We start from the raw sequence: 128,338 nt of genomic DNA, 5'->3' as shown, positions 1-128,338 counted from the left end.
GAGAGACAGAGAGAGAGAGAGAGAGAGAGAGGAGAGAGAGAGAGGAGCGGCATCTGATGACACCCAGGCTAACGATGTGCGACAACAAGCCGCGGCACCGGCGGCATATTAGTCGGGTGTTAGGCGGCCAGTAATGCGCCGAGATGGCAGACTACGTATACCGGGGCGGGGGAGGGGGAGGGGGAGGGGGGAGGAACTAGGAAGGAGACATTGGAATATATTGAATACGGCTGGTATTCGCAGACATTCTGAATACGGTAGATGCCATAAAAGAAGTATATTGGATGCAGTGTCCCTTGACGAACTTTTGCAAGCGAACAATTTATTTTTCAAAAAGCATCACATGATGGGCGAGTGTTACATAAGTGACAATAAAGTGAAATGAATAAAATGAAAAATGCACTCCTCCCTAATCCTATCCGCACGGGACTTGAGGAGGTAATAAACTAACGGATCGAGTGTCGTTGAGCTGTTCAATAAAAACGCAAACCATATTTCAAAAGTAAAAATGGGTATCGGAAACCGTATATGAGATATTTGCACAATTTTCCACACAATCCAATCACTCGTACAAGGGCTTAACGTTAACTGATTACAGCATCAACACTCGCTCCGCTGCGTGTGTAAAGAAACAAACAGCCAATGTCGATTCCACATCCAATCGAGCCCAGCACCAGTTAGGCCACCTCCCCTTCCCACCCTGGAGCTCTCCCCTCCCAACAGCCTCTATCTCACAGCGCCGGCTCCAATCCCCCGACAGTCGCCGGGCCGACCGCCTAGCCGCCTCGGAGGTCCATGAGTCGACTGACACCTGACGCGCTGTCGAAATGTTTCCGTGTCACCGGTAACGGAGCGTGCCGCGACGGCGGGCGGCGGGCGGCAGGCGCAGTCATTTGGCACACGCCGGGAGCTGCCGGTGCAGGCGCCCACTCTGGCCGTCCTCTCCGCCGCCAGTCCTCGCCGCCGCCGCCGCCGCCGCCGCCGCCAGCCAGTCGCTCGCCGCTCAGTCAATATATAGCCCGCGGGAGATGTTCGGCGCCCGGTCGGAGCGCTCTTGGAAACGGCCCCGGGCGCCGCCAGAGCCGGATGCTGAACGTTCGAGCGCCGGCCGCCGGCGGAGCGGCGCGGTTCCATCTCCGGCCGACGGCGTCAAACGGCAGAATGGCTTCAGATGTGGCCGTAGAGGCACTGTGATTCCAGTTCCGGCTTCGACCGATGAGGCATCGTCGCAAACACACATCAAAATAGCTTGGACGTTGTATCAGTGTAGTCGAAAGTTTATTTTACATAATCCCTTCGTTGCACAAAGTTATGATTGGGATCTTGAAAAGAAACCGGCAATTTATCAGAAAATGTATATTATGTAACGATGCAAACCACCGCACGATTTCGCCAGAGCTATTTCGAGTCATCATTTTGATTCAACATTCCAGTGATATTTCATTTTCTCAGCCACGACCAGTTGAATTACAGTGGTGTCGGTGGCGGCGGCGGCAGCAGGAGTGATGATTTCTCCGACTCCAGTGTGCCAACCACAGTCGAGTGGTTCAGATTCCTGTGTGAAGTCACTGAACTGCCTGGAATTCCTTAGAGATGACTCACATCCGACTGCGTTGTGTGGCATCACATGTCAGCACCACTTCAGACCAAATAACACAGCGTCTCCACGAAATGCGCCTCACCATACAGAGGCGTCACAAAGACAACGCCACGTCGTGGTATGTACCGTGGGCCCGTGGCGTCACGTGGCCCCATGGCGGCTGGCGCTGGCACGTGGCGGCACGTGTCACGTCCATTACCGGGGCGGAAGCTGACGAAGGAGCGCCAGCGGAGGCGTGACTCGACGCAGGCGCCTCCACCCCTCCCTCTCCTACCCTCCTCTTCTGACGGCCCCGGGGGAGCTATGCCTCCCTCCTCTGACGGCCACGACCGCTGCCGGGTATCACAGTCACAGACATAGCCCCGCAGTCCCTCCGGCACACCCGTTAGAGCCACTCGGGTCGCAGAATGTCCCGAGAGAGTCAGTGAGAGGGCGAGAAAATCCATTGAGGTCTCCGGGCCGGCGCACCACCGGCGCCTACTAACTGTGCTTTGGCTGATAATGATCGATCCCTCGTTGGCGCTGCCGCCACCGAGTTCACGACGAATAGGTAGGAAAAAAAAAGAGGGGAGAAAAGAAAAAAAATGTGGAGTAGGTCCCTGTGTCGCAGCGTCACTCCTCTCCTCTCGCGGTCGCGGCCGCTCCCCGACTGAGCTCCCCATGTTATTGCCCGCCCGCCCTGTTTGCGCGTGCCCGTCCCCGGGCGCCGTGGTCGCGGCTGGAGCCCTCAACGGGTCTTATCGGCGGCGGCCGATAAGACGGTCATTGAGGTCTCCGGGCCGGCGCACCACCGGCGCCTACTAACTGTGCTTTGGCTGATAATGATCGATCCCTCGTTGGCGCTGCCGCCACCGCCAAACCCGCCAAACGGAGAACCCTTCGCAACACTAGGGCAATCGACACCCCGGAAACACCAGGGCAGCGTGACTCGATGGATCTTGTTCTTGTGCTCAACACGAAGTTCGCCACCGACCTGACCTAACTTGCCAGGGCATTGTCGAGCGGACCCCTGCTAGTGCTGTTAATGGCCGTCTGCACCCAAATCGTGTTATCGTTCATATCACGATCGATAACAAGACGTGGGCCGACGACGAGTGTGTCTATAGGACGGCATATATATGGACAGATTGGAAGTTCCTATTGGGGAGGGTGGGAGGGGACCATTTTCCACAGCCTGTCGCTTGGTTTCCACCCTTCTGCACTGTCCGCCGCCTCTGAGCTCGCGTCTTGGACTGCCTGACCTGTTTTGCGGCAGATCCCTCCCTCCCCGTGTGTACTGTGTGTGCCTTATCTCGCCTCGGCCGCGGCCCGGTCCCCTCCCCGTCCCTGGACTCGGGCCGTCAACCGCGCGCCACGACTCGGGTCTCCTCCCACCCCTCTGCCCCTCCCTCCCTCCTAGTGTTGGCCATCCTCCGCTCGCTCTATTCGAGCCCCAAATCAAGCTATTAGTGTTTCCTCTCTGTCGCTACTGTGTCCCGTGCTGCGACCCATTCCAGTTTGGCTGTTGTTGGCCGTACTCACCCATTTTTCGGTTGCGCTCCTCATCCGCCACAACCGTGGGTGAGACGACGTCGGACGAGAGAGGGAGAGAAGTAATAAAAAAAAACGAAAAAGAGACGGAGGAGACAATGTTGAGGACATTGGCGCCGTTGGGGATGGGGGGTGGGAGACGCGCCACTCGCGGCCCGCCTCTGTTGTCACCGTCGTCCCCTCTCACTGACTGACGTCTGTCCTCTCGTCTCCTCCCTCGCCCTCCCCGCCCTCGCCCCTCCCCACGGACTGCCGCTCCCCAACCCACCTCCGACCCAGCTGGTCTTCACACTCCAGAGGGGCCACTAAACTTTATTAGGGGACCCTAATACCGATTAGTGTTTCCTCTCTGTCGCTACTGTGTCCCGTGCTGCGACCCATTCCAGTTTGGCTGTTGTTGGCCGTACTCACCCATTTTTCGGTTGCGCTCCTCATCCGCCACCAAAAGCCCCAACTGGAACCGACAGGTAATGGTAGGAGATTGGCACACTCAGAGTCTCCTCGTTAGGCCACCAGAAGGACTGGTTCTTGAGAGCAGAAAAAGTGCTATTTGAATGCCCGGTGGCCCATCACACAAGGCGCAGTGCTCACCCAACGAATGTCATCCTCCGCAACACTAGGGCACTGTGAAACGTCGCCCTTCCAACACCAGGGCAGTGTGAAGCGACACCCTTCGAACACCAGTGCAGCGTGAATCGACACCCTTCGCGAACACCAAGGAATTGTGTGAATCGACACCCTTCAAACACCAGGGCAGTGTGAATCGATACCCTTCAAACACCAGGGCAGTATGAATCGACACTCTTCGCAAGCACCAGGGCAGTGCGAATCGACGCCCTTTAACACCAGGGCAGTTTGAATGACACCCGTCAAACACCATGACAGTGTGAATCGATACCCTTCGCAACATCAGGGAATTGTGTGAATCGACACCCTTCAAAAAACCAGGGCATTGTGAATCGACACCCTGCAAACACCAGCGCGGAGTGAAACGACACCCTTCAAACACCAGGGCAGTGTGAATCGACATCCTTCGCAAACACCAAGGAATTGTGTGAATCGACACCCTTCAAGCACCAGGGCAGTGTGAAACGACACCCTTCAAACACCAGGGCGGTGTGAATCGACCCCTTCAAACGCCAGGGCAGTGTTAATAGACACCCTTCGCAAACACCAGTGCAGTGTGAATCGACACCCTTCAAACACCAAGGCAGTGTGAATCGACACCCTTCAAAACCAGGGCAGTGTCAATCTACACCCCTCAAACACCAGGGCAGCTTGACTCGATGGATCTTTTTCTTGTGCTCAACGTGAAGTCGCAAGAGTGTCTTCCGAAATGGCTAAAGCAAATGGCTGGCCAGCTTTTTATTCAAACGACACAGCTATGTATATATATAAATAATGGTGATAATAGCATGGGGGATGCCCAGGCAGATACTTTAAGCGCAGAATACCTAATAAGCATGAACATTACGGTCACTTGGGTGAAACATCAATAAACCAAATCGTTCAAACGCCATCAGCGCGTGCTTACGTTTAACCATCTTGGTATATCCAGTGATACGCCATAAGTCGCGGGACAAGGAACATTCCGCCACTTGGGACGTCACACGACGAAGCGGCTCGTCGAGGGACACGCTTACACACGGCAGGCCACGCCACCGACCTGACCTAACTTACCCGGGCATTGTCGAGCGGACCCCTGCTAGGTCACGTCACCGAACTGACCGAGCATTCCAGGCCCTTGCCGCCCGGATCTTTGTCAGGTCACGCCACTCACCGAACCGCCCTAACTTCCCAGGTCGGTCACCGTCCGGGCCTCTGCCAGGGCACGTCACTGGACTAATCTAACTTCCCAGATCTAACTTGGCCACGTCACTCACCCCAGGTCATTGCCGTCCGGACCCCTGCCAGACCACGCCACTTACCGAACGAACTAACCTTACTCTTCAGGTCATGTCGATCGGGCAAGGCCATGTCACCGAACCGACCCAGATTCCAAGTCATTGCCGTCCGACCCCTGCCAGGCCACGCCACTCACCGAAACTGACCTAACTCCCAGGTCAGTCGCCGTCCGAGCTCCTGCCAGGTCATATCACTCACCCAACTGGCCTAACTTTCCAGAGCATACGCCGTTCGGACCTCTACCAGGTTACGTCACCGAACTGACCTAACTTTCCAGGCGACCGCTGTTTGGATCTCTACCAGGCACGTCCCCGAACTGACCTTACTTCCCAGGGCATGTCGTACGGACCTCGCAAGGTCACATCACCGAACCGACCTAACTGTCCACTGTCCAGGCCCATGCCGTCTGGACCCCGCCAGGTCACGCCACTCACCGCACTGACCTACTTCCCAGGTCAGCCGCCGTCCCGACCTCCTTGTCCCAGACCACTGGCGTGTTCCAGACCACCACCCCCGGGCGATAGATCGGAGCGGGTACCTACCGTCTCAACAGCCGTAATAGGCGCCGTACTCGTCCCGCTGTCCCATCCCCTCTCCAGGTAGGGACCGCCACCCCCACCCCCCGCCGGCCGAGCCCAGCGAAGGCGCGCCGCGTTTGGCCGCGGTGCCGCCTGGGGCGCTCCGTCGCTCCCCCTACAGGCATATGACACTCGCTCCGAGCCTGCCGGCGGGCGCCGACCCGAAATCCACAGATATATGTGACACTCCAATAGTCAGTCACGTGACACCCCCAACAGACATGAGGTGCACGGACACTAGCCCCAGAGGGTTGTTCTGGTTTGGGCCTCGCCTGCCGGGCCGTCCCGTACCGGTTCGTACCGGCTCGATGTGACCGGGTGCTGGGTCACCCCACCCTGGTACGATGTGGGCGCCTGTCATTGGTCGGTGGCTGGGTGGCGTGATCAGGCCACACCACCCGAGTTATGTGTCAGTGTGTGATGGGTCGGCCGATATGTAGCGAGGCGATGTGTGTGCTGGATCGGAGAGAGAGGGCAGTCTGGTTTTGGTCAGTGATAGTGCAATACACCTCCACAGCTCAGCCGGCTTGTGAACTCTACATGGCGCAGCCTGCAGGATCCGGTGCCTATCCAGCTGGCCGGCGACGCATGCCGTACAACTTACGCTCCAAGTGCAAGATGGACGGCTCCGACGACCAAGACAGCAGTTCGGCACCACCGTGGCTGGCTCAGCTCCAGCAGCAGCTACAACAGCAGCTTCAACAACAGCACGAACAACATCAGCAAGACATCGAGCTTCTCCGCAAGGAACTACAAGAACACCGTCTGACGGCAACAACGGCACCTGACAAGAAGCCAATAGCTGCAGCGGTAGATCCTGCGGCTCTCGCTGGACCGACAACGGACGGCGCTGTGGAATCGGCGAATCCTGTTACTTCACCACAGGCGGCTGGAGAGCTGGCAGCGACACGACCGTCTACTGCAACCGGTGCTGTAGCATCTCTAGCTCCTGCTTCAGCTTCTGCGCCGCTTCATACAGACAGCGGGGCCAGGCGGCCACCGGTATCTCCTCCAGTGAAGCTGTCGTCGTCTGCCACTCTCCGTGAGTTTCGCCTCTGGAGGTCATCCTGGAATGACTACTACCGCTTGGGGAGCATCTTTACTCTTAGTCAAGAGGACCAGCTCGCCTACCTGCGAGCGTGCTTCACTGAAGACATGCGTGCCGCCAGTCTGCACGCTGTCGGGATCTGCCCGCACTCGGACAACGTGAGCTCATCGCTGGACAAGATCGAGCAGTATCTGCGGCTTCAGCACAACGTCGCCATCGACCGGGTAAAGTTTGAAGAACGACACCAAGAAGAGGGAGAGTCATTCGACTCGTTCCTGATCGCGATCAAGGAGCTAGCAGCCGACGCCGAGCTGTGCTCCTCCTGCATGGACGACCGCATCACAACGCGCATCATGTCCGGGATACGCGACAAGGATACACGTCGAAAGCTGTTGTCACTCCGGCCATTCCCGTCGCTGCTGTGCGCAATCGACATCTGTCGATCGGAGGAGGCCTCTCAAGCCAACAACCAGCTTCTGCAGGACATCACTCAAGGCCATCAGTCGCATCAGAGCGTCTTCCGGGTGTCATCACGCCAGAATCAGCGGAGCCCATCACGAGAACGGCCATGTGAGGGCTGCGGCGGCACTGGCCATCCCAGGAGGTCATGTCCTGCTGCAAATCTCACCTGCTACTCCTGCGGCACCAAGGGCCATCTGGCGGCGGTATGCCGCAAACGGCAGCAGGCTCACCAGCCACCAGAGGCACAGCGATCTCGGAGCAGAAACCGGCACTCGAACCAAGTCTCCATTCCACAAGTCGTGGTCGGCAGTCTGCACAAGACTCAGCAGGCACCGAAGATTGCTGTTCAGCTTCGGCGTGCTGACGGCACCCTCCTTGGTACTGTCGATGCCACGCCTGACTCAGGCGCAGAGATCTCTGTGATGAGTGCTGAGCTGGCGCGCCAGCTCGGTGTGCGGCAGGAAGATCTGTCGCCACCGCCGAGTATCCAGATCTCCGCTGCCAACCTGCAACCCATGCGCTGCACTGGCACCTTCGAGGTCTTCATCAGCCTTCAAGACAGGCTGATCCGAGACACTGTGTACGTCTTCACGGAATCTCGCGGCATGCTGTTGGCCTGGTACACCGCCAAGTCTCTGGCCATCCTACCAGACCACTACCCCCAGCCTGGAAGTCAGCGACCTGCTATTGACAGCATCGTCACGACCGGTTCAGATGGAGAAGGGAGGACGTCGCCAACGGATCCGAAGTCTGCTGTTCGGCAGCATGGCAAGCTGCGACAAGAGCTTGTCAAGGAATACCGTGATGTCTTCACGGCGGACGGCAAGAACTCACTCCAACCGATGTCCGGTGAATCAATGGTCATCCACGTCACTGAGGAAGTCACGCCGTTTGCGGTCCGCACGGCTCGGCAGGTTCCCTTCGCCTGGAGGGACGAGGTCAAAACGCAGCTGGACCAGATGGTTCTGCAAGGCATCATAGCACCACTTGGCGCAGAACCTACAGATTGGTGTCATCCTCTCGTGCTGGTTGCCAAGGACACTGGTGTACGCATCTGCATAGACCTCACCAAGCTGAACAAGTTTGTCAAGCGGCCTCTACATCCCCTCATCACGCCTCGTGAAGCCATCTCACAGGTACCCACGGATGCGAGGTTCTTCTCAACACTGGACGCGAAGTCTGGATACTGGCAGCTGCCTCTGCATCCTGAGAGCCAACATCTGACGACCTTCATAACTCCCTGGGGCCGCTACAAGTTTCTCAGAGCTCCGATGGGCCTGATCTCGACTGGTGATGAGTATTGCCGACGGGGTGACATCGCTCTTCAGGGACTCAACAACTTCGTCAAAGTCGTCGACGACATCCTGGTGTATAGCAAGACCCTGGAAGAGCACGAGCGTCATCTCCGAGCTCTTCTCGACCGTTGTCGGGAGCACAGCATCACCCTCAATGAGAAGAAGTTCTTCTGCGCCGTGGAAGAGGTGTCTTTCTGCGGCTTCACGCTGTCACTTGCTGGGAAGCAAGTCCAGCCAGGCAAGGTCTCTGCCATCACCGAGTTCCCGCCGCCTACCAACATCACGGAGCTGCGATCCTTCATGGGCCTCGTCCAGCAGCTCGGCGACTTCTCCAAAGAGATCTCCTCGACAGCCGAGCCTCTGCGTGGTCTACTGAAGCCAAGCAACAGTTTCATCTGGACTCCAGACCATCAGGCCGCATTCGACGCGATGAAAGCGGCTCTGGCAGCGCCACCTGTGCTGGCGCACTTCGACCCATCTCTGCCTACGATGCTGCAGACAGATGCGGCAAGACGGAAAGGCCTCGGATACGCCCTGCTTCAGCGCCACGGTAACCACTGGCGTCTGGTGCAATGCGGATCTCGTTTCCTTTCGGACACGGAAACCCGATACGCCATGGTGGAGCTGGAGCTGCTGGCGATCGTCTGGGCGCTGAAGAAGTGTCACATCTTCTTACGCGGCCTCCCACACTTCGAAGTCCTCGTGGATCATCGGCCACTCCTGCCGATACTGAACGATTTCACTCTCGACACCATTGAGAACTCCCGCCTACAGAGACTGAAGGAGAAGACGTCGCTCTTCAACTTCACCGCCAAGTGGATCCGTGGGAAGGAGCACGTCATCCCAGACGCGCTCTCTCGCGCTCCTGTCGATGAGCCCACCGCTGACGACGATCAACTGGTCCAGGAGGTGGAATGTCATGTCCGCCGGGTATCAGTCAGCACCATTCAAGAGATCACTGTTCTGCAAGGTGAAACTCACCTGCCTGACCCGCGTCTGGAGAAGCTCACTGAAGTCGCCAGTTCTGACAGCGAGTACCAACTCCTTCTGCGCGCTGTCACGGATGGCTTCCCTGTCTCCAAGGAGCAGCTTCCTCAGCCTCTCCGTCCTTTCTGGAGTGTCCGTCATGAGTTATCCACACACAGTGGCCTTATCCTCAAGGGATGTCGCATCGTCATCCCTGCGGCTTCACGGAAGGCCACCCTGGAGGCTCTTCACGCTTCCCACCAAGGCGTCGATAGAACCAAACGCAGAGCTCGTCAAACCGTTTGGTGGCCAGGCATCAACAGCGACATCACCAACACGGTTGGAGCGTGCGACGCCTGCCAGGAGCGCCGACCGAGTCTACCACCGGAACCGATAGTGCTGGAACCACCACCATCAAGAATCTTCGAGGATCTGTCGTCCGACATCTTCACACTCTCTGGAAGAGACTTCCTGGTCTGTGTGGACAGACTCTCCAACTGGCCAGTGATCTTCCAGTTCCCACGAGGAGACACAACCAGTCGGCAGGTCATCCAAGCTCTGCGAGAGGTGTTCGTCACACTCGGCGTACCAGTACGGCTTCGCACAGACGGTGGCCCTCAATTCAAGAGCAGAGAAATCGCCGCCTTCCTCAAGCGGTGGGGCGTGGTCCACGTCTTCTCCACGCCATACTACGCCCAGTCTAACGGGCATGCTGAAGCTGCGGTGAAGACCATCAAGCACCTCATCGCCAAAACGACGACCAACGGCTCCGTCGACGATGAGCGGCTGCATCAGGGACTGTTGGAGCTGCGGAACACCCCTGGCGCCAGTGGCCGCTCTCCAGCACAGATCGTCTTTGGCCATCCAATCCGCTCCTGGGTTCCAGCTCATCGCAGTGCGTTCGCCCCGGAGTGGCAACTGCGCGCCGACGACTGCGATGCCAGGGCTGCGCGGGATCGTCTTCAACGCGAGCAGCACTACAACTCCTCGGCTCGCAGCCTTCCACCCCTCAAGATCGGAGCCGATGTCCGACTTCAGGATCCCATCAGCAAGCGATGGGATAAAGTTGGTGTCATCATCGGCGTGGGCTACAAGCGAGACTACCACGTCAAGCTCCCCAGCGGAAGAGTACTATGGAGGAACAGGCGTTTCCTCCGCTCTGCAGACAGGCCGTCTGCAACTGACAAGTCGTCACCCGAATCTACGGACCCTGACCCATCTGACGTTCCTGAACGTCGGGTCCGGTTCCAGCTGCCCCCTGCAAGGCTGAGGCGCAGCTCACGTCAACGACATCGTCCGGACAGGCTCGGCTACAGCGACTAGAACTTCTTGCAAGAAGTTCTTCAGGGGGAGGGAGATGTTCTGGTTTGGGCCTCGCCTGCCGGGCCGTCCCGTACCGGTTCGTACCGGCTCGATGTGACCGGGTGCTGGGTCACCCCACCCTGGTACGATGTGGGCGCCTGTCATTGGTCGGTGGCTGGGTGGCGTGATCAGGCCACACCACCCGAGTTATGTGTCAGTGTGTGATGGGTCGGCCGATATGTAGCGAGGCGATGTGTGTGCTGGATCGGAGAGAGAGGGCAGTCTGGTTTTGGTCAGTGATAGTGCAATACACCTCCACAGCTCAGCCGGCTTGTGAACTCTACAAGGGTGTCCCGACCGACGCCGAGGGCCGACCTGTCATAAAAGGGACCAACGGTCATAACCAGCTGTAAGCGGCGGCTCGCTCGCGTCACCGCCGCCCGTGGACGCCCAGCGGCCAGCGCGGGGCCGATGACAACAACGATCCCAATGCGCCGGCCCGCCGCCTCGGCGTTCCCGCGACGCGGCCGCTGGGAGGGGGGGGGGGCAGCCCGATCGCTAATGGCCGAGCCCACAGGCGAGGAAGGCATCTCACTGCTGCCAGCTGCTGCCAGGTACTGGCCGCTGCTAGTCCCGCCCGTCTCATACAAATTATGGCCCACAAGTAAGTGCGCACGCCAGTCAATCCAGTACCGAGTCGGACACTCCCGCCGCCGCGCCAGTCTTGGCCAGACCACTCCTTAGGGAGTGAGAAGAGAACCCGGGTCCGAGCGCGAGGCGAAAAGTATTGTTCAAACTGCGCCGCGTGAGCACTGCCCCCGAATCCAGGGTAAAGAGCGGCGCCCCGTCTGCCGCAGCCCCTGCCTGGTGGTACAGGCGCATGGCCCGCACCGGACAGGTAGACGTGCCCGTTGTGGGGAGCTCAACGTAGGTCGACGGTCCACGCTGCCGGCTGGTTTGAATGCCGACCCGGACTCTTGATGCCAATGGGTGTGAAGTACCCATCGCCATATAGACGCCGTCCATATAGACGCCGTCCGTGATCGGTGAAAAAGGAATTCGTTGCTCCGCAGGCCGCCGTAAAACGCTAACATGCATGCAACCCACACGCACCGCTGGTCCAAGACCGATGAAAATAACGACCCCAAACGCGTTTTCAGCCGTCGAAGAGCGGATATGTCGAGCTCCTGCCGGCGGGGCTCCGCCCCACCGCCCCGGTGCTCGTAGCCCCGGAACGCGGCCGCTGGGTTAGGGGGGTATCCCGACCGCCATTGGCCGCCCCCACTGTAGATGAAGGCGTCTCACTGCTGCCAGAGACTGCCGCGCGCTGGCCACTGCTAGTCCATCACGTCTCATATGTCCCACGAAGTAAGTGAGCGTGTCATCGGAAGCCGGCACGCCAATCAGGCCGTACCGTCTACAGACCGCAATATAGCAACGCTGACCCGCCTCATAGGCCCGGCGGGAGCCCGGTGTCAGACTATTTCGGAACAACTCACGCGTTACCGCCACTATATGGGCACGTTACTGTTACACGGATGCCTCTCATGGCCGGGAACCCGGGCGACTCGCTCGCCATTACGACGGTCCGTGTATTGTCTCAGGACTGTCATACTCGTCCCGCCTTCCCCTTCCCCCCGGGGCGGGGGGGGGAGTCCTCCTCCCAGCTGACCGTCCGAGCCCAACGAGGGCGGCGACCCCGCCGAGCCGCCGCCCCGCCTCGGCCGGCCCGGCTCGGCGGTCAGCCAACGGTCATATAACACGCCTCGCGACGGCCCCGGACGGCGCTGGATACGGTTTGCCATAAAAGGACACCTGCGCTCATAAACCAGCTGTGGACATAAACCAGCGGATCCCGAGACGGTGACAGGCCGTCTGCGGCGTGCCGCGCCCGTTGACCGACGCCCGTTGGCGCCGCAACCAGCGTCCGACGCCGAGCCGCTCTGACCGTGTCGTGGGAGAATGCCGCCAAACCCACTCGCCGGGCAGACCATTATACGAGTCTGCTCGTACGTTATACCAGGCCAACCTCAAACCGATCCATTACCAAGTAAAGCCGCGGGGCATTATCCGCTCACCCCTGCGGTCACCTATGACCCGCTCGCCCACCGGCCCGATCCAAGTTCCCAGGTCAGGGCTGAATTGGCCGCTGCCCGGTCACGCACCGAACTGACCTAACGTATCCAAGCCATGTCACTCAGACCCCGTCGTGTCGCCCGCCGTGCGAACCTCGCATTCCCAGGTCCGTCGCCGATCCGGCCTCTGCCCGGCCTGTACCGCACTGACCTAACATTACCAGGTCAGTCGCCGAACCGGCCTCTGTCCGCACCGACCTCACCGAACCGGCCGCAGTCCGAACCGGCCTCTGCCAGGCCTCGTACCGAACTGACCTAACATTCCCAGGCCAGTCACCGAGCCGCCTCGCCGAACCGGCCTCTGTCTGCACCGGCCTCACCGAACCGGCCTCTGTCCGCACCCGCCTCTGCCAGGCCTCGCACCGGACTGACCTAACATTCCCAGGTCAGTCGCCAAACCGGCCTCGCCGAACCGGCCTCTGTCTGCACCGGCTTCACCGAACCGGCCTCTGCCCGCACCGGCCTCACCGAACCGGCCTCTGTCCGCACCGGCCTCTGCCAGGCCTCGTACCGAACTGACCTAACATTCCCAGGTTAGTCGCCGAACCGGCCTCACCAAACCGGCCTCTATCCGAACCGGCCTCTGCCAGGCCTCGTACCAAACTTACCTAACATTCCCAGGTCAGTCGCCGAACCGGCCTCGCCGAACCGGCCTCTGTCCGCACCGGCCTCACGAACCGGCCTCTGTCCGCACGGGCCTCACGAACCGGCCTCTGTCCGCACCGGCCTCACGAACCGGCCTCTGTCCGCACCGGCCTCACGAACCGGCCTCTGTCCACACCGGCCTCACGAACCGGCCTCTGTCCGCACCGGCCTCACGAACCGGCCTCTGTCCGCACCGGCCTCACGAACCGGCCTCTGTCCGCACCGGCCTCACGAACCGGCCTCTGTCCGCACCGGCCTCACGAACCGGCCTCTGTCCGCACTGGCCTCACGAACCGGCCTTTGTCCGCACCGGCCTCACGAACCGGCCTCTGTCCGCACCGGCCTCACCGAACCGGCCTCTGTCCGAACCGGCCTCTGCCAGGCCTGGTACCGAACTGACCTAACATTCCCAGGTCAGTCGCCGAACACGATACATACAGCCAACGACACTGCACACAGCACGTGGTTACGATGCAGATACCGGCGGACCGGACCCACCTGCCATTCCAACGGTGCCGGGTCCGTAGTGTTGCGCGGAGTCCATGGTCCGCGTCCCGCTCTGGCTCTCACCACCGTACCGTGCACGATAGAGGCTGCGTGATGCCAGCACACGCACGCTATCCTACCACACACGCGCAATCACACCACCAGACGCGCCACTCGCGGCCCGCCTCTGTTGTCACCGTCGTCCCCTCTCACTGACTGACGTCTGTCCTCTCGTCTCCTCCCTCGCCCTCCCCGCCCTCGCCCCTCCCCACGGACTGCCGCTCCCCAACCCACCTCCGACCCAGCTGGTCTTCACACTCCAGAGGGGCCACTAAACTTTATTAGGGGACCCTAATACCGAATAGGTGGACCCTATTACTGATTTGGGTGTCTCATACCGTTCGCTCCCCAAATCTGTTGTCCAGTATTGGCTGTTAATGGCCGCCTGCACCCAAATCGTGTTATCGTTCATATCACGATCGATAACAAGACGCCAAACTCGCCAACGGAGCAGAAGGTAAGTACATGCGGTTATATAGGTGTGTCCAGTTTATGACTGCGTAAGATTATGTACGAGTCTAATTATGAATACGCCCCCCGAAGTCACGCCTAAGACTGTTTAATCGCCGTACCACAGCCTGCCGTGCCGGGCTATCTGCTGTTTGCACTTGCCTGATCGGCCCGCCGCGCCGGCGCCGCGGTGTGCGTTAGAGCCACGCCCGGTCGTTTTCCGCGCGTCCGCCCGCTCGGCCGCACGTTCGCTTATCCATGTCGCCGCACCCCCCCTCTCTCTCTCTCTCTCTCGCTCCTCTCTCCCTCACTCTCTCTCTTCCTCTCCCTCCTCTCTCTCCTCTCTCTCCCTCTCCTCTCCTCTCCTCTCCTCTCCTCTCCTCTCCTCTCCTCTCCTCTCCTCTCCGTCCGTCCCAGGCCCTGGTCCCTCCCTTGTTAGTCGGTTTGTCGGCGGTGTAGCTTTATCACCGCTACGGCCGTCCAGGCCGTAAGCAAATAGCACCACTGTGTCCACAGATTCCCCTCATCTCCGGCTTTCGCGTTTGACGCGAGCACTAGTCAGCGAGTTTGCCGCGCTGCTTTCTGCTGGGCTATACGCGTGGAACTGGGCATGACTGGCAGGTGCCGCTATTGCGCCAGGTATATATCGATACCATACCGAGGCCGTGCTGACATGCGCGCGCACCGACCAGTTGGCGACATGTTGACGCTGTTGACGTCCTCTAGACCGCCTTGCCGACGCCGGGTCTAAACCAACAGAAATGTGACGCTCACACCACGTGGCCAAAGTATAAGCGGATCCAGTCAAACCAGCCGTGGTCCAACATATGCATGCACTAACCGTCGCGTTCAATGTCTTGCTGGGGGAGAGCCGGCGTCGGCCGAGACGAGACGAGACGAGTCGGCCGTTTGGGGGGACGTCCCTGAGGCTCGCGTGGGCGGAGCCTAATGAGGTCCCATTGGCGACCGAAACTGGTCTGATGACCTGGGTTCGCTTTACGAGTTTTACATACTTCCAGGGTAGTTTTTGGAGCTGATGTCGAATTTAGCAGCAATAAGAACAGTCGCGAAGCAGTTTTGAAATGACCATCCCACTTTAGCATTAGTTTGAGTTGAAATAGCCGAGTTGCGGCCAGGTTAACAAACCACCATCTATCGTGGTCGCAACCCCCGCGTCTTCGGTGTTGAAGAAATTTATTCCCTTCAGGTGCAGAGTGGGACTAGCTTGGTCCCTATCTCTTAATCATTAACGGACTCTGATGACGTCATCGATTTCTCTCGTTACGGGCAGCACGCTCTCTCCCTCCGCAAATATCCAGCCCAATCAGGAGCCGAACGTCAGGGGGAGGGGGACCGACCGGCCCCCTACCCACACGTTAGACGCCAGAACGCCGCACACGGGCGAGGGATATAATAGGTGGACGGATCAGGCTCATGGAAAGCCTGACTTATCAGGATCACAAGCGGCGGCCGCCGCCGCGACGGGACAGCGACGACCTGCAGTTGTGCAGTTACATTCCGACTTATAGCGTTGGAAACGGTCTAACATGAGCCTTCTTGCTGATACGTGCCCTGGGGAAGACCGCAGTCGACACAGCCAGCCGGGAACCACCGCGGCACGTCAGCGTGACACTCACCATGTCAATCCGCCCAGCGCTCAAAGCCAGCCGAACTCGGGGCGCCCGGCGCATCCGGCTAGCCGGCATACGATACATCTCTGCACAGCGGCGTGACACTGACTGGGGCGGTCTGTTCGGCGCACGCACCCAGCCTGGAATCCATCACTGCACCGCAGCGGGCCACTGACTATTTCGATCTACCCGACGCACATGTCCAGCCAAGTTCGACTACCTGGCGCTCACAGCCCGCTATCTGCCAGCCCAGGTCGAAACGCCCAGAGCGCACGGCCAGCCGGCAAACGTCTCTGCACAACAGCGTGACACTTTCTTGGTCGAATTACTCGTCGTACACAGTCAGCCATGCTTAGACCTCGACCGGAGAAGGGGTTGATACATCCCCAAGGGTTTTCTTTTGCGAATAGCGCAAAAAAGGCGCCGCCAAATTTGCATATCCTCCGTGGCCACCTCCCGGCACCCTCCCTGCAAATTCAGGTCTCCGTCATCCATGTCAGCTCACCCGGTCCCAAAACCGGCCTCAGGGTAAAATTGGACTGTTTTAGCGGCAACGGCGTAACGGAGTTTCCGTTAATAGTGCGAGTGCCGTGGCACGCAGCGCCACCAAATTGAGACTCAACTCAGGGGCATTCATTTGACATTTGCCCTGGGAGTTTGAGTTCCGCTGGCCTCAGGTCAGGTCACCAGGCCGCAAAACGGTACATCGTCAAAATGGCACTGAAAACGCCATTTCCATGAAAACCAGAGTTGTTCATCGATTTGATTCCAACTCCCGGGACACGCTAAATTCCTCGAGTGCCGTTACATGCATTCCACTTCCAAATGCGGTTGACCTGAGGTCATCCAGCGACCTGACGCATTCGAAGAAATTTTGCAAGAATGTTGCAAATTATACATATGAAAGATATATGTTCCGATTCAGCTCGTCTGCGTTGCACCACCTCAGTTACATCAACGCGTGATTTTGTACCTATGCTTCAACCGCTAAGGTCGGGTCAAATGAGGTCAGACTACATTTTTTTTTTGAACGAATAACTTGGCACGCAATGAGACTGTGTGTGCGCTTCAAAATGGCTTCAAATTGGTGCCACAGCGCTCCCTGCGATCAGCCGAGTCGAAGGGTTTGCAGTATGATGCATTTGGTGAACTAATGATAAACTTATTGAACTTAGTTAATGAACTATGACGCTTCCGGCCTCACATCGGCGTGACGCTGACTATCCGATCTACCCCGGCGCACACAACCAGCCGGGATACCATCGCCGCACGGTACGACAGTGTGACACTTACTAGCTTTTTTTTCGGCACCCATAGCCAGCCGAGCTCGATCAACCCGGCGCACACACCCAACCGTCTCGCGGAGCGTGAAATACAAGACGGTTCGGTTCGGCACGATACTCCGACCCGGCCAGGCGCACTGACTCCTGCAATCCGACCCAAGTCGGCGATTGCATAGCCCCCCCCCCGCCAGCGCCACCGCGCGCGCGCCATGCAACTCGACCCAAGTCGACAATTGCATGCCTCCGTCCAGCGCCACCGCGCGCACGCCTTGCAATTCGGCCCAAGTCGACAATTGCAGGCGCCATGCAACTCGACCCAAGTCGACAATTGCATGCCTCCGTCCAGCACCACCGCGCGCACGCCTTGCAATTCGACCCAAGTCGACAATTGCAGCGCGCCGTGCAACTCGACCCAAGTCGACAATTGCACGCCTCCGTCCAGCGCCACCGCGCGCACGCCTTGCAATTCGACCCAAGTCGACAATTGCAGCGCGCCGTGCAACTCGACCCAAGTCGACAATTGCACGCCTCCGTCCAGCGCCACCGCGCGCACGCCTTGCAATTCGACCCAAGTCGACAATTGCAGCGCGCCATGCAACTCGACCCAAGTCGACAATTGCATGCCTCCGTCCAGCGCCACCGCGCGCGCCACCTAGCAACTCGGCCCCAGCCGCCACTTACCTTGTTCCGCACTGACTCCTGCAATCCGACCCAAGTCGGCGATTGCATAGCCCCCCCCCCGCCGGCGCCACCGCGCGCGCGCCATGCAATCCGACCCAAGTCGACGATTGCGTGGCCTCCATCCAGCGCCAGATCCCTCCCTCCCTCCCTCCCTCCCTCCCTCCCTCCCCCCAGGCGCCCGCCGCCCCCCCCCCCCTCCCCCCGGCGCCCGCGGCCTCCCTACCGCCGCGTACCCATTGCTCGCACCCATGTCGTGATCCTGCTCGCCTGACATGGTGGTGTCCGGCCAAAAGAATGGGCGCCCGGCGCAGGTGCCCATCCTCCCTCCCCTCCCTCTGCTCGACTCGCAAGCATCGTGCTGCCTAGAGGCTTCCCCGCCCCGCAGCCTATCGCTGCGCCCACCTGCCACCTGTCATCCTGCTGTCCGCCTCCTATCTCCATTATCGTTGTCCTGTTGTTCGATCCACTAGGCCAACGCACTTCTATCGTATCCGTCGTGCACCCGTGCAACACACAACCGGCTGTGCTTCTCCTAAGCCAGAGCACTGTTCTCCGCACTTCCATCACAAATGTGGAGTAGGTCCCTGTGTCGCAGCGTCACTCCTCTCCTCTCGCGGTCGCGGCCGCTCCCCGACTGAGCTCCCCATGTTATTGCCCGCCCGCCCTGTTTGCGCGTGCCCGTCCCCGGGCGCCGTGGTCGCGGCTGGAGCCCTCAACGGGTCTTATCGGCGGCGGCCGATAAGACGGTCAGTCACACTATTACCCATGAGTCATTAGTTCGGTAGGAGGAATTCCGGAGTGTCACACCACACAGTGTTCGTTGGAGATGTTCACGCTAATGACACATGCATATTTTCTGCGACAGTGCATTTCTTTTCGAGCAGATAAATCATATATCAATTTCTTGATTGACATCAAACTGATTCATCATAGACAGCCAACAAGATTGCAGAATACAGCCATGACATCGGGTATTTATGAGCGGAGGCAAATGCCGAAGAATACCCTATCCGTCCGTTGGCCGCACTAACATCCCACCAACTCTACCGTCGGTACCTCCCGGCCCCGTCGCCGCGTCGATCCCGCCATCGGCCACCCTGCCGTCACCTGTGCCGTCCCGTCGTCCGCGGCGGCTGAGTGTTTGGTTTGTCATCAGAGCCGGCCGCAGCCACCAGTCCCTCGGCGGCCAGGTGTCGCCGTTCTCAGACACACCGAGTGGCGGACGTAGATGGTGTCGGGATGATCGCCCCGGAAAGGTGGGAAAGAGAGGTGTGGTGACGTGTCTGGACGTCAATTCATAGATCTCATTAGTCATAACGTGGCAGTGGTGGTCACTCTGACACCCCGACGAGATTCAACTGCACACGGCTGAGATGAAAAATTGCTGGAATGTTGAATCTAAATGATGACTCGAAACGGCTCCGGTGAAGTCGTGCGATGATACGGATGGTGACGATGGTGACACCGCTCCTCGAGGCAAAAACTTGCCGGTTGGCACTTTTTGCAAGCACGCCATAAGCACGCCACTTTATGCATAACGTTGCTTCCTTTAGACATTCAAATATTTACTATGCAAAGCAACATACTTAGGTATATATCTAGTCATTACGGTCGAATTATAATTCAATCGAATATTTCACCAATATCGATGAGTCAGAAACTAGCAAAACTCGAGAGGAAACCCGTACCATTATCGGCGCAGCCGAGCAGGGATAAATCCCGGGTCATCGCTATTGCCTGCCACCTATTTCACCTCCCCCTGTTCCGGGGCCGTCAGTCACCACCGGAGCTCAATAAGAACCCGGTCAAACGCGCGTCATCCCGTCACTGCCGACACTCCATTTCGGTCGGATCGGGAAGCCCTCCGCTCGGCGCCGCATTACCGACTCGTCGCGCTTTGTACGGCCGGCTCGTCGTCACAGGACACAATGCCGCCGGCCGCCCCTCCCCCGGCCGTCCAGAATACATTAGCTGTGATCGGGAGCAGGGGGGGGGGGGGAGGCACCGCCCGCCGAGCGAGGCGCTTCGCCGGAACCGGGAACCGTTTGTCAGAGTCCCACCTCCGTCCCCTCAGAGTGACACGTGCATAGCGGTAGCCCCTCGGCAGCTCATGTCAGACTGTCAGTTCGGCATCAGAAGCATCCGGTTACATGCACCCGGCGCACGTCTAACGTCCGTCCGACATCCTCGCCCGTCCGAGTCTATCACGGGATATCTGCGTAAGCGCATTACCCACATATATCCGCGACTCGGGGTGACACCGGAGCCCGCCCCCATCGTCCAGTCGTCTGTGGGTCCAGTGACGGCCGGAGAGCTGAGGACCATCAGCCCTATTGACAAACGGACATCCGCCCCGCACCCGGCCGAGAGAGGGTGGAAAGAGAGGCCGACCCTCCCCGGCATATGACGGAGCATCGACCGAATGAACGGCATGCGACGCGGACGACCAATGAATCGGGGAAAAGAGTAGTGAGCTAAAGGTCTGTGAAAGTCGAAACGAATTCGACATTAGTACGGCCTCGGGCTGCACAATACTGGAAAGTTATTTTCGGAATTAATGTCTTTATAACAAATGTGTAAAATCAAACTTTTTCTTATAAATAATTGAACAAAGATCCAACCAACGAAGATATTCTAAGAAGTTACCGCCGATTACCTGTAGCCACCAGAGCGCGAGAGAGGAACATCCGGCGTGAGTTTTATTTCCGAAACCATTCATCACTCCTGACCCTAGGCGCGACTTGTATTACCCAACCAGCCGGAGCGAAATTCCAATTTCACGCGCTATTGTCCATCAAGACCAGCATACCAGCCACAAAAGCCCGGGCCTCAGCACTGCCACGGCACGGCTCACGTCAGCACATAATCCGAGAACTTCTGTAAGGAATCATCTCTCTCCCTTCCAATCATTTACCCACTGGCGTTCCATTGCCTCATACCTATCTCCCGGCACTGTATTGACGTCGTGTGTATTACCGGCGTTATTAATGTCGACTGCGTCTCATCGTCTCTAGGCCGGGCGTTAGATCCGCATCTGCGCAATGCCGCAGAGACGGCGGACGGAGGCGGCGGCGGCGGCGGCGGCGGCGGCGGAGGCGGCGGCGGCTTTCAGAGCTGTATTGACCCGGCCTCTCCAGAAGACCAGCCACTCTCTCCCTCGGAAGCCAGAGATAGCGCGGCGCGGTGCTCTGACTCCCGCGGAGGAGGAGGAGGAGGAGCGGTGAGATCCTCCTCCGCCCGTCCGACCCCGGCGCAGGGGACGGACGTCGGACCTCGGCCCTGACCGTGGCCGCGGGGGTCGGGTCGCCGCCCGCCCGTCCGCCGCTCCCGCCGACCTGACGCCTGCGGTATCGACCTGGCCCTGCGGCGGCCGGCCGGCCGGAGGCGCCTGCTACGTGCCATCAGACGCCTGCAGGCGGCACGGTCACGGCCTGCAGGCGCGGGAAGACGTCTGGTGACGGGAAGACGAGCAGACGGACGAGCGAGACGGACGGACGGACAGACGAGGCGGACGGACAGGGAGACAGACGGCTGGGGAGACGGGGAGGGCGGCTGGGAACACAGGAGAGCTCGCGAGGTAACCGAACCACGCTGCTCGACAGTGATGGACAGGAGAACGAATGAGTGGCTTTTGAACCGACAGGCGACAGGCAGCGTTTGACGGCGATGGGACGGACTGGCTGACGTTTGAAGTTGAAAAAAGGAGAGACGGGGAGACGGAGATGGACAGGGAGATAGGCGTGGCTGGAAGCAACGAACGGAAACAGACAGGAGGCTAGTGAAAGTGTGATTAGAGGTGGGGAGACTGACAAGAAAGACCATGAGGAGGGAAGACAGGCAGGCACGGGACAGGCCGGCAGGCGAGGAGACAAGAGGTATGCCCAAGGGTATGCCACCAACGCAAACGAGCAGTGCCCGGCGAACTAAGGACGCGAGCAGTGGCGTCAGCTCGGAACGCACTACGGCGCGCCAGCCACCCAGAGAAGTGATGGATGGTGAAACTCTATAGCCCGCCCGGTGTCGACGTGGGAAACTCAGCAACAGCGCAGCTCCACCGGCAATTCCAGCGCTAAAGCCGGCGGCACCAATGCAGTCCACGTGGGGCCTAATGGAGAAACTCGACACTGAGGCGTCCGACCGCAAAGCCCCAGAGTCCAGGAAATCGACCCGTCCGTCGTCACCTGGTGCAAGGTTGATGGCGTGGCCTGAAATAGACCATAACACATGGAAATCGTATGCAAATGCTTCAAGTTGCAGAAAATGGTGTCGGCCCGTTTTAGCAGAATGCGCTCCGTCGTGCTCGGTATAATAAAGCTAGAGCGGTGGACAGTCGCAGAAGCACCAAGCCGGGAAATAAAGGTCTAGCCAGAAACTTGAAACCAGGCTGGTGAGAAATTATTCAGTTTAAGGGGATCGTTCTTAACACCGCGGCCAGTTCGTCGAAATGAGCGCCGTTACAATGAAAAATGACCGACATCGAGTGAGATTTTCTGTCTTTATTGGAAGTTTTCCAACGTTAGAAATGACTGAAGTTTGTAACCAAAATGAATGTTCATGACGAAACAATTCGAGCATCACATTTATTACGAAACTAGCCTACTTTGGACGACTTATTTCGATACAGCATCTGAGCTCAAAGGACAATTCATAGCCACTGGATCAGCAGACGACCCAATGCCTCAAGACTCTCCGACCATGGTTCCGCCTGTGGGGCCGCCCAGTTGTCCAGGCGATTGCCTCTTTCTCCCTCCCCCCTTCCGAGACCGCCCCCGGGCGTCCTTCATTAGTGTAGCGGGACCTTGCTGAGCGGGGAGGGGTACATACCCAGCAGAGGGTAGGGGTCCGTCCCTCGGCACCCAGGGGAGACCTTTGTTGGCCTGTTAGGGTCGTGAATGGAGTTTTACAGTCATTAACTGCTGCGGCAGTGATATAAACAAGAACAGGATGGGTCGCTGGTGAATTAGGATCGTGTGGGCTTCATACAGATTTGCTAGATTCAGCTTGAGGCCCGCTAGTCACAACTGTTGAATGATTTTTGTTTGGCGATAAAATGCCACACAAGTACCTATTAATGTATAAGGTCACCGTAGTTACACCATCATTTGAGTTCCACGAACCTTGCGCTCAAAGATCGAATACATTGCACCGCCGGTGAACATTCGTCCGACTATACGGTACTACATGGTACTACTTACTGAGCCAGGCTGACATTTCACTGCTAAATGTGTGGGTACTTATGACAAACTGCCCATTATAACCATATGACGTCAATGTGATACTAAAATCGATGGTGGCTACAATTAGACCAGCGGCAATGCAACGTCAGTAGAAAATCGGTACCTAGTGAGCCATACACTACATGATAGACCACGACAGCACTTTGAAGGGGCGCTTTATCGCTCCTGGGACTCGTCTGTAACACTGCAAACTTGACAGAAGTGTATCAGATTGGACTGATTCGTTCATAGATCAAACGATTGGCCACGACAGGGAGCTGAATAATGTAGCCACACACCTTTACACCCGGGCTGCGCTATGCTCGTCGATAAAATAGAACATTTCCTTTTACCTGCGAATGGCGATCAACTACGAACAGGATCTGAAGTAGTTTTGACAAGTTTTCCACCACAAACCCGATTCGCACGCTTCCATGGGAAAATCATACACGCGGAGCCCGCAGGGCATGAACAACCAGGATGTATGTAAAACAATATAAAATCTAATAGCAAACTAGTAACGTGGTGCTCATAGCAGCGTAGTGCTCCCTTAAAGGAAGTGTGCCACCTTTGAAAGATTTCCCATTTTATTTTTCCTAGGATAAGAAGCTTCTGTTTTTACCTAATATCGCAAAAAAAAAATCAAAAATGGGCCTGGAATAGTGCCTTTTTCGCCTAAAAGTTTTTCGGTTTTTAGATATGTATAACAACTGTAGTGGGCTCACCTGCAAACAGGCGTCGGGCAACAATCGCGAATGCGGCGCACTTGTGACAATAAGCAAAGGTCATTATAGTGTTACGACCATACGACGTACGGGAATGAGTTATCAGCTGTCTAATCGTAGACAACACAATGTCGAGCCTTAAACTGTAAGCCCGTATTGGTATTGTTTCTTTTATTTGGCTGTCGAACATTATTTATGGTTTGAAATATGATTTTATGTAAAATAATTGATATGAAAAAGCCGTCTTATAAGTTATGACCCCATTTCACCACACGCAAGTGGCAGAAATGACAATGATCAGCTGACGCATTTTTCTTGGCCGAAGTCAGAGCGCGCGGCCCGACGCACCACGCGTATTTGGAAATTCCGACCTCGACGAGCATCAGAAGCCACCTAACAGGCGTGTTCGAAACCGCAGGAGATGATGATGAACGGGTTTATCGAAACTTGATTGGATGAGCATATCGGTAATAGCGATTTCAGTGTGTGCATTTATTGTTCATCGTGGTGTGAAATGTGGTTGGGGTACGACCGACAACCCGTCGGGGCGAATTTCGCACTGGGGTACTCAAAATTTGAAGAATTTAAGACGTTTCCATGAGTTTTGAAGGTATGGATAAGTTCTAAAAATCCGGTTCTCCTTATCTGGGCCATTAACTCCATACGGTCCAAGAAAGCTGGCACACTACCTTTAACCATTTATAAGTTTTATTGACTTTTCCAAGAACACGATCACAAATTTATTTAGTCTGGAATGCTTGAGAAGCCGCAAAGCTAACGTTGCCAACGGGCCACGAAAAAATATAAAAAACAGCAAGTGACAATTTCGTTATACACAATGCAGCAATTACAATCTTTCTCGTAACATTCATAAGTCTTTCATATTTTCATGGGCAGTAATAAGCTCGTAATGACGTTGTTACGAGAGTGAAGTAAGTACCAATAGAGAAGTGGTCAATGTCTAGTCCCTTAACCCTCGCCCATGTAGGGGGGGGGGTTGGTGCAACCCCCCCCCCCTGAGGTTTTTCTTAGCTACACGCCGAACCGTTTCAGATAGCCTGCTCAAATTTTCAGTACCTACCCTTTGGGGCATCCTTTGCGCAACTTTTGGTAAAAAAAAATTGTTAAGGTCATGTCAGGTCATGGAGTTATGACGTCATAAAGGGAACAACCTCCGGCCAGATTTACGCTAAATTGGAGATTGTTTCACAATGGTATAAATGCCGACTGACCTGACACACTGATGGATTGTTTTAGAATCATACCTGGCTGATTTGACATTGGCACAATGTCCGTTGACCTTTTCAAGGTTACTAAAGGTCATGGTCAGGTCAGTGACCTCGGTTGACCTGTAATGACTTCTGGCACTTGTATGCCTTTTCGGGGTATTTTGATGCCCTGAATTCGAATTTGCTATCCATTTCAGGCATCGTCAGTTGTTTCTTGTAGTTCATTTTGGGTCAGGGTCAGGTCAGTGACGTCACACGCCTGACGTGACCCAATGCACAAATGACCTTGCAGACTTCCGAGTTCCGATGCTCCCAACGCATCATTTTTAGAGTTATGACATCGAAATACACACCAAACGATAGAGAATTGATCAAGGATCACGATAGTGAAGGTTTCAAGTCGATATCTCTTACCGTTTTGCCGCAATCGGCGCGGAAATCTGAAAAAGTTAGATTTTTCCGAAAATTTGACTTTTGACCGGTCATAAGTAGGTCAAATGTTGACCTAGGACCGAAAAAATATACCACCAATCGCGAGATCTCGTTGAGAGCAATCCGTTGGTCTTTTCCGCTAAGCTCTACAACGCTCCGTTTTCAAACGCCAGGGGGGGTCGCACCAACCCCCCCCCCCCCTGCATGGGCGAAGGTGGCAAAACACCGTTTACGGGCGAGGGTTAAGCTCTTGGCTGCAAAATGAAACATTACAAAGAAACCACCGATCAACACGAATGCGTTTTAAACAAGACGACATCGTGTCAACTGCAATGATGACGTAATTCTCACGTCTAGCGCTGTCAATTTAGACGCGTTTCACTCGTCCCAAACACTCCCTCAGCGTTTTAGTGCGTCTGACAACACCGAGCGCCCCCTCATCACATCATCATCACATCACACCACATCATATCATCGTCAGAACCATCACGGAGTCTACTCGCCAGCACCAAGGACCGGCAATAAGCGAAACGACCGCCCAACGGGAGTGAACTGCCGACACGAGCTCAGACAAAACGGGAGTGAACTGCCGACACGAGCCCAGACAAAATGGGACTCATGAGCCGCCGTCTTGACTGCCGTCTCATACCGCCACAAAACTGTGCAGAGTGTTGACGAAGTCGCGGCGCAGAGACCGGTGTGGCCTATGGTTCTTACTCGGAGGATAACAATCGTCGGACCACTGTCGACAGGCAATGACACTTTCCACACTCAGAGGTGGTGGCCTCGGTGTGGCCTATGGTTCTTACTCGGAGGATAACAATCGTCGGACCACTGTCGACAGGCAATGACACTTTCCACACTCAGAGGACTGTAGGTTTACAAAAGCGTTCTGTCGCCATCGTTAGCAGGAGAGGAACCATCGGTTCGCTGATGTGTCGGTGTCCTCAAACAGTTCAGCGGTGTTAGGGCAAGCCGCGGCGGTCGGAGGAAAAATGAATGTTCAACATCAAGGAGCTGAGTCGACTCCTGGTCATGAATCACAGAGAAAGCTGGGAGAATAAAATATTGCCGTCATGCGTCAGCCTCACAGTTCTTGCAGGGAAGAATGCAGATGATATTGCAAAAATAACCATGAGCAAATCCATCCACGGGAATTCCGTCCAGCGTACCGCGTCGCTTCCAGCCGCGGCCGGTAGGAACACCCACAGGTCAAACCCGGTCAGACCCCTACCCCCCTCGGGCGCCGACTCGCTGACGCCGGCTGACGAACGACCTCTGACGTCACCGGTCACGTCTGCGCCGCCGCCGAGCCAGTCGATACATGGCGCCCGGGGCGCCGCGGGGGCGCCGCGGGGGCGCACTTCACCGACACGGCCGAACCCAGCCGCCGGAACGAGCGGCACCAATTCCGAGAAACGCTCCCTGACCGAGTCCACTCAGAACTTGGCGGCATTCTGTCCGACTCAGATTCCGAACTGCAGGCAAGATTCGGTCGAGCACGACCCAAGCCGTGGACGTGAGCGGACGAAAAGATCGCCGGAGTGGGGCCATGAGAGGGAGGGGGAGAGAGGGGAGGGAAGGGAGGGAAGAGAGGAAAGGAGAGACAGAAAGAGAAAAGGAAACTGGCAGGTCAATAATCTATGGAGGTCAAGTTATTAACCTCGATTTCGTGTATTTATGAGCCACTGATTATGGAAGTCATCTTGTTTTCAGATCACTAATCACGCCAAATGAAACAATGTCACTGCTGGAAATAACACTGCGTATAAAACAAAATATGTTGAACTAGTAGCCATCCATAGCGCACCACAAACCTGCCACGACCATCGCATTTTCGTTTATACGACTATATCAACCCAAACGACCGCGGACACCCCGCGACATCTCCGCAAATCTCACCCAGTTTGGATAGCCGTGTAAACGCACGGCGTTCACCGCTCGACTGAGGAGCGAGCTGGCAATCTTCCCGAGATCGGCCGCCCAACTGCCGCCGAACTGCCCACCACTGAGCCAGCCAGCTTTCTTGTCTCATTATCTCCGGCTCGTAAGCTGGCCGAGTGGTCCTCATAACCGCCGCTGAACTTTAGCCGAAATCGCGGACCGCTGAATGTCGCGCGGCAAAGGGCAGGCCGGGACACTCGACCGGGCGCCCGGGGTCGATACCAGAACAATGCACGTGCGCGTAGGGTGCTATTATAAAGATCAGAGGGCTTCATTTGCATGGGAATGGTCATGTCCCAAAATAGAAAGTCCACTGACCACCTAAGTGCAAAATCAGCCCCCGCATTACGCCAGGAAAAAAGGGTAGGATGACACGTAGGTATGGATAATTGCACATACGCTATTATCCATTCCACGCAACACATCAATTATTCAATTAGAACAACTATTCCAGTAAATGCATATTTCATCGCAAATTAATATGTTGCACGATCCTGCATTCCCTGCACTGCAGTGTCACGAAACGCTTCGTGTATGTATTGCAACATTTCCGAGCCGGCCACCACGGTAATGTGCAGGAGGCGGGCCGGTGACGATGGATGCCCCACTCGCCGTGACCGATGTGTTATTGCCCGCTCTTAGTGCCTCTGACCACGCCCTGACGGACCAGTAGGGGGGGGGGGGTAGCTGGTCCTCGGCTGCGCCGCTGGTCCTCAGGGGACTGCGGCGAGACCTAACGCGGGCACGGCGTAACCCGTGCTGGCTATGGAGCGCGGTTACAGAATGCAGTCGATTGCATTTTAGTGTGGTAGACGGGCTATAAACTTCCTCCGATCGCCATTACGTCTAGCATGCCCGTGAATGCAACAGCAGATCGAGCCAGTCTAGGACAAACGGATAATTATAACCACATGAGAAAACTTCACGGTGTCAGCTGCCCTGAAATGGAGCTCTATCTGCTTCGGGCCTCATTCATGGTTTAACACCCACCGATTATTTAACCGACACCAAATGTAACAGCTATATACATTATCCAATCGATTTAGTTTCTTTAACCAGATATCACCGGACCCATCCAGAAATAAAGCCGGACGCGACATTCTGCGTTTCACGGCTCCAAGGCCAACGTTTTTGTTGCACTTCCTCTAAAATACCTACTACGTAGCGCCCGCCGTTCCGTCAAAACACACTTCCGTCTCAATGTCCGGCTTCAGCTCACCGCTCGCTTCATCCAGGCGTAATGCCAACAGGGTGAAACGATCTGAACACAATTCCACTCACAGTCTAATGAAACGCTGCAGCGCTACAGCGAAGCGCGACCACGAGTGATCCATTGCTCCCCGATTGAGACTATCATCCCGTCAGCGTTACGCCGGATACGTAATATTGGCCGGATACAACCGCTCACTTCTGAGAGGAGGGCGTTACTCACCGGCCACTAGCGCGGCTCCCAGTGTCAGCAGCAGTACGGCCGGCGCCGGAGGTCTCCCCATTTCGGCAGCTCACTCACTCCTCCAACTCACTCACAGTTCACTCTCCGGATCACTCTCTCACGCTCCCTGCCACGCTTGGGCCGGGGCTCGCTCGGAGTTCGGCTCGGCTCGGCCCGGGGCTCGCCCAGAGCGACTCGGCTTGGCTTGGGACTCGCCAAGAGCGACTCAGCTCGGCTCTGCGGGCTCGCTCGGCGCCGCCCTCGGCCGCTCGCGGTCCGCCGCCGCTGCCGGGACCGACGAACAGCGCTCTGTCGGCGCGCCGCGCATCGACGGAGCGACGCGCAGGCGCCGCCCCCGGCTAGCCGCGCGCTGACCTCGGCCGACCTGGCCCGGCCGCCGCACGCCAGAGCCACGCGCACCCTCAAGGTCGAGGCTCAGTGATCCGGTGCCAATGGGGGAGGGTTGGGGAGTGGGTGTCACCTGAGCGGTCACAGTGGTCATCTTGGGGCAGGTGTCACTTGAATAGTCACTTGTGCCAACCTCAAACAGCTGGTGCTTGGTAGTTTGGGGACATATCAACAAACAGAGGGATCATTACATTACTCGTGGTATGAAGAACGAAGAGGTATAGTAACAAGCTCAAGGTGCTTATTGAAAGCATATTGACCGGTTGTCATATTTTGCACGACTGATGGAATTATGCCTCACCAGTCTCCGAGAGACCACAATGTTGATACACTCTGTTTGATATCACAGAGAATTCAATTGTAGCAGACAGACTTTTCGTTTTCAAATGGCTCAACTTCGGCGCCACAATCAGCATTATGCGCTGGGGGGGGGGGGGGGGGGGCTCTGACGTCCACACCAATTAGTTCCTTCCGCCAGGCTGCAGCCGTATTTTCCGCCGACACAACCCACAGCCACGAACTAATTATTTGATGTTCCACCGGCTTCACGCAAACACGAAACCACGAATTGAGACAGCCTGCTCAGGACAGGCTGAATTCCGAGCTCCGAGGAAGCTTTGTCTTTCCCGCCCAGCGAGAAAGGTAACAAATTTTACGGCGATCCCCCCATCCTAATACTCTTAAATTATATCAGGCTCATACTCCAACACAAGACTATACACACCGTACAAAAGGCAAAGGAATAGGACCAGACAAATAACCTTTCGTGCTTGAATTAGCTTAGTTTCGCACGCGGCACGAATACTGGCATTGGCTGGTTTCATGAAGTTAAGCCCGCTGAAAATTCACACAAATTAATTTATTAGTTGCCCGATCTTGTTTCCTTTTGGTGGATTATTTTGGCCATTCCGAATTCAATTATACGTTTTAAGCAAGCAATGATAAGTACCTACCTAGATACCTGCCTCTTTCCTGCGCATCTCAAACGACACCACATATGCTCTCAGTACGATTAAAGTTTCCTCATTCCTTTAATTCCTCGCGGATACAAATTCACAGTCGCATAAAATAAACTCTTTGATATCGAACTCACAGCTCCAGCAACATTCGACCTGGTAAAGCCTCATTCGTGTCGCTTTAGTCAGCGACTAGCTTATCTCACACAGACGCTGCCACTCCCGCCGAACATCAATTTTTGTGTATCAAAAGTAGTCATCACCTGAACTTGATGGAACGGTCTTCTAATGTCAAGCGCACCCGAGTTCAAACGAGGCTTTATTAAGTTGAGCAGTCTAGGTGTCTTCGTATGTCCAACACCGTTATTAAACTATGTGCACTATTCGTTGACATTCCCAGAAAAAAACTGACTTCCGTAAATTCGATCGTTGAAGCACTACATAATCAGCTACACATCAGGTCGTATATGCTAAATAGGGCTAATTCAAAAGGAGCACGAAGGAGCATCATCCGTATTCGATAAAAAGCTCAGGAAGTATTACAATGTCAATGACCTCCTCCACGGGAGCCGGGAGGTGCTTATTTGGCACGGTCCCGGACATGCAGGTTTGCGTGATCGGATTGTCTGGTTGCCATGACGACGCTGTTGCTCGGCTGAACGTGTCCGACTCCGGACATAGTGCAACTCCCTAATGAGATGGCTAATCCTATCCCCGTAACTAGGCATTACGAACAGGGGGCGGAGGGGTGTATTTCGACAAACACATTAGCCAACTGTGGGACAGCGGCTTAGTCTGGCCGGTCGTTGACTGACCCGTGTTGTAAGTTGGCTGATATTCACCCAACACGACATTAATATCCTTGAAATAAACGGCACAAGTAGACCGCCGTATCACCAAGCGATAGTGAGCTTTGTAATATGATATCAAAGCTTATATTAATGTCATGCGCCGCTTTGATGATCCATGACAAAAGCATCAGGAATTGCCAGAAATGCGGTGAAATTGAGTGAATGTTAAGTTCCAGCGAATAGAATATGTTTCAACTTCGTCAGCCGGGCTCTATCTCAGCATAGCACCAGAGGACATGTAATGCAGCATTTACAAATGTCGCTAACTATATTTAACACAAACAAATCACGATTTCCAACAGTTCCGTTGACTACCCCTCACAGTTTCACTCGAATTCACAGGTAGGCACCCAAGTCACGCATCACCGAACGGACTGAATCGCTTGGAAAACGACAAGTCCAGCCCCTCTCGACACTCTCGACACACGACACGAGCAGCAATCTTCGGCGCCAAGATCGACATGAAGCAATCAGACGCCAATTTCATACGATCGTTTGCGTAACTGAAAAGAAAGACTATCGACGAGATAATAAATCTAGTAGCCTTTGCGACCGCGAAACCTTTGCCGAGCATCCAGCTGCAACAAAGAAAGAAAGTCATTAGAAACAATGAAAAGGTGAGAAGATACCCCTCCACACTGCTTTGTTGTTTCACTTTCAACCATGATTCCCCGGAAAAAGTTAGGAACAAGCAAACATGAATAATGAATATGGACTGAATGAATAATGAATATGGTCGGATCAACCCGTGTCCATGAAAACAAACGGAATGTATTTAAGTAAAAATGTGCAAAAGTGCGCAAAATGCTACACTTCAGGCTAAGGTATAGCTTGGAGTTCGAAAAAAAAATCAGACAATGACAGAGGAAAAAACCTGACTGAATGTGGTACGAGGACCTCGAGGAACTGTGGAACATAATGACATCGAACAAGGCGAAATAAAGACCTGACCGGAGCCAAGATTCTCGACAAAACAGCTGGAATCCGAGGCCGATCCGATATTAGGAAAACGAAACCTCCATAAACATCATCAGGAGCATGACGCATGGCGGAAGCCGAAACATGGGATGGAGTGGAACGGAACCTTTAACACAAACCACGGAGTTGGGTGGATGGAGTTAGCGAGTTCGGAAGTCGGAACTCGCAATCTTGTCGAACAAGGTAAAATAATACGGCGGGATTAATTCATAAAAAGCAATGATGAATTGAGGACCGGCACAAATGGTGGTGCAAAAGGCTGGGAGGCACGGCAAGGAAACTTAGGGGAATCATTCCTCATGAAAACACTGTCCCTTGTCAAAGTTAAATGATTGAGTATTCTAAAGTAATAACAGCTCTGAAAATAGCTATTAAAATGTTATTTTTAAGCAGCATCCTTACTAGGTAGAGAGCCTGATCAGAATTTGAAAGCCAAGCAGCTTCATTTATGGAGCCGAGCCACTATGCTATGATATCGGAGCGGTAAAGGCGACAACTACGCCACCTTCTGGTGAACGACCGAAGCTGTGTTCTATTCAGGTGGCGCTACTGCCCACGCCCAACGACGTTTTACGATAAAGTGATGAACAAACGCCAGCAGGATGTGGATTCAGACATCAGGAAGACAATGGCGTACTCACCAGCGACCGTTTGCACTCGAAGAAGGACCACTTGAGCTGGAGGCACTCGTCGGGGACGGTGTGATCCGGGTGGGTGAGACAGTCCTTGGGCAGGCGGCCGCCCTGCCGGCGGAGAGAGAGAGGGGACGTGAATGGGCGATCGCGAACTACGCGATCGCTGACTTATTATATACTTCATCAATCACTAGAGACAAGCAGAGAGTATCTCAGCTTCTGACTGCTGATATCACGCATGATTGTCAAATTAATGACAGAATTCACCCTATCTTCATTGACAACAAGAGTAGGTACCAAAATACTATCAATTGCTATATCTTACTGATAGATACAAAATATCGATCAGTTGCCCTAAGAGTGACAAAAAAATACCAGAGTCACACTACTTTACATGAAAAGTAACAAAAAAATACCCTAGTCACTACAGTCCTTCCTTCCCTACTCACCTTGACACATGGACTATTCATGATGCAGGTTTTCAGTTCCTCTCTCAGCCCTTGGCAGGGCACAGTTTGCTGAGCGATAGGCTCATCATCCACATCATACTTCTGTGGCATCTCGGCTGCTCTTATGGAAAGGTCAGGACCTGTGCAAGAAGAGCAATATTTTCAGCAGAGTTCTCAGTTCCAATGATAGCCACCAGGAGGTTTGAAGTAACAGTCAGTCACCTTACAGATGACAGCTGATAATTCATGATTTATTGTCATATCTCTGTGCAAACACCTGTAGAGTCCAAGTCCATTAAAAGGATCGGAATGATCATCTCAGGTCAAATGCATCAACATCACTGCTGAGTTTTGAGGAATGATTCAAAGTGGTGCTGCAATTGCACACCATCATATCAATATCAAACCATCACAGCCTGTCCTGACTCCTCAGCACATGACATAGACTGCTTCAGATGCCTTAGCAGCTTTAGCGACAAAGCACAACTGGCAGTCTGCATTACAGCATCCGAAACAATTGAGAAAAATTAGCTTTTATTTATCTTGAAAGTCCTGTTGACATTAAATATGATAACAAGCATTGGTATACATTATCTGGTCATTTCTTAGAGTGTTTCAGCTTTGATTTGCCTCTTTTTCAGACTAGGTCAAGGTGGGTAAATCCAGCTTGAAGTATTGTTTCAGTCGACAGTCTGCCTAAAAACAAAACAATTTATGCAAAAAAAAAATCATACAAAAATGTAAAACGACACTTTGTCACTGTTACTTCAAAGTTATATGACTATTCTTTGTATTTTCACCGTTAAGTGCCAGCTCTCAGTCACCCTATCCTATTTGTTATCCAACTCCCAATCCAACGCCACTCCAAATATACTTCTTTTTTTGTTCGAAGCCAGCTACTGCTATTTTCGGAGCTTGACTTGCTTTACAAGAATAACGTCATCGCTACTTTCATGAGCAGCAATGTGCAGTTTCATTGGTGGCCATTGTGCTAATGACATCATCATACGATATTTTGCTGCTGACGAAAATAGTTCTAGAAATTTAGAACACCTGTTTTTTGTCTTTGATCCTTCTTGTTTGTCTCCAAATTTCCAGCTGAGTGATATTAAGTGACGTCAAAATATGTACTCCCGGTGTTGTGCCTATTCTTCACCGTGAATATATTAAAAATATAATTTTTAGGGTTTGAATTCTCATACATCGTCAAAATATTTGGTCATCGCGTTTTATACTGAGAACTAAGAGTCAAAAGTCACCAAAACCTTATATGACGTCATACACTCCTTTCGAAATCAATCAAACGGACCTTGAACTGTAAACAAACTCCAATTTGACTGGGTGCGCCAGTTCTTGCGAGCTGCGGGCGGAGGTGGGCGTGCGAGATGGCGATTGGAGTGGGGGTTATGAGCTTTTAGTGCTGCTGCTGATTTTGCCCTTTTTATATTCATTGACTGTGACTACTTCTATCCTGATCATCACTCAATTAACCCCAGGAAAAACCCGCTCTCGCCAAAGAGTTGTAGCCCACAGACCAGGCCCCAAGCTTTCAGACTTTATCTAGCTCAAACTCACACTGGGTCTTAGTGATATTATTTGTATTCAAAATGGATGATAAGCAGTTAGCATATGAAGCAATGTGTGCTGGTGGTGATGTAGGGAAGCCAACACCTTGGAAGAAGAAAGACCAAAATCCAGGAGCCCAGCGCAGGGTCCTCTGGGATGATTCAACGGAGGGCGGAGAAGAAGAGTAAGTGTTTATCATTCAGCAGATATAAGCTGATGGGATCATGCATTCCTGTGAGGCTTGTCTCATTTGTTTGGGTGTGTTTGTTCATTTTTCAGCATCATTATGTGCTTTACATTTTGTCTTACGCTAGGCTATTATCACTTATCAGTCTAGATCAAGATAGGTTCATATGAACTGGCTAACCTAAACTTGCATCTTAGGACTGCTATTTTCTTCTATGACTTATCTTTTATGTCAAAAAAGAGTTGTGATTCTTTTAGGCTTGTGAAGCAGCCTATCATGGAATATTTTTGCAATTCTCAAACACAAACAGGCTAGTTGACAGAGATTTGTGATATTCTTATGCCAACAGTGAGGAACTTTGGTATGCCATTGTAACTGGATTAAATAAGCGATGGCTTGGAACATTTTTTGCCCATTTGTCCCGTTGCTTTAGCATCAATTCCATGTAGGCACACAGTGTATTGTCATGCAACTTTCACATGTTTATATTCAGCTCTTCACCACAAAGTCTGCATTAAATCTGCATTGCCTCAGCAGGTTATTCCTCCTACTTGAGAACAATTCTAGTGCAGACATGCCCTGCTTGAGAGCCTGACATTACGGCAAACTCTGCCTGACTTTTTCTGCTATGTCCCATCCCATCAGTTCTTTGATCTGTGAGAAGGCCTCAGGTAACATTTTCCGCTTAGTGACTCTACTTTGTGCCATTTTGATCACATCTTAGCGTGTCTCACCGCCCTGGGCCGCTGAAGTGACCGATACTCGTAAATCAGCGCCGAGGCTCACGGCTCTGGACGATCTTTATAACTAGGTTTGGCCGACTCGTCACGTAACCGTCCTCGGTACCGCGCTGGTGGTCATACTGTGGGCGCTCCCACCCCTCGCCCCGTGTGAACTGTGACCCGACCCTCTGCTGTCGGTACGATCCGTATAAGCCGTTCTGCTGTCAGCTGACGCCATCCAGTGACCACATACAGCGGTGTTTGTATGTTGGAACCGCCGCCGTGGGTGGCGGGTGACCAGCCAGTGGGGGGGGGGGGGGGGGCGTCACGGCGGTCACCGGACGGTGGACGATGTTTGGTAGATCTATCGTGACGCCGTGACGATATGTAACGGTGTCACGGGCAGGAGCGTGACGATCGAGTCAGCGCAAATGTCACTCTGATGTGACGGTTATCTTCTTGATACTGGACATGGCTTCGTTCACTGAAGATAGGGACATCGATGTTATCAAGACCCTTGGGATTGGGAATGTAGCCGGTCGTTGCTTTCACCTGCCGGTGCGGCGTCCCGTTATTTCAGAGAGTTGAACTGGGAAACTCATCGACATCCACGTCGGGATTACCGAAAGAAGTGGAGAGATGAGATACACGAGTCTCAGAGAGCGTTGAGTTGAATGTCAAATCAGCCGTTAATTCCAAGACCCTCAAACAGTTGTTTTCATATGGTCTGTTGTCTTCACGCTCAACTGGTAGAACGTCTATTATGCCAACCGTTCTCTTCGGCCAACCTAAAACAGATGTGTCACTGTTGGACTGCGGGTCTTATTTGAATTTCGGCCAGCTCTCAGCAGTGATTAACTCTGGTATTTCCGGAGCTGGTTTGGCACGGGTCGCGAGCGAACAGTTGGACGGCCTTGGAGCGCCACGTTTCCGCAAATTGAATTCCGAGAGACCAGTATTGGGCTCCGAGTGTCATTGGGCCAATACGTGTTTCACCTTTTTGTCCTACGAAATTACCAGAGCTGTCAAATATCAGTCGACTACCCACTTCATTTCGATTGTCTACGGCGACACTCCTTGGCCATTCCAAACCACTCATTTTTCACTCGACCTCTCACCCCCAATCCCCATCCCGTCCAATGTCCATGCCTTTATCCACGGGGCATCATGATCTCACCGCACTTATATGGTCTTCCTAGCGACATTTTATGTTGATCCTGCCGTAACGACAGCCGGTGAGGCGGTACTGCGGTCATCCCACGATTTCTGCTGTCGTTTCCGTTGGTCACGGGAATGGGCTTTGAGCGGCTGTCACGGTCTTGGAACACCGGCCAGACGCCGGCTGGGTGGCCGGACGGCGTTATCGGAGCCGTGGGTGTTCCGGCAGATGGGCGGGGTGTGTTTGGTCGGTGGCCATATCCACGGCTAGAGAGTGCTCAGCAAACACGCGCGAATATTGTGGAAAAACAAAAGATAGCAAACTATCATTCTTTCTATGAAGTTCTTCAGAGTGCCCGATCTTTTTTTTGTATTCTTATGCCACCTAACCATGTCCGTTTCTGTCATGTTTTGATTGGAGGCTGCTAGAGTTCCACCAGTCCCACCTTCCATGTTCTCGTAAAGCTAACGTTTTCTGTGTCACGCAGCGTCTTTTGTTTTCATTGGGATAACTGGCGCACAGTAGGACTAATTGGGTCATTTGTTTTCATTTCTCGCGACGTCATTTATCCAGCCAACTCAGAAGACGGAAATCTGTGCTGATGTCGCACGCAAGGGAGTAGCCGCGGCCCGCGTTGTCCATGGCTCAGTCCCGCGATAGGTTCATGGAATACTTCATGGAATAATTCATGTCCGGCTCGTGGGGACAAATCCATATCGCCTTGTCCTGACCAGAGAGATTTCTCTCGTCATAACAAGCTGCCATTGAGTGGCTTCCAACACGCAGTCAATGGCCATGTAGTGCTCTCATGCCACTGCTAGCTGTCAATGAGTGCTCTAATGGCGTCAGTCGCTCGCCGCTGAGTGCTCTGTTTTTTTTTTTTCTACATATACCCTGAGTGCTCGTATCTCGTCAGTCGTCAGTCATTCGCCCTGGAACGCTCCTAGTCCTAAGTGAATACCACGCTCCTGCATAGTTCGCCGCAGGTATCCCCGATCAATCACCGATGACTGCTGCTGGGGACGGGCCCAGGCGGCGTCTCCCTGTGCCTCCACCCACGGCTGACGGCGCCCGGATATCGGGGATTGATGGGACATTTATAGCAGGGCGGCGCCGCCCGGATCAGTGCGTTGGGACGGGACGACTGCGATAGGAGAGGTGCAGTTTCTTCTCGCCGACCAGGGGATGAGCCGTGCTTATTGCTTACTGTGCTTAAAATTGTAAAGATAACATGCACTTCATTTAGATTAATGTGTTATTCGTATCCCACAGTTTATGGAGTACTGGCATCATTCTGCATTTGCTCTCACTCATCCTTTTGCATCACTGGTGCAGTAGTCGGTCGAAGCTCCCTTTCAAAGTCGCCAGCCTGCATCTCCACCGTTGATCGATGGCGCCGGAAGGGCGTGTCGTCCTCCCCCCTTACGTCACCCCTGTCTGGCACAGGACGCCGCCCCCACGGCGACGCCCTACTCCCCTGCCTCCCCAACCCCGCCGTCTGTGTTGCTAGCCTGAATCCGAGGGAGGATATTGATTATTCCGCATGGTCGATAAAGCCAACTCATGACGCCAAGTACCTACAGGGTGGACCAAAAAGGATGGAAACATTTTAAACTCGTATAAAACATGTATCATTGCATGCATGTGACTGGGAATGATACCAGACGAGGGTACATTTCGTGGAAATTCATAGCGGCATCACTCTCATATGCTTTCTTTCGTTTTCAGTCTCTCACAGCAGATGTTCGAAGTGACCACCTTCGCGAGACAGGCACAGAGCGGCCGGTCTGGCTGCTGACACGGTATGGCTCACACAGCCTTGCTGATCGCTCTCTTCAGTTCAGAGGCTTTCTGGACCTTCCTTGTAGACCTGGCCCTTGAGATGGCCCCACAGTAGAACATCCATAGAGGTCAGGTCGGATGAGCAGGTAGGCCAGTTTCGACTGGCACCGCGGGATATCAGCCGGTCACCGAAGTGGTTTTCGATCCACTTGAGCGTTGTTTTTGCGATGTGAGGAGGCGCACCGTCTTGCTGGAACGACATAATAAATATGATTATGATGATAAGGTCTATGATGAGGCTGCCATGCTTTGTTTGGACTCGCTCTCAGAACTTCCTCAGCGCCGCCTGGTATGCGCTGTTGATTGACGGTCACGGTGTCGCCGCTCCCTTCCTCGAACCAAAGTGGACCCACGATTCCTTTTCCGCTGAGGGCACACCATTTCGGTGACCTTGCTGCTGTGCAGTGACTTCTTTATCATCTCATCTCAAGGGCCAGGTCTACAAGGAAGGTCTCTGTGACCTGAAGAGAGCGATCACCAAGACTGTGTGAGCCATACCAGCGAATATGTGTCGTTGGACTATCGCGTCAACCACCAGACTGGCCGCTCTGTGCCTGTCTCGCGAAGGCGGTCTCTTCGAACATTTGCTGTGAGAGACTGAGAACGAGAGAGATCAGATGAGAGTGATGCCGTTATGAATTTCCACGAAATGTACTCTCGTTTGGTACCATTTCCAGTCACATGCATGCAATAATGCATGTTTTATGCGAGTTCAAAATGTTTCCATCCTTTTTGGTCCACCCTGTATGTATATAGGTGCAAGTAAAATAAGCATGTTGGCATTAGTGGTGCCCGACGCCAGCTAAGTTGATTTTCCGACGTTATCTGCCGGACAAGATTTGTAGAAAAGAAATATGTACAGTTTGTCTTTCGACACGGTTGTACTCTAGTTACTGGTGTTTTACTTCGTATTTTTAAAATTCGTTGGAGTTTTTGGCTAGCTAGGTACTGGTAGGTACTATATCAAGCTAGTAGCTCGACAAGCAATCCTAAGAGCCACAATGGTTCTTCTTTTATTTTTATTTATTCCACTGGCTAGCACCATTTCTGGATGTGAAATGGAGTGGTCCTGTCAAGCCGTCGCCACCCCCCTCCCCGAGTAAATATGGATGGCCTCTGTCCATGTGTCAGAACCACAACATGTCGCATCTCTGTACGATAGGCCTGCTGTCTTATCTGTCCAGAAAGCGACTTGTTATGGATATTCGTCGGCGATTGGCATCACAGTTTGGCTATCGTTCCATCTTGTTTGACGCCTTGCGTCCAGAGGTGGCCAATCGTGAATTGTGATCGGCGACGTACTACGATAGAGCGTTAGCTGTTTATGGGCATTCGCTTTTAGATTCTTCTCGCTACCGTGGATATTTCGCTGTTTCCTCTCCTGTGTCTCTCCTTGCTACCGGTGCGGCTGTTCCCTCGGGTCCTGGCGGGGCGTGACGCATGGTAAACAGTGCCGTTTATAAACACCTCTCCGTAAACACGGTACACTGAGTGATGCGGCAGCCGTGTCAAACGTGTCAACAGCATGCCATTGCCACCCCGGCTGCGCAGAAAAGCAACTTCTCTCAGAGGCGTTTCTGGAGAAAGGGGAGGGTGATGTCCCGAATTTGTAAGGCAGCTGAAATTCCAGCATGATGTCCTTTTACTGGGGCATGCAAAACTCCTGAATGGTCCGACTCGATAGAGGTTCTGCGTTCCATCAGTCAGCGCATGACCGGTGTGCAGTATCTCCGTCTGTATCTGGTGTTTTGACTGCGCTGACAGCATGTCGACAGGTCGCTCGCGGCGTCCGACCCAGCGGTCTGCGCTCAGTGAGCTCAGCGTCGACCATTGCAATACTATGCTGAAGGTAGACTGCGTTTCGGTTGGCATTATCAATGAAAACTAATGTAATTTTGTGGCCCTGGGATATTTGTCGGGTAGGGTGGCCCTCTGTATGGGGGTGAAATTTCAAACGAATAATGTCTATGCTCCAAACCCGGATTCTTGTTCCTTTTGACCCAGAAACGTGCTGTGCAAAGTTTCATTGAAATCGGAATATATTTAACCGGTGCTCAACGACTCTGAAATTTTACTCAACGAACGCTAGTCACAAGCACTCCGGGTCCCACTCCCACGTTGCTCTCGTGGGAGTATTAGCCGCTTTCCTCTCCTGGCGGGGGTTATGTGGTTGCTACTTGCTAGCCACTCATTGTCGCCCGGTCCGTGCAAGCGTTCCCTTCCTGGTGTCCGGGAACTGGCGCCGATGGTCCGCGACGACCTGGACGAGGAACTGGAGTTGTTCTTCGTCCTTCGTCAGGAGCCGGTTATACTCCTGAATCAGGGCGACACCTCGTTCCGCGTGGTCATTGGTGACCGACAGCTTCTCCAGCGCTTTGCACGCCTTGCCGTACGCCTCATCCTTCTTCCAGTCTGCCGGTTCCAACGCCAGGAATCCCTTGTCGATGGACATCTTGGAGAAGAACGAGGACGTATTGGAGGTCACGAAGTCCTCAAGGCTGCAGCCGCTGATCGCTGAAGCGGGAATGGTCACTCGCTTCTGGGCTGTGTCGTTGCCGTCCTTCTCCTCAATCGCCGCTACCATCTTCTTCTTTGTTTCTGATGAAACCCGGTCGTCGAAGAACGCCAGGGCTACCAGCTCTTCCGAGAGGTACCAGAGGTGGCCGAGGAGCTTCTTTGTCGCGGCCTTGGAGACCTCCGCGTCCTCGTACCCGTCCAGTGCTGAAGCAGCTGAAGATCGTTGAGCGGAGCCGCGACAGCAAGTGGGGCTTGCGTCCAGGCTTTGCTGTAGAGGCGGGCGGAGAACATGGCCACCCTCAACAGTCCGCGCTCCTCCTTCGGCGTCAGTTTGACCTGTCCCCTGAACAGCCACACCTTGAGCGAGTACAGCACCTTGCTCATCCACCTAGCGTGGTGCATGGGGCCAGGGGCACGGAAGCGTATTCCGCGGGGAGGTACGCCGCCGAGAAAGATGACGGTTAGTTCCAGAAGTTCCCGGTAGTCGTCCCGAAGGTCTGTCCGCTCTTTCAGGGCCTGAAGGAACCACTCGATGTCGACCTCTCCTGCTCCATCCTCGATCGGCTGGAACTCGCCTTGGTTGATGAAGGGCCACCTCTCCTGGAAACGCTTGAACAGCAGGACAGCAGGCCCTGTAGTTGGCCCCATCACCGACGTGAAGACCTCCTCCATCACGAGCTCGAGAATGTGGTGCCGGCAGGCGAGGTAGAGGAGGTCGTTCTTCAGCTGCTGCTCAATCAGGGTACACGCCCCGTTGTGGCGACCCGTGTTGGCGGCGGTGGTGTCAAAGGTCATCCCCACGACCCGGTCAGCGACGCTCCACTTATCCAACGCCTCCACGACGGCCTTCGCTTCATTCGCCCCTCTTCCACTGGGAAGCTTCGCCACCTGAAGCAGCTGAACCTCCCCTCCCCCAGACACGAGGATGGGCAGGCGGTCGACGTGGACGTTGCTGGTGAGATCCGGCATCAGCTTCCCGTCCCAGTGGACTACCAAGGGTAAAGCCCCTGTATCGTTGAACGTGAAAATGATCTTAAATCGTAAAATTTTAATGTCGTTGAGCACCGGGTAGATATTATTCGATTTAGAAAAAAATACTCGCGTGGTTTTCTCATGGAGTGGAACAAGAATCCGGGTTTGGAGACTGGATTTTCAAACTTTCGAAAATAAGGGCCACCCTATTGTCGGGGCTTTATTGTTCACTCCTTGAGTGCTCGCTATTATTGACAATGCTTTTCTTGCGTGTATGCTGAAAGCTTTATTGCCTGGTGGTTGGGCGTTCATCACATGTTCTTACCTCAGAGCCTAGGGAGCGTGTATAGCGCTCCTTACCGGCGTGGAATCCTTCTCCACGGCCTTACATACATCGCCGGCGTCTCACTACCGTATATGGTCTGTAGTCTGGTGCGTGACCCGACGTCCAATGAACGAAGACGCGCGGGTTTCACAACAGTCCGCCCCACCGCTGGAGGAGACGGTACTCCCTGACTCCGGGGTCACAGCGTGCAACCGCACAGAGCGGGTGAAATCATTGGAACTCGGCGCGTTTCATTAGTTGAGTTTGGTCAATTTGCCCGATGCCGGAAAATGGCTTTGACGGCGCTGGATATCGAAGATCTCTGAATAACTAAAAGCATAGGTGCGTGTGAGATTTCAGGCTGCAAACTCTCCATTCTACAACTACAAACTCGCAAACTCAATTCTTCATCATAATTTCCACTAAAAGTATCACGGGCTTCATTCACACAGACTGAGTTCTAGCGTCATTTTCTATTCGGGTCCCCTCAAACCGCTGCGGTGCGAGACGCTCCTCCCCCGCTTCCCGCGTGAGTCAGAGGGCTTTGGGACGGCGTGTCGCTCGTCGCTCTGAGGCCACAGACGTCCCGGGGCCTGCAGTCGGTGCAGCGGGGCACCAGCTCAGCGGCCCGGGCCCCGGGCCCTCTGAGTCACCGCTGCCGTTGTAGGGGAGGGGGAGCTTAGACACCCCAGTGAGAGGGAGGGCCCGTCGCCGCTGCCGTGTCGCGAGCGAGAGATTGTGTGCTGAGACTGTAGAGTGATGTCCTTCTGTAGATCAGAAGTGAGAGAGAACAGGCACGATTGCTCATGATTTAGGTCTGTGTTTCTCATGAGCATTGACATACTACTGTTAACGCCAGACCCCTTGAGACCCTAATTTTTCGCGATTACTTTTAAATGCGTGAAGGAATTTCAACCAAGCTCAGGACATGGCCGTTTCAAGACAGGCCGAAACTTTTACAATTTAGATATTTTATCGCCATTTCAATATTTCAGGCACTTGTCATTGACTCGTAATGTTAAATTTCGAGCAAGATTTTCATCCGGTGTGTAGAGGCTATCACCAGTCAGTCTGTGATACGTTATGACGTCACAGCTAAGCCCCGCCTCTGTGGTCTTGGCCTGTGGCGGTTTCGGGCCGGCGCGCGGTCACTCTCGCTGTGGCGGGGAGCGGGGACGGGCGACGGTCGAGCGGTGCCGAAAGCCGGCGGAGTTGTGCGTAGCGTCTTGGCTGACAGTGCCCAGAGAGCGACATGATGACTAAGGAGTCATAAATGCTCAATGCGCATTGCTTCTACAATGCTGATATGTTCGCTGATATTTTTTTATATTTTATATAAGCTGCATATGACGGGCAGATGGCATATAACTGACATAAGGTTAGGAAATATTCACCTGTATTTAAAGCCTATGGCGTTGCAGATAATGCGATAATGGGATGTCGGATGTCACCAAGTAGCTGCCGATTTGTACATCGCTATGCAACCATCGAACAACGCAATAATAAGTTAATTGTCTGAGCTTCACATCATACGGCTCGCTCGTATTTCAAACAGATACCCTACATCGAAAATCGTATTTGTTAGGAATCGTTAACGTTTGCTCGAAGCACGTGTGAAGGCCTGGCTACACTATGCGTTTTCTTCGTGCGTTTTTTGCGTGTTTGCGTGTTTTGCGTGATATCGTTCTAGAAAAAAGAACTATATTACGTTTTTGTGATGTTTTTCACCTTAAATTTTAGTTACACAAGAGTTTTATTAGCTTTTGTATATAACCAAAGTAAAAATTATATTGTTTATAACTTTTTTCCTAGAACGATATTACGCAAAACACGCAAACCTGCAAAAACGCACGCAGAAAACGCATAGTGTAGCCAGGCCTTGAGTAGTAGGTTGAGGAGTGATGGTCCTCTTGGTCCTATATACAAGAGTCAACAAGAGCCTAACATTTACTTGACCGTCTGCTGCAATTGACTCATAGCACGTGAAGCGTCAGCGAAATTCATAGTCCTTCACAGATGGCAGGGGTGTCGTTTGTACAGAGGTCGCTGATGGGCACGGGTCAATGCCGCAGTCGTGGGCGGAGCCTAATGTCATATGACGTAGAAAGCCTCTATCCAGGATGGAAAAACAGTTAACATTACGAGTCAATGACAAGTGCCTGAAATATTGAAATGGCGATAAAATATCTAAATTGTAAAAGTTTCGGCCTGTCTTGAAACGGCCATGTCCTGAGCTTGGTTGAAATTCCTTCACGCATTTAAAAGTAATCGCGAAAAATTAGGGTCTCAAGGGGTCTGGCGTTAACAGTAATTGTGCCTGGTAGGTACTAAACATTTGAAGCTGATTTGAAGCGAGAAGTTTGCTGCACTTATCCTTACATTGCGGTATACATGGCTGGATGCTAGGTGGACCATGTGGGTTGTGCGCTCTCCGGCTATTCCAAACCGGACAAAGGAACGCGCTGTCCGCTTTCGTCCAAAATATTCCAACGAGCACACAATTTCTTCTGCCTATTCTACCTACACACCGGGTGGATTCTTGTTGCTAACGACTTGCACTCATGGCTCCCCATTTCAAAAATGGTTGTTTTTATGCTGTGAATTCAGAGCTATTTGACCGATTTTGTCCCGACGGCTACGTATGGTCAGATACTGGTTTGTTTGCCTCCGACTGGTTATTGCGAGCAAGATTACTTTACTACTCATTGCGAGAGCTACGGCCTGAAACTTCCGCGACCATATGCGTGCCCCGTACGGCAGCCGGCCCGGCGGTACCCTTTGATCGTCGAGCGGCGTCTGTGTTTGATTGGTGGGTGAGATCGGTGAGATCACCGCCGTTCGCCGATCCAAACCTGTGGACCCGGCACGGCCTCTGATGTCAGGGTAGGCCACCGGGGCAGCCGCTGGTTTGTGTATTGGCAGGGGGAAACAGAAACACGGATGGCGTCATGGGTTTTCAAAAGGTGGTGGTGATCAAAATGTCTATTGCTTTTAAAAGACCATGAGGTCACGTTTAGTGGTGTCAATCGGAACTTGAATCTTCGGAATTCCGATTTTGTCCAATGTCCAATTTGGAATTCGGTTGGACAATGACAGCAGGCTTTGGACAACTTTGGAGAATCGCTTGCTACACCTCAATTTTTTTATAAAGTAATCGTGTTAACATTGATTGGCTATTAGAAAGTTCAGCTTTCGATATGATTACCACTTTTGAGCTGGTAACGATACATTAAAACCAAATTAAATAACGGTGTTGAGTGTAAACTATTGCGTAGATGTCGGACATCTTTGGACAAATGGCTGGCTTGGACATTTTTGGACGGACAGTCGACGTAAGCATTGGAAATTGGACGGACATTGGACATATGTTTTCTGAAATTGACATCACTAGTCACGTTGGTGTGGATATTGCACTGTATTTCCTACTTTTATGACGACTTTCTGTGGCGCTTACCGTACTTAGATGATATCATACTTTGAAAACTTAACCTGACCGTAATCGCTGCATTCCTCCTTTCATCGGGCTTCGATCTGGCTTTGTGGTGTCCCATCTGTGATTTAAAGGGCTTTTTATCTAAATGCACTCTTCAATTCACTGATGCACACCTTATGAGTCAGTATCTCACCTTCTTACTATCAACTGATATTAACAGTGGCGGCGGAAGGTATTCTAGGATAGGGGTGCAAACGATATTGAAGCGCCCCTTCCCGCTGGGCGCCCCTTACCATATACACGGATGTAGTAACACAAACAGTGAAGAGACGTTTGACAATGTGTTGTACCTGTTAACACGTTCAGAATTACAGTTTTTATGTAATGAGAAATAGTTAGGTACATTCCGTAGCGTAAATGTAACCTTCATTCAAACTAATACGACGGCGACGCCTCCACACCGATAGGGGCCCATACCAGGGGAACGGAATAAATGCCGCCCCCTCATTGCCGGGCGCCCCAGGAGAATGAATGTTACACATCAACACCAATATGCCTCCCAGTGAAATGAATTATGAATGTCGCCTTTCGACGCCGGTAGGCGCCCCAGACACCAGTGGATTTACTGCCGCCTTAAAACAGCGATAGGCACCTCAGTGAAGCGAATGCCGGCCTATACCACCGATAAGCGCCCCGGATGAATAAATACCACCCGTCAACGCCGATAGGCGCCTCAGTGAAATTAATGCCGCCCTAATCTCCGATAGGCGCCCCAGGTGATACATGTCGCCCATCAACACCAACGGGCACCCCATTGAAATGAATACCGCCCTTCAACACTGGCAGACGCCCCAGTGGAATGAATGCCGCCCCACAATGCCGATGGCCGTCCCTGCACTGGAAAATCAGTTTCGCCCCTATACAGGCGCCCATAGAAGTTTGCAGAGTGCTATTCCTGGTCATAATCATCTCCCCAGTAAAAAAAAAACGCAAAATACGCCCTAGCACTAGGGGTGTAACCGCCCCATACGGACAGTGCAATTTTACAGGCCCCAATCTCGGACCTCCCTTAACATTCATATGTTGTAAACGGCAAACCGCCCCCGATAAATGTTACACAAACTAATTTCCTCTCGCATATCGGCCATCAGGCGCCCCTTTTTGTCGCATGGAGCCTGCAACGCTTTAAGCCCTCATATGTTCGTGTTGGCGTTCGGAGGCTATCGCCTTCAAAGACGTCTCCATAAATGTTTCTTTTTCGTCCCACACACAGGCGCCCCTCTTTCGCATGCAGGCGCCCCTCTTCCGCATGGCGCGCTTCTCGAGTGGCTGCGCCCTCCTAGCCTTTATCGCCTGGCAAGATTATATTCGACAGGGTCGGCAGCATCTGCCTTTGTTTCAGATAAGGATGCCCTCCACTCTTCAGCATATCAAAAGATACTTTTCCCACGTCATTGCCACCCTCTTCGTGTCACAAGTGCCTTTATCAGTTGCGGTGTCGCACTGCTCAGCTTTATGACTGCCGCACCTCTTAACTTCCTGCCTCCTCTACAGATTTTCGAGGCGCCCCTTTCCATAGCTTTAGGGTGCAGCTGCCCCCCTTGCCCCCCTGCTTCCGCCGCCACTGGATATTAACAGCCGACTTTATGTTGGCTATCATGTCAAGCACATTACACAATATCAGGTTAGAGTGGACATAACCCGTGGGCTGTGATTGAATCGGCACACTCAGTGCGGCCAATCACAATCGGCGTCACATGCGATGTGTGATGAAATGATTCATATTTTATCATGTGTTTGATCGATATGATCATCACTTATCGGCCTATTTAACCTCTTGACATGAGGTAGTGCAATACTGTCATGTGAGTGAAATGCGTCAGCACATAAAGATATTGATTCGTGGTGTCGTTTCAACCTAAATTGGCTGATAATGTCACCCCACCCCACCTGTCGATTGGAGCCCATCGATTTACCGCGTGGCAATGTTTCACGGGTGACCATTTGCCAAATTGAATATAGTATTTTAGAACGCCTTAGTTGTTGTTGACCATTGCTCTTGGGGTACCTAGTTAGTCAAAACTAATAATCATGCACTACGTACTGACGTTCATTGCACTTTCAACGGGCCAACGACCGGTCGCCCTGTACGATGTCACAAGGTCACGGAGCGTGTCAGTCTATGTCACGTCTCACGCCCAGGTCACGTGTCACACTGAGGTCGTGACCGATAAATCGTCAGATCGGCATTAGCGCCAGGAAGCCAGAGGTTCCTGGATCACTCAGTTCACGCGTTCGTGCCGTTCACTGGCCGGAAAATGACAGTGACTTTGCATGTGTCAGTTGAATTACGCGCGGTCAAACGCCGCTATTTCGTGATGTTCGTGAAGGTATGTCCATTAAGACGATGGATTAGGGTGAAGTGCAAGCCGCGGAGACTTAGCAGCCCCTTTTACTATCACCCTGCTGTATTATTCAAACGTTTTAAGAATGGTTCGGTATGACAGGCGGGGGGGGGGACTATCGGGGTTCTTACGACCGTCTGACCCTGTTTGACCCCGTTTGCCTTCGTCTAGCCTCGTTTTCCCGATAGTGCAGCGATTTCACGTTTCGTGATATATGGCTGTTATCTGTCGTGTGCTGTACGCGAAACCCGTATCGGTCAGATCGCTGCACCAGGTTTACTGTAGAAGATTGTGGTGGGTGAATGTCTGTTCGGCGGATAGGTGGGTGTGCGGCGGGACTTCCGCCCGCCGCGCCATCCATGCCCTGCTCCGCGGCCCGCAATGACCTCTCCTACTACGTCTATTCCTATTCTACGGGCCCCACTCCGCTCTACTCTGCTTTATGACCTGACCTGATCTCTATGACCTGATCTACTCTGACCTAATCTACTCTGACCTGACCTGACCTCACCTGTGAGCTCACCTGTTCCGCCGGATCTGCGCTACCCTACTCGGCACTTTTCTCGCCCTGCTCAGTGACGCGACCTGACTTGATCTGCTCTGACCTCATACCTGACCTGATCTGACCCGAGCCGATCTGACCTTACCCTCTCCCTTCCCACAGCATCACGCTGCCCGAGGAGGACGAGTGGCTCATCTGGGCCGGCGGTCCGGGCCGAAAGCAGGCGCTGCTCCGGTTCAACGCCGCTAACCTGGACGACGAGCCGCCGGATCCCATCGGCCGCCAGTACCAGATGCTCTTCAAAATGCAGAACACAGACAGCAAGTGAGTCTTACCCCGCCGCGCCGCTCCGGAGCCGCTCACATCGGGCGCCCGTGTCAGATCGTTTCCAATGGATGTTAACAATGCATGCGCGGTGGATGTTTCCGCTTTGTTTGTGTCTTTGTTTGCCGCGTGATCGATATCCAAATCAGCTTCGCGGCATGTTTGTGGGGTCGTGCGGAGCGCAAACAAATGCCATTGTTTGACGGTGGGTGGCCTGAGTCGCTGCCACCCCTCCCCCTCCCCCTCCTCTAGCACTCCCCGCTGCACTTGTCTTACAGATGAAACCGGTAGATGCGTGTTGCATTTGAACAAGTCTATTGTGTTGTGCCTGGTTATACATGCCGAGTTGATTGTGCGTGGGTGTCCCATCTTGCAACATTCCCTGTTAGTGCAATTGGAAACCGAGCTCATCAGCATGCGTGTTTTCGCTACTGTGATCTAGCTGCTTTGATCTGCCGCCAACTGTGTTCTGCTTTCCGGCCGAGTTTGCAAATGAAAGGTGTTAATATTCGTGCCGTGATACTAGCAGCTAGCCTTGGTTGTTCTGTTTTGGCGCCCGATGCTGACAAAAAAGCATCCAGCACCGCCACCGTCTTCACTACAGTTCAACTTTCGGTACAACCTTACTCGCATATTATTAACCAGTAAAACGCCTTTTGGGCGAAGCACGAGCGAGCGAGGTAGTGAGCCCTGCACGTGCGGAAGGGCGAGAGGGTACTTGCAAAGCACCCTTCTAACCGGTCGCTAGCGGTGTACCAAATTTGAACGCAATCGGCCCAGCCGTTCCTGAGATCTGGAAGCGGCATTCTGCACGTGCGCACGTGCAAACGGGGTCCAAACTGACTATTGCACGGCACCCTACTAACCGGTCTCCAACCGTGTACCAAATTTGAGCGCAATCGGCCCAGCCGTTCTCGAGATCTGGAAGCGCCCCCTGCACGTGCGCACGTGCAGTAGCACCTTAATCGCAACACATGGGAATGCATTGCCTGGTGGGTGCCTACCTGTATGCCAAGTTTCAGCGAAATCGCCCCAGTAATTACCGAGTTATTAAAATGGGAACAAATTTGACACCTCTTATTGTTGCACTGGGGGTGACCCACATGCATCGAGAGTATCCTATTTTTGGTAGAAAGGATGCAGCTACCCTATAAAAATTACCGCAAGTCAATCGCCCAAGCGGCTGCTGAGATATGAGCCTCTCAAAATCACTACTTTTGCAAAACAGCTTGAACACCCTTGACTTTTCACGTGGCACGTGCCACGACGGTCACTGAGATGTATCAAAAGTAGTCAATTACGGGGTAGAAGGGATGGGGCTACCCAGCAAAAAAGACCGCAGGCCAATCGGTCCAGCGGTTGCTGACATATAAGCCTCTCAAAAGCGTTACAGGCCGGGCTGGGCCGGGCCGCTCATAGGTACTGAGATTTTTCCGTTATATTGAAAAGACTCGCTTCGCTCGCTGCGCTCGCTCGCTCGTAATCACTTTCGACATAACCGTCGATATCGGCATAACCATTCCGACATAACCGACATAACATCATCATCCTCAGACTGTTCCGGCGAGTGATGGACGTGCACGGGATCAGCGAGTCCTCGGCGTCTGTCAGCGACTTCAACATCCTCTGGACGGGGGTGCACCCCAAGCCGTTCGTCCTGCGGAATCTGTACGACTACCAGCGCGTCAACCACTTCCCCAGGTGGGTGATAGGGGTTACAGCGGATGGTCAGTGTTCTCTGGGCTCTTTGCCCATCCGTAGTATTCGTCTGATTCCAGCTAGGGAATGATAGGGTTAGAATTTTAGGTAGGGAGACTGATGCCAATTTAGTGTCATGTATGTCAATGAACATTTGTCATGTCATGTGTCATGTATGTCATGAACATTTGTCAAGTGTGTCAATGAACATTTGAGAGTGAGTAGCTGATAATGCATGATCTTTGTGTGTGTTTATGCGATTTACTATACCTACTGTCAAGTTAACGAGCACCCTATAGTAAGGCCCCTCACTTTCCTCTCCTTTCTAGTGCGGCTGACGCCCCTCCCCCGCTGTGTTGTTTGAGTGTCACAGGGTATCCCTCCCTTTTTGTGTCCCCTTTTGCGTCCCTCCCTTGCATTTCCATCATCATTTGCAGGTGTCCCTCTCCCCTCAGGTGAGTGCCCTCCCCTCTCTCCCTCCCTCCCTCTCCTGTCCGGTCCGCCGCTGCTCCATATCGACTATCAGCTCAGCTATTGACCTCTCGCGGCGTCCTGAGCCGCTCCGCCGTCACCGACGCTCGTACACGCACGCTGGAGTGGGAGCGGAGAGATATTGGACAGGTTACGGCGGCGTGCCGGCGGGATATTGTGGCTGTGTGTCACTACGGTATTGAAGGAGCTGAGCAGATGGGTGGGCTGAGTCGTCTGCGGGGATATGTTTGTTATCCGTGGGTGTGTTCAGTGCAGGATGCAAATGTGTCCATTGTATGGACTCCTGCGCACAGCAGGAGCTCGTTTTTAGTTATGTAGATGCTAAGGATTAGGTTCCCACGCGCTATACAAAACAAGTGTTTTTGCTCGGCGGCTTAGATTCGTGTTGCACATGTGTGGTTTTACACACATGTTTATATCTCGATGTGTCTGCAGACTGGTAGTATACTTTGCAGGCTGCAGACTCCAACTTTTCCTTATTAGAGATTGGGTCTTGTGTGTGCTGAGTCCCACGTCATGCAGAGCCAAATCAAGTTTGTAACACCTGAAATCTCGGGCTGGTCTGCAACTCACAGCCCTCGCTGCCTGTGTTCGTGAAATCGTGTAGTTCACCATAGCGATATATTTCCATATGTAAATTATTTGTCATCTGCGAACCATTAACCCACCAGCTTTAACTATCCGAACGTTTCCACTCAATAACTACAGAGTCTGCCTCGCATTTACTGCCGCCGTCTCCCATCTGGGCGTTTCGCGCTGTGATTTTTACATCCCCGACCTGCCGTTCTCGCCACGGTGGCTGGCTGTAGAGACCACCACCCATGTCGAAATCTCCCAGCGTCCCCGAAACCCCACAGTCTCGGCGCCTATTTCCAGTGCCGCGCGGCGGCTGACCGTGCATTAACAGAGTACACACTGCGGCCTCATTGTCCGCCCCTGCGGCCACATTCCGCCGCGCCGGCCGCGTTATGGGCGGCTAGTGAACTGAGCCGGCGCTGCTTCCTCTGCAGGTCGTACGAGCTGACCCGTAAGGACCGGCTGTGTAAGAACATCGAGAGGATGAAGTACATCCGCGGCGCCAAACACTTTGACTTCATACCGCCCAGCTACATCATGCCCACCGAGTATCAGGTCAGGTTGCTTGTTTGGTTGTTTGCAATTGTATGACATTCATATTGTGTTAAAGGCAGATATATAATTCGTTGGGTGAGCTTTTTTAAAGGGAAAATCATCTTAGAATAGGTGTGCTAATTTGTGTTGTGTTTATCCCAGCGAGTTGCACGCTAAGTCGAACGCCGCCTTCTTTCTGTGTTCTTTTCCGGGATGCTCTATCATCAATCATCATTTAGGTTGTTCTGCGGATAACTCTGTGGAACAGTGTGTGTGACTGCCGGCGATATTTTACGTCAATGGACCACGAAGTATCCAGGAAGTTGTTCCGTGACAGCTGTACTGACTTCCCCAGTCGTGAGGTGCTCTCGTGACTCGTGTCACGTTTCGAGCGGCCTCTGATGAACCGTTAGCACGCGTTTGTAGGCTGAGCCCGCTGGTATGCTGTTCTGCAAACATCCCAATACTCTGGTTAGTCGTGTCGGCGGTCAGTTTTAGGGCGATTACGAGGGATCACATTGGTCTGACGTGCGGCCGCCGTTTTCGTTTGACAGGAGTTTTGTTCGGCGTTTCTGAAGGACCGAGGAGCGTGGATTGTGAAGCCGGTGGCCTCGTCACGCGGCCGTGGTATCTACCTCATTAACCATGTAAGACGGATCGCGGAGAATAATCTATAGTAGACATAGCGTGTTCCTGTAATGTGTGATAGCACATCAATATGGTGGTAAATTGAATCAGCTTTTTAACGCGGCAAGGTATCGGTATGCCATCAGTGGATACTTAATACATAGTAATTGTTATGCACATGTGGGAGCTTCCACATAACCCAGTCGTCGGTTGAACGTGAACACATCCTAAGATGATATTCCGGAATATGTTGGGTTTTTATCCCATAGCTGAAATGCTGATTACCTTATGGACAAGGCCGTCGGCCAACATAAATCAAAGAACATCGCGGACCTCTTCACTGCTATCCGAATCACCAACCATAAAACCACCCAACACGGATATTGCATTTGATCTGTGCAGCTATGGGCTTGTTGGAGTAGTCCTTAGTCGACAAGCTCCGTCGGTTTCAAGCTTCGGTAAGTGCCACGTTCCCACTAAATTCCCTAAATTGCTTAAAATTTATATCTCACCTGTTAAGCAAAAAGATCTACCTTCTAAATTACCGTTGTTTTCCCGTCTCAGCAGTGTCGTCCTTTATCTCCACCGCCACCCAGCCCCGTCTTCCCCTAATGTGCCCACTGCCCGAAATATAGTCACTTATACCCCCGCCCCTCCCCGCTCCCCCAGCCGGACCAGATCCCACTGGACGAGAGTGTGGTGGTCTGTAAGTACATCGAGAACCCGCTGCTGGTCGACGGCTACAAGTGCGACGTTCGCCTGTACGTGGCCGTCACCTCCTACGACCCGCTGGTCATTTACCTGTACGAGGAGGGCCTGATCCGCTTCGCCGCGGTCAAGTACGACCAGAGCGCCAAGATGCTGTGGAACCCGTGTATGCACCTGACCAACTACAGCGTCAACAAGTACCACACCAACTACGTGCAGTAAGTCGGAGGGATCGGATGGGAGGGGCGTGCTGGGGACAGGGATGCTGGCCTTCGGGGAAATAGCTTGACGAGTTCGGTGATGCTACAGAGCTTATGTTTAGGTTTGGTACAAAATTGAGAGAAGTTATGTTAGTATTATAGGTAGATACAAAGTTTGAACTCTTCCTGTTTTACTTCCAAATCGTGTTGTCTCAGTACTAACTTAGCCCATTATTCTTCTCATATCTCTGTCGAACCCGTTGCTCCGCTATCTCCAAGCTCTCTCCAACCAGTATTTGCGGACTCCGTCCCTCCGCGTAGATCCTCCACCTCTACATGACTCGTAATCCCTGACCTTCCCTCTCCCTTTTATCTCTCTCCCTCCAGAAACGATGACGCCGAGGTGGACGACTACGGTAACAAGTGGTCTCTGTCGGCTCTGCTACGGCATCTCAAACTGGCTGGCGAGGACACCACGAGACTGATGCAGGTAGATGGGGACCTGCATCAGTGGGGAACTTACCGTGGGATGGAGGAGTGAGTGAGTGAGTGTGTTTGACGCTGGGTGAGTGAGTGAGTGAGTGAATGAGTAAGTGAGTGAGTGAGTGAGTGAGTGAGTGAGTGAGTGTGTGAATGAATGAATGAATGAATGAATGAATGAAGGAAGGAAGGAATGAATGAATGAATGAAGGAATGAATGAATGAATGAAGGAATGAATGAATGAAGTGGAATGTATGCTGTTGGGATGTTTCGTGATGTTTAATGGATAAAAGGTCCCTTGCGAGATCGAATATTCTACGTTATTACAGACTGCCGTGATGTAGGATCAGCGTTGTTATAGTGTATTCGGGGTGTATCTGTAGCAGATCGTCATTTATCGCCGAGAACTCATGTCTCTGCGATAATTGGAACTGCGTGCTATGTAATCGCCCCATAATGATGCAGTGTCAACACTGACGGACATTTCACGGAAACCGTCAGCCGAGGAATGTCGGTGTGTTTTGTAACGTTAATGGTTGTGCTGTCCCACATAGTGTGGTACTGTGACCTTTTCTATAATCGATCTTACATAGTAAATTATTTACTTCATAGCCTCATTCCGCCAAGTATTTGGTTGAAACTAGCTGTCGATAGCACCACATGGACGATCGACATCTCTTCTGTCATTGTTCTTTAGAGCTCCTTGCGACGTGTGGACACTAACCCTGTGTGTTTGTCTGCCTGATAGGACATCGAGGCCATCATCGTGAAATCCATCATCGCCGTGGCGCCGACCGTCACCACGGCCTGTAAGATGTTCGTGCCCACCAGGAAGAACTGTTTCGGTGAGTGGCCGCCCAGGCCCGACCCACGAACGATGAAATGACTCACGGGCGACCGACTGACTCATGGCTGGGGGTCGGGAGAGGAGATTTCCTCACCGGTAGAACTCTGATGATCGGACTGGGAACGGGTGCCGGCGGCTTGGCGACTTTGGTACGACTTTGTTTGTTGGTGCTTATTACAGGATGTGGTGAATTTCCTGGTACGTAGTTTACCTTATTATTTATTAACTTAGCTTACCTGGTACCACCACAAATCTATTTGTGTCGTCCGAGCCTGACGCAAGCATAATTACGTACGCCAAACACGATACACATTGCAATGCATGTTGCATAAGTGCTTGTGTATGGTATAATGTACTTATAATTGACATTCCTGGTTGTTGCTACCTTCCGAGTGGCAGCTTACATCACATCACCACACAAACCCCTGACGTTCATATAACCCAGGACGCTTTTAGCGTCTCCTTCTCCCGTTCGCAGAGCTTAACTCTCCCCTCTCCTATCACAGAGCTGTACGGGTTCGACATCCTGATCGACTCCTCGCTCCGTCCGTGGCTGCTGGAGGTAAACCTCTCGCCGTCTCTGGGCTGTGACACGCCGCTCGACAGCAAGGTCAAGTCGGCGGTCATCTCTGACCTGTTCACTCTGATCGGCGTGCCGGCGGTGGACCCGGGCCGCGCCAGACAGGTCAAACAGAGGCAGAGGGCTGTCGTCAGGGTGAGTAAGAACGGGGGGGGGGGGGTAATGGTGGGGGATACATTATTGTAGGAGGATATTATGAGAGATATTAGGATGTCGAGAGAAGTGATTTTAGAGATATTACTCACAAGCATCTACTAAGAAAAGTTCGCTTTATTGAGCATATGCCACAGCCGGATGTGTTAGTTTGATTTAAGGCCATCCCATGCATTATTTGTTTGCCAATGCTTTCGAACGATGTTGGATTGCGCTGGGAATTACATAAGCATTTCAGAGTCGCAATCAATAGGAAATGATCCTCAGTAATCAGTATAACACTGTCATTGCCATGATCACCCCCCCCCCCCCCCCCCCCCCCCCCCCAGGTGCGCGCCCCCTCCATGGACTCCGTGCCGCGCGGCGGTAAGCCGCTCCGTTCGGCGCTCTCTGCCGAGGAGGCGCGCATCGTCCGAGAGGTGCGCGAGGAGGACGCGCGGCGCGGCGCCTTCATCCGCATCTTCCCGGCGCCCGAGACGTGGTCTCTGTACAGCTGCTTCCTGGCACCGGTCAACTCGCACCTGAACCAGATGCTGCATGAGGAGCTGTATCCGCACACCATTGGCGGCCCGCAGGGCAGCTCTGGTGAGGGAGGTGGTGGTTGTGACAGAGAGGAGGGGAGCGAGCCAGTGAGGCCGGGAGGGTGTCTGATTTTGTTTAAAAATACATGTTAGATGGTAGCCTCTTAGCAAGTGTGGAAGGGAAGCAAGCAGTTATCAAGTGTGTTCCCTAGGTGATGTCTGTAATGTATCTTGTCAATGCTGCATTAGTTTTGCGTCGATATGTTAAATATTCATTGTCGATCTACCGTTGGCACGTTTTTTCCGCATCGTTTTCGGTCATTTTCGTCGTATCGCATCATCTACCCATTTTCTTTGATGACATCACGTACTCCGGAAGTCACTCTAACCCTGCCCTGATCGGTGACCTTTGCCGCAGGTCCCCGCTCGCTGTGCCGCAAGAGCAGCAGTATCCCCTCGCTCAGCATCACGAGTCGGTCTCGCAGCGAGCGGACCGCCTGCTACGAACGCCCGCTGGCGCGCGGCTCCAAGGACGCCTTTGTGGGCGCCGGGGAGGGAGGACGGGACGCGGCCGAGCGGGCCACGGAGCGGCTCACCGTTAAACGGGAGATTATCGAACAGATGCAGCGTGGTGTCAGGATGAGGTGAGCGTGGAGACGGACTGTGGACGGGGGTGGTTGTGTTTCTTGAGATTTGTTCAATAGTTTCTGGGATAACGTCCTTGTGCTTAGTGAGCGTCATATTCTCGAATATTTTGTGCTTCCATGCCTACATGCCACTTGAAGCGTTGTTCTGCGTTCTGTTTGAGATATGCCGGACTTTGGTTTCATGTAGCCTCGAGTCATTTACACCCAAAATTTGTTTCGTCAAAATTAAGTAATTAATCGTCAAAATTTAGCCCTCCCTGGTGTGAATGTAAAGTAACCTCTACCTATATTGTCTCACTCTCGCCCATCTACCCAACCCGTTCTAACAGCAACACTTTCACCGTTCCAGCCGGTACCAGGCGCGTCTGGCGTTCAGTTTCTACCTGCAGCACATCCAGCGCCGACTGATGTGTAACATGGAACAAGTGCAAGGCTCTGGGCAGCTGGAGCTCGTGCTGAGGTTCATCAGGAAGGCGGCCAGAAACCTCACCGACGCCTACGCCATTCAGGTTAGTGCGGAGGCTGAGGGGATTGGTAGTTGCATGTGCACGGGGGTAGCATGAAAAGAGGTAGATTTGAGAGGGAAGGGAGTGAAGATGGAGCTTGGAAGTTATGGAGACAGTAGGTATATGTAAGCTGCTGAACTACGTAACGCGATGACTTCCAAAATCAGTATGCTGGTGCACTGAAAAAATGAACGTCATCTCGAACTCAGAAGAGCAAGCTAAATATTGAAGACATATCTAGCAGCTCTGTTTATTCGTCCACCGCTCTCACGCCTTTGCGCTCGCAAATCTCCTTCCTGCTTCTCATGCCTCAGTATTTCTGTCGTTCCATCAGACGCCGGGCCGCCACTTCACTCCAGTGGAGAAGGCGATTCTGATCGCCAAGCAGCTGGGCGACTTCATCCACCTGTACAACCGGGAGACACTGGAGCACGTGGCGCCGCGCGAGAGCCCGGCGCTGCTCGACGCCCAGCTGCACAAACAGTTCGTCACCGGGGCCAGGTGAGCCGACAAACGGGGATAAAACTGAGGTTAAGGGATGAAAAATGTTTGATATTGATCAGGACACTAAATTGCTATTCGGTGTGGTGTGAGGGGTGGTGGATAAAATCGCAGAATAAAGAGAATAGTGTGTGATTGCGATTGATGGGTGTTTACCGACAAGTGATGGGATTTGAGTTGAGGGCATGTAAAGAACGTCCATGCCTTTTTAAAGCCTTGTTTAGCACCTTTCACCCAGGTTCTTTCGTTTCTGTGCAGTCCTGTACTAGTCAGGAAACCTCCTTGGTCCGTGGTCCGTCCCTGTCAATGCTCCGCGGTGTGGGTTCGTTTGGGTCCATCTCGCTCGAGTCTGACCGTGTCTCCCTCCATCGGCAGTGAGTCGGACCTGGAGGAGGCGCTCACGCTGCACACCTCGCTGTTCAACTCGGCCGACCTGTTCCTGGGGCGCGCGCGCGCCCGAGAGCCAGCCTCCCGCGCGCGCACCGCCCCCTCCAGCGCCGCCACCGACGAGACGACCAGCGTGGCGCGCGCAGACGAGGACGGCGCGCCGGACTCGGAGACGGCGCGCGCGCGACAGACGGGCGCCCTCTCCGTGGGGAACCTGCTCAAAACGTCCCTGAGGGACTTCCCGGCGCCGGCGGGCGGCGGACGGGACAGAGTGCGAGCGCTCAACAAGATCTACAGGTAACGGACGGCGGCCGAACTGTAGCCTTCCCGCCGGGCTAGACCAGGGTCTGGACTAGGTCTGGTCTGGCCTGGTCTGCTAGTCTGGGCCGGGCGGACGCGCCCTGTGGGTGGGTGGGTGCGCAGCTGAGGGGCCCGTGGCGCCCCCTGCGGGCTGCCTCCTTAGGCGCGGACCTCGCCTTCACTTCCGAACCGATCTTCATGGGCGACGGCCGCGTCGAACGGCCGCCGTCGTCGCCGCGCAGCGATCTAGCTAAATCACCAGGGTACCTGTGAGTTGGCTTACAACACTAGTCAGTGACACCATAGCTAGTACTTATTGCGGAGCCGCTACCGTTTTCAGTGAGTGATTTGGGTGTAATAACGACCAGGAACTACTTTTGAGTAGTTTTGCGATGCGAGCAGACACTAATTGAAGCGTCGAAGCATCGAAATTAGTCTGGGTTCAGTGTGCTGAAATGTTCAGTTGATTGCGATACTAATCATGATACCAAGGCGGCGCTTTTGCGTCGTGGCGAAGCTAGTATTAGTGATCACTTCTATGCTAGTGAAGCAGCAATTCTATTTTCAAATTAGTCAATGTTATGTGTTATTTTACTGCGCATGCGTGTTTGTTTCAATATTCTTGTTCTAACCTCGTGTTGTTTTGTGTTATAGTTTTCTCGTTTAACGCTGAGTATCTTACTGCAGTGTCAGCGATAAGTGATTATGGCGAGGCAACTGCCAGCTCACTTCCTTGCACATTCTTTAGCTCAGTATTATCTGTCGGTAGTTTTTGCTATTCCTACATCCGAATACTGCCAGCTAGAGTATTATTTTTGGCAGTGGCCGAAGCTTTAACGCATAACTTACGTTTCCTGCTGCGTTGTGGATTATGCCAGGTCGATTGGTGTTTAGTGTGATTGTGTTTGTTCACAAATTATCTATTTATTTAGTACCAACTACTTCCCTGAAAATCATGTGTCTTACGAGTGCAAAAACCTATATGTGCTACTTACCAACGAGATTATTCAGGGCGCGGAGCAACGATCGTCTTTTTTCCTCGGCGATGACTTAAAGTTTGCGTGTTATGTACTGATGTCATGTTCCTCAAGCCGGGGCCTGCCAAGCCAAAGCCAATGGTGCACAATGGGCCTGTGTCGCGGCTCTGCGCGGTCTCTGGGACCGCCCGGCGGGCGCCGGCGGCCCGGCTTGCCTTTCATATCGAGTCATTGGGTCGGAGAGAGGGAGGGAGGGGAGAGAGAGGGATGAGAGGAGCGAGCGAATACAGTCAGGCACAAAGGGACTCTGGTGTTTGTCTAGCTGAGGGTGGAATAACGAGCTTTCAGATGGATAGCAATGAAGCTAATTTGGGAAACTAATCGGCCTTGAATCGGTGACTGACGTGTCTTGGACCATTCATAGTTACCTGCCTTCATCCTTTTGATAGAAACACTGGGACGTACTGAGCATCGGTTTTGTGTATTATTCGTACATGGTCTCTTCTCGTATATCGCGACACTCGTATTCACAGACAATGCACAGCGGACATACGACGCTATATACACATGTGTACAGACTCTCACTGGCTCGGGAGGCGGCGCCGCCGACCCATCACGCCCCGTACGTCCTCAGTTAACTTACTCCTCTCGACAATCGGTAATCAATAAATAACTTAATTGCTCGCGCACACACTCGCTGCCACTTGGATGCCGTCGCCGGCCGGCGCGGCGGCCGGCCCGACCAATGTCCTGGCTCCCTTCACTGGCGCGCCGCGCTCCACTGACGGCGCGATCGGCCCGCCACCTGTGGACGGGTTTGATAACTACTGGTTGTGGCGGCGGCCGCCTCAGAAGTTCCACCGGAAGGTGGGCTGCTGGTTGGGCGGCTGCCGTCCCAACTGCTCGTGGAGGCTGCGGCCGCTGCAGAGTGCGCCCGTTTCGTGAGTGGAGGGCGCCTCCGCCTTCTGACCTGCTGGATAGAGGGGACGGGGATTAGAGCTCGGCAGAGGTACGGATTAGGTGCGTACCCAGGTACCTCGAGCCCTACCACAACCACAGCGATCGTATGCATTCTTCATTCGATTCTTATTTTAAGCCACATCATCGTAATCTCTTTAACGTACTAGAAGCAGTCCTAACATCAGCCCATAACATGTAGACCTCGAATCCCTGAACACCACCTCGCTCCCCGACCTGCATCCCCTCGTCCTCTGTTCCAACCCTACTCCCTCACCCTCCCAGTCACTAATAACCCACCTGAGTTTTTGCGCCGGTACACGATGGCGCCGATGACGCCGGCGGCGATGACGGTGACGCTGAGCGCGGCCACCACGATGACGGCGGCCGTCAGCGGGAAGCCGTCCCGCTCGGTGCGCACCACCTCGCGCTGCAGCACGTACTGATCCTCGGCGGCCGAGGGCTCGCTGGTGCCCGAGCGCAGGTCGGCCCACAGCTGACGGTCGATGTTCCCGGCGAGCAGGCGGGCCTGGCGGCGGCGCGGCGCCGGCTCGCCAGACTCAGCGGACGGCTCTGACGACTCAGATGGAGCGGCCGGAGCCGGGGAGGAGACGGAGAGATTCTGCAGAGTGTCGTCATCGACGTTGGTAGCGTCGGTGGCGGCGGGCACGACAGTCTCTGTGGACTCTCTGGATTCCTCCTGCGGCTCCTCCGGTCTCAGCGCGCGTCCGAGCTGTCCTCCCCACAGCTCCGCGTCGCGGGAGGACACCAGTGGGAAGGTCACCTCGGGGATGGCGGCCAGGGCGGCGGAGTCCTCCCCGGTCAGTTCGTTACCGGTCAGGGCGTCCTCCCGCTCCGGGACGGGGATGTACTGAGGAGCGGCTGACGGAGCGGCCGGCGAGGGCTCCGGCTCCGCTGCCGGGGCTGCCTTCTCAGTGGTTGTGGTAGTGGTAGTAGTGGTGGTTGGCTCCTTCTCCGTGGTGGTTGACGTTGTGGTTGAAGTAGTGGTCGTGGTGGTGGGGACCTCCTTGATGACCTTCTTCACAGTGACCGTCTTGGGCAGGGCGTTGACGATCACCACCTCGCGCGTGCTGTCCCAGATGGTCGATGACCGCTCCTGAACAGACAGGAATAGACGTCAGCCACTTGGATCGGGACAAACGGCCGGTGTTTGTTTACGCATTCGAACAAGTGATCAGGCTACTCGTGTAACGTTTATATGACAACCATGGAGGTAACTGCACCTAACTACTGACCTCTTATTCTCCTTCCTTTCTTTATCTTTCTCCTATATCTCCCACCCTCTCTCTCTCTCCCTCTCTCACACTCTCGTTCTCTCTTTCTGTCTCTCTCCCTCCTCTCTTTCTCTCTCACTCTCTCTCTCTTCTCTCTCCCTCTCCCTCCCCTCTCACTCTCTCTCTCTCTCTCTCTCTCTCTCTCTCTCTCTCTCCCCTCTCTCTCTCTCTCTCTCTCTCTCTCTCTCTCTCTCTCTCTCTCTCTCTCTCTCTCTCTCACCTGACAGTCGACCCGCTCTCCGTTGACGTCTGTAAAGTATGGCTGACACGAGCACGGCTCGACGCGGCACGTCGCCGTCGGCCGGGCCGGACAGCTGGCGTTCCCACAGCTCTGTCCCCTACTGCACGTGCTGAGTGATCCACCCAGATGGGGACATAGCACCAGGTCGGGACAGCGCGCTTCGCAGGCCGCTCGCGAGGCGAAGTTGTTGGCGTTGCCGGCGCAGCCGCCGTAGGAGAACGGCTCGCACTCCTGGGAGACGGTGTTGTAGAACCACCGGACGTGAGACTCGTCACAGGGCCCGCTGCCGGCCGGCAGAGAACAGACGTCCACTGGGGGCACCAAGCAGGGGGAAGGTCAGGTCAAGAGAGTGACTAGCTAGGTCAGACTGACCGGCTAACTGGCTTAGCGTGTGTGCTAGTAGACTGACTGACTGACTGACTGACTGACTGACTGACTGACTAATTGACTGACTGACTGATGCTGGCTGACTGACTATAGTCCGTTTTTCTTATCTTTAGACTTCACTCCAAGATGTTTCGCAAGATATGCACGAGACAAAGCATGGCTTAGAAAAAATCAAGCCCTTCGGAAAAAGAAAATATTGCCTTGAAGCCTGGAGAGTGGCGCTCTTGGGTGCGGCAAGTGCAGATTTGTAGTCGCACAAATGTGTATTACATAAATAGGTAGGTACTTATACCTACCTGCTACAAAAATTAAGTTGGATAAAGTTTGGTATGCTAACCGAACTATCGATCCGATGAATTAAAGGGTACCTATAAAAGCGAATATCACTTGGAAATGAACTATTCTGCAAATGGACACAAGTCATCATCAGTGACTTTAGTTCAAGACCTATAGGGCTTGGTTCCAGCCGAAGTTTTTTGAAACCGCAGGTGCGTGCGACTGCGAGTGCGGACCCAATGCAAGGAAATTCTTGAAGGAGCTCGGCGTGTGGCTCGTAACAAGTTCTGGCGACTGTCGTGAAGCACTTGGTTTGTGGTTCGCTATCGCAGACATTCGAGTGAACGCGTTTTCGATAGTATTGACTGTGACGTTGTAATCCTCACGAAGTATCATGTGGACGGGTTAGACTGCGTGACGAGAGGCGGAGATGAATTATGCCTGTGGAGGTAGGCAACCCGCAGGACATGCGTGTTCAGCGGCGCAGGCTACCAACACGAGTTGGCTATATGAGCGTGTGTTTAGCGATGAATGCAGCATTGATCGAAATTAACAAATATACATACTATTTCAATGTGATGACATGTTTTGCTCGTATTACCCGCTAGTGTCTACAAATCTACCACCAGTAACTCGTAATACAAATTACAAAAGACAGGAAACACAGGAGTCGTACTCGTATATTGGGTATGTTTGGTTCACCGAAGCCATCGTAGGTCCCATGCGCCCTCAATCACTTTCACTGTCACTGTCGTCACTGCTCGAATCCTGAAGTGACACGATCACTGGCTCGATGTCCTCCATCATACCATCTGCTCGCCAGTACACCTCTTCCAGTTCTCGCACGTGGCGGCAGCAGTTTCGCCACAAGTCCGGTGGCGCGGCGTCTCGGCTATCCAGCAGCAGCCTTTCCACGTCATTCAGATGCCCAGTGTTGTTGAACTGGCGGACGTGCGTCTTCATGTTTGCCCAAACCATTTCAATCGGATTGAGGTCGCAATGATATGGGGGCAACCTCAGTACTTCATGACCGGCCTCCTGTGCCACCTTGTCCAACACATACTCGCGTGTCTGTTTCAGAGGGCGAACCAGCTCAAGAAGCTCGACCTTCCGCAAGTCCGGATCAGGATTGACATCATGTACCCGCAGCCATTCTTGGATCGCTTCCTTCCTCCAGCTAGCTGTAGGTGCCTTGTTAGCACATCTTGAATGATACGAGGCGTTATCCATAATGATCACGCTATTCGCTGGCAGGTTCGGCAGAAGTTGGAGTCGAAACCAGTCCTCGAAACAGCTCGCGTTCATAGACGTGTGATAGTCGGCAGACTTGCCGTCCGTCCTCATACACATGAATGCTCCTGGGGTGAAGCCGCTGTCCGAGCCAGCATCGACTATGATTAGGCGCTTGCCCTTCCCTGTCACTGGCTTATGGCCGGCCACGTCGTCACTGTCCAACCACGCGACCGTTCGCATATCAAACTGGTTATACCAGGTCTCGTCCAAGTACACTATAGTGCGCTCTGGGTCGGAGCTTCTAATCTTCCGAATGCGTCTCAGGAACGCGTTCCGGGCTGCCACCACCTGAGGTTTTTCAACCAGCAGCTTTCGGTTGTTCACTTGTCGGAACTTGAATCCTATTTGGAACAGCTGCTTTCGTATGGTTGAGCGCGAGATAGTCTGCTCGAACTTGTCCTGAACTGCCGCTCTAATGGTGTCCAAAGTGACCTTTTTCCCTTCCAGGTACATGGCATGCACCATTCTTCTGAACGCGCACTGGTCAAACTCGTCGAAGTACTCGCGTGGCCCCCTGTTAGGGCGCTGGCGGGCTGGAGACTGGCATCCATGTGTCTCTATTCCACTCTTGAATGCATTAACAGAGGCAATCGACACTCCAGTAGCAGAGCTGGTCTCCTTCGCTACGTTAATGCTAGCCGCTGCACTCTCATCACCTTGCTTGAGGTATTCATCTTTCTTTCGAATAAAATATTGGTAAACATTATAAACCACTTGTCTCGCTTGTGCACCGATCGGTTTTCCTTGCCGAAGTTTTGAGAGCATTGCATATTATTGTATACGAATGGATATAAATTTCAAAAGATATATAAAAGTCTCAGATTTCCTTGATACACAGCAGACATATGGTGTGTTCGCTTTTAGAGCCAGTGGCAATGAGCGTGACGCTTGATTTTTATTATCAAATTGTGTGACGTCACGTGCTAAGTTATCTGCACATCTTGGAGTGAAGTCTAAAGATAAGAAAAACGGACTATAAGGTAGTTGGTGAGTGTCTGACAGTGACCGGCTTTCTGAGTGAGTGAGTGAGTGAGTGAGTGAGTGAGTGAGTGACTGAGTGAGTGAGTTCAACTCACCGGGCTGCTGGCACTGCCGTCGGCACTCCTCGATCGAGCCGAAGTTGTTGTCGTTGCCTCCACAGCCGCCGTAGAGAAAGGGCTCACACTGTCCCAGGTTCTGATCGTAGTAGAACCGAGGGATGCTGGCGCGGCACTGGCCAGAGAGGACCGGCTGGCTGCACGGCCGCTCACACTGCACCTCGCGACCGGTCACACTGCAGGAGAGTGGGAAGAGGGAGCGTCAGTTAAGCCGCTCATACTGGGCCTTGCGACCCATCATACTGTTAGGAGAGACGAGTCATACATGTTCGGTGTTCCTACTGAAGCTAATGGGACATCGATAGACGCTACTTCATAGCCCGACGACAACATAACGACATTACATTTAATTGTACCAGGTGCGCTTGTAATGCGTTTCTGACAGTTTCTATCACCTGTGGATCTTTCCATAGATCAGAAGAGGCAGCATTATTTCCCGCCGCTTAATAACACGGCGCTACCTACGGCTGACACTGAATTCATATCCTCATCCTATTCCGGCTATGCGGCATCTACTTACCTATAGAATGTGGTCTGGCAGTTGTTGCACGGATCGGCGACACAGACGGCGTCCTCGTGGCCGGGACAGGCGGCGCGGAGGCACTCGTGACGGCACACCTTGGGCGTGACGCCGGCAGGGCAGACGGGGGAGAGCGACTGACGCTCCAGCAGAGAACCTGGAGGAGAGAGAGGGAGGGGTGTGAAGGGCCAGGGCTGCTGGGAAGACGGCGATTATGACACGGGTAGTTATAGATACATCAGTTGGTGCAGATAATTTCGGCTACATTTGCTGGCCCGATAAAAGTAAATAAAAACCTGCATAATGACCGGTCAAATAAACAGTCTTATCTACGCTCGCTCATCGTCTCTATTGTGCCTAAAGCCTTTTGCCCGGTCTGTCTGTCTGTCTGTCTGGCTGGCTGTCTTTCCAATGTCTGCGTCATATCCCAATATGCGTCAATGTCTAATGTCTATCTGACCATGTCCCTTTGTTTCCATCTCCCTGTTCCTACCTTCCCGCCCCCTCGCTCTTCCCACATCTCCCCCTCTCCGAGCTCCCGGTCCCCTCACCCTGTCTCCTCATTCCCCCCTAAACTCACCATCCTCGCCGCACCGGACCAGTCCGCGGGTCAGTGAGCTGTGCACGGGCCGTCCGGTGGCTGTGACACACCACATCAGCCCGGCGGCGCCCTGCTCCGGCCGGTAGCTGCCGTCCTCCCGACAGACGGGAGGCGAGACCACCATGCCGTCGGCCAGCAGGTCGGTACGGTGGGACGAGTGGTGCTGTCCCGAGCCGGCAGGGCTGGGGAGAGAGCACAGGGGTTAGAGAGGGTCACAGGAGGTCATAGTGAGACCGGCTGAACCCAACAAAACGAAAACAAACAAAAACATAGTGAGACCACGGCCGCAGTCGGGTCGCATAGGGTCATGATAATGCCTTGTTATGAATACATATGGTCACAAAGGTTGTTCCTCTTAGGTGACGTTTGCCAATGCTGCACAATACAAAACGCCACATAATTGCCCCTTGTTTGTCTTTGCAAACGAGACAAAACATCGGACCATTTCAAACGTCCTCGTCACTTCTACCATAATTATTGACTTCCGTTTACTCGATGATAACATACTTCCGTACCGTACACCCGAGCCTCCCGCGTGCCGTTTATTCGGCACGCCCACAATCCCCTCTCGCCTCCATTCAGTAGCCGGCGGTCGAGTGAAGGTCGCTCACCTCTGTGACAACATTCCGAGCAGAGCGGCGTATAGACGAACCGAGGAGCGATCCCGCGCCTCGTACTGTCCGTGACGCTTCCATACGGCAGAGTTCAACACCTGCCCGAACGACAGAGATGTCATCAGAGAGATAGCATCAGGCGACGGCTGGCCAGACAGAGATGGTGGGTGGGTGATATGACAAACAATAGGACAAAACAGCGCACAGTCAGTCACCGGACGAGAGAAGAGGCGCGAAAACTTGCTCAGAAAACAAGTCAGTAGAGTGGCTTGAACGGTGCGGTAATAGGATTTAAAATTTGAATTTTGCGCTTGGGCTTCCAGCTCTGTTTACCGTTTCATTGGGAGTATCTATCGAAAGTCTCGTCACTTGCGATAGCCGATTTTCAAACTTCATCTTAACCGATCGCGAACCTTGAGACATGTTTCCAGCTGACTTGGTGTCAAGCTCTACCCCTGGACGATCGACTGACCTGCTGCCTCTCCTGCTGACATTGTGTCAGCCCGGTGCTGCAGTTGACCTCCTCGCCGTCACGGTCGTAGAAGCGGTACCCACACCGACCGCACGGGTCAATACGGCACGTGGCAGTCGGGTCTGACAGGCACACCTTGTTCTCACACAGTGAGCGCGGACACACGTGCACCGTCTCACCGCGCTCACAGACTGGAACGTGAGAGTGGGGTGTTAGATGGGCGCTTACTGATGAAATAGCAATGTCACGGAATACGAGAGAGGGACGTAATAAAACACCACTGTTTTAGTGCAGTGAATAATACAACAAGATAAAGTGAGTTCAAGTTGTGACATAGACGAAATAAAGTTAGTGCAGCCAAAGTGCGCTTTCCCGTTCCACCCCGCTCCGCCCCTTCCCATCCCATCTTCTCTCGTCCCTTCCTCCGTTCCGTCTTGTCTCCTCCCTTTTCATTCCCTTTGCCATTCCTCGCTCTCACACTCACTCTGTGTGCGGCGCGGCAGCAGACTCAGCCGGCGCCCCTGTCGCGATGAGCAGCTCGGAACTCCAGCCACCATACTCCCATCCACCATTCGTCCATCCGAGTCCACACACCAGCAGAGACCAAACTCGGGCTGGCACTGGATCGGCTCCCAGGCGCCCGTCACAGCGTCACACTTGGGGATGAACGAGACCGTCTTGTAGAGCTCGAGAGCCAGCTCCGCCTTCTCACGGCGCTGCTGGCACGGAGTCAGAACTGCGGAGGCAGGGGGACGCGAGGTCAGATAGGGGTGGGACTATGTTCGTAAATAGGCGGTGTACCTATCTGCATAATATGTGCGCTGGAGGGTTCATTCAGACTTTAATCACTACTTTCCGATATAATTACGTCCCACAGCCGAAGTGACATAAGATAAATTCGCCGGATCTTTCTGGTTCGTTCACTTACACTGACCAATATTGGATCTTATTTCTCTACTCCTTCGTACCTGGACAGACGGCGCGGCACTCGTCTAGCGTGTGGAAGTTGTTTGCGTTTCCATCACAGCCGCTGTAGATGAAACTGGTGCACTTTCCGGCGTCTCGGTCAAACCTCCACCGGACCAGGCTCTGGCCGCACGCTCCGCTGCTCTCGGGCAGATGGCACACGTCACCTGCAGAACAGAGCACATCAAGGTCACCATCTGGCGGTCACCGTCCGCTAGACACATTCCAGGTCAAGGTCACTCGGTGGAGCGCGGCGCACGCGAACGGTGACGACACCTTATCCGGGGGTAGCTGACCATGAACTCAGCAAGTCCGGTTTGTGAGAAGCGAGACCCCATAGGGTGAGTCAGTGATGGTTCCCAGAAAAACTGTTTGCATTGTGTCGCACGCAGCCCTCTTGCGCAGTTTGAGCCTTTGCGGTCATCATGGAATGCGATTGCTGAGGTAACTATCATCTAACTCCCTTTCCGCTTGACCTCCTTTTCCAAAGTCACGTGTATTTTCAGAACATAAGAAGCTTCGACAGAGGTGAGCACGCAAGCTCCAAGAAGAATCCGACATCCGCCACTACATGAGCACATGGTCATTTTCTCTCGGCCGTAACACGCAAACGAGCGCCAGCGTCGGTCGGGGTCCGTGTAATTAAATCTGCTAAGCCAATGTAAGCTACCGCAAAACTCACGAAACCGCCAGGTACAAATCAGATGCACATCATAACATGAAGCTAAGTACTGCTGAGAACAACAAAAATGTTATAATTTATTGTTACGAATATACTTGTTTCATATAAAGTGCGTTCAAAAGGCCATACAAATTAAAACACATATGAGAGTTATAAACATAGCCATCAAAGAGTAAAAGGAAGCCGGGGAAATCTTTGTGAAAGCTGCTGCTACGTGACATGTTGCTTCCAGTTTGCTAGTAGGAGCTGATAAAACAAACAACTTTCGCCTCATAACAAAACTATAACGTACAATAGCTCTTAGATGTTTCAGTTAAAACTATATAAATAGTAACTACCATGTTGATAGAAAAGTGTTAAAGCATAAAAACAAAGAATAGGAACGCTTCGTAGGATCTAAAGTAGCATAAATACAACAAATCGTCATTCAACAATCGTGGGTCTCCCACTGCAGTTCAATCCATCCAACCTCTCCACAGATGCTCTCTGCCCCGCGCCGTCGTCACTCAATACTCACGGGGCTTGGGGCAGCAGACGTCGTACTCGTGGAAGGGACTGATGTGGCACAGATGGGTACCGGGACAGGCGGGCTGGCCGGGGCCGCAGCGGGCGCCCGGCAGCGGCCGGCCCGTCGGGCAGGGGTCGGTCACGGGCGGCAGGCAGAGCGCCAGGGGCGGGCACGGGCCGGCCACACAGCGCACCGGCACAGGGCGGCACTCCAGGCCGTCCCTGCAGCGCACCGACTCGCACGGGTGGTGGCACTGGCAGGTGGGGCAGCCCTGGGCGTCCAGACGCCGGCCCGACGGGCAGAACACCGGGCAGCTCAGCCGCGGGCAGGACGACAGAGCTGCGGAGATGGGGACATGCGTCAGCATCAGAGACCATTCACTGCTGCGTAGAGGGACGCTGATGCAACCAACACGTGACAATGACCATTGAACTTTAAGCAGGACATGAATGACAATGAGCTGCAACGACGCATTAAGAGAAAGGGATCCACCTCCTATGACTATAGGCAATGTAAATTATGCATGCATGTTTGGAGAACATGTCTTGACTTTTAAGAGGCCTCAATGTTTGGCTGCCTGTCCCCCTCTGCACCCTCTCCCCACCAGTCACCCCGTCTCCTCACCAGGCGTTGTGCAGTTGACGTTGTGCCGGCCGGCGGCGCGGGTTCCGGCGCGCTCCCTGCCGGCCTCGTCCACACACCAGCAGACGCCCAGCACCGGGTGACACTGCACCTCGGAGTAGAGTCCGTCCTGATCGCGGCAGTGAGGGATGTAGGTGCGGCCCAGAGGCACGCCAGACGAGCGGGCGCGCTCCTCCAGCACCGACTTCTCATGCTGACACGCTGGGGGACGGAGAGGGGTGTGTTAGAGACGTGGGGAGCAAAGCGGTGTGCCTAACTACCTCCGAACGATAGTCATGCTTCGTCAAAAAAGTATCAACTTTCAAGGAAGAAACTTGTTTCACAAATTTTCTCAATTAACTCTGTTCGTTTTATGCAGTTAAGTTTGCTAACGGCTTTCCAAATTGGTGGTATTATCTTGTTTTGTTTTGCAGTCTTCAGCCGAAGGCCTGTGGCACAATAGTACAATACCCCACAGCTCGTGTTACTGTGCAATGCTGCGCTACAGTCTCCCCTCTATCCACCTTCACTGGTATACTGTGCCGCCGTACATTTGAAGTTAGTGTGCTATGCGCTGCTGCAGTCTCCTCAACACTGTTGTGCTATTCTGCTATGCAATTCTGTAGTCTCCAAGGTACAGTCCTGTGTAGGTAGACTGTACCGCAACAGCCGGGTTAGCGAATGTTCATTGTTGCAGTCTCCAGTGTAATACGTCATGGGTGTTGAACTGGGAGTCAAATGGTGTTATTTTTCTATGCACTTTTGCAGTCTCCAAGGTACGGTCCTGTATAGGCAGACTGTGCCGCATTACAGCTGGGGTAGCGAGTGTTCACTATTGCAGTCTCCCGCACCCTATACCTACCTGTACAGTCACGCTAGCGAGTGTTCACTATTGCAGTCTCCCGCACCCTATACCTGTATGCCTATGTAATTTATAGAGAAGTGGCATTGTTCCAAAAAGTAAACACGATTATGAAGAATTTGTCTTCCTTCCATGCAACTTTATGTGAGTGCTGTCATGTTGTGCGTTTGATGTATCTTTGAATTCCTGAATATCTTCATATTTCTGCGCACACTTTCATTTTTCCTAAGCCCTACCTACATCGATATTCGATCTTGAAGGTCAATCAGTTCGCCTTGCAGTGAAAGTTTTCCTATACATAACAGTTTTTCGTGTACGGTGTCCTTATCAATCCTGCTGCTGACATATACAGCGCACGCTTCATAAATCGTGCGCCATAACTTAGCTTGAACTCCCATTAAAACGTTTACCGACCGTATGCTGCTCACGACTCCTGCAGTCTCTGTGCACCACCGAGCATGGTATGAGACACGCTATTATTATTTGTGTTGTCTGCAAGGTTGCAGCTCAGGGAAGCCGGGCTCTGGGAACTGTAAACCTTGAGAATCAACAAGGTGCTTTGCGGGCCGCCGTGAGAAGTCACAAAGGCCGTGAGAGTATCAGGAAGGTGAGAGGGGTGTGGGGCGGGAGGTTAGCAGGGTCAGAGGGTGAGAGGGGTATGGTGGGAGGTCGGGAGGGTGCAGTACTGACCTGTAGCCAGCAGTGGCCGCACACACTGGGTTCCGCAGCCCGTAGAGCAGCACTTGTGTTCTCCGGCACAGTCGGAGTCCGATCCACACTGCAGTTCACAGCTGTGAGCGCCGACCGGGACCGAAAACGGGCACTGGCCTGGCGACAGAAAGGACATACGCGTCGTCAGCACATGCTTAGGAACATGGTGTTCGGGGTCTTATGTTGCAACAATGAAGCCTTCTGTGAAATATCTGTATTTCGTTTTGCCCGAATCTAAACGGAGACGAGGGATAAGTTGAATCTGTTGCAACCATATTGGCCATATTAGAACCTCAATCTAGAAGTGCGCCCGTTTACGTACCTGGTTTCTCGAGTTTCTGCTTGGTGTCCTCCTCCCTCAACTGCTCCTCCTCCAGGAGATACAGATCCTCCTCGGCCAGAGCCTCGATCTGGTTCGCGCTGGAGCCGCCGCCGCCGCTGTGGCGCGCCTGCACGTTGTACTGCTGACGCGCCTGCTCCTCCCGGAGGTAGCTGGCGCGCGCCTCCATCCCCGACTGGAGCTGCGCGGCGGCGCTCTCCCCCAACTGAGCGCTCTGCAGAGCCGCCGCCAGGCTGCGGTGACCGTCAGCCTGCTCCGGCTCCGAGTAGTCCCTCAGCGCGGCGCTCCTGGCCTGCTGTCCCTCCGACTCAGCCGGCTGGGAGTGGCTCATCAGGACGTTCACCACGCTGTCCACCACGTCACTGACGAGCTCCGTCTCCGGCTCCGGACCGGCCCCGCTCGACTCGTCCAGGGAGACCGCCTGATCAGCCTCCACTCCTGGCCACTCACCGTCCAGAGCCACCACATTGTCGTACTCCTCACCCGCCAGCAGCAGGTCGCCGCTCGACTCAACAAACTCACTCTCTGGAGACTCTACTGACTCAGTGGTTACAGCCGACTCCTTGGAGTCAGTCAGAGGTAGGAGAGACTCCTCGGCGGCCTCGGTGGGTACGATGTTGTCTTCGGCGATCGGGACAGTCTCCGGTTTGTTCTCCGGTATCTGCTCCTTGGGCTGTTCCTGGGCAGTATTCTCCTCAGGAATGGTTTCAGCAGGGGCAGGAGGGCTCTCCGGCTCAACAGCGACGCCTGAAAAAAGATAAAATTCAGCGCATGCTAATGATTTTATGTTTATGATCGGTTCGTTTGTTTTATTCGATATTCTACACGTCACGGACGACATTTAGCAAGTACAGCTAAGTCCATTTCATTCTTAAATTGTAAGTGACCATGCAATGCAGTTCTGCTCTCAAGGGCGAATGAAAGTTCGTTGTCAAATGTCCCAAGGGCCCAAGGCTATGAGAAATTGTTACTTGTGTTTTTACGAAACTGTGCTCCTGCGTTTTGCAAAGATCAGAGATGGTGCAGTATTTCCAAGGCTTGCATCCAAATACCATTGGGAAACAATACCGCCAGCAGACTTGCTGAGTGCAACTGATCTGAGCCCTAAGGGCCACTTCAGCAGCCTATGCTTGCACTGGCGTGTGTCTCCATTATCTACGATCATTGGAGCATGCTTTGAATTTACGCTGAGGGGGCGTGTTTACTCACATTTGGGCGTGGCCTGGCAGAGCGGTCCGTGGCAGCCGGGCTGAGTGTTCGGCACGCACACAGTCCCCTCTGGACAGACAAACTCGTCACAGGGCCGGGCGCACACACAGCTGGGGCAGCCGGTGGCGTCCGGTACCCGGCCGTACTGGCAGACCTCGGCACAGCGCAGATCGGGGCAGCCCAGAGAGCGGCCGCCGGCGATACGGTTCACTGCGGGTCACCAGAGGTCAGGTCAGCGGCTGGGGAGGATACTGCGGTATAAATGTCTTCAATCTTCACAGATAATATAACAATGCTAGTCGAAGATATTTGATATAAGCATGCAACGAAAAACAAAGGTCATCTCTGCTATCAAGCAACTGGCAGAACACTGAAATCTGCCGCATTGTTTTCGAAACATCACATTGAATGTAATCTACGAATCGGAGTCGCCGTCTTCATTGCAGTCAACTGCACGTTGTGTGGCAGAATGTGTTGCATTACTCTCGTCCCCTATCCCACGCCACCTCCAACTGACCCTCTCTGAACCCCAGCCCGCTCAATAGAGCACTTCACGGATAGGCTTTTTAGGATCCGGCCCGGCCCATATCCGGCAAGTCATATCCAGATCCGCCCATTATCCGCCTTTCTTTGAATATCAGAATCCGGCCCACCCATGGCCCGTATTGCAGCCAAACTTCCAAAAAATATCCGTAATAATCCGTTTCACCAATAACTGGTTTCACCCAAAACTGGACTAACAAATTCAATCTAAGGGACCAGACAGCCATACATCTCACAGACCATCATGGTTCCAAAAACCATGCTTATAAACCTAAAACCACATGAAAATCACCACATTGGTAAACTAGGTATCATCCTGCCGCTTAACACATTAGGTTAATTTTTAACTTCAATGTTGAATGTTAAAATTTTGATCCGTTTTGATCCGGGTTCAACCTTCAATTCCCAAATCCGGCCCGCCCATATCCGTTCTTTTTTAACAAATTTAGAATCCAATCCTATCCGGTCCGCGGATTTATCCGTGGATAACGGATTTATCCGGCCCATGAAGTGCTCTACCGCTCAAGTCGTTACCAAGCCAAACTGACCGACCCGTTTCCCCTCTCCCTCAGTCACCCCGTCGTTCACTTCTCTCCACCTACCATCAGTGGGCTGGCAGATGACGGTGTCCGCTGCGCCCATCGTCCCTCGGATGTTGGTGCCGTCGTCATCGACACACCAGCAGACCAGGCCGTTACGGGAGCACTGGCGGCGCTCGAAGCTGCCGTCAGAGGCGCACTGTGGGATGTAGCCGCGACCCTGCTTCTCGTTGATGATCATCAGCTCTGCCAGCTCGCGCTTCTGCTCACACTCTGCAGGTAGGGAGAGAGGGACGAGGTAAGATATGAATAACGGACGATTTCGTTGCAGTAAAGCTAGAGAGTCGAGAAATGTATAAGGGCAACTCTACAATTTTTTAGCTAACATTCAATCCTTGCTCCTGCATCGTAAGAGCTTGGTAAGAGTAAATCGGTACGGAGATGGCGACTAACGTTTTAGTATGATTGAGACGAAACATAAATATGGATATATTTATGTTTCGTAAATCATAGAATCACAAAATTTTATTAGTTAAGCGTGTCATTGATCGCCTCATACGTTTTTCATGTCAACTCACTGGTCTTGTTTGATGTCGGCACGCAGTGCGTTCCACACTCGTGTGATCGGCAGCAGGTGTCATATCTGGAGCACTGGAAGTCGAACTGACAGGGCACACCGCACTCCTCCTTCTGACCCAGCGGAGGCGCGGGGCAGCGGGCTGGCGGGGCCAGGGCCTTCTCCATGGAGGGACAGCACACGCCATACTCGGCACCTGAGGGAGGGACGGAGCGGGCTTCGTCTAAATGGGCGATATATCACAGAGAGAGGAGCGATGGCAGGGGGATGATAAATAGCGTAAAATATAAATCAGAGGCACACACACTTGCCTGATATGTGAGCTAGGCCAATATTCTACGGATTTGCTTGCAGACAATGTTTCATCAAAACATCACTAAAATACACCATGAATGGACTTTTCAGTAATTGCAGTGAATAGTGTAAAAGGGAGACATCTTACCTGTGGGCACCTGACACTCGTGCAGAGGCGGGCACTGTGGTTTGCCGGGGTCAGTGCCGCAGAGGAACGGTCTGTTACCCTCAGCGAACGTCAGCGGTCGGCCGGCCAGGCACAGCGTTTCCAGTGACCGCGGCCGCTTGCCTGAAACGAACATATTCACACGAGACGGTCAGCGCTCGTGTCGATCAGGTAAATACGGCACAATTTCTCATTGTTGTTAGTTATACTGAATTAAGACGTGAAAACCTTCATATGCCTTTAGGAGTTACATATATCGTGTGCCCGTACAATATACAAGAATATGAAATGAGGGCGATGTTTTCTAAAAGGCACATAAGTTTCTCCCTCCGTGCGATATTACTGTCGCCGTCATCGCTTGATATGAATTTGTAGTTCCTTCAGAAGCATGAGCTATGTGCTGCGAGCAGTTAAGGAGAAATCGGGATTTAGATAAGGCCTGACTGGTCGACGATACGTGTCATCGTGGTCCATTTGTCATTTGCTGACACGGCGTAGTTTCACGAGGACTCCCGATAATGAAGTCCATTATCGAGCTCCCTCGAGCGTTTAGGATGGCCTTTTTCTGTCAGAATTCCGATAGACCACAGCGGAGTAGTTGAACGGCCTTCGTAGGCCACCGGAGTGGCATGCACTTTCGATGACATCATTCCGTAGTAATTAGCAAAAAAAATGGTAATTACACCCGTGTTTCGCTTCGCACAGCTGACGCAGAATTACACCACTTGACCACAGCTGTAAGTCGAGAAGGAGCGGACGAAATGGCATGTAATACCTACAGCTGTTCTTCGTTTTATGCGTAACTCCCGGGTTTAATTCCCCTGAAAATCTCCTACATTCTAATCCCTCTCGGCTCCAATGGAACTGATTTGAGATAGTTTTGATATTGAATAATATTGCTAGTTTATATTAGTTAATAAAACATTCCTATTATAGCTACGCTTATCAGTTCTAGAGCGTTCACATTCACACCCTTAAGGCAGCGCGCAAAAAAAAAAGGCAGCGCGTCTCTCTATACTCACACGTGGGTACGGGCGGGCAGGGCTCGTTGGTGCACGGCATCTCTTCCAGCTGACAGGAGAGTTTCCCGGGACACTGCACCTCCTGACACGGGTCCCAGCACTGGCACAGCGGACAGCCTCGCTCGTCCAGTTTGAAGCTGTACGGACACAGCATGCGACAGGTGACGTCCGCGCACTCGGCCTGTCCTGCTCGGCGAGAAAAGAACGGGGAGGGACAATGTCAACTGTCATGTCATGTGTTAGAGCGCAGTATGTTATAGGTACACAGTCAGTGCGCTAGGCAATTTAATAAATAATGGAAGTGTTGTACCCATTAATAATACTGATCACAAAAAAACTTTTGAAAAGACGTCTTTGCTAAACATTTTGATAATACGATGACGATTAGGCTTAGCTCCTTTTTTTCACATCGGTGCATATGATTGGGGGCAGCATGCATAATGCATATATTCCCATACCTGCTACATTGCATGATTAAATCGAGACATCCAGGCATTTTAATGGCACGTGCACTGTACCACACTTTTCAAAGTTTAATGCAGTGCTTTAATATTGCCAGCCGTGTGGTTCAAGGGGTGTGGTTAAACGCGTTGAACCACACGGCTGCTGACGTCACTATCAATTATAGTTGTGAGCTTTTTGGCAGGTATGGGAAACACCTTCCAGCCCTAAGGCCGGGAATTCAATAAATGTCACCTCGCTTTTTTAGCGAAAAGCACCTCGGGCCTAACGGCCCTCGGAGTTTTGGCTAAAAAACCTCGGTGACATTTATTGAATCATCCCAGCCCCGGGCAGGAATATATTTACTCGTAAGCCCGTTTTAAATGTCACAACATTTGCCGTCTTTGATCTACTCGTAGTCATCTGCCTCAGCCAGTAATATGAGACCTTCGGCCTAGGTTTAGATAGAGGATTTCACCACAAGTCGGCATTCGTGCGTGGGTGCTTAGTATTCATGCCGCATACCCTGCCGTATCTCCCGACTATGCCCTTAATCCGCTCCAAATAGCATACCACGGCTTATAGTGCATGTCCGAGTTCTATAAAGTACACCAAGGCTCAAATGAATTTATATTTGCTTGCATGATTTTTGCGAGATGCTTATTCGGGTGTCTTGGCTCATTCATGCATGCTTACCAATGGGAACGCTTAACAAGAATGGAATTTACTGAATTCGCAATTGTCAGAATTCACTTGTGCAGATGGTTGTACTCAAGGAAATAAAAAAGACGAGACAATTTTTGGAATATTTAGTAAAAACTTAGAGTAGTTGCACCCGACACTACACGAAAGGATTCGTGAGCTGGAGCCTGTTTCGTGATTTCGGTATATTGCAGCGGTAGAAGTTTTTGAATGCAGTGGTCACGAACACTATAGCTGATAATTGAGTGACATTGAATGACAACGTTCTAATCAAACTTTATCTACAAAAGTGCACTGAAACTGTCGTCATTCGTGCGACTTCGAACATGGGCAAAAGCTATAATGTTGGGACTTACAAGATTATGCGGCATGATAGCTTTTAATAGCATTCGTATGCCGTGATCCTTTTTAAGCGTCAAACTAAGGCACACTGCGTGTGCTTCGATAGACTTTAGCTCTATATGACAACGTCCATTTCAATCGGCTTAGCTTCTTTCAATGTCGTTCATAATACGATTAGTACTTTATAGGAATGTGAACATTTCAAAAATGTTGTCGACAACTGTTTTTAAGCATGATCCTCGTAGATTTGTTTGTTTTTATCGGACACGACATTGAATTGTTCTAAATTCGTGATGCGAATTAACCCGTAGCATGGAATGGGATCACGCTATTATTCATGACCCTGGCATGCTGGTTAGCTGAGTGCTTTGAACAAACATGAAATTATGATGTAAGGTGCATGTGCGATCGTCTAGCAAGGCTAAAACTCATTAATGATATACCTTTATAAGCTAGATAATAACAAAGCTAAGTAGCCCGTGACCACGGCGTTACTTACTGGAGCAGTTGGTGAGCTCGAGGGACCGTGCCCGGGTGCCGGGCCGCTCAAATCCATTGTCGTCCACGCACCAGCAGAATCCCTTGAAGGGGTCGCACTGGACGGACTTGAACTGGCCCTCGGGGGTACAGTCGGGAAGACGCACCCGCCGGGCCGCGTCGCCGCTCAGCGACTTACTGCGCCGCAGTGAGTTCTTCAGCTGCTGCTCGCACGCTGGAAGGAATAGACGGACATCGGTCAGAGGGGCACACGTGAAACGGAGAGATAGAGGAAGTCAGTCTGGTAGGACATGGCTCACTGGCAAGTTATATTTAGGACTCAAAATGCTCCACACTGAGTTAGGTAGCGAAGCATTCACAAAACCATCAAAACAACGCGTTATGACGTTTACAGCATAGTTGACATTAATGTCACGAAACGTTAACGGTCACCATGTCACTCTTCAGCCTATCTGTACCTAAGCCTGTCTGACTATCTGTCTGCATGCCGTCCGTGCCGTTCGCGTGTTCCCGCGGAGGGTCGCGCTGGCTGCCGTCCAGATAAGGCAGGGCGCAGGGCGGCCGTCTGCAGAGAAAGTGCCGGCCGGTCGGCTGCATCCCGCACTGGGTCGGGTCGGTGACCCCGTCTGCACCGCCCACCCAGCCGGACCCGGCGCCCGGCGCCCGGCGGGTCAGCTGAGTCCCGACACGGCGCCATCAGCTGAGCTCCAGCACGGCACCATCAGCTGACCATGGACCGAGGGCGGCCAGCTGACCTGACCATACAGTCGGTTGTAGTCATAGGTCAGACCACGCGGACTTGTACGCCAGCTGAGTCCACACTGGCTAAACCGGCACTCGGCGCACCGCTTGCGGCATACCAGGAAGATCGGAAATAAAATTTCATTTTCCAGTCATAAGGCAATGATAAATGCTGTGTCCTGGAATATCATACTATTGAATCAAGAAGCTTGCTCTAAGACCGCTGGGTGGAGCGTTCAACGTGCGAAAGATCGCCGTTAGAAACCCGTTTTCCAGGCCATCAGCGATGACACAGTTAAACGAAAATTGGGTGGAAACTTATTACCGGATTACGAGCACTTTCAGTCACTTTTTCTGTGATATTAAAACCGCAAGTGTAACGGTTCTGGCTGCTCATATACCTCCGGTGAAATATCTACCACGCTAAGCTTCAACAGCTCTACAACTATCAGCCCTCGATCACCACTATTCATCCACTCATCCAGCGCGTTTGACCCGCTCGCGCTGTTGTCGCCGGGCCGGTCGTTGTTGTTGACCGGTCGGACGGGGACCGGTCGACCGGCTCCGGGTGGACATCCTGGAAGGAGCCTCCTCGCTCTGGGCCAGTGTGTCACAGAGAGCGAAACTGGACCGCCGGCCGCCGGACCGGGCCGGACCGGAGCGGGCTGGGCCGGTCCGGCCCGCCGCCGCCGCCGCCGACTCGACTACCGCCAGCCCGCCCGTCGCTGGCTCGACTACCGCTCGCTCGACTACCGCTCGCTCGGGCTACCGCGGGCTTGACAATCACTGGCGTTTGTAACATCTGGAGTAGTCTATTCCGTCTCTTGGTTCGCCTCTCAGCCGCTGCGGGCTAGACTAAGGACTTCCTGCCAAAGCTGGCAAGCCTGTCTTTCCTTGGCTCGTCTGTTTGTTTCCAGCTTGCTGCTCCACCTGTCCGTTTCGTCCGGATGTGTTGGCTGGTCGGCCAACAGAAGGCGAGCCACAGTCTCCAGGAAGCTCGATGTTTGAAAAGATGTATCTGCGACAACTTTCCTCTTTGGTGGACTGCGATGTAAGATGTAAGGTGTCTGCAGCAGAGCAGCACAGCTGCTACTCCGAGGAGCTAGCAACCTCCGACATCGGAGGATTCCAAGGAACTAAAAATACCCGGCATCGGAGGACGTTCGTGTTGCTGCAAGCGACAAAAATGACAGCCTGGTTCGAGTGTTTTGGAAACTTTCCTCAATAAAACCCACCGCTTACCTGTGTAAAGCGGCATGACGCAGAATTTTGCACATCCCGTGGAGCAGCATTTTGCGACGCCGCTGCAGTCTGAGTCTGTTTCACATTCGTCCTTCTGTTCCCAGATGCATCTGCTGGCCGGTAGGACGTGTCTTGGACAGCTGCCGGGCTTTACTGCACCTGAAGAGGCAGAGAAACGGGTCAGAAACGGGTCAGAAATGGGTCAGAAACGGGTCAGAGGTGTACCAAAGTCACAGGCAAGCCGCAAACAACGGTTCACAGCTGGGTCATGGCTAGGTCAAAGACAAATTACAGATGCGTCTCGGGATGTCGGCACGGGTCAGTACAGGTCAGCAGGCATTGTGTGTCGCCAGGGACAGACGAGGACAGCCGATTCGGTTCTTGATGTCTCTGGTCTGCACTAAATCCTGATTTATCGTATGTTATCGCAATAAAATGTAGTTTCTCGTAAACACGCATAAGCAAACAGATACACTCCAAATAGGTCAAGCTTGCAAAGCAGATGTGACCTTATAAAAGGCTAGTATAGCATTAAGTGCAGCAGTTTTTTAGGTATGTTGTCAGGTAGCATATCGAGTAGAGACGCTTCTAGGAACTCTACTGCACGCACATGTCTCTAGCCACTGAACAGTGAACTTAACAACCAGCGGGCAAGCATGTGCGACGATTACGTAACTCTTTAACCGTATGACCGACAGCATCTCTCCAACACGGTGGGACCGTCGGTCCATTCTGTGAAGACTGCCACTCACCGCGTGCCACTGCGCGGCGCTCAGCAGCCGATTTCACCTCAGCACTCCCGGAAGGGACACATAATTTCACCGGAGATTGGAGGCGATTACTCATCGCTCTGAATGCTCACAATCACACGCGAGACATTGTAGTAGGAATGACTAATTTGACTTACTACGAGCATACAAACGACTAACGAGAAGAGTAGATTAACGCTCTTCCTTCCACAATTTGTGGACAAGTATTTCACTTGAAAGAAAGCAATAGCAATCAAAACACATACAAATAAATACAAGAAGCTTGTTTAAAGCTTAATTTGTAAGCAAGGTAATAGAACTGGCAATACGTTTATTTCAATTTCCACCTCGCAGTCACTTACAATCTGCAAATCTGTTCAAAGACAGATTTGCTGATATGCAATTTTAGGCATGAACATTGTCACATTGGTTACGTCGCTCAAGCTTTATCCCCACAATCACACACATATCTCCTGTACGCGTTCAACACCGCTAGAGACGTTCCACATCGAAGCCACCGCGGTACCGACAGGTAACACTTTCATCGTGATATCGCGCCGCTACTGGTCGGCTGTGGCCGGTGCCGCCGTCCGCGGGATCAGGCTCTGCTGGTCAGTCGGCCGACGACAGACAAGGACGGTGACTGGGGATCAGGAAGATTGTAAATCTACGAAGGAGGAGAGCTAAAGGCTGGAACATGAGATTCTCGAAAAAGATGGGAAATTCGTGGGGATGTGTGACGTATAACTCAAAGCGTCATTGAAGATTTGAAAAGTTGGTCAAGGGCGACGCTACGTACATCATCAATACATTTTCATGGACACACTTAATATTTTTTCACAAACTTTTGTTTAAATTCTAAAGAAAAACATACTAATCTAGACAGACCAGCCTGGAACGCGGCTCCCCAGCCCTCGTCTTTTTGCGCCGCCTGAGCCACCCCTTGCGTTACCGTCTCCGCCCGTTGTGCAACCTCCGTGCACTCCTCACGTGCTCCCCGAACCATGACCGGGCGGCACGACGAGCCAGGAGTGCACCGCTGTGCGCGCCGCCCTGGGAGTGGGGTGGGAACGGCCGCTGCTGGCAGACAGAGGAGCAGAGCTCACCGTGAGAGCTGATACATTCACCGCTGATTGAAGGAGATCTGAGAAACTCGGTGACGGCTGATGATGTTTTCATGAGAGACGGGGAGTCTCAGTTATATTTGGGAGTGCAGTGATCGTTGGCTGTCTCGAGCCCCACCACAAACCCCGTAATTAACTGGGAGTCTCCTCTCAGCTGTGCGCCCATTAAAGTGTCAACTTTAATCCGAGAGGCGACGCTGGTAATGTTCCACACTGGCGGATCCAGGGGGGGGCCACGGGGGCCATGGCCCCCCCCAAAGGCCTAAAGTGGCCTGTTTGGCCCCCCCCCCCAAAACGTAAGAAAAATTGCTAAGAAAATATACCTTGATGGAGGTTTTTAGCCACTTGGTGAAGTAAAGCTTTCCACAGCATAATATGGAAGCAATATGGTAGCAGTGAGGGTCAGTCAAAAGTTGCGCGAGTGGAGTCGACCTTCAAAAAAGACTTGTTGGCACGTGTTTATGGCGCGGTAGCTGGGAGTTGGCGGTGTTTCGCGTGGTGTGGCATCACTGGCGGATCGGGGGGGGGGGGGGCACGGGAGCCTGAGGTGCCCCTGACAGACCCGTGGTGCCCTTGGTAGGTCTGCGGTGCCCCTGGACCCTGGCAGGCCTGTGGTGCCTCTGGCGGGCCTAGGGTGCCCCTGCTAGGCTGCTGATGCCCCTGGGACCTGACAGGACTGTGGTGCCCCTGACAAGCCTAAAGTGTCCCCAACAGGCCCGTGATGCCCCCGACAGGCCCAAGGTGCCCCTGCGTGATGCCGTGATGCCTGCGAGGCCGGTGGTGCCCCTGCGAGGTCGGTGGGGCCCCTGACAGGCCCATGGTGCCCCTGCGAGGCCGGTGGTGCCCCTGCTAGACCGGTGGTGCCCCTGGCAGGCCTGTGGTGCCCCTGCTAGGCCGCTGGTGCCCCTGGGCCCTGACAGGACTGTGGTGCCCCTGACAGGCCCAAGGTGCCCCTGTAAGGCCTGTGGTACACCTGCTAGGCCTCTGGTGCCCCTGACAGGCCCATGGTGCCCCTGCAAGGCCGGCGGCGCCCCTGGCAGGTCTCTGGTGTCCCTGACAGACCTGGGGTGCCCCTGACAAGCCTAGCCTGTGGGGCCCCTCACAGGCCCGTGGTGCCCTTGTTAGGCCTGTGGTGCCCCTGGCGGGCTGGTAGTGCCCCTGCTAGGCCGGTGGTGCCCCTGACAGGCCTGTGGTGCCCCCGGGCACCAAGGGGGGTGGCCCCCCTTGGATCTGCCACTGGTACATATTATATTGATTTGTAATGGCGTTATGGCTTATGCAATATGCAATTGCAGGCACTTGGTATCCCTCACTTATCCCTCATTGGGGGCTCTGGCGGGCTCCTGAGGGCCCACGTCTATCTCCGGGAGCCCTAGACAGGCTCCTTTGGGTCCTTTCAGTCCACTATAGCATAAGAGGTCTCCATGCGAGTCCTATACATCTGAGGACGTACCCTGACGTCTGAGGTACTCAACTGCAGCTCCAATGGTCTCTTACACTGGCGGATCCAGGGAGGGGGCATTTAGGGCCATGCCCCCTTCCCAGAGGCCTAAAGTGGCCCGTTTGCCCCCTCCCCCAAGCGATAATGAAGCACAGTTCAATCAGTGCCTGGCCCAGGAGCCGAGTTAGACCACCTCCCGTTTTACCACCTCCCGGCCCGCAAAGGGACCCAAGCACTGACTCGAAGCGGGTTAACTGGTCGACAAAAGCAATAGTAAGTGTTTACAAAGTAATATAAAGGCATGGGTCGGGTGGGCTACCATTTATATATTTTTATTTTTAGTTAAAAAAAATATTCATAGTGTCAGGGCTGTGACGAAAAATAAGTGGCCTAAATCCGATGAGAAAACAGGATTTGGGGGTACCCTAGGTTTGGCTCCTGCATGAGTTGGCCCCCCCCCAAAACGCAAGTCTGGATCCGCCAGTGATGTTCCAGTGACGTGAGGGGGTCGATTTACGACCAGCGCTCGCTGCGACCGGTCACCACCCAGCCACACACACTGAGACGAGAACGCCTCCCGTGAAAGGTGACCCGGGTCACTCTCCACAGAGCGGAGACACGTGACCCCTGACCGCCCCGGGGCGCGGCCGGTGACCTCATGCGCAAGTTGCGTCACGTGCAGCGCTATGAGTCGGCGGCGGAGGTCCGTGACCTCTTGATCTCCGGGTCGACTGCGCCGTCGACTGCTGAGGCGGGTATCGTGAAGCGTGCAGCGTCATTCGACATCCGGCGGAGCAAATAGCGTGTTCTCTGAGGTCGTATGACGAAAGCCCAAGATTGCTATGGAACTGTTGGTTTGCTAGAAATGATTCGTAAAATTCAGCCGTGGCCTTGTCTTTTATTCTTCAAATACCTATCAATGCCATAATTACTCAAGAAACTTTGCACAAACATACGTCTTGCATTTACAATTTGTCTACACAGAAACACGATACTGAATTGCTCAGTTTTCCGTCTGCCGACTGTAAGCCGGTGAATGAAAGTCGCACATTTTCTAAGACCCGAACGTGTTCTACTTTAACGCGGAGTCCACGCCAGATTTATGTCCCTATTGTTGAGCCAGGCCGCGTAAAAATCCGAGCAAAAAACTCTGCGCGTCCGTCCATAATCCGATGAGGGGACATACCGCCATCCCTGTCCCAGTTTTCAGTCTGTCCGTGCGCCCCGGCTCAGGCACACCGCCATCGAACCATCGGACCGGAATGAGGAAAACAACCAGCGAGCGTGCTTGTGCAACTCTGTGCGCCGCCGTTTCGCAACGTCCGACGCCCGCCATGCGAACCCGGCTCCGTTTGCGGCACCTCGGCCTCGCCTCGGCGCGTTCCGTCCCCAATACGCGCCTCATGCTTTTACCCCGCGGGGCCGGACCCAGATATCCAAACCGTTACCCACCGTTCTGAGTCACTCAGCCGCCCTCATCTGACTGACCCAATGGGCAGCAGCGGCTGACCCAAACGGCCATAACAGCCACTCTGCGAGGCTAACGGGAGGCGCAGAGCGACCGCAGCCGTCTGTTGGACCGAGGCCGGTCCGTTTGGCATTGTTTTGGCGGTGTGTTTAGCGGTGCATGAGCACAGCGGTCAGCTGCGCCATGACTGCCTCTCGCGAGCGCGTCAGCTGAGCGCGCGCGTGCGCCGCGCTCGCCGCAGGTTTCCCTCGTCCGCGTCGTTTTTGTCCCCGCTGAAAGTAGCGGATTGGTCCGAGGCCTGGTTCACTTCTCCCGAAATGCTTCCGGATAGGACCCGGCTCCGGTTGGGCGGTGCGGTAAATAACAATTACGCTCCGTTCAGCGCGGCTCCCCGCGCCTGCCCAGGGCAGTGATTGCTGTGGACGTGTCGAAGAGAGTAAACATGTAAATTCAGGTCGGTATTTGCCGGAGCAGCCCCAGGAGTTAGTGTGATGGCTCAATAACTGCTCGCGCCACCCCGCCTACGCTTAAGGAAATATTCCCCGGCCTGAGTAACTATTACGAATCAGGTCGTCTGTGCATCCGGTAAGTGGTCTGAATTGACTTTCTGCCACTGAAGTAAGGGACGCATGACTTATTCGTTGCGAACGGCACTGGCATGCGCACTCTTTTAATTAGGAACATATTTACCTATTGCGCAGAAAATGAATGGAGAATGTTTCGAGGAAGTGCCGCGACCTCATTACTGCTCAGTTTTCCTGTTCATGCTCGACATTGCAGGATGTCACGTAATCTGAATTTATGTATGACAGCATGATGCTGAAACAAGCGAGCTGAAACGAGTTCGCCAAGCCACAATTTAATTTTTTAGATAAAGTTTCTATCAGAAGAACAGATTTTTTGTTAAAATGACATCATGTGGATGTTTTATTGAAAGATTGAGCGAATGTCTCACCAGCTCGTTCTTTCGGCTGTTTGAAAAGAGTTTCCGAAAAGATATCGGATTGTCAGGATTTTTTTTTTGTATGAAAAGATAACAGAGGCTGATGCAGCCCAGTCACTATTAAACAGATCTGTCATATAGCAATCGCGCACACAGTAGAAGAGGACACACGAAGCTTAGATCTGCTGAGATGGGCGCCATTTGGATGTGTTCCTCACCTTTTTCCAGCGCTGTGGCTGATCGGCAGAGCAATACGAATACCAGGAGGGCGGCTGAACACGCCCATGGTAACCTGAAACACACAGGGACACATACATCGGTCAGTCAGAGTTATGGACACAGTCACAGTCAATTACACAGACACATCTACTTCGAATAAGTCACCGTCACATGACACGCAAAGACGCACACAAACACACATACATAAACACACGAACTCTGATCAGTCACAATCACATACCTCAATCACAGTCCCATTTACAGTCAATACGACACACACGACTCACGGCACACGAACACACACAGACACACGGACTTTGGTCGGTCACAGCCGCGGACACGGACGGCACAAAAACCTGGACGGCAGGTAACGGTGACGGACGGTGTCGGAGCGAGCGTCGGTACCAGACCCGGTTCATTGCACCGGAACCGACGGGCCCGGAGTCACTCAGCTGTGTGAAGTTGAATCGTAGCCAGTAAAGTTGATTTTGGTGATATAAAAAGAACAAATAAGCCAGTACTCAATTTAAGTGGTAAGATTGGTGTTGGTTTAATCCATTGCTCATGTTTTATGCATTCTCACTGTTATTTCCGGTGTGTCACGCTGACAACCAATTCATCAAACGCACACTTTCTTGATTACAAGCATTGCAACATTTCACAGACACCTTCAGCCACTTGAGGCTGCTGCTGTCCCGCACTGCCGCCGCTGCAGGACTTTCACCCGGCCTGGTCCACCGAGGATGAATCCGATCCAATTCGTATGCATCCGGTTTAGAAATTTCACACCGGATATGAACAAACCGGATCTATTTGCTTGTAGCGGGTCTATTCACTTGCTCCAATCACAAGCACCAAACCTTCGCCAGCACCTAAAGCATAAAGTGTGCCACTATGGCGCTTATTCATCGGCGACATTCCCGAAATTCCAGCCCGGTTCTGAGCTGTAACTAATGAACGATGGTGGCTCGCGTTCTGGGCCACAGAACGTCTGCTCCTTTAGCGCCGAGGGAGCTCTCAGAGACCGATAACTATTTACGGGACGCAGAGAACCGATATGGGCCTCAGATGGGTCATTCTGTTCTAAATGGGAGCGGGTCACAGTGGGGTAGCACCCGGATATGGTAGGCAGGGAGCAGAGTCTGTCCTATAACTGCCACTTTAGAAGGTTAGTGTCCATTGTTAGTGCCGATGGCGGCTTTAACCGTTGGCTATCGACACGGGCCACGGCCCTTCCCACCAGCTTGTGTAAGAGTAGGCGCCGTTGAGCCGAACATCGAGTCAAACAGAGATGACTCGGTCTGACCCAGCCGCCCGGCCCATCGGATCCGGTCCGCTGGCCCCGATGGCGTCTCTCTCCACCTCCCACGCGCGTCTGCCGGCTCACGGGAGCGGCGCTCCGGCAGCCGTGACCCGACACCTCCCGACACGGCTGCAGCTCACGGCCGGAGCTTTGGTACGGCTGCAGCTCACGGGCCGGAGCTTTGGTACGGCTGCAGCTCACGGGCCGGAGCTTTGGTACGGCTGCAGCTCACGGGCCGGAGCTTTGGTACGGCTGCAGCTCACGGGCCGGAGCTTTGGTACGGCTGCAGCTCACGTCCGGAACTTTGGTCTGGCTGCAGCTCACGGACCAGAGCTTTGTTCCTGCAGCTCGGCAGAACTGAGCTGCAGCTCAGCCGCTCTGTAGCCCAGCCGCGCGTGCCGGCGCGTGCCGCGCGCTGCAGCGGTACCGTGCCAACAGCGATGACACGCCGGAGGCAGCAGCGGCGGCGGCGGCGGTCGCGAACGGTGCCAACACGACCGTCCGACACCGTTTGCTCGGCGGCCACCACCGTTAGGTCACGTTCATAGCGGAAGTCGGAGGCGGTTTGACAAGCAGACGACGGCGGGCACGGCGAGATAGGGTAGCGACTAGCGAGGGTGGCGAGATAGGCTGGCGAGGGTGGCGAGATAAGCTAGTGGGAGCGGCGCGGAGTTTTTCGATCGCTATGACTCGATTCAAACCGTTTATGGCAACGAAGACTAACTCGTGCACGGGGTTATGCAAAACCGCGCTGTATCCGCCGCCCCAGCCATGCTGCTGCATAAACTCGTCGAAACATTTGGCCAGTCGAAAGTGGGCCGCTGCCGATGTGGGCAGCACAGTGAGCTAGTCTTGGGAGCAGCGCTGGCTCTCTGCCAGATCGCTGAGTGCCAGATTCTGAGGAGCCAGGAGAGATTTGCCGTGTCGTCATATTCTGGTCAAACAAGGTGAAGAGAATCCGAGACAATATAACACACCCACCGTTACATAGGTGACCGTATTGACATGAGGTTTTTTTAATATGTCACTGCACTAAAGCGTTTCTGGATTTAGTCAGCCTGTCTGCACTGACGTCCCACACGCGGCTTTCTCAGGCTCGCCGACGCCCCATTTCATCGTCGCTCGCCGCGCGTTCCCAGTAAAACTGCCGGATGTGGCCGCCGCTACTGCAGAAAGAGGCCGCCGACGGCTGACGGGGCGCCGGCTCCGGCTCGTCAGGGGTCACAGCGCCCGCACACGCACCTCCCGGACCCGTCCGGACCCGGACCGGAGCCGGACCGGACCGTCCGGCCCGCCCGGAGGCGTTTGGCCGGTCCGGCGCTGTGCCGCCAGGTCGCGCCGACCAATAACTTTCCCTGCAGTTATGACGTCAGCGGCAGCTTGCGACAGCTGGGGAGCGTCCTCCGCGTGGTGACGCGGCAGTGACGCTCGCCTCTCTCTCTCTCTCTCTCTCTCTCTCTCTCTCTCTCTCTCTCTCTCTCTCTCTCTCTCGATCATCTCCCGGAGGTGACCGGCAGACTTTGACCGAGCTCCGAGCGATGCCGCGGGCGGGGCCATCTTCCACGCGCGCGCGCGCCGCCCGCCGACCTGTTTTGGGGACGCCGCCGCGGCCCGGTGGGAAGGCGGATGCGCGCGCTGGGTCGCCATATAGGCCAGTGGGTCAGCGGCCGGCTGCGGCGGCGGCGGCGGAGGCAGCAGAGGCGACACCCCGGAACTGACCGCTCCACTGCTGGGTCTGACAGGCGGCGCGGCTCCCCAGCTGAGGACCGCCGGCGGGTCCGGTACGGGGGAGAATTGAATGAACTGGGGCGGCGTGTGAGCGCGTGTTCAGAGCCGGGGACAGACTGAGTCCGGATAACGGTCGAACCTGGGTAGGGGACGGGAGGTAGGGAGACTGACAATCAGCTGAGAGCCGGGCCGGCCAGTGGACTCAAAGGAGAATCGGGCTATGGTAAAGGCCAAGTACGGCTACAGGTGATATTGCACGCGACATTGTCGTATGTCGCACATATGGTGACGTTCTAAGATGTAGGATCTGAAGCGATACTCTAAATTATAACGAAATCGCAACATTATGTATGCTGGAATAATTAAGTGCTCACTGTTTATCCACACAAAATGTATACTTTACTATCGGCTCGGCATTTTTAGATGCATCAACATTCATGTTCTAAGGCTCTGACATCAATACCTACATTTGTCGGGGAGCGGCGTGGTTTAGTCTTAAGTTGTCCTTAATCCCTCTGACACAGCCGCAAAGCTGAGCTGAGTCAACGCTTTTGTCGTGTGGTAGCGCCAACAAAGAATATAATCTTTCAAAACAAGGAAGCAAGACCAAGAGCTCATTAAAATGTCGCAGCTTTACAATGGTCTCCCGTACAGCCAGACATACAAACCAAACAGCTCGTTACAAGTTTCACTAGGCTCGGCTTTCAGCTGTTCGGGCCAGCCGGAAGCCGTCTTCAGCGCCGTTTTGTCCTGTCAGCTAGACTCGGCTATAGAGTCGTGATCGGGCGCGGTGTGGAGGCTGAGGCACGACAGAGGAGGGAGAGGGAGGGAGGAATGGAGGGAGAGGGAGGGAGCAGGTGTTGTTCGTGACTCCTGGATGGAGCGGACCGGCGCGGCGCCACACGCGGCGGGCGGGGCCCTTTAGCCCTGAAGTCACGCTCCACGGCAGGGCCGCCAGCCCGCCAACCGCCGCCATCGGCCCGGCCCCAGCGGCCCACCAGAGTGGTTAGAGGTGACCTCCAATACTTACGAACGGTTTTTAGCGCAATAGGGAGCAAACTAGTGGCGCTGGCATTTTATCCAGGCTCTATTTACGGATATCAAACATTGTCGTCAAGCTAAGCTTGAATGACTTATCGATAACATCAGGTAGCATCCGTTGAAGCTGAGCTAAAAACCGTCATAAAACATTTGTGAAAAAGAATTGTGGAGCGGTTGTATCCCCTAAAAGGTAATCACGATGGCCTTCATCACGGCATTTCGCCCCGTAAATACCTTCGCATGTGGCGATACGGCGGCCTTAGGCCTGGTATTTACCGGCGTCCGCTCTGGGCTGTAATATTCCGCCCTGACTGGCGAAATGACTGCCGCCGACGAGCGGCCTCTATTCATGGCGAGCTCAGACAATAGCTGCGCGGCCAAGCACCTAATGACACCATGTGGGCCGTGCGGGAGCCGCTGCGGTCAGAATCAGGTCACCGATGACACCAGTGATGACACCAGTGATGACACCGACTGGTGACACTGGTCCGGTGACACAGCTCCATGGTGACAGCAGCGTGCCGAAGATGACCGAGATCCCCCAGTAGACGGATTAGCGGACTGGAACAGCGAGTCGAGGCGCGGCACGCGCGGTAGGGATGCCAACATGACAGTACTGGGTCAAATAACTCACGGCACAGGACACAGGCGAAGGAATGAGTTGATCTAGGCTCCAGCTTCACACGTACAGCTCAAAACTAAGATGCCAAAACCTTCACGGAATTCAAACCCTAGCACTAGTCCGGCAGCAACACAACGGACAAGTAAGTCAACATGAAACCAGCTCTGCGGAGTGCAGACCACCAGAGGAGTCTGCGGTCGTTAAATCTAGACGCGTCAGAAGGAGGGTAATTTATTCAGCGATGCGAATCAGAAGCGACCGCAGCGGCTCCACAGCGTGGAAAACGGGTTAAGGCTGTATAAAAAATAGAGCGTTTAACAACTCTCGACGGTGTCACACCTCTGCATACGTGCAAACTGGATGATCAGGGACGCATCGTTGATCGTCCATGCTTACCTATGCATGCAATGAGCGCCAGTTAGTTTTTAATTTTGCTATCAAATTTCACAAGACAGGAGGCTAAAACGTACAGGGACGAGAAGTTTTTAGAACGGCACTCCGACGAGGCATTTTGACTGGGTTGGGGCAAAACATATGTATCCTGCCATTGAATATTTTCCTTTAATTATTATCTCAGCTCGACTAATCTCAACCGAGTCACTAATGTTGTCACCGCCTAATGTTGGCGAAAACACCACAGTAGCTGCCTCACGGTAGCGAGGCTGGTGGAAGGGATTTGGCGAAGTCTTTACGTAAGGCGTCTGACGTGGGCCGTTTTCGTTATCGACACGCCCCTGACCGGATGTCGGCGGCGGGGACCTTTGTGTTGCGGGACCGGATGTCGTCGAATGTCCGGTGAATAATTACCAGGTGACTGGTGGTGACGGTAGTGGTGACGGTGAAGGATGGATGATGTTGGTGTGTAACTTTCCTTGTTGGGCTCAGAGACACTTAGGTACCTACTTACATAAGTCTACCCTGGCTCTGCTAAACATGTGGAATGACTTACTAGCTCTTCATTTTACTTCAGCATTTTTGAAAGTCCTTAAACCATTTCCTTCCACTGGAGCGCAATGTGACGGATTATAAAAAAATCAACTTCAGGCTAGTATCACTGTCCTGATTTTTCCCAGTAGCAGCTCTCTCACACACTTACTAAGCATTTTCTCAAATATGCGACAGATACAAGACAAGACTCCAGTGGCCCAGCAGAGTGTGGCCCTGTCCCACGATTCCCCGTCTCTGTAAGTACCCTTTCTGACGTGTCGACCTTGCCAGCGATCCCAGCCCACTCTGCGTCCCTTCACGGTGCTCACAAAACCGCCATGCCCGCTGCACACAGTTACCAAACGCAGCTGCATTGTCCGGCAGTCAGAAAGGAGCCATTGTCAGCCAGGTCACGAAAATATCGACATTGCGACAGTCGGTGAGATATTGCAGAGACGGCACGTGTAATCAGAGGGCTCCCGTGCGTGCAGTGATTAGCCTGTCGACCGTGCTCCCTTCTGAGCCAGATACGGAGCCGGGATCTTAAAATGATAATGGTGCGATTAGCTGCTATTGTGCACACTTTATTTGCTTCACTACTGATACATTTTGGTACGCGCTATTTTGTCATTCATATTGGCACCTTTAAATGAAATGCACATTTCCAATTCATACCCGTCACTCTTTCTTTCACTTTACGGTCTCTCTCTCTCTCTCTCTCTCTCTCTCTCTCTCTCTCTCTCTCTCTCTCTCTCTCTCTCTCTCTTTCTCTCTTTCTCCGTCTCTCCCTCTAACCCGACTGTCCCGTCGAAACTGTCCACCGTATCCTATATTGGACAGGAATTACCAGCTGAACTGGTTCCCGCCGCACCGACCCACTGCGTAGCTCAGTTCGCTCGTGGCCAGGTCTGGTCTGGTCTGGACTGACCGGCCTCCGCACGAGTCGCAGGAGAGAGTGGGGGAGACGGGAGGAGCAGGAGAGAGGAGGGGAGACGTTTCTCTTGCCCGGCGGCGGCGGTGAGGGCGGCTCAAGACGGACGGACGGACGGCTGACCACCGCGGTCGGCCATGTAACGGAGGAGAGGAGTGGGATGGGGAGAATGGAAGGAGAAATGATGGCAAAAGTTATACCGCTGAGGTCACAAGCGTCCCAAAGAGGGTTCTAGCCAAATAGCAATGTCTCTGTGCAGTGATTTTGACAGGACGAAAGTGCTATTCTAACACAATAAGTGCTGACATTGGTGGACTTTTGGAGGAAAATGAGCGGCCTGTTATCGTCCTCTGGAATTCGGTCCATGTATGTCCACCTCTGTGCGTGAGAGCTCATGCGTAACGCCGTCCTTGGTTCAACAAGGCTGCGGCGAGGTGATATTGTCCGTTCACGACACGGAACTGGACCGGCCGACTCTGCGGCGGCCTCTGTACAGACCCGAGGTGTCATTTTCTGTCTCCGAACACGCAATTTTAACTTCCTTATCGACCTCGCTTTGACGTGCAGATGAAGCCATTAAAACCCGCCGTGTGTGTGTGATCCGTCCAGCCCAACTCAAGACGTTCATTGGCTATGCAGAAAGGCTCACGGACGCCCCGTTAAGGCACATCTAAACTGCCGCTCGCTATGCAATGGGGCCAGACACCCCGCACCCCCGCACAGTGCCGCGCCTGCACCGGGCGGCCCCGTTTAGAAGCTCTCCCCTTTTCTCGGGGCTCGGTCGGCCCCCGTTAGCCGCTCGGAGCTCAGCCCTCACGATCCTCTCTGACGGACCATCCTGCGTGTTCTGAACGCGGCTGTGTGATGTGCGTGTCCCGGCCGACTGCCGTCACCATTGTTTGTGATCCGGCGCGGGCAGGCGCCTGCCGGCGGCCTACAATGGGAGCCGCCAGCCCGGCGCGGCCACCAGCCCGGCCCGGTTTCACCGGAGCTGCGCCCTCCCTCTCTCTCTCTCCCGCCTCCCGCCCTCTGTCCACTCTCACTGGGCGCCTCTGTATGGAGGATACGCCGCCCGTACTAAAATGGCTCTCATCGGCATGGTTTTTACAACGCCCACGGATCTGTTCGCAGCATGCAAGGATGCTTCTATAATTCTATTGCATGTTTTCGAAATCGCTTGTAGTAAAGAAATAGGAATAGGTATCAATAGGTGTCTTCTTCCTTGAGTGTCTACAAGGACAGAGGGAGAGAGACAGAGGGGAGGGTACAGAATGATAGGAAGGGCACGAGACAGAGGGAGAGGGTAGGATGGAAGATGGGATGTTTTGAAGTTCCATGAACAGCTAGGATTCCCTGGCAGAGTCCGTGGGATGATTCGTGATCTGCTGCCAGACTCAGGTTCCCACCTGAGCAATAAAACAATGGGTCGCGCATCTGACAGGTGCTAACCAGTATTTGAAATAAACAACGGATTAAATTTTGTAACATTCACAGAGTTACCGAGAAGAGATCTATAGCTTTGTTGCTTACTGTTTGAAACTTATTCGAATGCAAGCAGCGAAAGACGGGTACCTAATTGTCACCTGCTCTTTATTTCATCCTCCGAGTGCTACAAATACCAGAAATATAGCGACTTTGAAAAGCCGAAGTATCTTTGTAACTCACCTGGGGCCCATGATGCGGGCTGTGACGATATCAATGGGACCAGGTCCCTGTGAGCGCTGAGACGGTCCTCTGCTGGTCCGCGCTCCTTTGTCGCTCTGTGTGGAGAGCCTGGTGTCACAGCAGTGGTCCACACACCCCTCTCACTCCTTCAACAAGCCGCTGAGAACGACAGGCGGTGCGGCGCGCAACGCGGCTCCCTTCCCTCGGCCACGGCGGAGCGGCGGTGACTGCCCAACGCCGCCGCCGCCGCCCCGCCGCCGCGTCACTCCGCCGCTCTGACGTCACAGGTGCGTCACACGGAGAGAGAGGTGTCACGTGATGGGTGAGCGTGTCACGTGACCGTCCAGCTGACCCGGGTCCCGGAACATCTCCACGGCAACCAGGCGGAAGACGGATGTGAGCGATCCAGTGGCCCAATTGGGCGCACATGTGCTTTGACTCAATGACGAGCGATAGCTGGTTCAAGTTTTATCATTTAAGTGAATTGATTAAAAATATTGATAAAGATATGCTGAATATTTATAAAATCAACGTGTGTATAACGACGTCTTACATACATTCTAGTTTCAAGCATTTCTGCACCCATAAATGTAAATTAGACCCCGAGATCTATTCCTGAATTCATTGAATCTTGAGTCGATGGTCGCGATATTAGGCCAAGGACTCGACTCGATCAAATTTTGACGAACGAACGTCTCTTGATTGATCAATTACCTTAACATTATGTAGGGGAGAGTGGGGCAAAGCGGCCACCCTAACGTTTCTAACGATGCCGACGCTTGATTTTTAAACTTGGAAAGATTCTTTCTATACCAATGTGATCCCTATTAAATTGTCTTTTATTCCAACTGCGTTTCATTTCCAAAGGCGTTCACATATGGGAGATATTGACAAAACTTTAAACCTATAGCATATTGGCCACTTTGCCCCATCCCTGAGGCAAAGCGGCCACTGGCGACTTCTCAAGTCCCGATATGAGAAACAGAATAGTTGCCTCATGCACGACTAGGGTATTTGATGGTGACAAGGTTTAAGGGAAGATAGATGTTTACTTTGTTATCTTCCCACCTATTGCTAAACAAAGAAAGAATTTTCTTGGAAAAACATTTAATTGCATAATTTGGTAACTCATGTAACCGACAAGTGGCCAAGATGAATGCATGACGACACATTTGAATATAAATAATGTTTTTATCCAGATGGAAACAACTTATGGCCAATTGGGGGCTGGCCACTTTGCCCCGGCCGCTTTGCCCGCGCATACCGTCCGAGACAAAAATATTCCAGCTCAGCTATTAGTGGGGTAAAAAGCATTAAAATTGGTAGAAGGCATGTACGATAACCACGCAATGCATGGACAAAAACGCTTATAAAAATTCCAAACGGTTATGGAATAAAATAACATTTAAAAATTGTAAACATAATTGGTAACCTGGCAAGAAATGCTTTTCCGTGTTTCAAAGAACAATGGCGATGGGCCTGAAACCCCGGTCTGGCTCATTCGAACGACCGCAAAGAGAAGTATAATTGAAAATCATAAATTGGAACTGACGCCAGCTGTGGAGGGCTAAAACGATGGATGGCCGCTTTGCCCCGGGTGGCCGCTTTGCCCCACTCTCCCCTACAGGACTATGCTAAAGCGATGTATTATCACTAGAAATATAGGCACCATGTCCACCACACCTAATATGAAAATTATAATTTAGCTAGTGCAGCCGGCTACTCGGAAGATTCCAGCGTCACGCGCATTGCATGTTGAACACCTAGCCTATCCTTTCCCATGGCGTTTGCGATTCTTTTTTTATCGTTAGGTACAAGGAAAGTCAACGAAGACGGCTTTGCAAAACCGTGGTGCACTACGCAGTCCTAATGGCATTCATAAATTTTACGGCGGCTCAACTGAACTCATTTCCAACTGACAGGCATAACTAGCTCAGAAACTCAAAACTTGAGCAATGCTAAATGCCATGAAGTCACTGCTCTTATGTTATACGTAAGTGCTTTTCCCCGCTGGATACTTGCATAATTGTCGTGTCATGTCACACGGAGATATGTCTCTGCAAATGCTTGAATATTTTCTTTCAGCAATGATTATCAGCGGATGATATGGACATTCACAAAGAAGTTAGAAGGCACACCACCGGGCACATCGCTAGACCGGGAAAACAATACTATACCAATCATTGGACTAAATACAGTCACTTTACCAACCATTGCTGACCCAAACATTTCACTGTACCAATAACTAAACCAGAGTCGCTTTAGGTGTCGTCGGACCAAACGTCGACAGTCAGAGCGTCACTGAACCATGCCCTGACCCGAATCGGAGCTCTAACGGGAATCAATCATTCTCCGATTAGTGCCGCTGAGTCCTGGGTGGAGATCCAAGACGCTGACCAATGAGTGTGAGTTTGTCGTGTCAGGAGACCGAGCTGCATGTGAGTCGAAGGCGAGTTTCAACTTTCATGCGTTGATCTCATGGCCTCAAATGTGGTTTAAGTACTTACTTACCAGTATAGCGCCTTATGGGGCGACTAACCGAGCGAGCGAGAGGGTGGGCCTTGCACGTGCGAAATTGCGAGGGGGTACCTCCAACTGACTTGTGCACGGCACCCTACTAACCGGTCTCTAGCGATGTGCCGAATTTGAGCACAATCGGCCCAGCCGTTCTCGAGATCTGGAAGCGGCACCCTGCACGTGCGCACGTGCAAAATGGGTCCCAACTGACTTGTGCACGGCACCCTACTAACTGCTCCGTAACCGTGTACCAAATTTGAGCGCAATCGGTCCAGCCGTTCTCGAGATCTGGAATCGACCCCTGCACGTGCGCACGTGCAGCAGCACCCCAACTCTGGCACATGGATATGCATTGCCTAGTGGGTGCCTACCTACATGCCAACTTTCAGCGCAATCGGCCAAGTAGTTACCGAGATATTGCAACAATTACAAAAGTGACACCTCTTCGTTTTGCACGTGGCACGTGCATAAGGGGTCACCTACATGCATCGCGAATAGTCCAATACTTGGTAGAAGGAATGAAGCTACTCTACAAAAATTACCCCGTGTAAATCGGTCAAGTGGTTGCTGAGATATAAGCGTTGCAAAACCGTGACCACGGCCGGCCGGCCGGCCGGCCGCTCATACTCAGAAATTTCCGTTAATCTAAGGAAAGACTCCGCTCGCTTCGCTCGCTCCGTAATTATAGCCATCAAACGTTGTAAGTTTCACTAGATTTGTACGCAATATAAATTGTCTCACAAGTCCACTTGTTACCTGTGAATGCCTATATTCGCCGGGTGGATACCAAACAAGAGCGCGGCAGTCGGTCCCGGCCGGAACTGCGCGTCGCGTGTCCGTAGTTCCGTCCCAGTGTTGGCTGCCCTCCCGGTCCCGGACAGGCCATCCGGTGGACAGAGAGGATAGGAGGGGAACGAACAGAGGGGTTCCGGAGGGAGGGGAGGGGAGGGTCTCCCCATCGATCGTGTCCGGGAGCACAGGGTCACGGTCCGCCCGGCTCGCCCTGACCCCTGCCCGGCACGGCCGGAATTCGCCCGCGAGCCAACGTAACTCTCAGAGAGCTGACCACTCCGGGACGATGGTAAACAAGCGGGTCAGGCTGTTTTTCATGAGGCGGCGCCGCCGACAACCAGGATACGTCTAATGAGTCACGGTGGTGGGCCGAGCCGGGTGGTTTGTGAGCGCAATGGATGACGAATGCGGACCTCTTTCTGCGTCGCCACGGTCTATTGAAGACGACAGATGGGACTATTTATCGTTTAGCTTCGTAAGCGTGCTTTGTGATTGAGCAAGGGGATGAGCATGGCAAGTTAAGCAGGTTTAGTATGTTCCAGTGTTTTATATCTCTTGATATTTATGCAGACAATTTACGTGTCACTCATTTTTTTTTTACCAGGCACAGCAAAAAATTGGCTCCAGTGGATGACATGATGCATTTAAAGTTTCACTCCAATGAACCAGTTTAGCGTTATCTCGAAGCGCGTGCATCGGGACCAGTTTCGTTCTCAGATAGTCCAACTTTCGAAGAGCAATTGATTTTTTGTTCTGCTTTCAGCGGTAGGTATGTGTCCGGTTCCGGAACTGCAGGATGTACAGATCATTTAAGCCGGATATGAATAGGTTATAGTGAAAAGACGATGCTAGATTGAAACAAATCATATGTTGGCTTCAGTCGTATATACGCAATTCGCTACTTATTTTAATTAAATCAGGGAAGCTAATTCAGGCACTTCAGTAGGTATTCAAAACTATATTAAAATATAGATAGACCACAGTTTTATAACATTTAACTTTTGTCGTACCTCAAAACGATTATTGAGCATCTAATATGGACTATAGGACGCACGCATGGTCGACCAGACCAAGGCACGCTTGCTCGACCACCCATATCTCCACTGTACCGCACCGGCCAGCGGCGTGTCTCTGCCTCACTGGTCGGTCTGTTTGAACAGCACCCCCCCCCCCCTCCCACCGGGTCCGGTTAGCGTCTCAGTCTCTCCACTCCGCCGGCCGGCCGGCTGACCCAGTGGCGACCCCGGCGGTGACCCGTTTTGGCCGCCCGGCACACGTGAGAACCAGTTCAGCGGCCACCGACAGCCCGACGGAGACCGTTAGACAGGCTCCATCGGTCGCCGCCGTCCCAGACCGGCGGGCGGAGGGTACGGAACTGCATATATAGACGGAATGTAGGTATGAATGCACGAATGGATGGGTGGTGGTGAGTACGGTACTGCAACTACGGATGGACGGACGGGCAGGGAGACTGCAGGGATGGGAGATATACGGGCGGTTGGATCGGTGATGGGTGGGGAAACGTCAGGAATGGAAAGCATACGGACGAGCAGACGGACACTTTTCTTCCTGCAACTGCAATCTTTCTCCGGTGAATGTATACCAGCTCATCCGTCAAAAATGTTTCGAATTGGTTCCCCTGACCAGCCTGGCATCATAAAACCGCTTCTCTATCATGGTTAGACAGCAAGTTTTATCTCAATATCACTAGAGTAACAGCCATCTTAGTCACCACAACCCCAATACCAGCCAACCCCCGAGCATCGTCACCTCGTCTGCTCCCCACCCGCCCCGGCTGGGTCGGTCGGGCCGCGGAGGCACACGCTCTAAATCCCGAGTGGCTCGCCGCGCTGGTGAATCACGAGCCGTGCTGGGAGCATCACGGCGTCTGCCGCTATTCGGCAGCAGTCGAGCCTGAAGTCGTGACCGCAGACACTGAATAGTCTACCACCCGCAGTGGAACGGCTGAGTCGGTACTTTGAGTCATGTTTAACACTGGATGTTTATGGTGTTCTATGTATTGGACTTGGAACAGTAAACATTTTGTGCTTTATTCGAGTTGCTTTGTTACACTTCAGCAAAGACTCCGCCATGAACAAACAATGCAAATATACAAAAAAACTTATTGAGGTAAACAGACGTCTCGTAAGCATTTCTAATATCATGCAGAAGTGAAGGTAAACGGTAGTCGGTACGGTCACAAATGAGCGCATTTTGTGGACTCATTAAAAACCATTATAGTCATATTATGTCCCAAATGACTTAATTTAGCACACAATTTCTGTTGGGTTTCATTGAAGTATGACAGGTGCTTTCTAAACCACACATATATGACGAATGACATTGGCAGACGGGCATTCGTATCGTACACACATCAGATAACATTCTTGCTAGACATAAATGAATTAGCTTAAATGTCAACAGAATACAAACGGGGGATTAATTGAGACGATACTGTCCAGTGCCAAACACAAATTTGGGAGACTGCATTGAAGCAGTGCAGTGTAACACCAGAGACTGCAATAAGGCACAAATGCGTAGCGCTGCGGGAGACTGCAGAAGCCCAGTGTAGCATAACACCACACGAAGAATGCAATACGGCACAGCTGTATATAACACATTACAGACTCGAGCTACTGTAGAAGTGCGCTCCTTATCCTTATATCATTCTGCCCATTTCCCTCTAGCCTCCGCTTTTCATGCTTTACGATCTTTTCCTGCCCCTTATCCCACTATTCCTCCCCTCACATCTTGGCCATCGTTCCATCAGTTTTCGGTCCAGCAAACACTAAAATTCATAGTCCTCAAACTCCCATATCCTCACACCGTGCGCTTCACTACCCTCTACCGTCCTTCCTCGCCCTCTTAACCGTCCCTCTCCCCATCCTCTACCGGTCATATTCCCTCTACCGTCCCGTTCCCTACCCTCTACCGTCCCGTTCCCTATCCTCTACCGTCCCCCCCTCATCCTCTACCGGTCATGTTCCCTCTACCGTCCCGTCCCCACCCTCTGCTCGGCACAGCCCGGTTCACCGAGCGCCGTGCGCTGTTGGCGGCTCGCCACGTGTCTGGTGTACTGTCTGGCCTACATACATTGGCGGTCCAGTCACCGCCGCCGTCGGTTGGTCGGTCAGCTCAGTTGGCACTTGGCAGACCTGTCAGCCGGGCGGTTGGTCGGTTGCCCCGAAGCGACCCTTTACAGACCGGTAGACCGGTGAACAGCTAACCGACGGATATTGAACGGCTACTGGACACCGGTCAACATTCACAGACCAGGAGGCCAGAACTGGCTACAAGCCACCATGTGGATACATATCTGGCCTGTAGAGGATGCACAGGACAATAAGTCCTCCAAATAAGTCGTATCCAGCCTTGCCGAACATTTCGAGCTGTTCGATGACGGTCACTGCACCCTTTGCTGATCCAGATGTGAGGACCCGCCTGTTTCGGCGTTGCTTCAATATCGTAACATCGTTACCACCTGCCCTGAAACACCGTCGTTCATAGGTGGACGTTTCTAGTCAGTGCATCGCCATCTGCTGACCACAATTCAAAGCTCGACCGTCTATTTCGACCGCACCTACTCCTAGCAACACAGTCGCCCCATTAAGGACGATGCAGCTTGGCAGTGGCAAACGGTGCTTGATAGGACTGACATCATTTCACCATGTTAGCACACATAGCACACTGTAGATTCTGTATTCCTCAGCGCGCACCCTCACACCGTCAGTCCATCTCGCTCACTGACTCACCGCCTGCCCGGACACAGCTTGGCCCCGGCGGCAGCGACCTGACACCGCCTGAGCGAAGTCCATCCGACTCGCATCGCGGAAAGCATCACTTAGCATCGAAAAGCATCACTGAAACTACACTCCACCCTTGATCTCGAAGGATCAACCCATCGATTGGAAATACTGGGCCTGTCTACGTTCCCGCTCGCTTCTACGTGGAATCTGTCGCTCCTCCTCACCCACAATCTCAGCTGACTCTCCCTCCACGACTTCCGGCCCACTGTTCCCCTCTGAGCCCGCATCATTCACCACCGGCACGGTAATGACCAGACTCTCACCGTCCCTCTCTCCCTCACTGTCGCCCTCACTAACGGGCCCCTCCTCGACGGCGGCATTCCGTCGGCGTAAATTTCTCACGTGCCACGGCACTCCATCGACTTCTACGACCTGCTCAGAAACGACATCAGACACCGTGCCGGGACGCGACGCATCAACACACCGAGTTCCCCGACGACGTACCCAGACAGGGTCGCCAACACGATACGCGGCTGCCTCACTGTTCACTGGTACGGGGTTGGGCGCCGGCGGTGCAGCAGCGGGCCGCACATTGTCCCTCACATTGTACCGGAACACGACACTCGCGGGTGCAGATCCACCCTCGCGCGGCGTTACATTGTACAGGTGGACTGCCTCGGCCACCGAGCATTGTTTTCGCGCAGCAATGACCTTGATCGTGCGATGGTTCCGCTCAACTATCGAATTGCCAGCCGGCTCATGAACCGCCCTAAATCGAAGACGCACGCCCCACCTCGCTGCAAAAGCCGCAAAACTCCGACTGCGAAAGATGGTGTCATTATCACAAAGCAGCTCCTCAGGTGCCCCGCGCTCGAAGAAGATCTGTTCGAGCTGAGCGATCGTGACATCAGCGTCCGGACGACTCAGGTGTCGCCACAGACAGAACCGCGAGGGTCCACAGTCCACAACCGAGAGAAACGACTGGCCCCGGTAGTGCGTTACATCAATTGCCAGTCGCTTCCATACGTCAGACACTTCCAACGAGCCATGCCTCCACTTCATTGGCGCCGGATCGATTGAGCGGCACGCGTCACACTGGCTCACCACATTTTGCACTTGAGCTCGCGTCACGTCCTTTGAAATGTCACGCCGTGCAAAGTACAGTGTCCGACGAACCCCGGGATGTCCGGCGCGGTCATGCACTCCTGCGATGGCCTCCGCAATATCAGCAGAGCCTCCTGGTGCAAGCTGATCCTCCGTCCGGTCCTCTGCCGCGCCGGCCGAGTCTCCCCGCGGCGTCATCCGATCCACCTCAGCGCTGCTACCACCTGCAGCTGCGACTTGATCGCCTCCTCTCAGTACTGCCGAACCCGATGAATCGTCATCAGAGTTAGGCAATGCCAGCCCATTGGCCGCAGCCTCGCAGCCGGCCATTGTCTCAGTAGCTGCAGGCGATGACTCATCACGCACCCAGTCTTTCGGCACTCGGGTCAGCTCGTCTGCTCGATTCGCTGCGCTCCGCACTAGAGTTACAGACAGCGACAGCTCGAGCTCATCCACCAGCTGTCGAATCATGTCGACCCTGCGTCTGATCAACATCTCTCCGTGTGCCTTGGTGCGCAGCCGAGTGCGGCCGCTCAATGCATCGTTGATCCAACGGTGCACTGTGACCGAGTCCGTGCGCAGATCGATGACACGCATGTCCCAAGCGACGGCCACGTTGATGCCTCTCACGGCCGCATTTAGCTCCGCAACATTTATGTGTGTGGATTCATCCTTCCTCAGCCAGCATCCGTCTTCAATGACGTCGCCGTCAGGTGACTCCACCACCACACCCGCTGCTACGGAGCTCGCATCCACCCAAACCACAGCGCGGTCGCTCCGCACGCTCCACAGACCGTGTGCCGGATCGTGACTGGCTAACCGAGCCGCGACATGACTAATCTGCTTCTGCAGAACTCCGTCGTAGGTGATGTCATCCCATCCTTGTGTGACGTCATTCACGCGTCGTTTCAGCCAGGCCACGGCAGGGCGGAGCCAACCACACACGGGCATGTGAGCGATCAGGCGTCCGCACCACGAGAACACTCCACGGCGCGTGAGCACAGCCGGTGGTGGTCCGACTGGGTTGTCTCTGCTCCACACCAGCCTGCCAAGCTCCCGTGAGACTCGCAGACCGAGCAGACGCGCACCGCCTGCCGCCCGCTCTGGAGGCTTGCACTCGAGACCAAAGTTCGCCAGATGAGCCACCACTCGCTCTGCGCTAACAATGTCCTCGTTCACCAGCAGATCGTCCACGTACGGAAGCACTGCCCGGTTTACGTCCGCGTCACGTTCCAGAACCGTCCGAATCACCGCCTTCATGACGAGCGGAGCCACGCACAATCCATAACCGAGCCGTGTCAAACAATGTCTCTGGTTTTCGATCATCACCGTCTGAAACGGCCACAGCTGGCGGTCAACCTGAATCTGCAAATACGCGTGACGTAGATCTACGACCGCAACGTTTTCGCCATGTCGTCGCCACTTCCTCAGTTGGTCCGCACAGACGTCTGCGTCAGCTGTGTGAGCTGTCAAGTAATTGTTCAGTTCACGATAGTCAAGCACAGGTCTCACTTTCGATTTGTTCTTTTGTTGAACTGCCATTAAAGGCACCAGACCCTTTGGTGGGCCAAGCTCTGACTCGTTGTAGGGAATAAGCCAGCCCTGCTCCACCCAACGTTTGAGTTCATCGTCAAATTCACGGCGAGCGTCACACGGCACCCTGTACTGTGCGACAGTGTTCTGCAAGCACTCCGGCTCTGCTCCGTCAGTCCACTTCCATTTCATTCTCCACGCCTTAGATGTCGGATCAAAGTACACGGCATAATCTGGTGCATCCACAACTGGTGCCCGGTCCGGGTGCAGGTCGGTCGGTGTCGGTTCGGGTTGCGCCGCCGTCTCATTGCAGCCCGGATGCAGCGATGAGGCTGCTCCATCCGAGACGCCACTGGCAGCCGCTGCAACTGGAGCGGCCGGCACAGCTGAGTCCACTCCAAAGTTCACTTCACTGGATGCACTAACGAACACGCCCTGCAGAGCAGTCACACCGTTCATTCCCAGAATGAATGAAAAGTTCAAAGGCTTTCTAGCAGACACCAGCACTTCCAACTCAACTCGAGCACCAAACATGGTCTGCACTGACACGTAACCTCTGCCTTCGCATGCGTATCGTTCTCCACTCAGTGTCACAACGTTGATTCGCTCCGCAGACCAGCGGCGGCAAACGGAGGAGTGCGCGACGCTCACGGTGCATCCGGTATCCACGAGGGCTCGACACATCACTCCGTCCACCGACAGGCGCGTGGTCGGCAGAGCGCCACTCACTGGTGAGCCGGAGAGGAGGCTGGCGCTGAGGCCACCTCTCCGCCGCCGTTTTCCGGGCAGGTAGCTGCCACGTGGCCGGGTCGGCTGCACCGGAAGCAGAGCCTGCTTCCGCCCAAACCACCTCGACGTCCACGGCCACCTCGACCACGAAGACAATCGCGGGCCAAGTGGTTGGGCTGTCCGCACGCATAGCAAACGGTGGCTTCCTGACGGCGCGGACCGCGGTGGTCTGCCGCTGCAGCTACCCCCAGAACGCTATCTCGACAGAGGATAGCACGGGCCCGGTCCACCATCTCCGACAGAGACAGGGACTCCATGCGGGCGCCTGTCTGGAGAGCGTGCCGCACGGACTCGGGCAGTCCTGCCACAAATGCGCAGCTCAATCCCTCTTCGTTAATGCCTCCGAAGATCGACGACAGTCTTTGTAGGTCCGCCAGAAACACATCGACGGACTCGTCGACCCGCAGCTGGCGATCTCGGAACTCTTCGTAGGCTTTAAACTTGTCGACTGCAAACGCACGCTGCAAAGCCGCCTTCACTTTCCCTGCGTCCGCCTTGTCGGCTTCACTCAGTTGGCGATAAACAGCCGAGGCACCCCCTGTCAGTCTCAACGGCACCACCACGGCCAAGTCCACTGCCGGTTTTTGCAGGCCACACACCAGTTCCACCTTCTCATACCAACACGAAAAGTCACTAGTGCCATCATACTCCGGGATAAGTTTCAAGTCGAAGTTCGCCATGATTGCCGAAATAGCTTGTAGATTCTGTATTCCTCAGCGCGCACCCTCACACCGTCAGTCCATCTCGCTCACTGACTCACCGCCTGCCCGGACACAGCTTGGCCCCGGCGGCAGCGACCTGACACCGCCTGAGCGAAGTCCATCCGACTCGCATCGCGGAAAGCATCACTTAGCATCGAAAAGCATCACTGAAACTACACACACACACCTTTCTTCTCCGTGTATTCACACAACTGATAACATTTGCAGGAACAGACGAAAGCTCTCGACATCGAGTGAAAACTACTCCTGACACGGTATAGTGTAACCATATTTCACTAGTTCCGTCTACGTGTCATCTCTGCGGCGTCTTTATCTTTCACAACCCCCGCTAAAATATTTCACTATCAGAGTGCAGCGTTACGTTGCTAAACTATTTCATGAGGCACTGAGTAGTAAGCGATAGCGCTGTTGCCCCCTAAAAGCGTGGGCATAGCTGGCAAGTTACCGTAAGCGGGACGTACGGGTACGATGAATGCAACAGTCACCGTAAGAGTACGATAAATGCAACAGCTGTCTGAGAAGTAGCAAGCATTACCGAGTTAGCCAAATAACGAAAAGAGCCAATTTGTAAAGTTCACAAACAATTGGCTGCTTAAGGTTGGCAGTCACTGCTTCTTATCGACGATCGCAATAGAACGCTGTATAGACGGCCGGCTGCTCAATTCATTGAAGGCCTTACACAGACTGTGCCCATGGTTTTAGTTAGATACAGCTTTTCCAAGAACTGCCTCATAAACATCACTGCAAACGTGCAATACCCAGCGAACGGAAAGCCGCAACATTTAAGCTCAATCGTCTTCCAAACATAACCAGCATCGTAATTCGTAGCGATGGCGTCCCATCCGTTCCATGACTGCATCTGGAGAATATTAATTCTTAACGATTTATCAGAGCGCTTACTCGGACTTCAAACAAAACACACGTAGGAATGACTGACACTCACGGAAGACAAAAACACCCTGCAAAGCCGGCAGAACAAGAGCAAACCGAATCCCAGAAAGCAGCACGCTTCTTGAAAGGCAGCACATTGCATACACATAAGCCATACATCATATCGATCAACAACGCACATTCCCGAACACGAGTCGGACGCAATCGAGACTATACCGCATGCGTTCGAGCGGAAAAGAAAGCAAACTCAACATCTAACGTTTACAGAGCCAGGTAAGCGCAGAATATACAAACTCCAGGAGGCAGGAACATTGATTTCTGTTCTCGCATGATTGGGCATCCGTTCCAGACATACGGCGCCCAAATCATTTCCAAACTACCAAAAAATAACAGTTGAAATTCACTAGGTACACACACATTTAAGAACACTCGTAAGATCTTCCCTTTCAAGCATCAAGCTGAAAGGATGAAGCATCAAGCTGATCTAAATCCCTAAGCTCAAATTTCAGACCATGCCTACTGATCTGCAACTCCTGATCCACAAAACCACCCCGAAGGGTAAGGCGGACAGCGGCAGACGACGCAGTGAAAACACGCTGAGGCGAAGTGAGGCGGGCTGCGGCAGCAGACGTAGTAGGGGTCGATATCGAAGCACAGCGCTCTTGCAAACCAGCAAACCAGCGCTGAGAGGCGAGCAACGTGGTTCCACGAGAGACGCCGCCAGTGGGCGGCAAGAAACGGAGTAAGGAGACTATGTATGGAAGTGAAAGAAACCGGCGGCATAATCAACAATGAACCAATCATCTAAGCTACATAAATAATCACAAAAATAGACGAAAATCAGTCAACTGGCGCTATCCACTACTCTGATGGAATCCTTCCACCGACATCTACTTTTTGCCGAACAATTAACATACCAACCCACTCCAACAAACAACATAGTGTCATTTCACGGTAACATCGGCCTCCCGACAGCACTTAACCAGCGCAATATGACGTAAGACCCACCAGTCACCACCTTATCGCAGTACCAGCACCGTATTCGACCCCCAGACCGGAACCGGTTTAGAAGTCAGAAAAGACCCCCTTCGAAACACCCTTCTCATCCATTCCCACACTCTGCCCGTCGGATCTCACAGGACCTTCCCATGCCGTACCGAATACAGCTCGTCTCCCGCCGTGGTGCCGGAGAGCAGACACGCTCTATGAACAGGTCAGGACAGCCACGGGAGCCGGCTCACACGTCGTCCGAGGCCACGAACAGGTCAACTCTGGTCTCCGAACCAGCCAAAACCGCCACGCTGGGCACCTGAAAACGGAACAGTCTGTGTTAGAACCAACGAGAGGGGAACCGGGGACTGGAGGTGAACATAAACGATAAAAGGAATGAGTGAAATAAATCGGCAAAATAAATGACCATGAGAACGTATACCTGAACGCGTGCAGTAATCGAAAACCGGGAATTTGTAGCTGCCACCCAACCATGGTAACAAGGACCGTACTGACCCGAGTTCAAAAATACATCCGGCGGTCTCAAGTGCAGATGTGATACAGGAGAACTCACCTGCAAGGTTGACACTCCGCTGATTCACCGCCACGTGCGGGGAACCCCTACAGCACTCCGACTTGATCAGGGAGACCGAAACATGCAAACAACACAGCATGCAGCGCATGAAGGGCACAACACGGGCACGGGTGATGCACAGGGGGTCACGGACTAGGCCAGGCACGGCCAAATACGGAATAGGGAAGGCGCGGAGACGAGCCAAGGAGGAATAAGATATCTTGGTAGATTACGTGAAAGTCTTGGAAGAGAGTTACATGAGTGGCGCAGCTCTCCATCATGTAGAGCAGTAGCGTCGGTAGAGAAACTCACCACAACGTATAAAACTATAATTTTCACTCAAAATATACGCGTATATCGAACGAGATGATATATTTCTGAACACCCACAATGACTGCGCCAGCCCCATCTAGCGAGCTGACCATTTAAGACTGCGACACTGTTATAGAGCGTCACACCGACACCGGTAGCTCGCGTTACGGTCGCGGGTCGAACGAAGCGGCAGGCGAGTCGCACCACACCGTGACGGAATTAATGTGTTTATTATGCCTGTTTGCTGAGGACGCTCTCATCCACATTGCTGCCCCAGTGACAAAATCGGCCGATTTATGCTCAGCTCGTTGCACGAACACCGTTACAACTCAACCAGAGACCGCAGATGTCCGCGAAGAGACGAGACAGAGACCGATGACTAGATGCCCTCCGACCACCATACGCGCTATTGGGAACACTGTACTAGGCGTCATGAACGACCGTCTTATATCGCGCAAGGCACCAGCAGCCACCAGAGGTACCCGGTAGAATCTATGGGCACATCTACATGGCGAATTAATACACACGATAACGCAGACATTCAGACGGACCTAAATCCTACGCCAGCAGCGGGACCCACCACGCACGATACACGCGAATATATGAATGCTATCTATATCACATTTATCAGCACCAAAGCGAATCCATCACCCCAATATGCACCTTTCCGAAGCTGTTGTCTGAGGTAAACCCGCGGTATTTAAGTAGACGCCAATTTAGAAGTAATTAGGATAACCCGATCACACATGAAGACGCGATTTGAAGTATGGAGAAGCAGCTTCTGAAGCCGCATAGAGTAGCCTCTGTACAACTCAACACAAATAAATAATATATGAGCTTTAACATGCAATATGTCATACAATATTGACCTTCATACAGGCGTTACGATGTGGATTATTTTACGAATAATGAGAAAATAAGTGAATCGGTATGAGGCACTTCGTACGTAAACTGCTTAGTTTTGGGATCATTAAATTTAACGAAAAGACCCGCTATTTGTTTAGCTTTCCAGAATACGGGAAAAATATCCATTAAAAAAATAGAGTTTGAAGTACAAACGAAGTGACACGAGAAGAGAATTGCATTGACACAGTCTTACGATCCAAGTATGGTCTTAACTCCGATTAAAGTAAGTAAAAGATGAACACAAGACGCAGACGGGGATCGTTACACACTGCAGGCCTCAGCGGACTGCGATGCCGCGGTTTGGTGGAATCAATACGCACCCGAACACAGTGTAGGTCTCCACCCATACAGAAGGCACACGTGTATGAGCCACTCTACCGCAATTCCGCCACTATGACGTCAGGTAGTGTGATGTCATATCTCGTCCTATCCAGCCAAGCTAGATAACGGTCATGACAGAGGAAGTCACGGTGATATAGATCAGTCCAGCAGCCCATCCGCTCGTCTACGGCAGGCAAACTTGGAGATGCCGATCCGTGTCCAACTTGCCACTCAGTCTTGTGATACCGTGGACCCGCTTACAAAGTGACGCCTTTAGTGATGCCGCAGGCCGGGGAGCCAAGCCTGGGGCACCTCAGAGCAGGGCTCAGAGCGCCGAGACCTCAGTCACTGGCGCCCTGGGGGCGTCGGGCGCCCAGTCCGGGGCGTCGCGGCGCTGATCACACCTGCTGGTCGCCTCCCGCCGACCGTTCTGCCATAGGCAGCTGCTCACCGGCGCCCTCCTGGGAAAGTCGCCACGTCCGTCCGTCAGGGGGCTGAGGTAGAGCCTCGACTATCCAGTAAGTGGCGCCGGGCGGCAGAACAGGCGACGCGCAATACGCAAAGAGCGGGTGAACCTTTATAGACGTGCATTACCGAGAATGAAACTTTTGAACTGAGATAATTGAACGTAAAATGATCGTTCATGACATTCGTAATAAGCACATCTAAAGCAGCAAAATATGAATCGTCACATGCCAGTGCAAGTTTGAAACGAAACATAACTGAACATAAAGTGACAATGAACGAGCACATCCAGTGAAAACTTGTAACAAGCATAAAACCATCCAGACATTGAGCTCAGAAGGATACCGATATGATGAGGGCCGATGAAGGTTAATATCGACCGTCTATGGTTGTCATGACCAGACGAGACAGGTTGGCACTGATACAGACTGAGAATCTTACCTGATCAAAGCAGTCAGCTTCGCAAAGAGAGCTTGTAGCCCGTTCCTCACTAGACTATAAATCTAGTATATCTCCTGTCTCACCCGGTAGTAAGTCTAGTATATCTCCTGTCTCACCTGGTAGTAATTCTAGCATATCTCCTGTCTCACCCGGCAGTAATTCTGGTATATCTCTTGTCTCACCCGGCAGTAATTCTGGTTTATCTCCTGCCTCACCTGGTAGTAATTCTGGTATATCTGTTGCCTCACCTGGTTATAGTTCTGGTAAAGCTGGTGTTCCTCATCCCCCGCGCCGGCCCCGGTGGGCGGGGTGCTGCCGTTGGAAGCCGGCTCCTGGTTCGAGCCGTACGAGCGGCGCCGGACCGTCTCGGTCTCCGCAGCCGCCGTCGGGTACGAGTACACGTCACCTGACGGGCGCCGGTGTCAGAGAAGTACTCAGAGGTACCGAAGTGTCGGAGAGTCCCCCAATACGTCATGCTCGTCCGTCCAAACCTCTGCATCCCTCATTAACACCACACATAACGTGATCGAGTTCTAAATGACACAGGAGTTCAGTCACGTCAAACTGCAACCACTTCAAAATCATCTTACACTTATATACATCCCCAAATATAAAAATAAGAAACAAAAACCCCCAAAAGGTACACTGGAGGGGAGGGACAAGATGACTGACCTGTGTCCCTGACGCGGACCTGGGGCGCCCGCTGCAGCACGCTCGGTACAAACGGCTGCTGCGGCGGAGACTCGTCACCACTGCTGGCTCCGCCGCCGGCCGCGTCCTCCAGCTGAGACGAGTCGATAGTCTGTAAGAGACACAGACATTTAGCGCCATCAGACTACATAACTGACACTGCGGCTAGTGAGAGGTCAATATCAAATTATGGTTTCCGTGCATCAAAACTAGTTCCGGCCTTACGAGCTAACACCACAGTCTAGACGCATAATCACTCCGACATATTCCAACCCCATCGATTATCAGCAATCCCGCAGTTCTGTTCCTCCGTCACCATCCAACCCTCATCATGTAGCCCCTCCACCCAGCCTCCACCCCCTCCACCTACCTCGTATCGGATCGGGCTGCAGAGCTGGAACCAGTGGAACAGCACGTGTGACATGAGCAGCAGCAGTGTGCCGCTCAGGCCCACCAGCGAGTAGATGGCTATGTCCCGCAGACCCCGCCGAATGTAAGCGAAGAAGCACAGACACAGCTGCGTCAGCACGATGGACAAGATGACGAAGTTGATGGCTGTGACGTGGATGCGCTTCTTGATGCGGGACGCTCCGTAGGCGAAGTAGATGTTGTGCTTGTCGACCAGGTGCTTAAGGACCATGTAGATGAGGCCTGCGGGAGGGGGGGGGGGGAGGTGAGTGAGCGCCGATAAGACGACACGCGAGAGAAATAAATTGTTAGTCAGAACAAAAACGCCTGGACAACAGATCGACAAGTAAATATGTTGTAGTCAGACTACTTCTTCCAACACAGCAGCATTGGTCATCTGACTACCTAGTCAGTAAGACGCCAATGAAGAACCGTCATAGGCGCGCGGTAAGAAAATGCATGCGCTAACTCGACACAAGTATTGAGAAGTTACACCTATGGAACAACAACCAAACTCTCTCGCTTTAGACACCATAGAGAGTTCAATACGATATCAAGTCGGACTATCATGAGTGGCGTAGACTTTCGTAGAGTAGATTTCATGAAGGTTGACAACAGGACGCCGCGAGCTCTCACCGAACGGCGTGATGAGCGGACAGAGCAGCGAGTAGACGGTGGTCATGGCGAAAATGAGCAGCATCCAGGCGTACTGAATTCCGAACGGAAACTCCCAGAGCACGGCGGCCCGCACGCTGGCTATCTCCGCCTGGGATCTGGGAGCGGAAATGTTCAGAGTCAATTACACGAGAGCGTGAAAACGAAATGAGGGAGCGAATGCTGAGAGCCTGGGATCACCGAAAGTCCTTACAAAGCACCTTTATCACAGAGTCCGGCTCCGGTGCAGATTAAAGAAACCCTTGAGATCACGTTAGGCTTTCACAAAAATGCTACAAATATCATACCGTTTCGAAAAACATTAAAACGACGAATTTAAGACAGCAAACACGACGACTTAAAGGCGGTCACTACCCCTGCCCCCAGCATCTCCCACTGCGTCTCCCACCTGGCCATGCACATGCGGAAGGCGTAGACGAACAGCTCGGGGAAGCGGATGATCTCCAGGCCGGTGCCGATGAAGGCAGATGTGATGACGTAGTTGACGAAGAAGGCGCCGTTGTCGGGCAGGAAGATGCAGCTCCAGCGGTAGGTCTGATCTTTGGTCTGCACCGCCCACTCCACGAACGCACGAGCGCTGAGGGTAGAAGACGGAGATGAAGATGGAGGAAGGGGTCAGATGACGCGAGACAGCACTCACTCATGGTGGCAACTGGCAACTACCGCAAACATTCTCATGTTCAGAAGAAGCAAGTTCAGGGATCTAAGCACTGAACAACTCGAACAAGGCAAACTGCTGCCCAGTCACCAGTCACAACCCTCAGCGTCATGACTACGTGTGGCCGCCATAGACACTTCCGGTTAGGGCGCGTTGACTGCTACAACCAATTTGCGCCCATCGCCAAGCATATTATATGTACAAAAGTGCATATAATATGCACCCCGTCCGCACCTGGTGAGTCCTAGTGACGGCAGGATGAGCACCATGAAGAGCAGGAAGATGAACGTCTTCACCATGACGGAGTAGTTCTCCGAGGACCGCGTCCAGTGGAACAGGAAGCGATCGGTGAAGGCCACCAGTACGGGCATCAGCGCGGCGATCGTCCAGAGCAGCAGCGTCGGCAGAAACTCGGACACCAGGCGGCTCTGTGGGTGGATACATGGAAAACCAAGCATCAGACGACTCTGTGGATAAATGGACAGATGTCAGAGCGGCGATCGTCCAGAGCAGCAGCGTCGGCAGAAACTCGGACACCAGCCGGCTCTGTGGGGAAATGGACAGATGTCAGAGCGGCGATCGTCCAGAGCAGCAGCGTCGGCAGAAACTCGGACACCAGGCGGCTCTGGGGGTGGACGGGCGGAGAAGTTAGAAAGATGGGGTCATTGCAGTAATACTTATCGCGTAACTACATCACTATATGCTTAACCCTCGCCGGCACAGGGGGGGGGGGTGATGCAACCCCCCCCCCTAAGGTTTTTCGCGAATAACTCGCGTAAAAAGCGGCCGATCGCGACGAAACTTTCAGTACCCTCGCATTGATCAATTTTACACCTACCCTGAAAATTTCATGACCCTGACCCAAATGACCTTTGACCTGTGACCTCTTTTCTGTGACCATGTTTGGCCGAAATCGCGGTTCGGCGCATGTCGGCTCGCATTAGCCGCGCGTTTGCAAGCTTTTCGTGGTTTCAAACGTTCAAACATGTGATTTGATGTTGCTCCCATGCATTAGGGTGGGTGTCAAGGTCACCTGAAGGTCAGGTCAGGTCATTGACCTTTGGTGACCTCGGGTGACCTCGGTTCACTTTTTCGAGTTTTACATGTTTCTAGACTAGTTTTTGGAGCTGAATTCGAATTTAGCAACCATTTGAACATTTACGAAGTAGTTTGGGTGCCTTCGTAACATGTTACGAAGCTGTCCGAGGCGGTTGACACGTATTGCGAATACCCGTCACAACCCCTACCGGTTGACCTGACCTGACCTGACCCGACCTGGTCTAAATGCTTAAAGACATCATCTCTGATCAAAACTAACACGATATTCGTGATCAGCACCCCGGAAAACCACATAGGTAGCAGCCACACTTTACGACTTTCTAACAGGTCCCGATTTTCCCGGTTTTCGGGTCATTGACCTGACCTGGAAGGTCACCCGATGACCTAGGACCTTAAAATTGGGTATCATCGGCTTCCTCTCGTGACGGGCAACACGCTCGTTTTTTTCCGCGAAGCTCTAGCTCGATCAGGGGCCAAACGCGAGGGGGGTCGTACCAACCCCCCCCCCCCCCTTGTGCCGTCGAAGGACTCAAAATGGCCTGTGCCGGCGAGGGTTAATTCTGAACAGGCATACTGTTATCAATTGAAAGGACGTAACATAAACAAGAGGACAGCAATGCGACAGAGGAAAAATTTACTACGAACATCAGACGCATCACTGACATGCTTCAAGAAACAGCCATCTAGGCTGCCTAACTGGGATATCCGTTGACACAACGGACTCCGTTGACACAACGGACCCCCATTGACCCACCACAATCTCAATTCACCCCGTCACCCCCTGTATCGCCGTACCGTAGCCTTGACGCGGTCGGTGAGCGAGACAACGTCGATCGAGTTGACGACGATGACGGGCGTGGTCAGGAAGAACAGCACCAGGAACAGCACCAGGTTCACGAAGAAGGAGCGCACGTACCACCAGAGAGACGAGTGGCTCAGGTTCTGCCTGTGGGCGGGCAGACGGGGGACACGGTCAGAACAGAGACCCGCCAGTGAGGGGGTTGGTCAGAACAGAGGCCCCTATATAGACCCATCGTGGAGGAGAATGGCTTAGGTTCTGCCTATATTTGGCCAGACTGGGACGGTTAGAAGAGTTATCGAAATCGACTTATGTGAAGCAACGTGACCATCAGATGTGACCCTCCAAAGGACCATGCTTTCTTTTGTGGACTGAACGACGACGTAAGTAAAATATTGTCGTTTGCCGTAGAGTTATTTCAGTGAGGATGGTTGTAATGTAAACTGCAGACATAACGTTTTGAAATTGAGGGAGCAATATACGAGACGGAGTCGAACTGAGACAATCTGTCCATTATCGGCTAAATCAGTCGGCAATTTAAATAAACTACCCAATATCGCATCCATCTAGCAAATCAGCCTCATCAATGAAATGCCGTTTGCACTTTGCAGGGAAACCACCAACCCCTGCCCTTCATGCAGAACCGACACGGCTCACACGGATCCGACCTGACCTAGCCTCCGACCGTAACACTCACCAGCATGTCATTATCCTGTCGGACAGCTGATACCACTGTTGTCAGCTCGTCAGTGTGACCGGTGCCGCGCATGTATCCTCGGGCGGCAGCGCCACCCTATCAACCCCTCCCCTACCTCATCCCACCAGAAACCCTTGTATATACCCACCAGTAGATGTCCTCAGGCGGCGGCGCCACCTGCACCTGCCACCGGTGCGGTTTCAGTACCGAGCTGAGGCTGGACGAGGGCGGGTTCTGGCGGCACCGGCACCCCATCAGCAGCGCGTGCTCGTTCAGCACCCGGGCCGCCATCTGAGGAGATTAGAAGGGGACATTAGACAGAGCATCAGACACCGGCATCCCATCAGCAGCGCGTGCTCGTTCAGAACACGGGCCGCCATCTGAGGAGATTAGACAGACTATATCAGACACCGGCACCCCATCAGCAGCGCGTGCTCGTTCAGAACACGGGCCGCCATCTGAGGGGATTAAACAGGGACATTAGACAGGCTATATCAGACACCGGCACCCCATCAGCAGCGCGTGCTCGTTCAGCACCCGGGCCGCCATCTGAGGGGAGTGGGAGGATGAACGTCAAACCAACAGCTAGGCTGATAACAAAATCGATCTAGGAAGTTTTTTTTTTCTCTCAGACCGCGAAACACTTCAAAATGCTTCACTCTAAAACGCGACGTAGTTCATAGATTTCATTATCGTCCAGCTTCTTAAATCGCGTCCCTTTGAACATGCTACATCCCGCTTAAGCCCGCTGAGCGTGTCGCCCTTAACTGACCTCTCTGCTCCTGAACGTGATGAAGGCAATGCCGAGCGGCTGGTTGAGCGCGGCCGCCTTCTCGATCTCCACCTGACGACTCAGTCGGCTCTCCTCGCGACTGTAGTGCTGGATGGCGTCCACCTACAAACCACACACGCTACGTGAACACTTGCACGATTGGCAAGTGATACACAGAATCGGCACGTAAAGTGTCAGTTCTATGTCTGATTGGGAAAATGCGATCCGAATCAGTGAAATCACATAAGCCAAATACGAGCTGCGGAGATGAAATGCAGCTACGGCTAGAGCTACTTCGAAACAAGGTGATACGGATTTATTATCCACCGATTTCAGTGTCACTAAGCGGCTCTTCCTAAGGCAGCGGTCATCCATTCGTTCATCTCACCTCCAGTCCCGACTCCACGGACCCGGCGAGGATGGCGGGATAGGACGGATCCTCAGGAGGGCGGAGTCCGTTCAGGAGCGGAGTCCTGCTGTCCGGAGGATCAGGAGCGGGTCCAGGAGTCGCTCCGACGTCCCCAGGATCGGGAGAGTGTGGAAGGTAGCGGGCCGCTCTCTCTGGGCGCATTGGTACCTCCTGAGCGGCGCAGAGAGGAAAATCTGGTTCAGGATGGCAGGGATAGGGGATGGTGCTGGATACCGGTCAGACAGGAAAAGGGCATCAGGCTCGATGACAATTCTACTCACGCTAAAAATTATCGAGGAATGAAACAAACAAAACGTAACAATGCCAGCAATGCTCACGACAGCAACCACTTCAAAATCTACCTCACATAATGTCGAGCTTCCATAGCAATGGCTGGCAGCCCTTAACGGCCTCACCTAACTCCTAGCGATAAACCCGTCCCCTGCCCTGCCTTTCAATCCAACATCGCCGTATCTCCCCTCCCCTTCATCTATCCGTACCTCGACGCAGCCGCAGCGGGCGCAGCAGCAGCAGATGTTCCCGCAGATATAGGGCCGGATGGCCAGCCGCTCGCCCGTATTGGCCAGGTACTCGTCGGCGTACAGCCTCGCCTGGAACATGGCATCCCGCTCCCGGTCCAGCTCCATCAGACGGCTGATGTTGTACGAGAACTGGATGTCCTGCAGGCCAATCGACGGGTACGCCTCCCTGGGGGACGGACGGAGGGGGGGGGGGGGGGGGGTGAGAGGGGTGAGAGAGGTGCTAAGGCGGTAGATCGTGTGAATTATTGGTTTGCCCAATCAAATTCGTCTATTCAATCACACAAAACTAACGGACAAGCTTTTCAAAAAAGGAAAGCAAAGCGCGCCCTGCCTAGCGGTTACCAAGCGTTAAATGTGCCGTGTAGCTTATTTTCGGACTTAAAAATTTGACCCCGCCTAATCGCACGTCTTCTGTGAGTGTGGAGAAATAACCGGTTCAAGCGGGAAAATGCTTGCTTCAATTATAGTTACGGTCTTCAGGATTTTCACATGAGTTCCGCATCCATGTTTGAACTTTGAGGCCGAGCCGAGCCCATGATTGTCCCACCACACCCCGGCAGCCTTCCGACAACATTTCCTCCTCGCGTGGTTCAGCTGAATAAACACACGCGGGCCGTTGGAAAAAAAAAATAAACAAGCCGGAGCGCAAATCCCGGCTTCCTGGGGTAGGGGAGGGACGTATCGCACTGAATGGCATACAGCTGCTCCCCCCTCCCGCTCCCGGTGACCGCATGGGCAGATTCACCTGCCCGGGCACCAGATCCCCTCTTCCCCGCCCACCCCCGCGGTCCTCGCCGACACCGCCGCGTGCTCACTGGAAGTGTTTGAGGAGGCTGTTTCGGTTACAGGCCGCGCGCGGCACGTTCGTGATCATGATGGTCCGTGAGACGGGCGAGCCGTCCTCTCCGCTGAGATGGAGCTGAGAGGAGAACCGGCGCATGATGTAGACGCCGAGAGGCAGGAACAGCACCGACAGACTGACGTGCAGCCATAGCCACGACGAGCTGATGACAGGGGGGGGGGGGGGTACAGGTCAGACACAGCACCGACAGACTGACGTGCAGCCACAGCCACGAGCTGACGGGAGAGACAGGGGGAGGGGACGGTACAGGTCAGAGACAGCACCGACAGACTGACGTGCAGCCACAGCCACGACGAGCTGACGGGAGAGACGGAGGTACAGGTCAGAAACAGCACCGACAGACTGACGTGCAGCCACAGCCACGACGAGCTGACGGAGAGACGGGGGGGGGGACGGTACAGGTCAGACATAGCACCGACAGACTGACGTGCAGCCATAGCCACGACGAGCTGACGGAGACAAGGGGGAGGGGGGGGGGGGGGTCAGTTGATAGACCCACGAAAGCCGAGGGCTACCGTTCAGTTACAGACACAAAAAAAAAAAACAGCGACTAAGGCGCGTACATGAGTCATAACATTGCATAGAACACCGCATCTAGCGGTATTGAATCACTGATGATACCTCGACCAGCAAATGACACCATCATTAATAATCAATTGCTGTTCTTAAATGTCGCTGAAAAAATGAGGATACATTCGAATTAGCGTTCTTACCTGGGGTCCAGGTTGGAGATGGTGGTGTGCCCAAAGTCCTTGCCCTTCCCCTCGAGCTCTCCCTGGAAGTTGACGGGTAGCACGATGCCGATGGCGGCCACGGTGACGATGGTCAGGTAGACCATGATGTGCCGCTGGAAGGACAAATACTGCACAGCGTCCGTGCCGCACTTGCGCAGTATGTCGTCATCGCTAGCGGAGCGGAGGGAGGAGGATGGTCAACAACTCGGTCACCGGCCCAATACGCAAAACTTTACTGTGTCAGGCCTGGAAAGCAAGGATTGCCAACAGCCTACACAATATATACGGTATTTCAGGTTGATTTACTTTAAAGAGTCGTCGACAGGATGACCTTGTGCAACCACACAATATGACCTAGGGACCTCATTGGTCGCCAAAGTCCTTGCTTGGCTGTAACCAGCCAGGTAAGGGCGTTGAATTAAACATTAGCATCTTCACACTTATGACAGCATCGAATGTCGGCTCTCACCCGATTTTGAAGATGGCCACTATCCACGAGAAGAGTCCCCGGTCCACCAGAATGCTGTGCTCCATATTCTGAAACGACTCCTGATCGCGCATGCGCAGTCGGCCCATCGTCTCCTCGTTTCCGTAGAACAGCTGAGTCCATCTGCGGGGTACGGCAGTGACGTCAGAGGTCGGCAGTTAGGGGCCCGAGGTCAATATCGGCGAGTCATGATCGAATAACGTATCTGTGGCCGATAAAAGCTGGGTTTAGTACATTTATAGGGTGGCAGTTAAACTACCGGGAAAAGTTGTTAATCTAAGTCGGACTTCACAGCTCACAAGGTTGGCATCGGTCTTTTCTTTGAAGGTTGTGTTTGCATATCGATCGATGGCATAAGTTCATGCATCAATGCCTCTCCACCAACCACAAGTCCCCATTATTTCCCGACAGCGTCTCCGTGACCTCAAATATCAAACGATAACAGCTTTGTACAACCTAGAGGAAAACACGAGCATAATGCCTACACCGCAACACCGCAAAGCCGACCGCCACCAGAAGCTATAACCAAAGCAACCTTCAGCTCCACCGCACGGGTGGCCATGAGTCTCAGCCATCAGCCACTCCTTCGGCCGTGAGTCTCGTCCCGAACAGTAACGGCCTTTTCCCGAAGCCGCAGCTCTCGCTCTGGCATATGTGAGTTGTGTGTAAGCATAGCCATCACCAGTTAGTATGTAAAAGGTGTTTCCGGTGTAGCTTTACCATTCGCCCATCCACTGCCATGACTGGTGTGGTACTGAGAGTTTTCAGAACGCCACCATAACAGCAAACAAAGGGACAGAAGTATAGAGGATCCGCCACCATAGCACACACACGCACAAGTGAACCACCCCGCCCACCGCCCACCACCACAGGCAGGCCGACGGGCGCCGGCGGACGAGCGCCGCCGGCTACCTACATGTTGTACGTCCCCCTGTAGAACGGGTTAAGCAGCAGTCTGCGAACACGGTTAGAGAAGCGTTAGTGAGACCGCTGATGCGCGTGGATTGTAGATCCTCCAGGGACTTTGTTGGTAAGTAGTAAACAGAGACGTGTGTTAGTCAAATACATATCTTCAAACAAAGACAAAGGACACCCGACACAACTAAACGCCCTTCCTCATTATGAGCATGTGTTTATGTAGCATGAAGAAATAAATGAACGTCTGCATAGATATATCTGTGTTTACTACAATGTAGTAAGTGCGCAGATGATCACGTCTTGAGTGTACACTTGACGATCTGAGCTATCAGTAGCCCCATTCGAGAGAAACAACAGTGCACTGGCGATAATCTGGAAGTGAAAACAACTAAACCAACTCAAATAACTGGTATTTTCTCTCAGATCGGTGTCTGTAGAAGCCGTGCGTAGACTCTACCAGCCCCGTGCTGACGGAGCCGGCTGTCATATCTGGCTCGCAATGAGTCGCGGCCCGCTCACATCTCACGGTTACATCAGAGGCGGAGGCGGCCTTGATATCATCCGTCGCCGCGCCCCAGGCCCAGTTCCCCGCCCCCCTCTAGCCGTACCCCCGGCGACAGAGGACAGTTCGGGCTGTCCCCGTGAGTCGAATGACGGACTGAGTCGGATTAGTGGCTGGTCGGGCCTGCTCAGATGAGAACAGCGACTCCCATCGGCCATCCACCAAACAGTGACCGATACAACAGATAACGACTCCGACACACAGGAGCAGTGACGCTGCTTTAGAGCAAAAACAAATACTCCTGTTTAGGAATTAAGATAGTCACTGATTTAGGACATGACTCGGGTATACAGTAGCTTCGGCTTAGGCTAGTAACTGATGTGGGATAACCCGATAACCCGATAGGCTAGTAACTGATAACCCGATCCAGTCAGTCAGTCTGGCCGGACGAACTATAAGTAAAGTAATCATGGGCCGAACTACCAGTCGCCGGCACCCCACATCCCCTCTCTCCATTCACCGGGACTCCTCTCTCCAATCAGCCGTACCACACATTCCACAGCGCCACGCCGGCGAGAAAATGACGGACCACAGCCGCGGCGCGGGGTAGTCATGACAGAGTACTGAAAATAGCGGACAAAACGTCCCCGGGCAGCTGGCGCCATTGAAAAACTCATCCGATGAAATGTGCGGGGCGGATCCTTGTGCCCAGACACCCCACCGCTCCCCGATCATATGTCAGACAACAAGGAAGCGTTTATAAACGTCGTGGCCGTATATAAAAGGCACACTTTCCTTTCTGTCTACTTATCACACGCCTGTTTCTTGTCGTGTTAAAAATACAAACAAACCAACGACTGATAGAAAAAAGGTCAGCTGTAATGATAATATGACATGTTATATCATATTGTCCCGGTTCTATTGTGTAGTTTTTAACCAATCCTGAACAAAAATAAACGCTTATGTATGTCAGATTTTGATAATAAAACAAGCCAAGTATTTTTTGTTTGAATATTTTCCGCATTCACAAAACTTACGATGCACTGAGAGAAACACGCCACCTCAATGGAAAGGTACACTGAGCTTAGCAAGGTTGCCAGAGCGGCTAATGGTGGCGTATAGAACCAGTCTTCGGGCATGGGACGCGGCGGACGTGGAAAATCTCATGAACATTCACATAAATATATGATCCAATAGCTGTTCCTCAGTTACCGCTCGAGCTAAACACGCGATGAAATCTAAAACCCCGACAAAGCAGCAGCGGTGAGCCATGGCGGAAGTAATGTAACGAAGAAGGCGCGTGATCTTCGGATCCAGTGAACCTAACACACCCATTTGAATTATGATCGCCTTGCTTTGAGAAAACTTGCGACTGGCCAAGGGCCAAGAGAGCAAAGTGAGACTAATAGTCGGCCAAGCAGGCTTCAATACATTTCACCCCAAAGCTTAATCCGTCTCAGAGCGAAACCTGCCCGGAAATGCGGTGACCAAAGTTCCGCGGTCGGCTGGCCACGTTCAGTGTTTTTGTTTTCAGCTGACGTTCAGACGGCAGAGTCGCACGTCTCACCTAACCCACAGCTGGGGTGGGGACGGGGCGGGCGGAGGGCTGGGGAGGGGGGGGGGGAGGCGGATGCTCGCCCAAACACCACACAGGGTGCCCCGACTACACACACATGTTCCGATACTCACACCACGCTGAGCACACGCAGACAGACACACAACGACAGAGGCAGAGGCAGCTGTAAAATAAGACTACTGCCTTTCAGCCGGCTCGAATGAAAGCTATAGGGCATAACATTGTAAGCAGTGGCTGTAAACTGATGCGTCAAATAAGAGGGCCGGAATGACGTAAAGAGAAACAATTCAGAAAGGGCATTGGACGTCAGAATGAAAGGAAACATATTATGAGTTGACCACCAAGACACCAATTTCGCCCTCAGCTATATACAGCAGTGAACAGCGCGGGGCTCCACAAGGCACCCCTAATTTCACAACCACATAAACACACACGTGCCTCTAATTCGGCTATGTGAGGGGTTAGGCTATCCCATGAGATGAAATCCCAGCCAACTCCCGCACTGTAAAACGATATTTTCTAATCACTGTGCGGGTGACAGAAGCCTGACGGTGTCAGTGGCCCACACACTGTACAGCGTACACAGAGAGCCATCTCCACGTCCCAGTCTCAGTACCGGCCCGGTACACTCTCGGTACCCGTGAGGTACACCGACCGTGTGGAGGGGCAGTGGCCGGCACAAACACTCACCTGCGCTCGTTCTTGTGGACCAGCGCCAGCCGTCCGTAGTTCCACGCGCTCTTCCGTAACAGTGAGAACAGAAATATCAGCGCCTGTGAGTGATAACGAGACACGCCGCACGTCAATGGAGAAGTGTGGCAGACGGTCGGTTGCCACAATACCAACAATACCAATTTATCGCCCACTCGAACGACGATCACTCCATACTATCCTTCAGGTTTTATGTTCACGCGCGGTTTTATTTTGTTCACCGACAAACAACAAACTCCGGCGAGCCAGCCATTTCTGATCTCCCCTTAGCCCTCAGATTGTCTTTTGAGTACCGTCCGTGACCCACCGAATTCTTACAAGTAACTGACATTTGACCTCTGACCCCTGACTCCAACCAACGGCCCTCTGCCACCCTGATCTGACCCCGTGTCACTGACCAGCCAGAGAACGACGTTGGCTCCCAGGTTCAGCGGCACGCCCTCGTATCCTCCGTAGATGATGAACGTGGTGTTGTGCTTGATGTACTGGTTACAGGTGATGTTCTCGTTGGGGTCGTCGCTGGGGTAATCGGGCGGCGGCGGCTCGGTGCCATTGCCGTCCCAGACTACGAACGGATCCAGTCCGGCCGGGGTGGTCGGCGGTGGGACGGTGGCCATTGCGCCGTGCCTTCAGCGGCTCACAGGGAGCGTACCGCTGCTGTCGGCTCGAGTCTGGAGGCAGGTGGCGTGAAGGTATCGGCCTCGTGGTCAAGATGACCTACAGGTCCTCAGCCTCTCGGCGAGGGCGATTTCTCAGTATCGGCTTCGGTGTCTCAGTGTCGTTTGTATGTCTGTCAGCGGAACGGGAAGAGAAGGTAAGCTCAGACATTCAGTATACCCCGACGGGGGAAGAGCAGAAATGTAGTCACAGACGGCAAACAGAAGGCGCAGACATCTCATACTGGAAGACACACTACAATCTAAAAATACACTATTTGAGCGTGGGTAATCGTACGGTCGGCTGGCCGTCATCAGACGCCAAAATACTGACAAACAGCCAAACACATGGACAGAAAAAGCATTAGCTTGATACAATGGCGATTTTTTACAGAGGTCGTAACTAATAATCGCTAAAATACTTACAAGATGGAGACTATTAGGTACTGAATAGAGCCGCATAGTTCGCTATACCTTCCACTATCACCACTTCAGAACCCTTCCGAATACAAACACGGTTAGCACGTGCCTCAACCGAACACCTCCACAGCCAAACGAAACATTTCCGACAACTAACCAGTCCTAGTTCACAAACGGCCCGCCGTGCTGGTCGGATCGATGTTCCGCGTAGTAGACACCTCCCCTCCCCTCGCCTTTCCCCGACCTGACCACCAGCTGGTGGCTGTTGATTCAGCCGGTCCATTCTGGTTATATTCAGCCCCCGCGGCGGTGTCCCACGCTGCCGCGGGGTGCGACACACACACATACAGACAGGTGCAGCGACCACAGAGCGAAGGTCGCTGCCCGGCGGGCCGAAACGGTGACATTGCAACAGAACGCACAAAGCGGTGCGCGGTCCCCACATTTCCGCTGTTCACGTGGCACGGACGGTCGCTACCGGTTTTAGAGAAGAGCGGACGGAAAACTACGGACTATGCATCCGCTCCGTTAAGTAACTATGGAATACTGTGGGTCAATAAGAAGTGAGGTATACCATGTGCCATGGCACAGCCCACAGTCGTCATAAAACTGCCCGATAGCGAAGGGAGATAATGGTCATTTGCCAGCTGCGAATGCGCACTTAGCGTTACATTCGCAAAAGCTCACACAACGACCCACACTTTTAGCCAGACAGCTAGCGGCAGAGGTGACTGAATTGGGCCAGCCGGTAAGTATGCCAGCTGGCTATGACATTTAAAATTATGTGGAAGTGCCAATCAGTCCCTTATATAAGCTACGAATTTGCTATGGCACCGCATCAAGTTATAAGCATACTTCTCTCCCATCGAGAATGACAATGCCTCCGAATTAGAGCATCATTGGCCAGCCTCACATCCTAGCGAAAGCAAAAGCGAGTCGGGATGGGTGCACCCGCGTGTTTTGACTAGACACTGCGGTCTGCGCTCAGTGACTGTGACTCACGCCGATAGCATAAACAGCGTGATTACGACAGTCGACGGAGGCTCCGGGGGCCGGCGCGCGGACGGAACAGCCGCCAAAGACGGATAGATTTTCGGCGGACTGCGTGCCTAGCCAACAGACGCACACAGGGCGCACCATATTATCAGCCATATGTGAAATAGTTTGTGTTTCCGCGAAGTCACTGAATTATTTGCGTTCGATTTCATTTCATCGTCTGATGTCTCTATCGTTCAGACGTCAACCTTCAAAGTCGCCGTCGCCGTTTCTCATCGTGAGCCATCTCAATTTTTCGCTTTATCTATCGACACCATCACGGGTGGAGAATGTTTGAAAAAGTTACCCCGGCCGGCGACCGAAAGTCAGAAAGACGATGATGCTCAAATATTTGTCAACGGTTATCAACAAACCCCTATTCTGTGGCATGGAATAATGGATGTCTGCCGTTTGTACGTTTTTAGGGAAAACTGCTGCACGCAGGTGCGGAAGATTTCGTAATTGTAACAACAATTTTGCAACACGCCTTAAAATTTCGGACGCATGTCACCTAGTGCTAGGTCAGGTCATCAGGTCAAATTTGCTGGATGATCGTGCTAAAAATGCCATCATGCCCTTCGCAAAGCTTATTCCGTGGAAGTTGCAACCTTGCCACACAAAACAAAATGTCAAATTTGACCGTTTTGACCCTCTTATTGATTTGAGCTCGCACCTGATATATTATTCGCGACCGAGCCTTAAACGAGTAATCGAATGTTTTTTTTGCAGTGTTTAAGCTCCGTAATGTTCATGAACTGTGAGAAAAGGTGTCGGAGAACGCTAAAATCAGAGAAATTTGGCTTTTGATGATTTATGGTGATTTTATTATTGAGCTTGCCTAAAACATGACCAGATTTCTCTGATCACGTTTGTCGCTCTTTCAAACGTCGTTCTGCTTCTCGCCTCGTAGCCCAGTAGCCGAGTTAGAAGAAGCGTGAAAAGCCCACCTCTCGACTCAATGTGTTACGATAAGGCCACCACCCTGGCGCAGGTTAAGTTGGGGGAGCCTTGAGCCCCAGCAGCTCGTCCTTCTATCTCACTGATATTACCCTCGTCCTGTCTTGTGATGTTATTACAGTGCCATCTTACGATAACGGCCCTTAAATATGATTAACTTCTGTTTGATAAAACATGTCGGGCTCAGCGCGACTTAAAAACATAGAAGCTCCAAAATGAAAATAAAGTAAATTTTCAAGAACTTTTCAAGGTAGATAAGAATAATGAGAGACGCTTTTATAGATGGCAGTTTTTTTCGTATGGAGACAGCTTTTAGGATTTACAAAAGTGGAAAAAGTTACCCCGGCCGCGCCGGGGTCGGCTGAAGGTTACCCCGGCCACGGCCGGGGTGGCCGGGGCAGGTTCTCCACCCATGGACACCATTTTGCTGCGGACCAGCCCACAGCATTCGCCGTTAGTCCGCGGACGGCAACCGAGGCCAGACTCGCCGAATTACATAACCGCCACACCAACATGGCTACTGCTCGGTTCATATGCAGTCCCGAGTCCGACAAATCATTGTCCACCCTCACGAAATCTGATAGGTGCTGGAGCGTGAAAACACGAGCAAATATCGTGACGGCAAGGCATGCCCCATGACCATTGACCAGCGAAAGTCCGCGCCATACCTATTCAAAGACAGGCGTCACGTTTGGTGTAAAATCAATCATTAAGCATTGCATTTGACACATTTTCTTATATTAAAACTTGGGATGGTTTAGGTTTCTAAGGGTAATGGGCATATTATTTTTTATCACTGACATGATTACTCAGTGTTACAGCCATGACCTTGCATTGTGAGCTGATACATGCTATCTTCAATTTATCACTGATCTTATTGTAACTTGTAACCACACTCCAGAGATGCAGAGGCACATAAGTTGTTGATGGTTCAATGAGAGCCAACCCAGTCCCATTCCCTTTCCGGATCACCATTTTCATCCCAAAAGTATAACAGCCCTTTCTCATATTCCAGCTCAGATACAAGCTGGCATGCTGATTCTCTCTGGCATGCAAACATTCTATTAGGTATGTGGTGCAGCACATGCAAATTCAAAACATCAACACAAGACACAGCCCTGCTGTTTAAACATAACCAGAAGCACCCAAATATTGCATCCATGTAGCATTTGACACTTACTTCAGTCTGTTTCAGATAACATTAACATCACTGGGTCAATGGTAGACACTGTTGCTACCAAGGGGGAGGATTCAAGAGGAGCAGCTTGCCCCAACTGAACAGTTTAGGAGATATTCTATATTTTGGAGTAAAAAATCAAAAATGGGTAGTGTGCCCACCTCTGCCGTGCCAAAACTCTGTCAACGCACTCTTGCCTGCACAACTAAATAAAAGAAACAAAAAGGTACATAGGAAAGACATGGTATTGTGGAACATGATAGCAAGCCAGAGCATATGTGTGCAGAAAGAGTCCAAAGAGTGGTTTTCTGCAAAAGAACAACCAATAATCACACATACAACATAACCAAGGATCAAATGCGGACATTGATGCGGACAGTTCACACATTGTATGAAATGCGGATACAAATGCACATCTGCCAGAATGAATGCAAATAAATTCAATCAGCAGAAATGACAAGGTACAACTGGCATTTGTTCTGTTACAAATAAAGATAGTAATTACTGACCAGATGTGTTTTGGCGCAGCGGTGAGACAAGTGGCCAGTCGGCTCAAACTCGACTGGCTCC

The 128,338-nt window shown here is 53.0% G+C and overlaps 4 protein-coding genes across 13 annotated transcripts; 2 read left to right on the top strand and 2 right to left on the bottom strand.

Moving 5' to 3' along the window:
• Positions 1 to 6,768: 6,768 nt before the first annotated feature.
• Positions 6,769 to 10,707, top strand: LOC122382557 (uncharacterized protein K02A2.6-like). Its single transcript, XM_043368047.1, has one exon. The coding sequence runs from the start codon at positions 6,769 to 6,771 to the stop codon at positions 10,705 to 10,707; it is 3,939 nt and encodes a 1,312-aa protein (XP_043223982.1).
• Positions 10,708 to 31,499: 20,792 nt separating this feature from the next.
• On the bottom strand, positions 31,500 to 34,265 carry LOC122382528 (cytochrome c oxidase assembly factor 5-like). 7 transcript variants are annotated; one of them, XM_043367975.1, is made up of 4 exons: positions 34,152 to 34,265; positions 33,313 to 33,454; positions 32,870 to 32,971; positions 31,500 to 31,828 (listed from the first exon to the last, which is right to left on the bottom strand). In XM_043367975.1, exons 2-4 carry the CDS (start codon positions 33,421 to 33,423, stop codon positions 31,787 to 31,789), a joined length of 255 nt encoding a protein of 84 aa, XP_043223910.1. In that variant the 5' UTR covers positions 33,424 to 33,454; positions 34,152 to 34,265; the 3' UTR covers positions 31,500 to 31,786. The 7 variants fall into 7 exon arrangements, with proteins under 7 accessions (XP_043223910.1, XP_043223915.1, XP_043223909.1 ...); XM_043367980.1 differs by having other exon boundaries at positions 33,313 to 33,452; positions 34,187 to 34,234; XM_043367974.1 differs by having other exon boundaries at positions 33,313 to 33,452; positions 34,137 to 34,211.
• Positions 34,266 to 34,642: 377 nt separating this feature from the next.
• On the top strand, positions 34,643 to 60,306 carry LOC122382572 (tubulin polyglutamylase TTLL5-like). Its single transcript, XM_043368087.1, has 14 exons — positions 34,643 to 35,062; positions 49,105 to 49,266; positions 50,821 to 50,967; positions 52,467 to 52,587; positions 53,121 to 53,213; positions 53,863 to 54,119; positions 54,489 to 54,591; positions 55,331 to 55,427; positions 55,936 to 56,144; positions 56,492 to 56,747; positions 57,102 to 57,327; positions 57,680 to 57,839; positions 58,171 to 58,337; positions 58,713 to 60,306. The coding sequence occupies exons 1-14, from the start codon at positions 34,920 to 34,922 to the stop codon at positions 59,023 to 59,025; spliced, it is 2,454 nt and encodes an 817-aa protein (XP_043224022.1). The 5' UTR covers positions 34,643 to 34,919; the 3' UTR covers positions 59,026 to 60,306.
• A 157-nt stretch (positions 60,307 to 60,463) lies between these two features.
• On the bottom strand, positions 60,464 to 95,159 carry LOC122382571. 4 transcript variants are annotated; one of them, XM_043368082.1, is made up of 23 exons: positions 94,922 to 95,159; positions 86,704 to 86,777; positions 80,761 to 80,919; positions 78,779 to 78,991; positions 76,795 to 76,980; positions 75,755 to 75,895; positions 75,314 to 75,508; positions 74,799 to 75,008; positions 73,654 to 73,863; positions 72,427 to 73,191; positions 72,084 to 72,221; positions 70,535 to 70,753; positions 69,920 to 70,249; positions 68,723 to 68,887; positions 68,239 to 68,490; positions 67,755 to 67,945; positions 67,280 to 67,380; positions 66,648 to 66,850; positions 66,068 to 66,224; positions 65,527 to 65,723; positions 62,474 to 62,805; positions 61,259 to 62,075; positions 60,464 to 60,974 (listed from the first exon to the last, which is right to left on the bottom strand). In XM_043368082.1, the coding sequence occupies exons 1-23, from the start codon at positions 94,930 to 94,932 to the stop codon at positions 60,850 to 60,852; spliced, it is 5,391 nt and encodes a 1,796-aa protein (XP_043224017.1). In that variant the 5' UTR covers positions 94,933 to 95,159; the 3' UTR covers positions 60,464 to 60,849. The 4 variants fall into 4 exon arrangements, with proteins under 4 accessions (XP_043224017.1, XP_043224018.1, XP_043224019.1 ...); XM_043368083.1 differs by having other exon boundaries at positions 60,464 to 60,971; XM_043368084.1 differs by lacking the exons at positions 80,761 to 80,919; positions 86,704 to 86,777; positions 94,922 to 95,159 and adding an exon at positions 79,236 to 79,826.
• Between the last annotated feature and the right edge of the window lie 33,179 nt (positions 95,160 to 128,338).

The sequence above is a fragment of the Amphibalanus amphitrite genome, unplaced genomic scaffold (genome assembly GCF_019059575.1).
Source record: "Amphibalanus amphitrite isolate SeventyFive unplaced genomic scaffold, NRLGWU_Aamphi_draft 000142F_arrow, whole genome shotgun sequence".
NCBI lineage: Eukaryota > Metazoa > Arthropoda > Thecostraca > Balanomorpha > Balanidae > Amphibalanus > Amphibalanus amphitrite.
This window is presented reverse-complemented; position numbering and strand designations above follow the sequence as displayed.

Coding starts and splice junctions, on each gene's coding strand:
- LOC122382557 (XM_043368047.1), top strand. CDS start 6,769: ATGCGTGCCGCCAGTCTGCACGCTGTCGGGATCTGCCCGCACTCGGAC.
- LOC122382528 (XM_043367975.1), bottom strand. CDS start 33,423: ATGCCACAGAAGTATGATGTGGATGATGAGCCTATCGCTCAGCAAACT. Junction 32,972..33,312: donor TGAATAGTCCATGTGTCAAG/GTGAGTAGGGAA, acceptor CTCCGCCGGCAG/GGCGGCCGCCTGCCCAAGGA. Junction 31,829..32,869: donor TCGAGTGCAAACGGTCGCTG/GTGAGTACGCCA, acceptor TCTTTGTTGCAG/CTGGATGCTCGGCAAAGGTT.
- LOC122382572 (XM_043368087.1), top strand. CDS start 34,920: ATGGATGATAAGCAGTTAGCATATGAAGCAATGTGTGCTGGTGGTGAT. Junction 35,063..49,104: donor ACGGAGGGCGGAGAAGAAGA/GTAAGTGTTTAT, acceptor CCCTTCCCACAG/CATCACGCTGCCCGAGGAGG. Junction 54,120..54,488: donor TACCACACCAACTACGTGCA/GTAAGTCGGAGG, acceptor CTCTCCCTCCAG/AAACGATGACGCCGAGGTGG.
- LOC122382571 (XM_043368082.1), bottom strand. Junction 65,724..66,067: donor TGCCAGACCACATTCTATAG/GTAAGTAGATGC, acceptor ACTCTCCTGCAG/TGTGACCGGTCGCGAGGTGC. Junction 62,076..62,473: donor GAGAGCGGGTCGACTGTCAG/GTGAGAGAGAGA, acceptor CTGTCTGTTCAG/GAGCGGTCATCGACCATCTG.